We start from the raw sequence: 115,281 nt of genomic DNA on the forward strand, positions 1-115,281 counted from the left end.
TAAGTCAGAGTTTCTCGGTTCGAACCCACTCTACTACAATTTGATACCTATTTCTAATAATAAGCCGCTTAGGCTAATACAAATAGTATAAAAATGAAATATTTGTGTAAATAATAAAACACAAACATGTATTTTTTTTTAATAAATAAAAACTAATAAAGTATTAAAACAATAATTCAGGTTTGTGCAAATCTTTATTCACAAATTCTTAGTTGTACTCCATTTATTATATTAACTATTTAATGAGTTTTTTCCCTTTGGTTTTCATAATGTACTGAGTTTTCCTATAATACACCTGTATCGCTTTATGGAGGCCCACGGCTGTAATCTAAACGTTTGATTGATTCCATCATAGCAGCGACACCTAGGCACAGGAAGATTAGTAATCAATTCCGATTATAAAACCGCAAATAAATTTAAATAACTCTATGTTACCGATATCAAAATCAAAGATCAGAAGCCGCCAGCGACCAGCCTAGAATATGCCATAATTATGGTAGGCAATAATTATGCAGGTAGGTTGAATGGGTACCTAATATACATTATCGCGTTTATATTCTGTAAAGATTATGTTAACTTAATAGTTATTACAATAATTTTATTATAAATTTATGCGGTGCAATTTTCTCTTGAAATTTATTCAAAAGACATCATTGCAGAAAACACTCACCTAAAATTAAAAACTTGACAAATCTGCGTTTGTTTCAAATACTTGTTTTTTTTTAATACTGTGTAGCAGTATTATTAATTGATTTTATCTATTGATATCTTAACGTAAATAAAGAAGTGTATTTGTGGTTAAATGGGAATTTGGGCATTTACAGGGCATACGATCTTTCGTCAGCTGGTTTTAGTAATCACTTTATGTTTTGTGTAAAATTTACCATTCTACCCATAATTGACAACTACATCACTAAAATTATGTTGCATTTATGATTCAAATGAAAAAATCAAATCTTACTTCATCAGCAATATCTATGGTTGAAGTTAGTATTTTTTTTATATTCATTTATTGATTCGGCAGTCACTTTGTGGTAAAATCTAACCATTTTAATTTTATTTTTGCTTAGTAAATATCACTACAGTATATTTTAAGAAATAGTGGTATGTACTTAGTTAAACTTAAATTTAAAAAAAATGTATTTGCAGAAACCTTCATATTTAAAATGTGTTTATATTTAATACCTGTTACTTCAGGTTTAGAAGAAAAATGTCGGTAAAAAAACGAAATAATGTAAGTTAATTACATATTTTTACTTATTTTTAAATATAAACACTTGTTAATACCTCAACTTGCTAATAATGACCTATTTTTAATGTAAAATAATATGAAATTACGCCTGCGTGAAATTATTTATAGATGTAACCACTTTGATCTAAGCTAACAGGCCTCGTAACCAATGAAATAGAGATCAGGATTTCACTTATTCTGCTGTTGGTATTTTTATCTTACAAGGGTGACATTATAATACACAAACCTCCCCGTCGCCAGAGGCTGGCACCCTCCAGACACGTGGCATGATCACCAGATCACGTGGCCTCGACTCCCATCGCGTGGGCGTACAAGTGCACAGCCTAAGTGATTCCGGTAACACCATACCGATATCCTCAACTATTTTATGAATGCACTTGAGAGCAGGAAAAAAATACTAACGTGATCGTTGAACTTATTCAAAATAGATCCATTACCTCGTGAAAAAGTACCTACATAAATAAATGTATTCGAAATTTAGGTTGAATCATTGTGATTTCAGAAGAAGATACTGAAGCTATCAATTTGATATCCAGATTTCAAATAAGGGCTGTACAAAAGTTTGTTCAGGATGCAAACCACGGAGTTATGTTAAAAATATTTTATAAACCACATATATAAATATATATATATATTTAATTTTGACAATGATTGAACTCCTATAATGCTTTGCTTTTTAGAAGCTGTAATGTATATTGCATTTACAAACGTCTCTTTCCTGGGTATTATATATTATACCAGGCTATTCAACTGGCTACGCCAGGTACTTCGCTTTCCTCCTAAGAGCCTTAATCAAGCTTCTCTCTTTTACAAGGCATCAGATTTCTGCTGCTAAGGATGTCCACTGCTGAAAATTCATCGTCAGTTCTTATATGAACTTCGGGACGCGGACTGACTAGGGGGGATGCAAAGAAGCTGGCAGTCGCCAGAAGAGCTTAAGGGTAGTTTGTAAACTCCACGTCCACATAGGGATATGGATTGAAAAATGAAGTTTTATTTACGCAAGTTAGTTTGGTTACTGAAATTAATCACTATACTAGATACCTATGTAATAAATATTAATAATAAAACCTTATCCGCACCCCAATGATGCATAGGGCACTGCGTGATATATAAATACAGTGTTATCTTGATCGTTTACACATGAAGGAAAGGTGATCAGCCCTCCGCTTCAGGTACCAGACCAGGGTAATAATATTGAATAAATATTACAGTAAAAAAAGCACTTATATTTATTTTATCCCCCTTGGGAATCGAACCCGGGACTCCCAGAACGGTAGCCGAGCGTGGTGACCATTACACTACGGAGGCGGACAAAATAAATGACATAATAAATGATCCCTGTAAACAATTTATTCTCTGCAATTTCTCTAATATTGCACGTCTTTCGCCTCACACAAGATGCCAATCTGAAGAGGCTCCTGATAGTTGTTAAAGTGGAGGAAGGGAGCAGGGTAAATAACACAATTTGGGAGAAAGAAAAAGAGTACTTCTTGTACTGTGTGCATAATTCAGAAGAGTTTTAATGATTGCGCATTGCCTAGTTCTTTTAATGTTGATATTTTAATGTTTTCACTGAGTGAAAACCCAAGCCTGTTAAATTTTGAAACAAACGCACATTTTCATATTTGTTTTGAGTGTAATTATAAGTAACAGTATTTAATAATACCTAAGAATTGGAAAGTGTAACTGTTACCCAAGTTCCGCAGGAGTGTAGCAAAGCAAACATTCACATTATTCATGCATTAAGCATTGAGCGCAACCAGAGATAATGCTAAACAATCGAGCCGCCATCTTGAGCACTTGGGCCATTTCCAAAATGTCTTGTTCGCTTTAATGGCGTTATTTGACTTTAAACAAAACGGGGGTTACTGCAATTAGTGCCAGCAACATTAGCATGGCAGCCATAGAGGAACAATGAAGATTTAAAGACGTGTTTAGGCTCACTCCACTCGGAACGGTTTCCTTGTACAACGGGCGTATTACAGTATTAAAATATAACAAAGCTAAGCCATTTAAATAATAATAAGTTTCCTTGATGATGGGTGTTTAACAATTATCAAGATTTCTATTAAATTTCATATTTTTTATCTTAACCAAGCCATCGCTAACATCTTCATTGTTTGCAACAATATTATGCGCCCATGTATTCAATGAAGGATGTTGCTAAGTGTCGAAGTGATGTACCTTTTAATTTTATAAAGGTCTGTAATTATATACCATTTCACAAAAGAAAAATCGTTCAACGAAGCACCTAAATACATTATGTCTCAGTATACATAAATCCATACAATTAATTAGTCACTCTTTAAAACTGCTACGAAAAATCAGTATTATTCAGTTGTAACCATGAAAAATAATTCTCAAAAACTGAATTGCTAAATTATTTTATTTTATATAACTTTCTTTAGATCTTTAGAACTACAAACAAATAATATAATAGTATATGATACTCTATGGAGGCCATTTGTTTATAATATTTTGTATATGCCATTGTCGCATTGATATGTTTTCTTTGCATTAAAAAAAACACATATCATAATAAAAAAATTAAAGCATGTAAAAATATTACAATACTGGTAAACATATGTCTAAATATGAACAGCCATAAATCAAAGGTATTCAGAATTTAAATCTAGAAAAACAAATATTTCAAAGCTTGTACAATTAGTGAATAAAAAAGAGTAAATCGCTTCAATCTGATATAAAAAAATCCTAGAAATTAGATATGAATTTATATTTATATTGGAAACCTTTTAAAATTTGTTTGATTTGTTTATACAAAACACGTTTTTAAAATACAAGTGCGTTAACGTGTTCTATATGTTAATACTATTATATTTATAGTCATCTTGGTCTATATTGACCCTAAGACACTAAGGTGTGCATCGGTAAATTCAATGACAATAATTAATTAAAATCCCATTCTGGTTCAAAAAATAAGAAAATTTTATTTAATTTATAGAGCCATTACTATCTATCGTTAAAATCCTAACTATCCATCAAACTTCATCCCTTAGCTTTTTCCACTACCTCCTTCCCTAAACTCCCTTCTACCTTTGGCATCCTTATTATCATCAATTTGTAATTTTCGTAAATGTTAAAAATAATATAAAGTAGTTGCTTAATTAATACAGCAGTAATTTTCAATCAAGCACTACCTACCCTTTTGATTATTGTGATTGCAAACAACTATATAAGGTATTTATTGTAACTGCAGACAGTTGGAATTCTATATTGAATTGGGTAAATCCTAAATTAAACACGGTTATTGGATTAAATTTTCCTTTTATTTAAATATATATGGTAAAATGTAACGCGTTTCTTCTTATTAAGATATTATCAAACACTCTTTGTTTGTGTTTGATAATGTCTTAACAAAACGAAACGCGTCACATATTATCACATATATATATATATATATATATATATATATATATATATATATATATATATATATATATATATATATATATATATATATATATATATATATATATATATATATATATATATATATTATATATATAAATAATAATATATATGTAAATAAAAATAGAATTCAATCAAATAACCGTGTTTAATTATGAATATATTACCCAACAACTATAAAAAGTATCAAACGTTTTCACCAATATCACTAGTCTGTTTTTGATTGGTTGAAAGATATTGTCGTTGGCAATAATCTCACCAATGAACACTTTTCTTTTCTGTATATGAATTACAACAATAAAATAAAAATATAACATAAAATCATGCCCGTATAAATATTAGGTAAAACATAATTCGTAGCATTCGACTACCTACTCTCGCCGAGTACCAGATGCGTATATTGCAAAGTAAACTAATTATAATCCCGGAACGCAGTATAATGTAAGGTTAATGCGTTAGTCCTGATGATAATTTTCATTACATTCACTAATAGGCAGACATTCTCATCGCCTAATTGATACCTCCTCCGCCCTTCTGCCTCCCTGGTGATTGTTTCGCTCCATTACCAGTCCCAGGAAGCCCTGATGATTGATGGCATCTCCAGACGGGGCTGGAACGATTCGCGAGCTCGTAACCCTTTTAGAATGATTCTTTCAAGGACAGGCAGGCTATCCATCTATGTGAAGTGCGATCGAGAACCAGAAATAAATTAATTAAACGTGTTCATATTTCAATATAATACCTGGGTCGTTATGGGAACAACTGCTAAGTTGACTGGACACGATTGAATTGGAATATTTGTGACGTCCTGTGCTACAATGAAAATCGGTTAAAGTCAACATTTAAAATAAAGTAGATTTTTATTTTATTTATTTATTTATTTGGGTTAACAACACAACATATATAAAACAAAACAATAAAAGAATATACATTAAACAAGCCAATTATGGTTAACCACAGAAACATTAATATTAGTACAAAATATTTTTTGTAGAACTAGCAAATGAACACGCACTATGAGAGAAAACGTGCATGTGTGAAGTGTGTAAGAGGGTGTATGTGTATGTGATGTTGATTATGGTAGAGATATATGGTATATACAATGCATAGAATTTAAAGCTATTAAAATTCCTGAGAGGACAATATGCTCACCATCAAGAGAATCAATTCGTAATTTATAAATCATAATAGGTAATCTTCTTCTTCAAACCCTTATTCCACACCCCACAGGTGCACATGGGAACTGCATCATGTAAACGCAGTATTCTCTTGATCGTTGTCAACTCATGACTATCATAATAATGTTGGGAATAAACGTGGAATGTATAAAAAAATACTGCTATTACATTTACAAAAATTCAAAAATTAAATTACAAGCTTTTTCGTGACTCTTGATTTCATAAAAATAATAAAAGCAGAGTTTTTTTAAAACCTATCATCATTTACATATTAAGTATGCCTAGATTTTCTCATTTTTTACTTAACCCTCATTTTCCATCGGTCACAAATTCATAGCTGCGACAAAAAATCGATCAAAAATGTCGCTAGATAAATAATGATGATATATTATGTGTGTTGTCTGACCAAACGATGATCTGAACCTTAGCCTTTTCACAACAATCGATCGATCATCGATTAAGATTTGTCTGTCAGTTCTTTCAATTCAGCTTCTCATCCCACTTGTTAGCCGCGAGTTCTTGCACGGTAGTTAGGATCCAGTCTTCATCTTAGACTGGATCCCAGATCCCCACTGATCTGACACTTCAATGACTCGGGCAATCAGAGTGTAATCATTCCCCTTATTCTCCACCCGTCCCTGGCGTATTGTGTAATTTATAGATGATTCCTTAGAACCCAGCGGGATCACGTGACACAACACCCAATCGCTCCAACTCACCGACAATACTTAACTTTTAAGGAATACTTAAATGTTTTATCTAGAATATGTAAAAGGTACTGAGTTCCGATCTTATTTATGTGTGTCCTAATACTTGTTCACAATTCTGGATTATCTCCAGTTTTTCATATTATTTTTTGCTATCTCAACAAAGATGAAGAAGAAAACGGAAATTCTAGTGATTCAAGAACAATGTTTCGAAATTGGATCATATACATGTGTATAATTTCCAAGAATTTGAGTAGTGTGTTTGTCAATCATGGGTAGAATTGATGAATGTTACACGTTGTAAAGTGATGATTTAAACCAGCCTATGACGGTCGTATGCCCCGTAAATGCCCAGACTTCCATAATCTTCTTCAGCTTTGTTGAAATATAAAAAAATAATATGATTTTATTTATTATTCATTGACTGCTCTGTCGGGACTCATTATTTTGAATTTATTTAAATTAAAATATGCTAGACTATAATGTCCTCAAAAGACTTTGAGGGATTACAATTTCCGAAAGACTTATACATATATCCTTTTTACGCATGGTTATTAAAATGGGTGGGTATGCACCCCGACTGACCTAACTATCGCTGTTATTCTCCCATTTCTCCCCTTAATTTTTCACAATTACTATTTCTCCTTCATTTCCTTCCTCAAATAGCAGTAATTTCATTACCTTTGACTCCCGTCATTTAAAACATCTTAATTCCATGAAATAAATTACACTCCTTTCTCATATCTAGTGCGTACTAATCACATTGCCTTCATATTACAATTGATGATCACGTTGACGCCACATCGATCTGGTACGATGCCCTATGCATCGTTTGGGTATGGATTGGAATCAAATAAAATGAAACATAGTTGGGATATATTTCACAACCTCATTCTAAACTAAGCATTGTAGAGAATAAAGTAAAGTTCCAATATAAATTATATGTATGTAAATGAAGGTCATCAATTTTTTTTTAAACGTGTCACATGGTGTTTTTTAATTATTGAATCTTTCAACGATTTTAAAAATGAGTTTACATTAACATATTTTTCTTTAAAGGAGATTTTTGAAGTCAAAAACAATAAAAAAATATTTTGCATATTATAAATTGTGTCGGGATATGGTCCCGCGGTTAGTGTCACAAATTCTGGTCAGAGTTTCTTGATTCAAGCCCACTCTACCACAATTTGATACTGATTTTTAATAATGAGCTTAGAAATTTGACATCAAATGTTTCTCTGTATTTATGTTTTTTTAAGGCAATAATAAGCTTGCATTCAAATGTAAACCAATGTTTAAGAATATTTATTAATTTCTTTTTTTTTTTACTTCGTTTAAGATGGGTTATTTCGACCCTTAATGTTGCATAACACTTCGGCGCACTTAACTAATCACTGATCTGTGAAATCGCAGTAAAGACTGTTCAGGACTTAACTCTCTAGAACCCGTGAGTTTGCAACTTGCCATTAGGGTAAAGGATTATGGCGTAAATACGCGTCACGATAGATCTTTGATTGCCGCCGACTCAAAGCGACTATTGGTGTTCATTTTATGTTTCAACTATTAACCAGAACTAGGGTATTTAAAATAGATAAACCTTCTCTCGTCTTTGGCTGATAAGTCCAATATTTTAGCAATAAATTGGCAACCCTGTATATAGATACTTCCCTACTACTACAATTTTAACTACTGACCCTCATCTGCTCCCAATGGTGCATAGGGCACTGCATCGAAAAATCGATGCAACATCAATTTATTATAAATTATGTTAAGGCAAGGTGATCTGACCTGCGCTTTAGGAGCCAGTCTAGGCAATGACGTGCACAGAGTTTTAAACTAGGGTAACAGTAGGGTTGAGTAAGTATAAGACATAGTAGGCACTGGTCGTGTTTCTATATGGAACGCGAGTAATCACTGGCAGAAATATAGGGAGAAAAGCAGTGCCTACTTTTCTGCCTATATATAACAGAATGCACGCCTCTTAGTCCAGGGTAATAAAAAATAAATATTAGAGTAAAAAAACACTCATCTTTAGTTTTACCTCCCTGGGAATCGAACTATAATACTACGGAGTTGGAGGAAATTGCCGGTAGCCCTCTATATTGTCTCTTTATATATACTTGAAAAATCGTGCGAGATTTTCTGTTGCAATAAGTTTTACACGTTTCACCTTTTTCAATCTACGGAAATTCATGATGACTAGATAAGACGATCAAGATCAAGATTTAGGCCTTCTACAAGTGATCTTGTAGAAGGCCTAAATCATAAAAGTGCCGAAAAGATAAGCTTTTTTGCCCGAGGGTCAATCCGGCCCTGTCCATAACGATAATACTGAAAAATGTTGTAAATTAATCCCACATTGAAAAGTATTAGGTGCTTTTCATTTAACACCGGTAGTGTAATGTTATTTTGATCAGACGTACTAGTCTAAAATGAAATATAAATACCTAACTACAATGAAAATAATATGAAAAAACAGTTCTTAAAATAACATGTTCGGTCTGATACTTATATTTTTTATATCGACTACGCTCTCCACATTTTCATTATTCTTCCTAGGCCCTGTAAGTACTCAGCGACCCTGAAACAAGCTTCATTAGCTTTTAGATCTAGATAGATCCACCACTAAGGAGAACTAATGATTTTAAACTATATAATGGCAAGCTACATACGTATTTCTGTCTTCTCTCTATGTATTTCCACAACGGAGTAGTCGATAAGAAGATCAAGTCTTATTAACGCGTCAAAACCGTTCGTAAGCTTTTTTGAGGATCACAGCTTTTGCGCATTCCATAAAGAAAATATATAATTATTTTTAATTTATGTATACATTTTGTATTTATATATATATTTTTTTATTGTATGTTTGACGCATATGTAAATCGACTAATGCACTTTTGGAATCTAACGATACTGAATTGTTATGATTCATTGGCATATATAAATTTCATTTATTGATTTGGCAGTCACTTTTTGGTAATGGCTATAAATTATTGATTTTAAATTAACTTAGTAAACACCACTTTTTCTTAAATATCACAATAAACAAAGACTTCCCCTTTTGTCTATGTTCCCACTGATAAAAAGTAAAATATGTAAAAAAAAATAATTAAAATAGGAAACAGCTCCTACCCCCTCCCATCCTTCAACGTCCCAAGGACACAACTCTAAAATTTAAACTAAGCTTTACATACGGTGTTTGAAAATGATGCGGAACGCATCGAAACACGCGCCATAAAAGATTTTTTTAATGTGCTATTAGCCAATTGAACTTAATTTTTTTAAATTATGTATTAAAAATCCATATTGGCTTATCTTACATTGTGTTAAGTTACTTTTTCTATCGCTTTAAAAAATAAAACCGTTTTATTTTTGCAAATTTAGCGTTACTCCCGCTGCTTTTCTGACAAACTTTCAAATCTGAATTCGCTTAAATTTTACAGCTTATTTATATTTGCGGTTATTACCGTTAATTTTATTTAAAATGTAAACTTTGCCTGCGGGAGCAGTATTTTTTCTACATAAAATTCGAATTTATTATTTATTCATGCAGTAAAATTAAACATATAACTTTATAAAATTATTATTTAAAAATAGACACGCTTTTTTAAATACACAATACCTGCTTAATGGTAAAAGATACAGGTTCGAGACGCAAAAAATCTAAATAAAATGTTTTGTAACTGAACATTTTCATAAATGTAAGTTACGACAGTAAACCAAGAGAGTGACGTTGTAGCATACGAATATATTGTACCGGACCTACATAAATGCACTTAGCACAGGCGCCTAGACACCAGCCTAAGAAGGATCGAAGAATAATATGCTCTTATTAATTTAAAAACTTAAATATTCCCTTCTTTCATTGACTCTACTTTCATCTTTTTTTGCCAACTCCATGCTTCACTTCCAAATATTTGGGTTGGAACCATTACTCCGTTTTCTAACTTTAAATTATTTCTTTATTATAATTTTTACTAATTGTTCCATAAACTAATGATCACATTTTTCGTGTTTTAACTATCAAGTTGAATAATACTGCATCAATTCATTCCAGTGCCCTAGTTATCTTGAAGTGAAGATAAAAATAACATAAATAAATATTAAATTTAAGTTTTTGTTGAAAATTCGACAATTCTGCTACTTTCCTGATGTGCAATAACAATAACTTCTCTTTTATGTTAATGTGATACAATGTTATACATATGGTATTTAGGTTACGTTTGGTTTAAGGGTGGTACCCCATTCTCACCCTGTGTTGTGATGTTCCGTCATGGTGTCAATCCGACATGATGGATCACTGCATTGACAGATGCTGGTTTTGTGGCATTTAGCTGTCAATTCGGCTGAAACAGGACCCCCACCACTGTTAACGGGTATCTCAAACCGAATGATAAAATTTATTGTAAAAAAAAAACAAAAATATATGTGAATATTTATTTATTTTTCGAAACATATTACATAAATAAATCATATTTATAATATTCCCGACGAGTAATTTCTATTTCTCATTTTGGGACATGGGATATAGGTTAACAAGAATAAAACACAAGTAATAAAGTAACAAAAAAGATTATTTTTTTAAATATGAATATCGTGAATATGTGATCAAAAATATAGAAAATATAATACTTGAAACATAGCACCATGGTTTATGAATACTAGACAAACTTTTTACTACCCTTAGTTGAAATTTGAATATACAATTTATTGTTGCAGTATCTTCTTTGGACATCATAATGATCCAACCCAAATCCCAAATATATTTATTCATGGAGGTATTTTCTCGTGAGGTAATGGATCTGGATTGAATGGTTTAATTAAATTATGGATTGAAAAAATGACACACGTTGTTTTGCCAATATTTCGTCATTTTTGTTGATTTCCGTAAAACCACAAAATATTTTGAAAAATTTCATCATCTTTTGACGTTTATCCTTATACTTTTCCCCTTACTGCATCTGTTATATATTTTTTTCTTCTTGTACATGCTTTTGTAGTACATCCTGTTTCCCTTGAGTTTACCTAACATACAAAAGCTCAGATATTTGGATTATACATATATCTACATACAGAGAGGTAACTATATCATAAGTTTTATATTATGCTATAAATACAAAAAATGCATCAGATTTAAACTTACTATATATGGTTTAAATATAATACTGTATTTTAATTTTATTTTCAAATTTTACACAGAGTTGGCAACACACTCATTATAATAATATTAATCTACAAATGTTTAAAATATAAATAAATATAATTGCAGGCATTTTTAAGAGCAATTAAACACACTAGTACTAGGTATCTGTTAATCGTATTATTGTTGCTCAATTTTTCGTTTGTTTTTATCTATGAAGCCATAACTCAAACACTCACGACAAAGCGTTTGAAATGATAAGACTGGGTAATTTTTATGCCATGCCTAACTAATAATTATCAATTCTATGGTCCCTAGTCTTAATTCTGGTGTGGAATATAATTGATATGGCGATCAATCTTCTGGTATATTATGGAGCTCAATTCAATTCACAGTGCTGGGTTTCCTAATGAACGTGCGCATCCCTTTTCATTATACGCGGGTAGGGATATTACATATGGTACGTATCTACCATTCCCGCATGTAAGTGAAAGTTTAGTGATAAAAATATATGTTATCCGTACATACCATGTTTATTCTTTTTTATATAAATACCTAGTGTAAATGATTGATTCTGACATATAATATTACATGGTTTAAATGATTAAAGAAAACACTTCGTTTTTCACCACTTGAGTTTTATTATAGACTACATGTTTCAGAAGTTAAACTTCCATCATTCAGGTCTGTATAATACAGACCTGAATGTTGGAAGTTTAACTTCTGAAACATGTAGTCAATAATAAAACTCAAGTGGTAAAAAAACGAAGTGTTTTCTTTAATCATTGTAACATGTCTTACCACAAAGTTAATGCCGAAACAATAAATAAAATATTATATGGTTTCATCAATAAGTAGCGTTTCGTAATATTCATTTTCCTTAAAAATGATTTTCACGCATGTACTATAGTGTCGGAGTTGGTATAGTAGGTAGTGGTAGGCGTCTTCTAACATTTATCCGTACCCAATAGTGCATAGGGCACTGCATCGTACTGACGTGTAATCTTGATCGTTACTTACATGAAGGCAACGTGATCACTTCTGCGCTCCAAGTGCCAGTCTAAGATTATATTAAATAAATATTAAAGTGTAAAATCACTTGTATTTATTTTCACCCCCCTCTCCTGGGAACTGAGCCCGGGACCCAAGCACGGTAGCTAAACACGCTAACCATTACACCACGGAGGCGGCAGACAAAAAAGTGGTAGGCGTAGTTATTTTATTTGTCACCAGCTTTTATTTGATCCATATATATAGTTATTTGGTAATTTTTTTATCATTATTTGACAATCACCCATTGAAAAGATTTTTATGCCAGTGTCAAGTCTTACTGTTGTCTATAAATAAAATGATAACAATAAATATTTGATAATAAAAAAAATATTTTTAAAAAATCATAAAATTGCGTTTAGCTTTGTCATTTAAGAAATTTTAACAGCAATTCTAGAATTAGGATTAGAAAGAATGGTTGATACCTGGGTGGGGAGTTGACAACAAATTAGTCTTACATTGTTAGCGGCTAACGTATGATGAAACTCTGTTGCAAAACCAAATTCTAATGTGATAGTAATTGGTAATGCCTGATAAATCGGAGATACGTCAAACTTCTCAAGGACATCGTATGTGAATACTCCATTTAAACGTATGATCTCCAACAGATCTATTTTTTTTACCTGTACAAACATTATTGCTTAGTTAATTATAATTATTTTTAACACGAATGAACAAATATTTACAACACTCTCCTTATCATTCACTGTTCACTTATATGTAATACCACTTTAAAACACTACTTCACGACTGCTGGTTATTCCAGGGCCAGTAATCGTGAAATATAGTATTTAAGTGGCATTACACAAAGTAAACGGTGAATGACAAGGAGAGAATACATTACCATAGCACAAAATACTTTTAATATACAAAAAAATATTTACAACTTTGGGTACATATTAATTGAACTGTAAATTATAATTTACATTTGAAGCACAAACTTTGTGATTTTCCATTGAATAATTAATATGTTCCTTTGTTTTAAAATCACTGTAAGTGACAGTTTACAGTGATTTTAAAACAAAGAAACATTTTAATTATTATTATATGTATTATGAACTGTAAATTGATTAGACAAAAGGCAAAGGAAGTTGGATTCGGTTGGGAGTTAAGAGGTGATAGGTGAGAGGCCAGGATACCAAAGATGAATGATATGATGCCCAGTTAGGGTTCTAATGATAGATATAATAATTCAGGCGTTTCTAGAAAGTTATCACGCTAAAAACATCTTTTTTCATACGTAATAAATTATTGTCCATTGTCATTATGTAGATACAATATTTGGAGCATAAAATCACCGCGTGTCTGAGAATACAGAATACAGACGAAATATCCCTGACCCAGTTGTTTCATTTCGAAATGTCTCTATAAGGCTCGAATTGAAAGAATCAATAAATGATTACTGTACAATTTCACGATAATCGGAACTAATCTATAATTGACATAATTTTCAAATCATCCAAGGTCCGTAGATTGAGCATGTTTACCCACAGATAATTTCTTACTTATATTTATTCAAATGTCACTATGTAAATCATGTTTATACAACTAATATTAAATCTGATAACTCTCTTGAATCTTTAACACACATATTTAATTATATACTAACAAAATAACTAACCATCACAACGCTTCTCCCCAGGGGTAGTTAGAAAGAAAAGAACGCCATACCACCCTGTCTTTGCAAATATTCTTCGCCTCCTCCACATTCACGCATCTCCTCATACATACCCGCCGATTATTTCGACTCCTGACTCGGACGCCTTCAAGTATTTGACATACCTAATTGTGCCAAGTTTTCCTCTGCTTCTTTTTCCAACTACATTTGCCTCATAAATTTGTTTACTGTTTTTTTCCTCACTCATGTTACACATCCCTCACTTCTTTCAACAACGTCATAAATAAAATAAAAACATTTTTCAGTAGATCGTTTTTAAAGATGGAATAAATAATACAATGCATAATAATAAAAATCAAGCTTATTAAACTTTTTACTGTGCAACAGATCTTTTAAGGTAAAACCTGAATGTTTTTTCTCCATTTGAAAAATATTAAGTATTTTTAAAAAAATAATTAAACAATACCTTTTCTTCAAAACGCAAAAACAACACTTTTAGCGGGTAAATATTAAGTTTAAAATATGCCTCTTTTACTGGGATATAGTACATTTTCTAGGCACTCCGAAAACAGTGAGTAAGCGACATGTCCAAACCATCTCAACACACCTTTCTTAATTTTATTGATAATGCTTATCTCAGCCTTGCATTCTTTCCTTATTTTATCATAAAATAGTAAATATGAATTTATTTCACTTATAATTATTGTATAAAATACTTTACAAATTATTTGTATGTACCTACAAAATCGTTTAAACCTTCAATACAGTTCAGGTGAGAGACTTAACACAATTATATTGTTCGTGTGATATTTCTTGAGTTATTTTCATGTCAAGCGGGTAAAAAATTGAAACGGAGAGAAAAAGAGCTTTCAAAAAGCGATCAGTCATATTCCGTGACAGGCGAAGGTGCCCACCGGCGGAGAGCACTGCGACGGGTACAGGATGCTGTGCATGGCAAAAAAAAATTTTTTTTTCATTATTTAACAAATATAGTAGTGTTGTTAATATATAACCACTCACCGAGGGAGTGAGTATACAAATATAACTAACATTTTTGTAAAAAAAAATAAAAATGATTGAGCAAGAATGGATGAGCAAGGTAGTTATAATATTGATAAATAGTCGTATGTATATTTTTTTCCTCGTGAATTATTTTTTCTTAATTTTCGTGCATATGTGTGTGTGTGTGTCCATATTTATATTATTATTCATATTTATATAACAACATAAGTTAATACATACAATATGTTACGTCGAAAACAATTATTGGTATTTTTTTCTAAAAAATACTTTTACTCTGCTTTTTTCCTTAACATTTTTTTAGTAATTCATATATTTTTATAAAAATGTGTGATTTAATTAAATATTTTCATATTTTTTATTTGTCACAATTTGTACCCGCGCAGTGCTCGGCTCGCACGCATCGCTGGGGCTCTCATCCGATCGTTTACAACTTTAAACGTTTGTTTGTCAAAATGTTAATAATAAGTGCTATTCTCATTTCCATTCGATTATTCCTTTATGTCGGGGACCCTGCGACGCGAGAATAGGCCTTTACAATATATTACACATTACGCGTAATGCAGGGACCAATTACATATTCAAGGAGCCATTATTTTGCTTGTGAATTTCACTTTAATTATATGTATTTTAAATGTTGATTTACAAAATCAGGATTTTCAATTGAATATGTAGTTACTTTTAAATTTTATATAATGGGAATATGGAAATTATATTAAAGCCGTGACTCATGTTTGCGTTTTTTTAATCGACATTATTTGTAGCATAATTAATGGTTATTTAAATGTAAATACATAACAAAAATGCTCTCTGATGCATTTTAGGGATGATATAAATCTCATTAATTGAGTCACTTTGTGGTAAAACCTATCCATTTTGAATTGATGTTTTACTTAGTAAATACAACTTTTTCTTAAAATCTACTGTGACACGTGTTTCGATGCATTCGAATCATTTTAATACATAATACGGCGTTTGAAAATGATGCGGAATGCATCGAAACACGTGTCACAGTGGATTTTAAGAAATAGTGGTATTTACGAAGTAAAACTTTAATTGAAAATGATATTTATCAACTACATATTAATAACAATATTCATTTGTAAAAGCATTATTTAAATCGTATTTGATTGCATGTCATAAATAATTTTCCTTCATATAGTTTTATAAATGAATATTGTAAAATGTGTCTATTTGAAAAATATTAAGTATAATTACAAAAATAATTAAACAATACCTTTTCTTTAAAATGCAAAAACAACACTTTTTGCCCTGCAGCGGGTAAATATTAAGTTAAAAATATGCCTCTTTTGCTGGGATATAGTACATTTTCTAGGCATTCCGAAAACGTGCACAACTGAAAATTGACGATTTTTAATTTATAACGTTCTTGAAAGGAGTGAGCGATATGCTTTCATAATTCTTTTATGTAGGTTAACCTCATATCACTGACCAATGCATATCAATTTGCATGTTATATTGTACGTCAATAATAAAATAAATAAATACTTAATAAGTCGCTCTTTGTGCCAGTTATTGTAAATTGTATTGTGTGGATGACAGAAATATTCCGTCATTGTATTATCACGGCGTCAGGTGATTTTCTGCCTAATTTAATATCATAGTTAGCCGTGTGTGGTTTGTCATGAGGCGCATATAAATTTGCTACTAATGATCGCCGCGCATGAAGCCAGATAAAATCTAAAATGGTCTGGTAACGACAATACCAGGCTCGCGATTGGCCCGGGGTAATTTGTAACAAATACGAAAAGGAACTAAAAAGTTTTCCGCCATATTAATGCCGAAAGCTTTCGGCGTTTTGACCTAGCTCGATCGAGTAGCAAGTCAGTCAATTCACGCGAAAAGAACCAAGTAGTTTCTACGCAATTCTAGCAGTTGCATTTGAAGAATTTGACCTTTTTACGCATTCATTAATATTATTAAAATAGTTTTTGGGCGTTAAGGATCTTTGCTCGCCTTTTGAGCAGAGTGCGACATATTAAAAACATATCAAAAGCGCCGCGAAAGTGAAATTTTCTTAATTTCCTCAAATTCAATTTACGCAGAATAAATTGATATTTTAGTATGTTGACAAGAATGACATGTTTAAAAAACACAATAAAAAAGGCATATTGCTACATATGAATCATAAAAACTGGGTAAAAATCATTTATTAGGTTTATAAATAGCAAATACATACTATATCAAAGAAAGCTTCGTAGTTTTCAATTTCAGGACTTATTCTTTATCTATATGAACATAATGAATAAATTGCTTTCATGTTCAAAATTTTTAACTATCATGTTCAGCATACCAATTTTAAAGCTTATCTTTTGTCCGCCTCCATAGTGTAATGGTCATCACGCTCGGCTACCGTTCTGGAGGTCCCGGGTTCGATTCCCAAGGGAGGTAAAATAAATATAAGTGATTTTTTCACTGTAATATTTATTCAATATTACCCTGGACTGGTAACCTGAAGCTGAGGGCTGATCACCTTTCCTTCATGTGTTAACGATCAAGATAACACTGCGTTTATATGATGCAGTGCCCTATGCACCATTGGGGTGCGGATAAGGGTTTTTATCTTTTATCTTATCTTTTGAATATTTGTGAGATACCCACAAAAGGGCGTAATTAAATTTATGATTCATAAAATACGTGCCTTTGTGTATTTTTTCAATATTTTATGGTCATGAATAATTTCTTTTTAATTACGGCAGTTAGTCTCTTTATTCTGCTGAGTAAAATTCCAATAATAATTGTTCTTAATTTGATCGATGTTTTTTGTGTGTGAACACACCGCAATCCCGTGTTAAAATTACGGACACTTTCGCCGCGCACGACACTTCGTATTATAGGACATTTGTATGCATATCATGCTGTGAATATCGCGGAAAAACAACCCAAAATACAACGCAACCAAAGGCGATACGTTGCGAAAAAAATCGGGGCTGTTTAACCGAGGATAATGACAAGTTTAGTGAATTAGTTTCAGAGCAGAGACGCGATGGACCGTGGCGGAGTCCTGGTCGTGTCACAACATCCCTTTCATCTGTCAGTCACCCGTCACCAGATAATATCCTCGACACCCGACACAGCTAATCCTATTGTAGAAGGATTTCTCATTGTTGTCTTCTTGTGATTCCCGTCTCGCGTTAAAATGTTTCCACAAAACAGTTTTTGCCAAACTGACACTAAATAGTCACCTATGCCGTCATTCTGTCATCTTAACGTAACGAGGTAGAAGTTAGGTGCTTGGCATCTTCAATCTGAAGATTTTTTATAAGGATCTTATGTGTGTTGACTTTTCTTGCGTATTTTTTGTTATTAATTTAGTATTTACAACATTTCTAGTGTGTCCAAATAATTATTCTCAAATATGGGTTTTCTCAATTAAGAAAGCTTTTATTAGCAGAGACCCTTTTATTTGGATATATGTAAGATCTGGCCCGCGGATTATTTTTACATATTGGGAAACACCTCTCAATCCAACATACATAGCTTTTGTGAACTCACATGTACAGTATCCTGAGAGTGATCATATATCTAGGAGTTACAAAAAATTGTGAAGTGTGGTTGTGAATCATGGGTAGAATGTTGAATCTTGCACGTGTATAATGTGATCACTTAACCAGCCTTTGATAGATCATAAGCCCTGTAAATACCCAGACCTCCATATTCTTCTTCATCTATGTATTTTGAGATGTCAGAAAAATATTGCTCTTCCTGTTTAAGGACTATTCATACATGAAAACAATCTAATTATAAATTCACACTAGTATACTTTATCGAACACGTAATTACTGCCGTGAATAATATGTAATCATATAGGTACATATCTACTTAGTTTTCCTTCTACGTACCTACATACATTTCCTCAAGCTTTATATGGTTTTATACAAAAATGTAGGTAATTTAGTGTAGTAGTACGTAAAAAGTTGGCCAATTGAATACCGAATTGATGTAATCGTTTGAGAAAGAATGTCACGTGTAATGAAGAAATAATTATTGTCGCAGTTTTGTTTAATCGCAGCCTACCTGCCTTTATTGCTGTCATACAAAATACACCATTACGCTAATTGCGCGGCGCACGACCGTTTCTCCTATTCAACAAAGTATGTTTCACCTAACAGTAGATCGTTCACAAAAATATTTGGACGAAGATCGAAACCGCAGATAAAGCGCCATTTTATAGATAATAACAAACTACTAAAGCGTATTCCTACGCAATTATGTTCATCGCGTCCATTATAATTTCATCAACTGTAGAATTACGTATCGGGTTTTTTGTTTGACAAAACGTTACAATTTCGTTCGCCGGCAGGTGTGGAGCCACAAAGTAAATTTTCCTCACCCGAATATGGCCAGGTTTGACGCATTAGCCACGGTATAACTAGTGGAGCGTTCCTCGCCTCCTTCCCTCGGCGACCGCTAGTGCAAGCGTCAAGAGAAGGCACCCTATTAGCGATTGGTCCCGGGCAGTTAGTTGCTCGGCCACTCCGTTTATCCGAGAAACGTCCGTTGTCATTAGCATTTCAGATTCGCACCATCCGAGGCAAGTCAGGCTGTGCCAAATCGATTTCGACGGCTATTCCTATCGCATTTATTAAAAACATACCTCTTGGAACCGAAGATTATGAAATTCACGCACCCTTTAAACTGTGCATTTTTATCCCGTTGTCTTATTTTATCTCGCTGTTTCTAGTCATTACGAACGACGCCCGGGGTTCGTAAAGGCTTCACACTTAGACTTTGTTAATTTATAACCGTCGGTGTTGTTTCTGCGTTAAGATAGCATGGGTGCTATTATTGTATGTATAATTCATTTAAGATTTATACAGCGAATGGAATCAATTCAATTTTCTGAACAATGCATAAGTATCATATACATTATCAAATCGGTGCTTAATACAAAGTAATGATTTGATATATAAACAAGTATTTATAAAATAAGAGTTCAACTAATTGCCAAAAGAGTATCTTTCTTTTTTTAAATTTACCAATCAGGGTTTAATTTTTAAATTAAATTTCCATATTCTTTTATTTATTTATTATTATTATTTATATATTCCTATATTCTTTTTTGTCTGCCTGCGTAGTGTAATGGTCAGCACGCTCGGCTACCGTTCTGGAGGTCCCGGGTTCGATTCCCATGGGGCGTCAAATAAATATAAGTGATTTTTTCACTCTAATATTTATTAAATATTATCCTGGACTGGTACCTGAAGCGGAGGGCTGATCACCTTTCCTTCGTGTTAACGATCAAGATAACACTGTGTTTATATAATGCAGTGCCCTATGCACCATTGGGGTGCGGATAGGGGTTTGAAAAAAATATTATTTTATGTGGAGTTTAAAAATCATGTTTTCCTTTGCTTAATTATTTATTTTACGTTGATTTACTAAAAATTGGAAATTTGGAATAATTTTCACTCTGTTTTAATACTTTAATGTATTGTATTTATTATAACTTTTAAAATGCACATTATACTATTTCTAGCTTTATAAACCCGCATATATGTATATTTGAATATAGCATACATACCGTTGGAATGATCCGTAAAACGTCTCACTCCATCTGGAATTACTGAACACAAGATAGTGTAAAACAAATGAACTATTGGGAGTAATTTATCGATTTTAAAGGAATTTTTTTTTTGTTCTATAAACACAAAAAAATGCAACTGATAAATTCCGTTCAGTAATAATAATTTCGCTCGGGTTCTTTAGGGTCACATATGCATCGAACTCACTTTTAACACATCAAAGAAAAATAATTGTTAAATCATAGTTAAAAAACGCATTTTTTACTAGCAAAACTAAAAAACTTTAACTGAGGCTAGAGCCATGTAGAAAAATATTTTGTAAAATAATAACAAAAGAAAACCTGAGTATCTCATGAAATTTACGGTAGAAATAAATCGTTTTTATTCTCTCCTGTACAGTAAACCCAGATATAGTTAGATAATGCCAACGATTTTATGTTTTATCCATTTGTGCTATACATACGTTTTGTTTCGATTTAAATTATTACGAGTCCATATAGTTTAAAAGTATGTACGTTTATTAAATAATTAATTTGAAAACAAATCGCTCAACAATTTTGAATTAACCTAAAACGATAAATACATACTCGGTTAATAATAACGGTTATTTGATCGGTAAATTTATTTAAGAATAAATATTAATTTGTCTTCGATTTGATCACCAATTCAGGCCGCTTTATTGCTAATGGATACTGCATGTAATGACAGCAAGTGGAGTGACGACATATTGTTGCTAATTCGTTAGAAAACATAATTATTTAGACATTTTGAATAAATTACACGCTCAAAGCTACAAATAATAATGTACATGGGTGCATATAATGAAATTTTGTAACTCTCGTACCGAATTATTTAGCGTGTTTCATAACCATACAATTATTTTTATTTTAATCAGAAAGCACTCAATATAGCTAATATAAAAAGCTTTATTATCATATAAATTACATGAACGAAATAGATATTTATCCTTTACCTACCTAAAAGCATAGGATATGTACTTAATATACATCTATGTGTGTAGGTTTATTGAAAAAAATACGTTTAAATATATACGTATACCCTCCGGACTTTTAATTTTAATATCATTTTAACGAATTTTATTGTCAACCGAATAAGCATTCGATAACAACCGAACTCGAGAGAATACCTTAAAAATCTTAAAAAAATACAAACTAAAAAAAAAACTGAATCAGACACGCGAAGGACCTTTTGATCGATACTCAATAATTTACTTAGTAAATTCCATACGTGCATAACAATTTCCAAATGAATTTCTTCTATCCGTCATCGTTATATTGAGCTTTTGCTTGCAATACGAATTTTTTATTGTTTACTAGATATTATTTTTTTTTCGTGTGAGGTAATACTAATGAAGATAACTACCTTTTCTCCTGCTATGTCTGGGCTCAAAAATCTGAGTAATCGGAGGGCATGTATGACCAGATGTATGTATATGGAGGAAGCTACGAGTGTATGTACAGGACAGAAGAAATATGGTGTTCTATCTTCTCTGCCAACCCCTGCGGAGAAACGGCGTCATGGTAGTAGTAGTAGTAGTAGTAGTAGTAGTAGTAGTAGTATAATAGCATTTCCGTACTTATTCTAGCGGATGTGTTCGAGTCTACTGCGAATGTCGATAATAATTGACGATTTCACATCTACATTTTCAAGTGTTACCCTTACAATGTACGCGAAGGTGTATGGTGGAAGTTGTAATTTTCCAATGCCTCAATATCCACGACCAATATTTTGAAATAATCCTCCTAGCGTTATTACCGGCCCTTTCACCGCGGCCGCCATTGCGCGCTCCTTGATTTCGCCAATGCATCGAATTAATTGCGCCGTGATCTGCGGTGCCGTACGTGCGCGCACTGCCCCCCGCGCACGGCCCCCTGCGCACTGCCCCCCGCGCACTGCCCCCCGCGCACTGCCCCCTGCGCACTGCTCACCGGGCTCATGCCGACACAAGGGAACTATCAAATTACAGGTATGCCTCGTCTCGCAGACGTAATGCGCACTTTTCGAATGTAATATGGCCACGTTCACCACCAATGAAAAGGAAATTCATGGGACCATATATATAAATTAATTATTGTATCAGTTGAAAACTATCTGCTTGCTCGAGGATTCATACGAGGATTCAACTGGTCATATGGACATGTGGAGAGACTTGATAACGAGAGAATGACTAAGAAAGTATATTCGGCGAATGTGAGCAGGAGAGCAGAACAAAGACGACAATAGACGACAAAGTGAGAATATATAACAAAACGCTTTTCTAATAAGGAATGTCACCACAAAACTTAAATATAATCCGAACTTAATGTGTAAATATGTATTATCTTATTTATATTCGTTTGTAATTAATATTACGCAGGAGTTGAAGTGTGTGAACGTGACTCAAATTGGAGATCATCCTACGCAGCATTTGCCGTGCAGATGGCGGCACTGCCGGTAGGCGGCACTAACTATCAAAGGCTGCTGATGACGACACTTAATTAAAATATCGCGCAAGTTGCTATACTTAATCCTAAATCACGACAAATAGGACAGTAAATGTGGCGATGAACTGTGAATTTCGAGTTAAAAGTCAACAGAAAACTTTTATGATTATCACGTGTCGCATCCTTGTTCAAATACATGGGATGGATTAATGAATACAGGCATACATAAATATTTATAAGGATTTTAATATGTATAAGATGTTCAATTTAAATTTTGAAAAAAAAACTCATGGTTGATAACCTGTGGTTAATTCCCCAAACTGTGAGGAATCTCCACTCGATTAGGGAATGTGTGGGGATTGGCACTATGTGGGGAAAATGCGGGGATTTTAGCATTTTACCATTTAATTATATTAGAATGTTCTGAAATAATTTTTTTGTGTTCTTCTTTTAGTATTATTTTTTAGATGTTCTCCGTAATTGTTTACATTTTCATTTTTTAAACTCTGTTTATGCTCCAATATAATAAGTAAAGTGTGTCAATTATTATTTTTGTGTATCATGAAACTAAATATATAAATATATGTATTAGCTGTTTTTTTAGGCTGTACTTTCTTATATATTTTCATTATACGTGTCAAATGTATTTTATTTAAAAGCCCAATTAGGGCGTTAATATTTACAATTTTTAAAAATAAGTTGTTGATTTTCTATGAAAATTTGTTTATTTCCATGGGATAATTATGTGGGGAATTCGTGGGGAATCGGGACTGTTTTTCCACAATTTGGGGAAATTGATCTTAATTTTTTGGGAATTCTGAAAATTGGCATCGGCAACGCTGCATTTGAGACTGTTTTTGTGTTAATTAACTTAAACACGATGTTCTAAGGATACCAAAATACAAACTAACAATGTAAATCATGTTACTGTACCGAATTAATGTCAAATTAATAAATCGCATAAGATATTCATTTTAACATCTCGACATAGAAAATATGGAAGTCTAAGTATTTACAGGGCTTACAACCGTTCATAGTCTGGTTTAACTGATCACTTTATGTACGTATAACTTTCACCATTCTACCCATGATTGATATCCACACTACGAAAATTTGTTGTATATATCCTTTAATCGACACCTTCTTTCACATGTGAGTTTTCGCCAATATCTATTCATGTATGTTACACCCAGGCTTCCACGAATACGTGAACTCTTTATTTTGTCTCTCAGGGACAACCCAGCTGACCATCAAAGCATTTTAATTTAACGGTGAATAATCCGATATTTGATATAAATAACTAGTAATAAATTTTTAATTAGTTACGTGGATATGGAAGGAAGTAAAATCTGATGATGCTATTCAGTTAGCATAATAAATTTGATTCATTGATCAACTGGTAATTACAAGTAAATTATATAATCGTTTGTTAATTATTATTAATTAAAAACTCAATAGATATTTTACAAAACAATGTCTCACGACTCATTTAAAGGCATGGTTCTTCACAGTCCTCAAAGAGAAGATAATGAAATACACTGAACAATTAAAAAACCATTAAGCTTACATATTAGTGATTTTCTTTATGGAAATATCGCTGGTTCAAAGGTTACTGTTATGTGCTCTTTTAGTTGCTCGCAGATAAAAATGTAATCTAATTTTGTTTCATATACTGCTACTACCATCACCCAGTTACTGCAGGGGTAGGCAGAGAGGATAGAGCTCTCCGCCTTGTCTGCCCTAAAATACACTCCTAGCATTCTTTACTTCCATACCTCTAGTCATGACCTAGATTTTAGATTCTGAGTGATCTTCACCTATCAAGCTTTTTAGCCTTCCTCGTTTTGCTCACCCGTTCACATTTACCTATATTTATATCACCAAATCCATTTAAAAAAAACGTTAAGGTACATATTATTTTTTGACATCTCATCAAAGATGAAGAAGAATATGGAAGTCTGGGTATTTACGGGGCTGACGACCGTCATAGGCTGGTTTAAGTGATCACTTTACACACGTGTAACATTCACCAATTCCACCCATTATTGACAACCACACTACTCAAATTCTTGGAAGTTCTATATATATTAATCAATTTTCAAAAAATTTCAATTTTCAATTTTCTTTTCATCTCACCAATAGATGTCTCTAGTGAAGATGAGATGTCAAAAAATTATATGAAAATAACTCCTGTAATTGGAGATAATCCAGATTTTCTGAGCAAGTATTTGGACACACTCAAAAAGTTGTACGTAAAGGTTCGTTTGCTCAAAATCCTAAGTCTCCTTAGGTAATTCACGGATCGCTAAGAAATTTTGACACGGCTTGCACGACCAAATCAATAATCTGAACATAAAATCTGGCTGTCAAAAGTCTTCATAACTAAAGATGTATGGATGTAGAGGAAGCGAGGTGTATATTTCATTACAGACGAGTGTAACGTTCCATTCTCTCTGCCTACCCCTGCATGGAAACAGCGTTATTGTAGTAGTAGTAACAGTAGTAATAGTTTTAATCAAAACGAAGATCATAACACATTCTAAATAAGATAGTTATTACGAATATAAATTGTAAAACAAGAAAAAATCGCGGTTTTATATACAAAAAAAAACATTTAGAGTATGTTATGTTTAAAAAAGATACGTGAAATATGTAATAATAAAAATAGGCACGTGATTATAACCTTGATAGGTTATATTATTCGAAACAGTGTGACCCAAAACTTAAAGGTTCGATTCTTGATAGAAATAATATTACATAAAACCAGAAAGAAATTAATGTAAATCTGGGTATAAAATAGAAGTTAATGGAAAAATTTTGGAACTGGTGGATGATTTCGTAAATTTGGGAAGAATAAAAAGATTGATAAAGATATAGAATGAAGAATAAATGCTGGGAACAGAGAGAAAGGTAATCAATTATAGCAAATAAAAACCAGCGAAAGCTAAACTGGCAATACACAATGGAGTCCTGGTATCAGCTTCAATATGTAGAAGTGAAGCACAGACTTGGAAAAAAGGATGAAAGTAGACTGAATGCAGTTGAAATGCGATCTCTTGGACGAATCTGCGGCAAAGGATGTATTATATGATAGATGTTCGAATGGTGAAATATGGAACGAATGCAAGGCTCAGATAACCATAATGGATAAAATTAAGAAAGGTGTGTTTAGGAAGTCGGGTACGTGGAACGAATGAGTAAAAAAAAACAGTGAAACAAATTTATGAAGCGGATTTAGTTGGAAATAGGAGCAGAGAAAGACCGAGGACAACTTCGTATGATCAAGTATTGCATATTCTTGGGCGTGGTCAAATGAGTAGTCGGAATAATCGGCGGGTATAAATAAGGAGATGCATGAATATGGAAGAGGCGAAGTTTGTTTATAAAGACAGAGTGGTATGGCGTTATTTTCTCTCTGCCTACCCCTGCGGAGAAGCGGCGTGATAGTTAGTTAATTAGTTTGTTATATTTAAAGTGTATCTGAAAAATTCTAGATTTGCTCCACTAAGGATCTATTTCATGAATATAGAAGAGCCAAAGATTGATTACAAAGATGGAGTGGTATTGCGTTCTACTCCCTCTTCGTATCCCTGCGGTAAAAACTAAGTAAGCTCTATGATGCTTACTTAATTTATTTTTTTTAATTACGCGTTGTGTATGTTTTATTTGGCACCGGGATAGTACTCAGATTACATAATTTTCAGTGGCCATAAGTTACCAGGCACCGACTATAGTCCACGCCAGTGAATATCTCACACTGCCGGATACAGCAGCGCGTCAGGAATAGACGGAATTAAAAAACACTCATAAAAACAAGTCCGAAAACAATTTATGAGACATTAATACCAAATTGACACCGGATAGATCGGTGTGGGGAATGATTAAAGAAGCAATAACAAGTCGGCCCCTGTCTGTTTGTGGCTCCGGCCGCCCTGTAATCAACTGCGCCGGCCGCCCATTAGGTGCGTACCCCCATGCCCGACAGCCGAGAACCGGCGCGGGTGACTATCGAGTCGCAGCGGCCGCCAAACGCAGAACGTGAGCATCGAGAATGGACTATTAACATCACATCGGGTCATTCTCTGATGTAATAATCCTAAATAATTCATCGACATCTCGATTATTAAATACCAAACACTTACATATCGTGGGTAGGTATACTGGAAACAAAACTTTAATTAAATCATATCCGCTCCCTAGGTGGAGCATATGGAGTCCACAAACTGTCTCCAGGCTTTTCTGTCGGCTGCCAGCTCCCTTGCATCTTCCCACGTCAGATCCGCGTCCCGAAGTTCCGATGAGAACTGCCGACGAATTGTCAGCAGTGGTCGTCCTGGGCGGCGGGAACCTTGAAAAAAAAATTTTTCGAGTTAACAAAACGTTAGGCAATGGTCACCACGTTCCTTTGTGATATTAAAAATAAAATTTAAGCTTAAAAAACAATATCAACTCCATTTTTTAAGCTTTATTTGGCACGCGCAATGTGCGAAATGATTGCATTAGCTCCGAAATGACATTTCTTGGCATTTTCCCCAAACTTACGACTTCCCCACCCCTCCTTCCCGGTGATACTCCCCCTCGCTCCGCCAAACCCCGATCCTTTGTCGGCTTCACCTCGCAAAGGGTTCATACGAAACAAAAAAAAGCGTAATGGAACTACACCCAAATTAATGTTGCTCGCCACTTTAAGGTGTTGTAGAAAATTGCCGGTTGGGCAACATCTTTATAAATATTGTTATTTGGGGTAATTTGTGAAGATATAACATTTCATCAGAGCCGGGTAGGCAAATCAGAGGACTCTAATGGACGGGAGGCAATTTGTGTTGGATTATCATGGCGGCCAGACGTGTAATCTGCCATTTTGTAAATACTCTCAACACCCTAGCCGGCGCGTTATCGCCGCCCGCCGCTCGAATATCTATCGCCTCATTTCGCTCCCAAAATCGACACCATTCGTCACGTACTTGCAACGGTGACGACACAGGTATGGCGAGCAGCTTTGGGTGATGTTACTGTAAAACGTATAACCTAATCCTTAGTACTTATCTATGGAGAAAAAAAACATACAAACATTTCTTTAAATACCAAATATCTATCTATTCATTTCATTCCCAAAATCGACACCATTCGTCATGTAAGTTCTTGCACCGGTGACGATACAGATAAGCAAGCAGTTTTAGGTAAAACTTTATATACTGTAAAACATAAAACCTAATTCTTAACACGTATCTATGGAAAAATTCACACTTCTATTACCTTTCCGGGAGTACAATAATTGATGTCAGACTTTCTCTAGGGAGTGGGTTCTTTTTACATGAAAAAAAATCATGAAATCTATGTGTTATGACGATAGATATTATGTTAAATAATAAAATAAAAACTAACTATCTCTAGACTTTATTTAAAAACTAATTTTCAAACAAATATCCACAAATGTCATTGCTACAAAAGCTACATCTTACCAACTGACAGACGGACTTCGACGTTCATTAATGTCGATACTCCTTTGAGGAAAATTCGCACCGACAATATCTAAGTATTTCTTAAAATACGAAATATAATTAGTCTCCGTGAAAATTAAGACAAATACATCACTATTCATATACACGAAAACATAATTTATAATCTGTTTATTTTGTGATAATTCTCTTTCGTATTGTGAAGAAGCTAGGAGTGTATATCAGAACAGAAGAGAGTGGCGCTTCATCATCTCTGTCTGCCCCTACAGGTAACGGCGTGATGGTAATAATAGTAGTAGTGCTTTCTTATAAAGCATATTCAGAAAATATGTAGAATATCCCTGTTTAACACGTAAAGGAATTCAAATGTAGACAAATACACAATTTACAAATTTATCAAATTCACAATTTCATAAGCCTTGGAGCACATATAAAAAATTGGATTTTTCAGTATTTAAAAAAATTATAATTATGTCATTTATTACTTGCTACTTAAAATATATATTATACTTTATTTATGTGAATAAGAATGTGTGTAACAATTTACAAATTTATCAAATTCACAATTTTTAAGCCTTGCTTATCTACAACATAGGATATTTTAGCATTATAAAAACCACAAATACGTAATTTATTATCCTTCTTACTACTACTACTACTACTACTATTACCATCACGCCGTTTCACCGCAGGGGTAGGCAGAGAGGATGGAACGCCACACTCCTCGCCTCCTTCACATCCATACATCTAGTCATACATGCCCTCCGATTACGCAGACTTTTGACACCGCCAGATTTTAGGTTCTGATTGATCTGATCGTGCCAAGTCTTTTTCGGTCGTTACGTTCTGTTTTCCCTCTCACATTCGCCACATATATTTTCTTAGTCATTCTCTCGCTATCCATTCGCTCCACATGTCCATACCACGGCAAAGAACTCTTCCTAATCTTTTCAATTATTCCTCGTTCAGCCTTACATTCCTTTCTTATATCGTCGTTTTTAATTCTGTCATACAATGATTTTCCACACATTCGTCTGAGGGAGCGCATTTCAACAGCGTTCACTCTGCTTACATCCTTCCTTTGCCAGTTCCATGTTTCGCTTCCATACATTAGTGTCGGTTATCCTTCTTAAAATACGTAAAATCATTTTTTTGTGTATAAGAATGTGTTACACCTTAAGCGACTTTACCTTTAAGTAATGATAAGGACGCTCCATCAAAAGGGTCTAACATTAAGAATTAATATAAAACTCTCCATATTTTCCTCCGGGGGTTTGAGTAATGGTATATTTCAACTTTAAACATAAGTTTTACAAAAAAACTAAGGTGTAAGTGAATTTTAATGGCTGCATCATAAACAACCATTAACTTGGCAAATTATTGCAATATGAAACTGGCTCTTTAATTCTGACTCTCTTATATACTTACATTATTCAATAATCGTATTCTGTTGTTATTATTATTTTATTTTATAGTCTCAAAAATGTGTATATACTTTTTTTTCATTTTGTTGTTCATACTACATTGGGGTTACCATAATTTCTTGAGATCTTGTTGTAACATTTTTACTAAAATAACATCAAAATAAGAGAGGTTTTATTTTTCAGGTTATTATACCTTTTTCAGGACAAAAAAATCTATCGAGAAAATTTCTACTTGAATTTATTATATCAAGTTTTTACAACTTTCAGGAATCCAAAAATTCTCGTCAGCTGATGGGGAAAAATTTAGGCACTGATTGTTAGATAATTTCAGAAAACTTTTTTTTTCAATAAAAAAAATGGATGTTCAATAATGGCTTCAATGATCGTTAAAACCACTCAAATGCCAGGTCGTAATCCCTGGAATGCTTAGACTTCCATCTCCTTTTATATGAAAGGGAAAAACAATATATGTTTCATATCAAGTTGAGACACCTTTAAATTAAGAAAAGTATATAATATGTAATAAATTTGTTGCAATGATATTTCCCTTGGAAAAATATTTTGCATTAATCATAGCTGTATTTTGAGAAAAAAAATACACGTTGAAAAATAATTAACTTTAAACAAATGAAATATACCTCAAGAGTATAAAAATACGAAATCAAGGCAAATCAAAGTTGAAAAATGTAAAGTATTAATCATAATTTTATTTTAAGAAAAAAATTGCATTTGAAAATAATCAACTTAATATGTATACATTTATAAATAATAATATACATAATTAAAAATATATCCCCGTGTTAAGACCACAAGAGTATCAAAATATGAAATCAAAGCTCGAACCGATACTCACTGTAAAGACAATTCTCCCGCTTACTTGCAATGAATAATACAGTGAATATTGCAAAAAAGACAAAACCTGTTAATATCCCTTCGATAACATAATGCATATTTTTTTACCAAGTGTCTCAATTTACTTGCTGTTTTTCTTTACCTTTGACGGTCCTCAGTCAGATCATAAAGCAGAAGTACAGAGTAATAAACAAATAAAATGTTCAGTAGAGGTAATGGCCGCCGCACCGTATGAAGCTCGATACAGTGCCTACATAATGCGGGTGGCCTGGCTTTACGACTGCCACAATGTTAGCCCTGTCATTATAACATCACTCCTAATATTTACCTGCGGAATATTCATCCCGCACCGAACCGTAGCATTAGTATTAAAAGCTCGGAGAGTTGTAATTATTTTAAATTATTGATTTGGATTTGTGCAAATTACTTTTAGTAGGAAATATACATGTGTATTTGTATAACAAACAAACGATAAATAATGAATACAACTAAACTGTACTATTCCTGTCAAAAATATCGATAAATTGCCTAAAAAAAAGGCAAACATTGACATATTATGGTTAGATATTTTAAAATATCAGTATCTTAAAAAGTAGAATTAGCTTTAAAGATATTTGATTTTAAGATATTTTATTAATTATTATAAACGGTACTTATAAATTAATATGTAAACTTGATTTACATTTTAAATTCTTCACCAAAATCCTTTTTTGGTAAAATGAAAACAAATTTTACGTATTATGTGTAGGTATGCATAATTCATATTATTGTATGAATTAGTGTATTTTTTTTTTACAATCCATCAAACAAATGGATAATTCTAGTGCTTTTTTAAATTCCAATTAGAAGAAAAATAACTTCAATTGTTGTTTTGGCAATCAGTTTGTGGTAACACATGATTAAATTGTAAATGAAAACACTTATTTTTGAGTATTATATTTATTTTTAACGACTAGTTTCGAAAACTAAAGTTGCTTTCATTGACAGGTCAATAGTAATACTTCATATATTTAAAAGATGTACTATAATTATTCATTTCAATAATAATTTATGTTCTTACTAATCTTTACTTTTTGTGTATCACAAAAATATTAAAATTCGTCTACTTCATTGCCGGCCTAAAAATCGTAAGTTTTAGTAATCGTACCATTACGTAAGTATCTACTTACTTTGGTTCGTAAAATAGATTTTGTAGGGAAAAATCGGGGCTGACAGTTTTCTTTGTTAGAATATTTCCTCCAAAAGTGATTCTTCAAATCTCGCGTCCCTATCCCTTCATTAGGCCGAGAGCGTAAGGCGGAGATAATCTGCAGGATCTAGCCGGCTGGCCGCCGCTGCCAGAGATCACGATACTAAGCTTTCCGCGAATGGCGTCCAGATGCACGCGCAAAGAGTAAAAGGGGAGATTCGGTATTTGGCGAGATAAGTGGAGGAGTGTGGAGAATCCGCCTCTTTTATTGCCGGGGTTGAGATTTCTGGAGCAGCCGGGATAGGGCATTAAGGGTTAACCCGTATCTGCTCGTCATTCCGCGCCACCACGTCCACAAGTCAAAACTGGGTAAACTCCGCGAGAAAGTAAATTCCGAGATGATAAGAATCTCCACGCCAGCCAATAGCAGTGAAATATACTGTTGGCGTGCTACATTATCGTAGATCCCTCTACATCTGTGCCAGGCCATTCCGCCCCCGGAATTATCGCGCCCGACAGTCGTTTGCTCCGCAATTTGTCGGGTATACTCGTTTGCTCCACAATTTGTCGCTATATTATTTCGTTATCTCAGAGTGGCCGGGGGCAAAGTGCCATCACTGCAAACTGCCGTCGACGAAACTCCCTTATCTACAACTCCGCGCACGGCGTTAAAATAAGAAAAGGATTGCGGGAAATGTGCTCGGCAGTTTATTCCCGCCTCCTTATCTGGGATGTATTCTACTTGTGTCGTTTTGTTTTTATTTTCATAAACAACTAACTTTTACGTAATCCCACGTCATTATTAAACTAACGACTCAATTTCGTAAAAATAAAATTCACTGAAACAACGAACTAAAAATATTTTTTTTACTTTTTTTAGTAACATAAGAAAAATTATTTATTGAACATCCGATAAATTTCAGTAGTTAATTGAGTTGTTTAAATATACTTTTCTTTTTTCAACCATAAACATATAGTCAGGATATGACTGCTTAGGCATAGGATATTGTTAACACTGTTATGTTTGTTTCTAATACCATCAAAAAGCATATTTTAAGTATGACTTTCTGTAGAATACAAAATTTTATTTTTAGTTTTCCTTGCCAAATACCACTATTTCTTAAAATCTATTGTGACACGTATCTCGATACGTTCCGCAACATTTTCAAACACCATACGGTGTTCGAAAATGATGCGGAATACATTGATGCACATGTCACGATAGATCTTTCAAAAATAGAAGTATTTGACACGTAAAACTAAAATTAAAAATGTAACATTTTTACCACAAAGTGACTGCCGAATCAACTAATAAAATACAGAAATTTTTAAATTGAAATTGAAAATACATGATTGTGATTTTTTTTATTCAACTACAAAGTTGATAGCAGATCCACGTCTGTACTACGTAGTACAGAGTTAGTCGCGAAGAAGATAATGGCACTCCTCCCCCGTGCAGCCTCCAGCCTCCCCCGCCGCCCCCAGCCAGCACTCGGGACGATCAGATAGCGCTCAGCAATAATATGACGACACTTCACAGTGCTCGCTTTTTAGCGTTGTGAGCATTTCGGGTCCCAGGGCGCCCCCCCACCCCCTCCCACCCCGCCCCGCCCCAACGCTGGCCAACTTATAAAGGCACTTTACGTGAGGGCAGATAGGGATGCTAATAGAAGTTTTCATGAGATCGCTGCGAGGAAACGTTTGTTGAGAGAACGTTTTACGATGGGCGGCGGCTGTGGGCGGCCGTGGGCGAACAGAACTTTCGGAACTCTAAACAGCGAGCGTGCTCGTCGGGAATCTTTGTCTGATGTATTTTCTAATCTGCGTAATAGTTTAGTCTGTTTGTATTTTCCTTCATTAAACAATCTGTCCGTCCTGCTAATTTAGGGCTGCCATTCTTACGGATATGTCGGGATATGTCACAGTTATTGAAACTGTCCTCAAGTGCTAATGAGTTGAAAGATTTGATATTCGGAAGTGCACGCATTTGAATACTCCTAAAATCTTGAAAAATTCTTGAAAACAAATTCATGAGAAAATCATTCCTACCTCTTTAAATAACAATGATAAATTTGGATAATTTATATTGCTCCATTTACTAAATACATTTAATAAAATACTACCTCAAGCGCTCTTGAGGTAGTATTTTATGATTCCTCTCTCTTGCCGACAAAATTGAATCAGGTTCTGAAAACCATGAAAAGAAAAATATAGCGAATATTTGTAAAAATTAATATATTTAGTTGTTTATAAGTTGACAACTTTAAGGTGAATATAACGTTATCATAATCATACTTTTAAAAAACTAACCAACTAACCATCACACCGCTTCCCCGCAGGGGTAGGCAGAGAGAATAGAACGCCACACCACTCTGTCCTTGCAAACATTCTTCGCCTCTTCCACGTTCATGCATCTCCTCATACATACCCGCCGATTGTTTCGACTCCTAACCTGACCACTTTCAAGTATTTGGCAGACTGGATCATACTTGATCATACTTTTAAAATAAACCTTTTCACATAAAAATATAAACGAATTTCTAAAATCATTCGAAATATGCTACTTCACTATTGGCAAAATAAACAATGTTATACAGAGTTATGAATCTTATTCTGAGTGACTACGTCTTGACCCTTAATCCCTTAACACCTAATGTGTGCATTTCTGCGGTAGCTTGTCTTACACAAGTTAGTACGAGTACGGGTATAAATACCCTAGGCCATTTCCGCCTTCTTGACTACTTACTACTTGAGTATTTGCTGCCTCTTTTGCCTACATTTCCTTTCCCATACAGCAGTAACGTTTTTCACTATGACCTTCTGTATTTACATACGTCATCTGGATACTATAAAATATTATATATTCCAGTCCTTTGAATCTGGAGCAAAAGCCTGATTACCATACCTTCATATGATTGGCGATCAAGTTAACACCGAGTCAATCCAATACGGTGTCCTATGTACCATTACAATGACAATGGTCTTCCTCAAATCAGTGTGAATTAAATATAAAATATCTAAGCACGTAGATTCTAATACACTTTTGTCTATGATATTAATGATCTTTTCTTTTTAATTTAGCAGTTTGTTTATCAGTAATATGTAGGTACCCCTTATTATCTAAATATACATGTGGCGATGATCTTCCTCAAAATCGGATTGAATTAAGTAAAAATATCTAAGCACGTAGATTCTAATACACTTTTGTCTATAGTATTAATGTTCTTTTCTTTTAAATTTAGCAGTTTGTTGAAAGTCAGTAATTTGTTTCCTCGCAGCTCGCAGACGCAGAAGGTGGCGCTGGCCATTCGAGCGTTCAGAATCAAGATTAGTTCATCAAACAACCGCCTCTCATCTGCGCGGAGATTAAACGACTCGGGTTATCCCCCCGAGTCTCCAGCATCCCATCCGAATACGTTTCCCCTCCCGGAAAGAGGAATTGTCACGAAAGAAGTGTGAAAATGAACGGTATAGTCTTAAATTACACACTCACAAAGTTATCCTCCCGGCCCCGAGCCAATAACCGGCTGTTCCCCGAACAAGATCGAGAGAGTGCGGCGAGGACAGGCATATGCTAAGACCGGGGGATGAAGGGAGACGGAAGGCGATTGGGATTTGCGAGAGTTGCTATCCAATTACACGCTCGAGCTGCGCCATTGTGATGCTCTTGGCGCGAAAAAAGGCGTCGGGCGGGAAAACTTCCGGAAGCGGCTTGACAACTCGAGTACCGCTGGAGTGGCGCTCGGTATCTACATACTGGCAGCACCAGCGGCTTCTGCAACGTGTCACGCGGTATAGCGTGTTCAAAATTCAAATTAAATACACATTCTCCACCGCGCAACTTTCCACGACACAGGTACCTACTCATTTTTAGGTAGGTTCATGTGCTATTATTATTTTTATTTATTTTTTACTTTTTTTTATTTTTCAGTCACCCAGTGAGAGGATGTTTCTGCAAAAGTCAAGTCTTATTTTTATTAACAAGCAAAATAATCACAAAAAAAGAATTTAAAAAAATAATCATTATTTCAATGCGTTTAGCTTTATCATTTAAGAAATTATAAAATTATGAAATAATAAAATTATGTTCCTTTATTATATATTTCTTATAAATTAGTCAGAATGATAAGAAACAATTTATTTGCAAGGTTCTAATGCCATCTGTTGAATTTATTATGAATTACCGTAGAACGGGACTACTTGAACTTTGATGTGTTACTTGAGCCCAGCACAAAAAAAATAACAATCTGTATTTGGTGTACAATAATGAACGTATCTTGGCAATAAGTGTCATCTATCAGGGAAACGTTGAATCATGTCGATACGTTCATTATTGTAGACCAAATACAGATCTAAATATTTTTTTGTACTGGGCTCAAGTACAGTACAAGTACAGTAATAGAGCAGTAACTATCCTCCAAGGGTTAAATCCAGTAAAAGCTCAATCAGTTATAAATATTACTATTAATATACGTACATATGATAAAGGCCCATGATATTATTCTTTATTCATTTTAAGATACTCAGTCATCGATCAAAGTCTCAAATGCACAAAATAAATAATAAATATCACCTCTAAGTGCAAGCAATCAAAACGTTGCATTTCCGAGAAGTTTGATTAATAACTCCGCCTTTCTTCCGGCGAGTCACCTAAGAGGAGATTAATGAAGTAAGTCCTCAATAGCAGCGGTTTAGCAGATTGAATGTATTGTGATCAGTCGTGAGCCCTTAATCTTTCATATTTACCTCGGAAGGGTGGCGTTAGGGGCTGGGGTACGGCCCGACCCTCCGTAGCGAAATACCATAAATAACCCTGTACAGCATATAGCGCAATCCTCGCAGTATAATGTGATATGATGTGGCAAATTGAATCACAATCGCCAGGGGAATAAACGCATCGCCGTGAGCAATAAAACATTCCGTACAAAGCTCTCTTTCTAACGATATAATACATTACATTTGAATAAGGTTCCTGTGGCTTCCCGCCTTTCCTGCTCATAGCATCCTCTCTTTCTTCTCCGTCTCGTTCTCGAACGTTTCTCATCATCTAATCTAAACATTATTTTAGGGAATCCTGTCAAATATGTAAAATCGTTTTCAAATACATATTTATTTTTTTATTCTTATTCGGCAGTCACCTAGTATTTCTGCCAGTGTCAAGTTATTTTTTATTTACAAACAAAATATTAATCACATTTAATAAAAATACTCTAAATACGTTAAGCTTTTTTAATTTTAGAAATTATGACCGCAATTCTAGAATTAGGTTCAGAAAGAAGGGTAGATACTTTGGTGGGGAGTTGGATTCCTGCCTGTGTTAAGCGATTTAAATAAATTGATATAAAACTCTTGAATTCAAATATAAGCTTATAATATGCTTCTTGTGCCTATTTATTATACCTGTTTATTATATTTATATTTTGCCATGTATTAGTATTAGTTTTGGTCATTTAAAAAAATGTTTTTTTTTTACTTTATTATTTGTGTTTCAGTCTTGTTAACCTTTAATCCCATGTCCCAAAATGAGAAATAGAAATTGCTCATCGGGAATATTATATGTATATATGATCTATGTATGTAATATGTTTTGAAATAAATAAATAATATTTTACCATAATACAATGCTTCCTGTTATTTTGGAGTTTAAACAATAATTTCAATATATCTACTACATATAGGGGTACATCTGTATACCATTGAGTTTCTTCTATTTTTCTGGTAGCTTAAAGTCCCCTTTCTCAATAAATTTCCCCGGGATAATGCAAAAGCAATATTTTCTGCCAGTAGCGGGTAAAAATTAAGTTAAAAATATGCCTCTTTTGCTGGGATATGGTACATATTCTGGGCATTCCGAAAACATGTACAACTGAAAATTGACGATTTTTGATTCATGACGTTCTTGAAAGGAGTGAGCGATTTAAGAATATCAAACAATAAGTATTTGTAGTGTCCAATTACAAAAATCGACTAATGTAAAAATACGTGAAAGAGGGACGGGATGGAGAAAAAGGGAAAAAATCAAAGCTCAAGTCAAAGGAAAATTGTACGAAACGAGGGACACACCACGATATCAATCTCGACTGACGAAGTTAAATGATATTATGATGTACTTTTGGTTTGCGTTACTTGTAAAAATATTTTTCTTTCACCTTTTGTTTTATTTTGAATATCGTTTAGACTATAATAAGAACGGACATCATGACAAAGACCACTTTTCTATTTGACTTGTTTCGAACTGTATCTGAATACTCCTCGGAATAGCTATTCGCATAAAATATAAAGTCCGCTGTCCAACTCTCGCATATCATAATGAGACATGCCTCCACTAACTCAGCGCGACACCGTCCGACCAAACAATCCTAACCGCGAGTGAAATATCGCCGGACGTGATGGGAAAGGTCGCAAGTCTGGGGGACGGAAAGCCAGAAAGGCCCAACTCCACGCATACCCCCGGACACGGCTCGGCAGTCCAAACTTAAAACAATGTAAAAGACATTTTTTTTCAAAGCGTTTTTTTTTGCATTTTTGGACTAAGTAGACGTACCCACCTGCTGAAGAAAAAAAATTATATTATATGTAATATATATATAAATATAAATACATATATATATATATATATATATATATATATATATATATATATATATATATATATATATACATGTGTATATATATATATATATATATATGTATATATACTATTTAAATAATACATATTATTTAAATATAGCCAAATCCTACGATGGCAATTGTAAAAAACGCGATAAGTACACTTTGGTAACCAAAAGTCTACTCAAATACAATTTAAAAACCAAGTAAGTCACATCACCAAATTAAGAACGTAGTGAGTTTCTGTCCCTTACTGTGTTTTAAAATTGTCAATGTAAAAAAATTATAAAATTACCCTATTTCAACCTAACAATACAAAAAAAAAACTGCAGTAATCGCTGTCTAACAATTATAAAGATTAATGAATATGTTTATATTGAATATTAAATCTGATGATATAAGGCATCTTTTGAGCTAATTTTCATTTAGTTTTCTTAGGACACGCTCTTAAAGTGATGAACACGTTTTTTGGCTCTCCTATAAATTTGTCTCGTGTTTCTTACTGTGTTTTGATTTTGGACAGTCGAACTGTTTCGGGACTTCCTTACTTCGGACTTGCGACTTTTTCGGGTTTGGCAGGGATTTCAAAAAGGTAATGTAATGAATGTTATTCCGTGTAACGTGGTAGCCGAGGTCGAAAAATTCCTATGGTTCGGTTGGGTACATGGAAATGTTCGGATGATGTACGACGGTCTGTGCCAACTTCAGATTCCCAGATTTAGTTAGCGGATTCCTTCAGTGCAATAGGAGACTCTGAATCTAAATTCCGGTGAATTTATGAGGGCAATATTTTTTCGGATTTGACTCAATTATATTTTTTAGTTTAGGAGGAAAAGATCACCATTAATTTGTTAATTTAAATAAAGACACGTTTGTAAAAATATCACATCACAATTATACGGCTGTCCAAATTTAAAACACAGTAAGGGACATTTTTTTGCAGTGCGTTTTTTTTGCATTTTTGGACGTAGATTCTACTTGGTCCAAAAATACAAAAAAAAACGTAGGTACTACAATAAAATGTCCCTTACTGTATTTTAAATTTGGACAGCCGTATAGTGCTAATAAATCAAACCTTTTTAATGACAAAAATTTGTTTTTCGTTTTCTAATGGTGCTCGTAATATTTATTTGAATAACATTTTTCTCCATTTTAAATAAACAGTTTTTATTTTTCATTTTAATTTAACGTTTCTGAAAGGTTCTTGTCAAAAAGGTATCCAAAATTGACCTCACACAAATATAAGCTTCTTAATGTAATGTCTATAATCTTTGCTAAGAATAATGTTTCTAACAGCCGCTCTTACTTAGCAATTAAAAAAATTTTAATTGCATTGGTCTTTCTTAGTTTTTTATTATTATTATTTTCGTTGCTTCACAGTTATGAAGAAATCAAATATATTAGAAATATGTCTTTTTATTTTCTTTATTTTCCATAGAACTAGATAGATTTTCTTTTGAACTGGTAACGAGTGGCCGACACAGCTATAGTAAATCGTAAATATGAATGTTATTTAATACCTACTAAACAAAAATATTTTTCTCGTGTTTAGAAAAAGATTTTATGTCTTACATATATTTGTCGTGAAAAAAATGAATATTTTTACCCCGTAAAAATATTTTCACCTTGTTTAAAATTCTCCGAGATGGATGATTACACTCATTAGATTCCTGTGACGGACATGGCCGGTCACATCTCACGCATACGGAATGCGGATTTACCCCGTGGGTCTACCTGCCGCCCTGCCACCGCCAGGCAAATAGTTAAGCTCTCATTAACTTAGCGGAAGGGCGGCCCACATCTGGCCGAGCCTGATACATGGGCCGCTTAGTCCGCCCTAATCAGCTCTCGCGCCGCCCTAATCAACCTCACGCCGCCCATAAAGCACCAGCGATGTCCGTCACTTCACAACCTCACGTCCCGGGGGCCTTCCCCCCGCCCCAGCGCGGATTAAGCGACATATAAAAGCTTATCCGAGGCAAAGCGCGGGATTTCCGACGTACGGTCGCCCAACACTTCAGATATCCGGCTCAACTCACAGGGAGAGAGGCGTCACGAAATTTTAAAGGGCATAAACGTACGAACGTTTGCTACCTGCTTACGCACTTAACGTATCAAACTCACCTAATTACAACTAACTCTAAAAATATAAGACAAATTTACACGGCAGGCGCCGTGGAGTAAGTAGTTGGGTAGACGCTCGACTAGAAAAGTAGCGACGCCGGTTCGATTCCATGCGATGGCGCGTGACAGTGTGACTTGAAAACGTCTTGTGTTAGCCATATTGTCCACCTAGGGAGCGAATATGGAAAAAGAAAGAAGAAATATGATTAGTTTGTCTTTATCGATAAACTAAGGATTCATAATCGGCGTAATGAATAACAATACATCTTTCTTTTTTTTAAATGAATAAATTGTTTTTAATGTAATATTTGTTAAAATCGAAGAGCGCTTTTTTTGTCTACTTATTTGTATTTTATTGTTAAAAAACACAAAAATAAATTTTGTGACTATTGTTTCGCTTAGTTATCGCATTTTCAAACGAAAACGACATTCATTTTAAAATGCCATAACTAGGCGAAACAATTGTCGCAATATTTATTTAGTTGTGTTTTTTAACAATAAAATATAAATTAGTAGACTCAAAAAATCAATGTGCGATTTTAAAATTTAATATACGAGTATATAAATCAAAATGGAGTTCTACAAATTAAACGCCAAATCTTTAAATACATTATTTTTCCCGATCCATTGATCCTTGCTAAAGCTTATTTTAACACGTTTTACATCTCTTACGGTTCGAGTAAAATGGACGCGTGTAATTGTTCTAACTACCCCTAGGTTTATCCCTTCCCGGGACTGAGCTACCCCATTCTAGAAGCAACCCGAGATTAGCGCGGGGTGTAATCTACCCGACACTAACACTGGATGAAAGAGAGTGATGGGAGTCGAAGCAAGGTCCTGTCCGCTGATTAGATTAGATACAGACACTACCACCTACCGATGGTACTCTAGGAAAACTTCAAGGTGATCAGTAAAAATAGAAACCTAATGAAAATGCTTCTGGTAAATAAGAAGAAAAAATACTTAAATTTCCCTACTAATACGAGTATATTTGCATTTTGTTTCTAACTTCTATATGTTATATAAAAAAAATATATGATTTTTTTGCAAAATCTTTAATCTTCTGAAGTAATTCACTAATAGCTGTGAAATTTAGACACAACTTTGTATTTGAATATGCGCGTGTTTTTATTTATCTCTCAGACGAATGTGCTTAAAAATGGTGTATGATAAATGTTCTAATGGTGAAGTAAGGAATTAATGCAAGGCTGAAATTAGCAATATTCATAAAATTAAAAAAGGTGATTTGAGATGATTTTGGCATATGGAATGAATGAGTGAGGTAACTTGTCAAACAAACGTTAGCAAAAGACCGAGAAATGACCTGACCACTTTCAAGTATACTAGTATAATACTTGATATTAGTTAGATCAGGAGTCGGAATAGTCGTCAAGTATGTATGAGAAGTTGCATGAATTTGAAGAATGTTTGCAAATACGTTCTATTCTCTATACTTACTTCTGCGGAAAACCAGCGTGATTTTTATTTGGTTAAGAAAATATGGAAAAGAATGAAACATTTTATAACTTATTAACAGTAATTTGAATCCAATATTAGAATAAATATTTACCATAATATAATTAAAATGTAACTTTGTTTCAAAATCACTATAAATATTTTACTATAAATTAGTTATAATGTCTTCCGGTTTCAAAGCTAACCGCTTCTTTATCAAGACTGATTAATAATATGTTTTCTTTATATTTACCAGAAGTATTAATTAGTCTTGATAAAGAAGCTGTTAGCTTCGAAACCGGTAGACATTATAAATAGGTTATAATAAAATATTTAAAGTGATTTTGAAAAAAAGTTACATTTTAATTATAAAATTGAAAATCACAAAATTAGTGCTTCAAATATAAATTATACTTGCCATAATGTTTATTTTCATTTTTCTCAATAGCAACATTAGAATTCTGTATCAACACAGTCTTATATTATATTACGTTAAAAGTAGGTGTATGGAATTTTAAGTAATACGGTAGGATATTAGAGTCCGTATCTACATGTATGTAATGTACGTAGATAGGTAGATAGATATTCGACACCTCTCCCAGGATCCCAGAATACTGTGAGGGGTTAGTGTTTTACATTTTACCTTTGTTACGGGCTAAGCAGCCACCACACGAGAGGGTTTTACATATTTAATTTGTTTCGCTACATGAAAGCATTAGGCCCGTATTACAGCGCAGCACCCCTAATACAAGAGATAACGTAGCGATGACATAAACCAAGAGATTTAACCAAAGTATTCTTGACATAATAATAATCCAAACCAATTCACATTTTGTTTTTTGGAATAAAATTGAAACATAATTGACGTAATTCAATTATGATAACGTATTTTTTTACGATCGTAAATGCTTACTTTGTAATTTGGAGTTACGAAAACTATCGACAACCTTCGTTATCCTTAATATTTTAAATGCACTAATAGCTCCGATACTAAAAAGAGGTAAGAATATATCCATCAGAAGGTAGTTCATTGGAGCATAGATATCACATCAATCAAACCTTGATGTTTTTTATACAAATGCACTACGTTTTAAATGTCTTAGGAACGTATCTCATGTGAGGAATTGAAATGATAATTGTGTGACAAGATTCACAAAATGTACTTAATATTACATAGCATTTTTCACTGTTTAAATATATCATATTTTATCTACATTGAATGTAATTTCAACTAAATGAAGAAAAAGTAATACTTTTTACATATAACATATGTACATTGGCGGGCTTTTTGTTTAGAAAAAATATTTGCCAACCAAGCAAAAACAAATTAGTGATTCTGGACAATTTTTTAACATTTTACGATTGTTTCAAATTGATGAGCAGAAATTAAAAAGATACATACAAGGAAGGTAAAAGAAATGAGGCAAGGAGTTGAGAGGGTAAATGTAGAGAAACCAAGGAAAAATGATATGATGGACAGGTTTCAAGGATACTCGTATATAGTAATGTTAAAGACGTTTCTTGAATGTTACCAGATTATTCTTTCCTTCGCATACTGGTATTCATCGGTACAAAATTAATGAATCCAATGCTTTATATATCATTTAAGCACAACACATATCCATACAAACCAAATACAATAACATATAAACAGACGAGTTGAATTTAGATCTACATACTCATGTGTGTAGTATGTATAAAAGATTAATATTTTCATGTATCAATACAACCCCCCTCCCCTAACAAAACAAAGTGTTCACAAACAAACATGTATCCTTATCCTTCAATCACTTGTGTACGTATAAAAGGTAGAAATCCCCCTTCATGCATTATTCGCACTGCAACAGATAGATACTTGTACCTAGTAGTGTATTCGTAACACGAGTAAGCGTTTAACTATAAACCAGCAATAATGCAAAATATCTTGCTCTACTTAACCATCAGCTCATTTTAATCGAATATTGAATAATGCGGTGAAAGAGATTTTGCACGCGGTTGGTTTATCAATTTTCATTTCCATAAATAATTACGAATTCTGATGTTATTTCATTAATTGATTCGGCATTTACTTTGTGGTAAAATCTATCCAGTTTTTATTTAAGTTTTACTGAGTAAATACCAATATTTAAAATAGTGGCATTTAGTAAGTTAAATGTAAATTAAAAATTATAATATTTCCCTATACATACAAGTAAGACCATTTAGATTTCGGTCACCCCATAAATGTAGAACGTAATGTGATAATTTTATACTTAAAAAAAATACGTTTTTAATGAAGTAGATTAAAGAGATGTTGTATTTTTTTAATAACTTGTTTTTCTCAAATAATTCACAAACCCCCTCAGAAAGAACCTTATTATATAGATTAGAGTAGTATTTCATTTCTGTACTTATTTTCTTTCTCTCTTTCTTGTGCGTTTTCTTCGGTCAGCCTGTATTTACCTGCATCTACCGCTAAATACATGCTTTCCTTTAAAGTTTTCTACATCGACTTCACAATCCCAAGCCAATATTTTTTTAAACTTCCATTTTAAAATAATAATTTTTTAAAATGTTAATTTGTTATTTTTTGTCCTCTCCCGACGTTTTAGTAATCATTACAGAGACTCTCTTTATGATACTAAATTTGAAAGCTTAGAATGAGCGAAAAATTATTATATTATTTCGAATTAACGAGCGAAAGGGATTCTTTCAATAAAACTTATTTTATTAGTACCTAAGAATATATTTTTAATAACGAACTGCGATGTTTCGCATACCGGCAGTTTATTAAGTTAGGTTAGGTAGTTCCCCCTTCCCCCACCCTCTCGAGGGGATGAAAAAAATCTGTAGATGTCACTTGTTAACCGAACACAGAACACAGGGTTGGGTTGGTTACTAAATAGACACCAGCCGAGGCCAGGGCCGGACTGTCAAGTGTATCGGGAGCTGACGCGGACAAATGTTCGGTAAAAAGAAAACAAACCAAATCGGATTAAAGCGGAAATCCAGCGTAAAAGACAAACGCGTCAGATTTGTAGCCGGGGGACTACAAGTCTACAGAGCACGGGGATAGTTAATCTGCAAAAAAGCTTATGCTAGCACTTTTCACCCACAGTAGAACTACCGTAAAGGCCATTTTGTAGGTATTTATTAAAATCTATTATTTATTTCTTCTCGACTCAAAAAATTTAAAACATTTCTAAAATAAAATAAATTGTACTTAGAATAATGTAAATGTAGCAACATTTTGAGTATGTCCAAATATTTGTTCACAAAATCTGGATTATCTCCAATTAGACACCTTATAAACGTCTGAGACATTACTATCTGTCATTAGAATCCTAACTGTCGATCAAACCTCCTCCCTCTACCTCCTTCCCTAAACTCCCTTCTTCCTTTGCCCTCCTTATTATCGTCTTTTGTTAATTTATGTTTCTTTTTAAATGTCAATTTGTAATTTATGTTTTTTTTTTAAATGTTCAAGTACTATCTGCCCACTGATTGCAAACGGCTATATATGGTATCAAACGTTTTGATCAATATCACTAGTCCGTCTTTGGTCGGTTGGAAGATATTGCTTTTTAGCAATAAGCCCGCCAATGTACTTTTTATTTTCTGTACATGAAGTTTAAAATAAATAAATAAATATAACCTTTTAAAATCTGAAATATATTGTAATGTTTTTTCATTCATTCCAATAAGTAAATAATAGACTTGACTTTGGACTGCGCATTCCTTTCGTCCCCAAAACGACAATCCATGTTATGAAGAGTGTTTTCATAACATTAGCAACATTTTGAGTATGTCCAAATACTTGTTCACAAAATCTGGATTATCTCCAATTACAGGAATTATTTTCATATTATTTTTTGACATGAAGATGAAGAAGAAAATGAAAGTCTGGGCATTTACAGAGCTGACGACCGTCATAGGCTGGTTTAAGTATGACGGTCCTCACCCCGTAAATCCCCAGACTTCCATATTCTTCTTCATCTCTGAGGAGAGTCAAAAAATAATATATAAATGTGGCAGTTAACATAATAAATATAAAAACTGTAAAATTAATTAAGGAAATAGTACAACATTTTGAGTGTGTCCAAATACTTGTTCACAAAATCTGGATTATCTCCAATTACAGGAGTTATTTTCATATTATTTTTTGACATCTCATCAAAGATGAAGAAGAATATGGAAGTCTGGGCATTTACGGGGCTGACGACCGTCATCGAGTTTCTGCTTAATAAAAAGCTTCTTTACATCTCACCAATAGATGTCTCTAGTGAAGTTCTAGTGATTCAAGAACAAGGTTTCTAAATTGGTTCATATATAAAGAACTTCCAAGAATTTGAGTAGTGTGGTTGTCAATAATGGGTAGAATTTGTGAATGTTACACGTGTGTAAAGTGATCACTTATACCAGCCGATGACGGTCGTCAGCCCCGTAAATGCCCAGACTTCCATATTCTTCTTCATCTTTGATGAGATGTCAAAAAATAATAAGGAAATAGTAATATGCGTTGTACCTAACAATAAAAAAAAATAATTAAAAATAACGATGAAACATGATAAAGATGATCAATAAGGATTGTGCAATAATTAATGATATCAAAATACATGACAGTTTTATTTTAAAAGTATGATATAAGTATGTATTATACGAAGAGTTAAATAGCTAGATACGAATTGAATCAAAAAAGAAAATTCACCCATTTTAACTGACTGAATTGAGTATAATTCTTGCAAAAGATTTTTTTTTGCTGAATTTTGTTTTCATTTATAATTTTCAAAACAAAATTTTGTATGTTGGAATATTATTAAAAAATTACACAAATATCTCTCCTACCTGCCCTCATCAGAGCTTGCTAAAATATTTTACAACCAATTTTTAGCCTATACCTAACGAAAATGTAGATATTTATTTAAAAAATGTATTTTTTAATAAGATACACTTAGCATTTAAATATATGAATAAAAAATATAAAATATACAAATTATATTTATACATATTTTACTAGATGTACCTACATTCGCTTCATTAAAAAATATTTTTCTTCTAACCCTTATCCACACCCAATGGTGCATAGGGCACTGCATCATAAAGAAGCAGTGTTATCATGATCGTTAAATACACGAAGGAAAGGTGATCAGCCTTCCGCTTCGGGTCCAGGGTCATATTATATAAATTTTAGACTGAAAAATCGCTAATATTTATTTTAGCGGGAATCGAACCCATGGTAGCCTAGCGTGCTGACCATTACACTACGGAGGCGGACAAAAAAAGTTATAGACTCCTTATTTAGCTTTACACATCAATCACTCTACATTATCATTGTTAGAGTGATTTTCGGCTTGTCATTGTTTTAAGGCCCACGCGATCCGATCAGGTATATCTCCTAATAATAAACACGAATAGTACGGGTCTACAATCTACTGTGGGACGCCACTACACCGCATTGTGACAGTCATCTTGTGTCACACCGGTGCTTATTTAGCATAAACAATGTGAACGTGTACAAGAAGCCATCAGAATTGATTTAGATTCAATATGGCTCCTTAAGAAGCCTTATTAAGGAAGGTTTAAAGTATAATGTGGAACCGTAACAATGTTTATTTTAAAAACAAAGGTATTAGAAGGATTTTTTTCGTTCCGTTATCCGTGACACAAACAGGCGTATTTAAGTAAGGCATACAAACATCTATTTTCAGTACATACATAAGTATATCATTCATACACACATAATTATCGTGTCCAGTTTAAATTAAAAATAATGACTGTACTGAAATGACTTATACTAAGAACATTTTACAATACATACTTGTACAGTAATTTTATTATATATTTTTTTAAATCCATCATGGGTAGAATTGGTAAATGTTACATGTGTGTAAAGTGATCATTTTAACCAATCTATGACGATTGCAAGCCCCGTTAATGCCCAAACCTCCGTATCTTCATCATCTATGTTGAGATGATAAAAAAATATGAAAAATAACTCCTATAATTGCAGATAATCCAGATCTATGAACAAGTATTTGAAAACACTCAAAAAGTTATTATCTGCCATTAATGCAATCATGGATACGTGGCCGAATGATACGATATGTTTCGTAAATAACAACTTTATAGTTTTTTTCACACAAATTTTACGTTTCGGTATGTTGCTTTTCTAATTACCTCTATGATCCTTTTTTTGATACGAGAAAAAAAACGAGATTATAAAACCTTATCATGTCATGCTTGATTTCGCTTGACTTGTTTAAACGTTTTTGATCTTGTGGTTCTATGAATATTTCCTTATAGTGTGTTATTAGTGACGTGTGTACCGTTTAACCAGGAGTTGTTTTCCTGTAATGTAATATATTTTTCAAATAAAAAATACTAATGAAGGTGATACTAAAAATACCAAATATCTTAGAACTAGACACCTTATTAAATGTATACAATACAACCTTTTCAAATCTGGAATATATTGTAATGTTATTTCATTCATTCGAATAAGTAAATAATATAGACTTTGGACTGCGCATTCCGTTCTTCCCCATAACGACAATCCATGTTATGAAGAGTGCTTTCAAAACATAAGCTTAGAACCTGATGAAGAATAAACCATGGTAATATATAAAGATTAGATGTAAATCAATTTTATCAAAGTTTACCGAATGGAATGGTCAAACCTACAATGAAAGCTGTTTAAGCAAGTTGTAACAAAGTAGACTGTGGCCAAGTACCTTAAGTACTCCTGAATAAGAAAAAAATTAGGTAAGTATGTGCATATTTTAAATAAATCTAAAAATTTCTTCGTCTCTCTTGCATTGTGTCTACTATAATTACTTTCATAATTTGATTCGGCAGTCACTTTGTAGTAATATCTATCCATTTTTAATTTACGTTTTACTTGGTTAATACTTACTTCTTAAAATCTATTTTGACTCGTTTTTCGATGTATTACGCATAAATCAATAAAAATGTATCAGGTGACAGGTGTTTTTATTTTGTGAGCAATGGCAGCGCCATCTACATATGCAATACTAAACATTACTGTGGACGGATAGTGTACTTCTTGTTAGCTAGTTTCACTCAGCATTTTTATTGTTTTTTATTGCATTTTTGTTGCACATATTTTTAATATTATTGTTCTATCAAAAGCATTGTAAATATTATAAATGTGTGGTTTCTATTTTCTTTCTTTTTCTTTTAATTAGATTAAGCCACAACGCGTGGCTGGGTATATCTTGATAATACAAAAATAATTTATCTAACAAATAACAAAATTCGAAAGTAATTTTTCTTTTGAAACACAATATATGTATTAGGTATGTAGGAGAGGTTTTCAACTATGTTGAATGTTGAATGTTACACAATATTTAAAGTGATTACTTAAACTAGCCTAAGATAGATCATTGGCTAGTTTAAGTAATCACTTTAAGAACCTGTGTATACCCAGATTTCGATCTCAGTAAAAAAAAAAACTTCTTCAACTTTATGTTAACATATCAACAAAAATTTGACGCTCTTAATAATTTTAGAGGTTAAAGTATAATATTTCTCTACAAGTTGGAACCTTTATCTTGTTTTTGTTTTCCAAATGCCATAAATAATAAATACCGATATTAGTAAAATAATCTACGCGTTAATGGTTAATAAATTCCGTGCTACTGGATATTTTTAATTATATTTAATTTTAAAATAAATGTACGGATATCGGTAAAATCTCCCACAGTAGTAAGCCGATTATATCTCCACGATATTTCATTACGCTACTGCGATGTTCAACTCTAGTGATTTTGACGTTAGTATCGTGCATAAATTGGTAAACGAATGTAAAAAGGTAGTAAAAAATAGCGCCATTTTTAATTTATCACCTGCCAATCTGCGCTTTTGGAATATAATGTAAAAACGGTTTGATGTAATTCGTCGAGTTTCGTTTAATTTGAATATGTTTAAAGCATTAATAAAATGTAGTAAAATTCTTTATTTACGGCATGCCTACGTAGCATTGGATGATGTTTTTATTTATGACAAATCGTAAAAAAAATCAGCAGGCAAACAGCACCTACAAACTAATTTAAATATATCTACAATAAAACAACGCTTATATAAGTATATATATTTTTTTTTATTTTTATTTTATTTGACCAGTGACCGGGTTTCGTCATTATCGACTTCATCAAACTGTTGGGAGGCTAGACAAAATATTATGTACACAATAAGGCAGGGGTTGAAAACCATGATTTTTAAAAAAAAATCTGACAAAATTAAATTGAAAGAATTTATGTAGGGTATAATAATAATAATAACAAGTAAGCTATGGTAAGGGTTTTATGAAGGATTTTACTTATTTTTCTTAATTCTTTTTCAACTTTATGATTTTCATTTAAAATGTATGTTTTGTATTTTCACCTGTTGAAGAGAACATCCGTAGTTCTCGAAACTAGTCATGTTTGAATTAATTAACATTGTATGTAAAGTGATCACTTAACCAGCCTATGACAGGTCACAAGCCTTGTAAATACTTAGACTTCTAAATTTTTCTTCATTTCTGTTGATATGTCAAAATGTATAAATAACTCCCAAGTGATGAGAAACCCAAATTTATGAAAAGAATTTGGACACACCGAAAACGTTGGTTTATGTTTATATTCATGAATTTAAGTAATCATAATATACCACAAAGTCAATTCTAAATCTAAAAATAAAAATCAGTAATGCTTATTTTACGAATCGAATCCAAGATCTCCAGCAGGGTTGATAAATTCGCAAACCATTACACTACAGGAGTTGACACCCCACCCTCCTTTTTAATACCTAATAAACCATTTCAGTTTTAATCTTGCACAAACTAGATAATACAGAAAACTGTTATTTATAATTTTATTAATTAAATAATCAATTGACAATTGTATTTAAAATTATATTATCATTTATTTTCCTACTGCAGCATTAGCCTAATAAAAATATTTCAAACATTCCAAAGCCCAGTCATGACATACTGCCGAGTCCAAAACGTTGACTTAGGCTCAATTCAAGTGCACCACTCACTATATTATTAAAAATCAACAGAACCTCATGAATGAAATTCCTAAAAACAGATTTTATTTTACGGCAGCCATAAATTAGCCCTGCGGTTTAGTGCCCGAGCCGGGATAAAGCCCATTTGATATTCATTATTTTTTTAACAAGTGGACAGACGACACCACGACACTATTTCATGGCACTAACTTGTACCATGGTGTTAATATCAAGGAATTCTTCGCCCGAGGTATCACATTTAAAGGTGTCATTTAAAAAAATAGTTTTGAAGAATAGAACCTTACCCAAAAGGCGAACGGATGCTGCTCAGAAGTTCAGTGTACACCACCCACACTTGGGTTTCTCTATATGTACCATATGTGCAGTGGCTTGCGCAGAGAATTAATTAGGGTAGGCAGTATTGTGTAATTACACATAATAATTATTTTATTGAAATATATTAAATATTTTTCAAATGGAGAAAAAAACCTTCAGGTTTTACCTAAAAAGATCTGTTGCGCAGTAAAAAGTTCAATAAGTGGCTTGATATTTATTTTTAATACATTGTATTATATTTTTAAACATTAAAAACGTTCTCTTGAAAAAACCAAGTTTTTTATTTATGACGTTTTTGAAAGGAGTGAGCGATATGTCACGCGGGCATGTTAGGATAGGCCCTGTTTTTCTGCCTATTTGAATGCACACCATTGCATTTATGTTTATGTCAAATTGGTCCACTAATAATTTGGAAACAAGAATACAGACCTCAAAAACACATAACATCCTAATTTTGTGACCCAGAAAAACCCAGATTTGTGAAGTATTTGGACTCACTCAAAATGTTGTATTTATTGATTACTGGTCAAATCATGTTTGCAGGTAATTCCTAGTAGGCAAAAATAATCCGGGTTTCGGATCTTGCATACATCTAAAAAGGGTATCTGCTAAATAAAAGTTTTCTCAAACCAACATAAATGACTCTTGTGAACTCATATGTATAGCGTCATGAAATTAGTGATATATGTAGGAAAATAGTAGTGTGGTTCCAAAAAAATATTAGTGTGGTTATCAATCTTGTACCTGTCCAAAATACAAGCTCTTGTACTTGAAGAAGGACATATACTGTTTTATTTCAAATTATAATTTATATAATTCAAACAATTTTCATACATGGGCAAACATAACCTACGAATACATACAGGTATTTTTAGTATACTGAAATTGTTTGACTGTTTTTAAATGTAACAAATATTATTAATAAATTTAATGTTTCGTATCGCGTTTGTTACGACATTACAACAATTTCATCGTTACGTAATTTTAAATCATTTTGTTACCAAAAAATGTAATGATTTTATTTAAATGAATAAATTTAATTTATTATTAGATTAAAACCAATATTTTTAGCTTTTCCACTTTTTTATTTGACCAACGACCGGGTTTCGTCGTTACCGACATCATCAGACTGGTGAGAGGCTATACAAATTGTTATGTTATATATAAAAGAAGGCAGGAGTTGATAACCATGATTTGATATAATTTTCTCATAAAATTATATCAAATCATGGTTATCAACTCCTGCCTTCTTTTATATATAACATAACAATTTGTATAGCCTCTCACCAGTCTGAAGATGTCGGTAACGACGAAACCCGGTCGCTGGTCAAATAAAAAAGTGGAAAAGCTAAAAATATTGGTTTTAATCTAATAATAAATTAAAAATGCAATTCCATCACGAAGTGTCAGTGGATAATATAAATCTATTGAATAAATTTAATATTCTTTCCACGCAACTTTTGATGAAGAATCCAATTCCAGTGGTAAAGTTTCCATTTTGTACGCCCTGGAACCGACCACCTCGGTTAGCTATACACAATAAATAATATAATATTTACCCCTGTGATTCAGGCGACGATCGTTCCCACTCCGGAGATAGTGGACGACGCCATTTGCATAATACAATAAATTATCCCCGATTAGCTTTATTTTAGAATCCTATAAAATCTTATTGTAACGTGTCATCGATGAAATCATTCCCATTTTTAAAAATACCAACGGCATTTCGTATTTTCGCCATTTGTCCGTCTATTATTTATCGTCGCCATAACTGCCTGATCTTTAATTTCATTGAGTAATATTCTAAATTATGCGCATCGTTTAAACTTGTATTCGTATGGCCAAATATCCAGTTTACAGGCATTTTGCTTTAATTTATACCACAAATGAGCAGTTATTCAAGAGAAAAATCAGGAATTAAATTATCATTTTACCTAGAACATTTCATTGACATCTCAACATACATAGATGAAGAAGAATATTGAAGTCTGGGCATATACAGGGCTTACGACCGTCTTAGGATCGTTAAGTGATCACTTTACATACGTATACATTCACCAATTCTACCCATGATTGTGATCCACACTTCTCAATTTTTTTTAAAACTTGTAGATATATATATATAACATGTTGAGTATGTCCTAACACTTGTTCACAAATCTGGATCATTATCAATGAGGTATTTATTTAATGATTTAATGATGAAGAAAACACTTGTTTTTTACCACTTGAGTAAAAGACAAGTGTAAAAAAAAAAAGAAAGTGAGTACAAAACACTTGTACTCTGTTTTTTACTCAAGTGGTAAAAAACAAGTGTTTTCTTTAATCATTGTAACATGTCTTACCATAAAGTTAATGCCGAAACAATAAATAAAATAGGAATTTATTTTTTTACATTATTTTTATATCTCAACATAAATGAAGACGAATATACCGTTTATAGTTTACGACTGTCTTAGGCTTTGTTAAGTGATCAGTTTTTACATAAAACTGTTGAAAATAGGTTTTAATATTTACATATTTTTAATAGCGTTTACTGTCTTTAACAACATTTTTAATAACAACATTTTTTTTAAATATTTCGTATGTGTAACATAAAATTTTAAAATCAATTGGCAACACTGGAATACTTTTAACATTGGCAACATTATTAGTAAGCCAGGAGGGTATAAAAAGTGTTAAACAAAACTCCAGAATAATCAGTATTTCAAGGTATTAGGTCGATCCGTGTTATTCTGCTAAATAGTACGCTAAACGATTCAGAAAGTGCCCTCCCTCGGGAGTGTTGGTAATGAATAGCCGGTCAAGTCGGGACTGCGGTAGAGGGAAATCTGTCGTAAAGGGAAAAACACGCGTCACTGGAAAAGAGATATCTTCCGCTATCCTGGTTGTCCCAAGTCCCTGAGACATTCAGAGTCGAGAGAGATGTGTAGGGGAGAGTGCCCACGAGTGGGACAGAGGATGAATGGGACAATCGTCCTCCAGCCCAAACTATTATTACAAAAAAAATTAAAAATTACCCAACATTAACGCTACGATATAAGACAGATTAATCCTCAAACCTTAGTTCTCGACTGACAGTAAAGCGAGTAAGACGTGTTACAATTTTTTTGCGTCAAAAAGTAAATTATATATTGCAATTTGATTTTGTTTGTACATATAGGTTATGATAAGTGCTGCAATTGATAAATACAGTTATTGAAGTTGGTTCTCTCAGGATATTATAAAGCATGTTTCATCAAATTTACTTTAGAATAAATGTATCGATTTATCTATTTTTCTAAAAATCACGCATTTCCTTGAATGGGACGCGCGCAGTGATCATGAATGGGACGGTCCCACTCAAGGGAAAATTGCCCCATTCATGGCGAATACTTTTAATTTATATTAAAAATCGTTTGTACTCGTTTGTATTACACGCATTGTAAACATTATATTGTTTTTAGGTTATAATGCCAAAAACACGGCATCGTTCACCAACCATCAATCACCAACGTTCTAATTGAAGCTGCTGTAGAAGAAGTTTTAAATAAAAGCAAAATATTAGGTCGGTTGCAAAGACATATGCAATAGGAAAATCTTCTCTTTATAGACATGTCAAACAAGTAAAGGCTGATAGGAAATAAAAGAGCCTATCAGCGGAAGCTAAACTGGCAGTGCATAACGGAGTCCTGGTTCTAACTCTAATGTATGGAAGTGAAACATGGAGTTGGCAAAATAAGGATAAAAGTAGACTAAATGCAGTCGAAATGCGATCTCTCAGAAGAATGTGCGACAAAACGATGTATGATAGATGTTCGAATAGTGAAATAAGGAAGGAATGCAAAGCTGAGATAAGCATAATCGATAAAATTAAGAAAAATGTGTTGAGATGGTTTGGACATGTAGAACGAATGAGTGAGGATAAAACGGTTAAACAAATTTACTAGGCGAATGTTATTGGAAAAAGGAGCAGAGAAAGACTGAGAAAAACATGGCACGATCAGGTAAGCCAAATAGTTGCAAGTGGTCAGGTTGGAGTCGTAACAATCGGCGGGTATGAGTGAGGAGATGCATGAACGTGGAAGAGGCGAAAAGAATGTTTGCAAAGACAGAGTGGTGTGGCGTTATATTCTTTCTACCTATCCCTGAGGGGAAGCGGCGTGATAGTAAGTTAGTTTTTTTAGTTAGTTAGTTCAGTCTGAAGCGAGAAGAAATACTTTCCACGTATTTAAATTCAGCTGGAAGAATATGTTCTACAGTACAGAAATAAATCAGTAAGGGGAAATCAAGTATAATATCTGACACTTCAGAAAAGGACAAGTTTTTGAAAATACAATTATTGAAGAATGGAAAATGAAAACCCATAGATAGACCATAAAATAAGCCTAACGCTAAAAGAGTTTAAAAAAAACTCAGTTTTCAACAAAATATTTCAATGAGTGTTGACAGAGATCAGTTCAGATAAATCAGTTGAAATAGAAGGTGTATCACTGACAAAAACAAAAGGAAAGGAGGATAATAAGTGTCACATATGTGAAGGAGAATATCAATATAGTTTTATGCAATGGCTTAAATGTAAATTTTGTGGCCCATGAAAAAAAAAAAAATGCCAAAAATGTTGCAAAAATGTTAAATAAAATTTCTTTTACATGTGTCTACGTATTATACTAAAGTGTCTACAGATGATTTTTGTTTTAAAATAGAATTATTCCATCAATCTAGCATTTTAATTAATGTCCTATTCATGGTATACTGGTGTCCCTCTCATGGGAGGGTGTTTATGAATGGGACATTTTAGGACATGATTTGAAATCGATTTTTCAGGCAGTTAGGTTAATTTTTTTAGAAAACAAAGTATGGCATATTTGTAGCTAAAAGATTGAATAAAGAGAAACCACGTTTACTTTTTGTGATTTATTTTACAGAGAAGAACTAGAGAGGCAAAATCAAAAACGTCCCATCCATGGGCACTCTCCCCTACTCTGTTCTGTGTAGAAGATTTTATCGCTCCATTTCAACACTTTGTCATCTATCAAGCGGGAACATGCTAGTCTCGTTCTTAATGTAATAATCATAGAACAACATTTCAAGTGTGTCCAAATACTTGTTCACAAAATCTGGATAATCTCCAATTATAGGAGTTATTTTCATGTTATTTTTTAACATCTCATCAAAGATAAAGTAGAATATGGAAGTCTGGGCGGGGCTACGACTGTCATAGGCTGGTTTAAGTGATCACTTTACACACTGTAACATTCACCAATTCTACCTATTATTGACAAACACACTACTCAAATTCTTGGAAGTTCTATATATATATATATATATATATATATATATATATATATATATATATATATATATATATATATATATATATGAACCAATTTCGAAACGTTGTTTTTGAATCATTAGAACTTCACCAGAGACATCTATTGGTGAGAGGAAAAGAAGCGTTTTTATTGAGCAGAAACTCTTTTATTAGTATGTGAGATCCTCCCGTAAACGCCCTGACCTCCATATTCTTCTTCATCTTTGATGAGATGTCAAAAAATAATAATCACCGAACAGTTTCTCGTAATTAACAAGTTGTTCGGAAACAGTTTTATGAATATTTATGCGGCCGACGCGTCTTAATCGCCCGTCGGAGAGGTCGATTACAATTTCTGATTACAGCCTACACGAATCGATTGTTTGCAGTATTTATTAATAACGCGTAACAAATAATTTACGACAGGCGGCCGCCCACGAAGCGCCGAAAAATAGATCTGCCTCGCAATTAAAGTAAACATTCGGCAAAGCGCGTCTCTCGGCCGCGTGTATAATTGAGTTGTTCGTTTGTAATTTAATTGGCCGATTACAAATTAAAACGAATCGCTCGGACGCGAGATAGAAATTCGGTTGCTTTACACTTTATCTAAATACAAATCCCTTTCACTGCCTACACCGGGGTGCCTCTAGAAATTTTGGTGGTGGATTTACAAACTTGTATTTATTTTGATTGGCAGTGACAGGGATATTCTAAGTTATGCGCATCGTTTAAACTTGTATTCGTATGTCCGCATATCCTGTTTACAGGCATTTTGAGCAATAATTACTCAATAGAAAAAGAAGCAGAGGACGACCGAGGAAAACTTGGCACAATCAGGTATGTCAAATACTTGAAAGCGGCCGGGTCAGGAGTCGTAATAATCGTCGGGTATGTATGAGGAGATGCATAAATGTAGAAGAGGCAAAGAATGTTTGCAAAGACCGAGTGGTTTGGCGTTCGATTCTCTCTGCCTACCCCTGCGGGGAAGCGGCGTGATGGTTAGTTAGTTAGTTAGTTAGTTAGAGAAAAATTCGTTAGGAATTAGATCATTTTACCTAAAGCACATTTTTTTTGACATCTTAATATAGATAAAGAAGTATATGGAAGTCTGGGCATGTACAGAGCTTACGACCTTCTTAAGCTTGGTTACACTTGTAACATTCACCAATTCTACCCATGATTGACAACCACACTACTCAAAATTTAGAAATTTTAGATAGAAACTGAACTTCTTGAAAAATTTGTTGGTGGATTCACGAACTTGTATTTATTTTGATTAACAGTGACAGGGATATTGAAAGCTTTTAAATGTTATTTCATAGTAAGATCAGGATACAATTTTATTTCACATTTTCAATTAATTCCGTAAATTAAAAAAAAATTGCTTTGCAAAAGAAGGTCTATCAGGAAGCCTAGATGCTTCATCAGATCTGGAAATGCGGTAGAACAGCTTTCAATATTTTACACTTTGGGAGAGATAGGGCGCTTGTGCACTATACGGAATTTTGCTGTCCGGCAGTCCGGTAAGCATGAAAAAACGGATGATTGGCTTATACTTTTGTCCGTCTTTCTTCGGATTGGTGCTCTTAATCGGTGCGTGATCACGCTGCGCGTAAATTCGATCATGCTAAACTGTCGTAGTAGCTTTTATTTTAAAAATATATTTAAAAAAACCGGACTGTCGAACGGTAAAATTCCGTGTAGTGCACAAGCGCTCATAGGGCGCTTGTGCACGACACGGAATTTGACTGTCCGGCAGTCCGGTTTTTTAAATAAAAGCGACTACGACAGTTTAGCGTGATCGAGTTCATGCGCACTGAAAGACGGACAAGTGCACAAGCCGGAGAATCCGTTTTTTCATGCTAACCGGACTGCCGGACAGTAACATGCCGTGTAGTGCACAAGCACCCATAGTACAAGGTAGCGCGCAGCTTGGGGTCCATCCGGGTGACGGTATTAAAGGCGTGAAATATGATAGGTCGAGGAGTGAACCCCTTCAGCTGTGTCCGGCCAGTGTAGCGCCCACGTAATGGGTTCCTCACTCAGGCACCGGTAGTCCGGGAGTCCGGGAGTCGCTGCGTCCGCCATCCTTCACCCGGCAGCTCGCATTGTGCGCCTCCGGACTACCGGACAGCCGCAGCCGCTTCTGGTAATCGAGAAGAGGCCCTTAATCACCAAGAATCTACCTAAATGTAATGTCACAGATAACGTCACGACTATCCGTTACAACGGAAACACGTTATTTTCACTTGTGTACATTTTAAATACATATTACACATTTAGATTCATAACATATTGTGAATAAAATAACTGTTATAATTATATTTCTTCTTCTTCTTCTAACCCTTCTCCGCACCCAATAGTGCATAGGGCACTGCATCGTGTTGAGGTAGTGTTATCCTAATCGTTACTTACATTGAGGAAAAGTGTTCACTCATGCGCTTCAGGGACCAGTCCAGGTCAAATTATGGGTTGCATCAAATTAATAAATCATGTTTTTAGGTGTTTTCCAGTAAAATAATTTGGTTAGGATCTTGCGTACATCCAAATAAAAGGGTCCCAGCTAAATTAAAGGTATCCCAATTCAACCTTAGATTGCTCCAGTGAACTTACATGAACAGTGTTATGAGATTAATGATATATATCTAGGAGTTCCAAAAATTTAGTAGAATGGTTGTCAATCATGGATAGAATGATGAATGTTACACTTGTGTAAAGTAATTTACACAAGTGTACTTAACTAGCCTATAACAAGTCATAAGTCCTGTAAATACACAGACTTTCATATTCTTCATCATCTTTGTTGAGACATCATATATATTACTTCGATTCGCAATCATACTTTTCTACTAAATTACTTTTTATATTCAACGCAACCCGATTGAGATAATTTAAAATACAATTTAAAACCTCAATACACTGTTTGATGACATTCATATCTCGTAAAATGCTGAGTGTGATTGGTATGTAAATTATGCGCGATTGCAGAAATCCCAAATTTTCTGATAAAAATTATCACATTACGACAATTTACAAAACGAAGAGCAAATAATCGAGGGTGTCGCAGGAACACCTTCCCAGCAGGGTGCACTGCAAATATTTTCTTCAGACAATGTCGTATTAAGTAAACATAATAAATTTATTCCACATAATACAGACGATACCTACTGGTTATGAGTCATTTTCACAAAGTTCTTACCTGAATCAAATTAACGTAAAACCAATCGTTTCGAGAAATGAAGAACCATGAACGCATCGGAATACACGTTTAACAAAATGGCGATATAAAAAAAAACTACGTATTATTTTTTGACATCTCAACAAGTGAAGAAGAATATTGAAGTCTGGGCATTTACGGGGCTTATGACCGTCATAGGCTGGTTTAAGTGATCACTTTACACACTTGTAACATTCACCAATTCTACCCATGATTGACAACCACACTACCTACTCAAATTCTTCGTTCTTTATGTGTATATAATCCAATTTCGAAACATTGTATATGAATCACTAAAATTTTCACTACAGAGATCTATTGGTGAGATGAAGAACCTTTTTTTTGACCAGAAACTCTTATATTTGTATGTGAGGTCCGAATCCTGGATTATAATCACATACATGAGAAACGCCAAAAATATACTTTTTAATTTATTAATTGAGCTTATAATTTGACGAGATAATTTAATAGCAATATTTTGAGTGTGTCCAAATACTAATTCGTAAATCTGGATTATCTCCAATTGTAGGTGTTACTTTTCATATTATTTTTTGACAAAAATTTTCAAAAATAATATGAAAAATAACTCCTATAATTGGAGAAAATCCAGATTTGTGAACAAGCATTTGGACACACTCAAAATATTGTTAAATAACTACCACATGACATTGATAGATAACAATCTCAGTGAATGATATAAATCATTCACCGAGATGCGCCCTGGCGTAGTTGGGTAGAAGCTCGACTGCGAAACTGGCGTAGCGGGTTTGATTCCCGCCAAGTGTAAAATAAATTCATTAAAGATTTATTTTCAATTGGCCTGGGTGCTTGTGGTATATTTTTCACATTAACTTCTCTAACCCTACTGTCCCACCTGCAGACGAACCTCTAAAAGTAGGAGCTTTGCTAATATTACAAAAAGGTATGGCATATATAGTGCTTTAAGAAGGCAACAGATTTTAACAAGTTTTTCTGATTTTCGATTTAAAGTTCAAGTACGTAATTTTGCATGTTTATATACATAATTGTGTATATATTTTTTTTTTTAAACCCTTATCCGCACCCAATGGTGCATAGGGCACTGCGTCATATAAACGCAGTGTTATCTTGATCGTTTACACATGAAGGAAAGGTGATCAGCCTTCCGCTTCAGGTACCAGTCCAGGGTAATATTGAATAAATATCACAGTGAAAAAATCAGTTATATTTATTTTACCCCCCTTGAGAATCGAACCCGGGACCTCCAGAACGGTAGCCGAGCGTGCTGACCATTACACAACACACAACGGTATAAATAACAACAAAAAAACCTTTTTCAACCAAAATTTCAAATAAATTATTCTCACAACTAATAACATTCGGGCACTGAAATACTAAACAAAAACCCACTTACGTAACATTACGTTTATTTGAATATTAAAATAATAAAGTACGCATTAAAATTGTTTTTATTTAACAACGCATTAAAAATCAATGTAACTGTAATAATATATTGAATAAAACATGTGGAAAAAGGAAGCAACTCTTAAAATTCCTGACCTTTGAGCCGAAATCTCTTCAGGTAGTCTATATGATATTTTCGATTCAAGCTGTGACACTAAACGCTAAACCATGTTAGTATTTTAATCCCACACACTTCCTTTATTTTATTAATAAAAATATATATCACTTCGTTATTGTTTGTTAGATGATTGTTCCTATGAACATAACATGAGCATATGAATAAACAATACAAGAGCTTGCTAGAACATCTCGTAAATTATAGTTTATTCTTTCTGGTTTCAATGACATTCCTGTCTCCATTAAAACAAGAACTAAAAAATCTAGAACATTTTAAACTAACCAAAATTGTAAATGTCACTTTGTTTTAATATTCAACTGATTTTAAATTTGACATCTACGTGGTAAATACCATTTATTATTGAAATCTAATGTGACAAGTTTTTCGATGTTATTTCAGGCTGTTTCCTAAAAAAATATACGTGAAATAATTCGGAATGAATCATTACTTATTCGTTTTGAAAGCATGTTCAAAACGAATAAGCTTTATAAATACTTCACAAATCCCTCAACCGATAGCGCAACAATCAGTAATATTTCACAAATGTGTCGAAAAATTTACCGGCGTGCGGAAGGATATAAGACCATTGCATAAATACAAGATTCAAGAATTAGTGCAATTTGAATGTTCAGTAATAAGCAGAATGGTGAGCGTTACACAAGTGTATAAACTGATCCCTTTAGCCAGCCAAATGCCAAGTCGTAAGCCTGGGGATGCTCAGGTTTCCATATTCTTTCATAAAAAAGGGAAGAACGATACATATTTCATATCAAGTTGGACACCTTTAAAATATATTTTTTGAATAGCATTCCAATAAGGAAATCCGTAAAAGCTCAAAATATTTTTTTTAAAGATTTTTTTCTGTCTGGCTTTGCAAATCTTATAACAGAAATAATTAAAATGTTATTTAAAAAATCTCTTTTTTTTTAGTTTTGTTCTGACATTTTTTGGTGAAACTGCATTTTATAGAATCAAGTAACAACTATGCATTTTTCCATATTATTTGGTGACATCTCATCAAAGATGAAGAAGAAGATGGAAGTCTGGGTATTTACGGGGCTGACGACCGTCATTGGCTGGTTTAAGTGATCACTTTACACACATGTAACATTTACCAATTCTACCCATTATTGACAACCGCACTATTCAAATTCTTGGAAGTTCTATATAAATGCCCGGACTTCCATATTCTTATTCATCTTTTATGAGATGTAAAAAAATAATATGAAAATTAACTCCTATAATTGGAGATAATCCAGATTTGTCAACAAGTATTTGGACACCCTCAAAATGTTGTAATTTTTTCCACGTGAATTTTATTCGACCAGCTACCGGGTTTCTTCGTAACTGACATCATCAGACTGGTCAAGTCAGTTACAACGAAACCCGGTTGCTGGTCAAATAAAATTAATGTCGAAAAAATTTCGTAGTTGTTATTTTATTCTATAATCTGAATAATTATGGTGCGTCTTTTTCTCTGTAAAATATGGTACATTAGGATAATATGCCTGATAGAATTGGTATGTATGAAAATCATAATCGCACATACATATACAACATAAATTAATTATTAATAAACGAGTTTTCGAATATAATTTAATAACGTTTTCCTCGGTTATTATGCTTTGAATCGTATTTCAATGCACCGTCAGCATCCGTCACCTGTGCTAGCTATTGGGTGGTCTGAAAAGTCAGCAAGAAGTACAAATAACACATGTATTACAGAATCAATTTTAATTTAATAATGAACGCTTCTGCATTTATAAATAGCAAGAAAAATCTAAATTATTTTAATTCATCAGATCAGTTACAAACAATTAGTTGGTTTGATTTTTTTAATCAGATAGAAAGATAGCTGTTTAATATTTGAAAATAACTGGAAATGATTTTTCGCACAAATTTTGTAAAGTAATACTGTTTATAAGACTCCGGTTCTTATAGAACTCTAGGTCCGGTATAGAAACTCCTGGTTCGGGGACCAATAAATTTTTTTTAAACTCTTTTTAATCTTATTGCGATATTTATTCAATCACGCAAAATTTTTCGCGAACAAAGATAAAAAAATAATATCACTTATGCTTTTAAAGTCACTGTCAGCGGGGCATGTAAGTTAATACTAACAAGTGTATATAATCCACCACCATGGTCTAATGCCCGTTGTTGTCGACTGTTATTGATACTTTTCAATTAAAAAGACGGGCTACGTCAGAAATTACCAATGATTTAAATATAATTTTTCTAACACTCATCCGCACCCAACGGTGCATAGGGCACTGCATTGTATAGGCGTAGTGTTATATTGATCGTTAAATATACGAAGGAAAGTTATTAGCCTTGCGCTTCAGTTACCAGTCTATGGTAATATTAAATAAAAATTATAATAAAAAATCACTGATATTTATTTTGACTCTCTTGGGAATCGAACACGGGGCTTCCAGGATGGAAGTATAGCGCGTAAACCACTACGCTATGAAGGCACAGTAAATATTATAGCCTACTTAAAAAAACATTACTATTTATTTAAAAAATAAATTAAAATTAGTTGCGTTCTAAAAAAATACTCTTATATTGAGTCATGCACAAATTTGTCTTATTAAATTCCTCATGATTTCTTTTGGAATTGCTCATTTTCTCTTTGCAAATTTATGACATCATTGTATATATAATATATATTGTACAATACAGATATACTGTTTCTCATGAAGAAATTTCGAATATGCACTGGAAAGAATTCTGAAGTACCATCTTAACGGACTCATCTCACGCCAGTGTTTTCCAAGTGCAACAACACTACCGCCATCGCAATCAGGTAGGTACTCGGTAGTCGGCATTATTTATGGTCCTAGGTACGCACCGTCGCATTATTCACGCGACCATAAGCGCTACTCGCGATTTATTCCCCGCGCCTTGCCCGCGATACCCGCGCAGCGCACCCGACGCGACGGGTATGTTTACAAGAGATGGAGAATATTAATCTCACCGCGAAGCGTTATTGTTCGCCCACTTTATGGGGCTGTTGAATGGACGGCTGATACTTGATATCGGACTCAGATTCACGACACCGCGACAGCGAGACAATTTGCAAGGTGACGGATTTAACCACCAACTTGGATCAGACAGAGAACTCTTGTGGAATATTAGGGTTCTTTTTTGTTATGCGCAGTGGTTATAGAGTCCTGGGAGACTCTCTGTTAGCTGCGCAAAGAGAATTTTTTTTAAATACATTCCTAAGGAAACAAACTAATGTAGATTAATGGGAGGATGTATGGACAGAGGCCAACACCCCTCAGGATCCCCTTAATACCTTTTTTTATTTAAAAATTCAGTATTTACAAAACATAAAATTTAAATACAACACAAAAATAATGACTTTTAACTAATGTAACACATAAATAAATAAACTATGTTTTAAAAATGGAATAAATGCTTTAAAAATAAACAAATGAGATCTCAACTAAGAAACAAAAGAGATACAAATAGATACAAATGATAAAAAAAAAACATAAGTACGCAAAACAAAAAAAACACATTGAGGGATAAGTAATACGTATAAAATACAACAAAAAACTTATTAATGTTATTATTATTACGTAGTTAAAGTGAAAACTACCTTATATAAATGATGCACTGATCAATACCTAGTTACTATGCAATATTTTGTTTATTGTATCGGCATTCACTTTGTGGTAAGACATGATTATAATTGATTATATTACAGTAAACATGATTATTTATGCTTTAATTTGTATTCAAACTAGTCGTTGTTAAAAATAAATATAAGGCAAGTGGTAAAAAAACAAGTGTTCTCATTTACAGTACAATATTTTGTATTTAATATTTCCGAGTATTACTTCTATTTTTAATATTATACTAATTATCAGCAACTAAACATGTCAAATTAATCCTTCTTTGTTAACGTATATTTTTCAAATATGTAGTTTTACTTGATAAAACATTTTCGTTGATTATTGAATTTGTATCATATCTACTCACTAACGATATGGCGAAAAATAAACGCACAAAAAAACATTCCCGCTGATTTTGAATACCTCGCTCATAATATGCTAATTCGAAAACGATAAATAAAAAGCTATCTACGTCGGTGTATATACAATTTATATTTTTGCGTAAACGGAGGCCTACATTACACGCGGCCGAGTTTGTCGCGGATTTTTCAATCCCAACACGGCGACACGGCCATTTTACACAGAGCTGTAAATTGCGTCCGGCTCTGTATCGACGGCGATTTGTTACGAATTCAATTCGGCGGCGGAAAATAGCGGAATGCGATAAAATTCAAACGTATTTATGGTCGGCCATTATCAGCGGATGCGGTGTTACCTGTTCCGCGTGCACAACGGCCCGGTACCTACCCGAAAAAACGTAATATCTGCCAAAAGTACCTAACTGCCTAGCTACCCCCTGGTAAGCGCGCTGGCCGGGGTGAACCTTCGGATATGTTGAACGGTAAAACGTAAATTGCTTAAACCAATAAATAATTACAGTACACATTTTGGTGCCTAAATAAATAGCACATTGGTTTCTCTGTATTTATTTATTGGTTCAGGTATCCTGTAAATAACCGCACTCAGATTAAAATATGGCAAAAAAATCACTGTGGGCTTTTTTTTAATTGGATAATTTTATTTATGTTTTTTTCCCCTGTTATGAATCATAAATATAAAAAAGGATTCGAAAACAAAAAAATCATTAAAACAGGATTTATTTATTGATACAAGATGATAAGTCTTTACATTTACAGGGTTCACAACCTATCATAGCCTGGTTTGAGTGATCACTTCATACTTGGGTAACATTCACCATTTTACACATGATTGACACCCACACCTCTCAAATTACGGAATTTATGTTTATGTTTAGTTAAAAACATCTTCCGCATATCACTTTTTCTTCAACATCTATGATTCTTTACTAGCAAAAAACCTTCATAAACTACGAATATATTTTGAATTCTTCTTGATTTATTTTACATACCAAACGTAAGGTTAATGAAGAACGTGTGTTATACAAGTACATTGTAGTAAATTTTATATGTTCAATATTATTTCTGTATTGTCAGCTTCAATTTTTATGAGCTTTATCATTTGTTTTCTGTAACATAACAATTACATAGTTTTTTAAATATTTTTTCTCTATCATTATCATTTTCATATTCACGTCTGTTTAGGCACCCTTGAAGTAGTATTTTATGAAAATGGCGCTATATAAATTAGACAAAATTAGTATTATTATTTATAATAGATTTATATTATCCACTGACACTTCGTGATGGAATTGCATTTTATATTATTAGATTAAAACCTATATTTTTAGCTATTCCACTTTATTTTTATTTGACCAGCGACCGGGTTTCGTCGTTACCGACATCATCAGACTGGTGGGAGGCTATACAAATTGTTATGTTATATATAAAACAAGGCAACAATATTTTTATATATATATAACAACAATTTGTATAGCCTCCCACCAGTCTGATGATGTCGGTAACGACGAAACCCGGTCGCTGGTCAAATAAAAATAAAGTGGAAAAGCTAAAAATATTGGTTTTAATCTAATAATATATTAATATTTATAAAACATTATTCATATTAAATACGAGTATTTAACAATATATAAAAAGAAATACTCCTAATTTACATTTTCAACGCAAAATGTATACAGCTTTATTAGCTCACTGAGCCGTAACGCCTATATTTAGGCAATACGTCTCGCATGTTTTGGAGAAAAAAAATCAATCAAACAATTAAACCTACGTTTTAATAAATTCAAACAAGTTTGTGGAAAATGAATCCTTTTATACTTAAAAACTATTTACATTCATATCTCAACACAGATGCAGAAGAATGTGAAAGTCCGTGTATTTACAGAGCTTACGACCTGGCTGTGGGCTAAGGCTGGATTCACTTTACACACGTGTAACATTCACCATTCTACTAATGATTGACAACCACACTACTCAGATTACGGAAGTGTTATTCATCCTTCAACTTTTTATTTATTTAGTAGAATCTTATATACAGGGACATTTCATGAAGGCATCTGAAAATCCTAAATTTGCCCAAAAGGAAGTAAAAAGATTTGGACACAATCGAAATATCATTTTGATATCATTCTAAATGACGTACATATCGTAGTCGTACAGGAGAAAGTGACCAACTACCAAAACGTAAAAACTTCAGGAGGGCCATTTAAGTCACTTTTGCTTGGCAAGAAAATAAACACCAATGTCATTTTTAACAAGTCAATATATTACACTTATTACACTTTGGGATTTTTTCAGGGTAATATTAAGCTAGTAAGAAATCAAATAGTCAATGATCACGGTTTTGTAAAACAATGCACTTGGTCACTTTCTCCTGTATGACTACGATATATAAAAACATAAATACATCGGTAAAATATGGTTCATTTCGGAGTATTTTTGACATAAATATTTTTTAAGCAAAACCCACGTATTTTTTTTTGATTCTTCGACTGTTTATTTTAAAAATAAGCTCAAAAATAGTAGGCGTTATATAGAAAATTAGTATCAAAAATATTGTTTAACTCTATTGTAAAAATCATTTTTCAATAACAACCTTTTCGTACACAATAATTCAATAACTTATTTGATATCATATACAATAAACATCCCATACTTGAATCAGTAGGATTTACTTTTTTACTTTTTATTTTATTATATAACATACTCAAATAAAAGAAGGTTATTTTTTGCATTGTTTAAACTCATTGCCCGCCGCTAAGACATTTTTACTGTCCCGAAAATAGTCTAGCCTTAAAGAGCGTTTAGCCGAGGCGAACATCTCCATAATGGCCGGCCGGCTTTTATACGACTCCAAATAATGAAGCTAACTTAATAACCTAATGCTCATAATGATGCATTAACTTAATAGCCTGACATTTTGGCGGAGATCACTTGCGAGAACCTTTTCTGGTCCTTGCGGACCGACTGCTCGAGCGAATCTTAGAAAATCTACGGAAAGCTTTGTCCCTAATACCCATTACATGACAATGGACTAGAGAGAGAGATGAAAGAAAATTGATGAGATACGTCTTAAATATAGGTACGTTCTAAAATAAAGGTACGTTCTCAAATATAGGTGGGTTCTGAAATATAGGTACGTTCTCAAATATAGGTACGTTATAAAATAAAGGTACGTTCTCAAATATAGGTGGGTTCTGAAATATAGGTACGTTCTCAAATATAGGTACGTTATAAAATAAAGGTACGTTCTCAAATATAGGTACGTTCTCAAATATAGGTACGTTCTCAAATATAGGTACGTTTTCAAATATAGGTAGGTACGTTCTCAATTATAGGTACCTACGTCTTCTCTCTACTTCCGTTTCATCCCCCTAAATTGATATTTTGTCTTCATGTAATTAACGATTAAGATACGTATAATACTGATTTATGCTATGCAGTGCCCTATGCACCATTGGGTGCGTATGAATGTTAAAAGAAGAAATCAATAATCTATATTCTTCTTATTAGTATTCTTCTTCTTTGTGTGTCATATGTCTTTGTGGTCCCCCGACTTCGACTATCACTTGAGAGTAATTGCTCGTGTCTTGGGAAGTTCTAAACAACGCCTCAACGGTCCTGATTCCAAAATTAATAAAAATGAATTTGGATACTTATGTAGCACCATTTTCGTAAGATACTACCACAAGGGAAGTTAAAAACTAACTCACTGTCACCCGCTTCCCCACAGAGGTCGACAGAGAATTTAACACAACATTAAACTGTCTCTGCAAACAATTTTCGCCTCATCTACATTCATGCATCTCCTCATGCATACCCGCCGATTATTGGGACTCCTGACCTGACCACGCCGTAGTATTTGAATTACTAGATCATACAAAGTTTTCCTCGGTCTTCCTCTGCTCCTATTTCCAACGACATGCGCCTCATAAACTTATTTTATGTATGGTTTATTTTTAGTTTGGATATTCGCTTTATGGACTGCAAAAATACCACACACTTTAGTCTCGCATGAGGTGCAATACCTGTGTAACTCTATTGTGTTTGATACCACTCATAAAGTGGTCAAGAACATAATATTTTGACTCTACACTCGATAAAGATCTTCTACATACGTTACAGTCACGGTATTCAATTATGTGATATACGTATACGTACAACTACCTTTTTTGAATATGTGTATTTGATATTTTAAACCGCGTTTTGTTGTCATTTCATTCGCTGTAGTCATCCATCACCCGGAGGGTCAAGCCGTTTAAGCATCACTGTGACTCGGGTGGCATCTTACAAATTACTTCGGTAATTATATCAAGCGTATTTTTGCTCATCAGTTGGTTGGGAGGTGAATAATTTACGAGAAAATTCCCACCGCGGCATCACTTTCAAAAATGAAACGGGCGATTCTTTATTGAATAATGTACGCCGCATTTTTTATGCTATTACTGAAATTACGACCGGGCCGATATATAGCTGTAAAGTCTACCGAAAGAAGGTTTTGGCTCTTTAGATCGGCTTGTATAAAACGTATCAAGTGCGCAATATTTCTCCGACCCTCATTTAGTAAACTATCCAATAAACACTTGTAGTTGATGGGGGCCTCTCTCGAGCCCTGATTTACAGGTAGGCCTTCTCATATGTGATTCATTCCCTCTGTCAGAATGCTGCGGACACGAGTCGAGAGTTTTTTGCTTCATTCAAGATTATACTTCATTCATAGTTACTGGAAGAGCTTTGAGGTTTACCGCAAGCCATGAAATATTGAGAGTAAGTCATTTTCCCTGACCGGTATACCAAGTACTTACGGCCACCGATTCTGAAACATTATATTAAAAACACATTCGACGTGTTCGACTATGCTGCTAAAAAATAATTTCCGAAGCAAGAAAATATCTATTATAGCCGTCTTAATATTGAGTTTTATAATTATATATACTCGTATATATATTACTTATAAGCCTTATCAGCACCTAATGGTGCATAGGGCATTGCATCGAATTGACGCAGTGTTATCTTGATCATTAATTACATGAAGGCAAGGTGATCACTATTGCGCTTCAGGAACCAGTCCAGTCAATAAATATTCGTAGATATAAGAAAAGAATGTAAGGCTGAACGAGGAATAATTGAAAAGATTAGAAAGAGCTCTTTGCGGTGGTATGGACATGTGGAGCGAATGGATAGCGAGAGAATGACTAAGAAAATATATGTGGCGAATGTGAGAGGGAAAACAGAACGTGGACGACCGAAAAAGACTTGGCACGATCAGATCAATCAGAACCTAAAATCTGGCGGTGTCAAAAGTCTGCGTAATCGGAGGGCATGTTTGACTAGATGTATGGATGTGAAGGAGGCGAAAAGTGTATGTCAGGACAGAAGAGTGTGGCGTTCCATCCTCTCTGCCTACCCCTGCGGGGAAACAGCGTGATGGTAGTAGTAGTAGTAGTAGTATATATATATATATATATATTTATCCGTCATCGTAGTGTAGTGGTTAACGCATCTGGCTACCATGCTGGAGGTCCCGGTAGAATTCCCAGGAAGGTCAAAATAAATTTAGGAGTGGTTTTCACTTTCATGTTTATTTAATATCGCCGGCTGATCACCTTCGTACGATTTGTGTTCAGAATAACACTGCGTCGATATGATGCAGTGCCGTATGTACCATTGGGTGCGTATAAGGGTTAGAAAATTATAATGGTTAGTTAATAGAAGAAAATCTCTATTTTTTCTAATCAACCCTGTGTTCATTTTGAAAATTTGATGAACGTACATATATGTATTTACCAAATAGAAACACTTTTCCCTTTCTATTAACGAAATAAAGAACATTACCGCGGTTCAAACAGCTTGCCGCGAAAACTAAAACCGGGAAAAAAATCCCTCTAAAACGTCTGTATTACAACATCCGTAAACCGAGACATATTTCCTCCATCGCATTAGTAGGGTGTAATGGGGGTAGGGGGTGATGGAGAGAAGACGGCGGGAAAGAGAAGGGAGGAGAGCTCTTCATATTATCGCGCCGCTTGTTACCCGCGTAAAATAATAATGGCGTAAGTTTTCCCCGGGAACCGGCGCCTCGGGGGGTAGCGGGCAGGACCGCGGGGATAGTATGGCGGTTAATTTATTAAGACAGCCCCTCTGAACCGCCACTCCGCTTTATAGCGGTTTTTTAATACCCTTTCCTCCATTCTACACTTTTCTTTTACGCCTGTCATATACCGCCACTTACGGTCTGCCGCGCGGAAGGGCGGCTTTTTATCCTCCCCCTACTTTCTTCTTCCATTTCTTACATTCGCATGTATTTACATTTGTATCACTATATATATATATATATATATATATATATATATATATATATATATATATATATATCTATATATATATATATATATATATATATATATATATATATATATATATATATATATATATATATATATATATATATATATATATATATATATATATAATAATAATAATAATAAAACCCTTATCCGCACCCCAATGGTGCATAGGGCACTGTGTCATATAAACGCAGTGTTATCTTGATCGTTTACACATAAATATATATATATATATATTTATATATATATATATATATATATATATATATATATATATATATATATATATACATTGTCAGCACGCTCGACTACCGATCTGGAGGTCCCGGGTTTGTTTCCCAGGAGGGGTCAAATAAATATAAGTGATTTTTTTACTCTAATATTTATTCAATATATAATACCCTGGACTGGTACCTGAAGCGAAGAGGTTATCATCCTTCGTGTTAACGATCAAGATAATACTGTTTTTACAAATGCAGTGCCCTATATACCATTGGGGTGGGGATGAGGGTTTGAATGGAAATTGAATTGAAGTGAATATATATATATATATTTATATATATATATATATATATATATATATATATATATATATATATATATATATATATATATATATATATATATTTATATATATATATTTATATATATATATATATATATATATATATATATATAAATATAAATATATATATATATATGTATATATATATATATATGTATATATATATATATATATATATATATATATATATATATATATACATATGTGTGTGTGTGTGTTTATATTGTATAGATGTATATATGAAAGAGTGTATTACGCCATCGTTCACTCGCTACTATAGTATGGTATTGTTGAATGACATACATACAACAACGCATTGAACTCTGTCAAAATAGTTCGGAGAACAATCATAAACTTTTTTATAATCTTCACAATGTCAAGTGTCTGATGTATTATAGAAAATATCTAACAAATATAATACTTCCAGAGATTCCAAAATGATTTTACAATAACAAAATGCAACACCAACCAATTCCAACCAAACCACAAACAATTTATAGAACCAAATAATTTAATAACCTCCCTACAGGTATATAAAAAGTTGAAGATATTAAAATGCTTTGCAAAAATGCCTTTTATTTTAATTGAAAAAAAAATACATACGTCTATATGTGTGTGTGTGTGTGTATATTTTTACTCGTGTAAAATGGTACCATTTCCATATTTACGACAATTTTACAACTTTATTCTACGTACCCGTACATACTTCTACGAGACTCAAATTCGCTACAGAAAAGTTTTTATGTTCCTACCTGGATAAACCTTTCCCCTATGGAGTATGTACGCGACTTTCGTATCTACTGTCATTAGAATAACGTCTCATTTATGAATATGAGCACTCAGAATTACGTCTATGGAATTAGCACCTTCGACATAATACTAATAATCTAGTTTTAAATCTGAAATCTTTTAACCCATCGGCTTACCAGCCGCCATATTTTGGAAGATGAGAATATTTTACGAATAAGAATAGTTTAAGCCACACTTCCGAAAATTTTTGGTAATGCATTATTTCTTATTATTTTTATACAAAATTATTATCAGCAATTGTCCAAAGATGTCCCTGTAAGATAGAATTATACTTATAATATCGATAAAAATATCTACTAAAATCAGTTAAAATTCAAAATTTCACATCTTAGGCTTAATGTTTTCTTATGAGTATTTTTTTCAAGTTTTCTTGTCAATTTATCACATTTCTGATCTAGACACCTGATAAAATACGTGCGTAATAGTTATGTGTACCATATTTATATACCACCATACCTTAACATCGTAAAAGGTGCAATACCTGTGTAACTCTATTATGTTTGATACCACTCATAACTTGGTCAGGAAAATAGTTTTTTGACTTTACACTCCATGAAGACGTTACATTCATAACGTAAGTACGTTACGTCAAGGTATTTACTTAAATAACGTACGTGATTTGTACGCATACATACAAATACCTTTTTTTAATCTTTTTTGTATTTGATAATTCAAACTGTGTTTTGATAAAATACGTGCGCTATATGTACTTACCATATTTTTTGGTAAAATAGTAATAGAATATTAGCGCGACATTGTTTGACAAACCATGTCACCTCCCCTCTGGGTAGGGCAACTTTTTTACTTTTGGGGACGCATTCAATTATGGTGGTCCTCACCAAAACGTTACATTTCCAATATTGCACAAAAAATACTTTAAATGCAAATCTGTTCTGTTTACTGTATTTTATCGAAAGCCGAATTAAAGTTGCGACACAACGTGACAAATCTTGTGTTAAACCAATATGAAATCATTAAATACCACCAAATCGTACCAACTTTAAAAGCAAGAATTCTTGATTACTTAAAATCATTGAAACTGGAAATGTAACGTTTTAGTGAGGGCCTCCATAATTAGTATATTTGTGTATATATATATATATATATATATATATATATATATATATATATATATATATATATATATATGTATATATATATATATATATATATATATATGTATATATATATATATATATATATGTATATATGTATATATATATATGTTTATATATATATATAAACATATATATATACATATATCATTGAAACTGGAAATGTAACGTTTTAGTGAGGGCCTCCATAATTAGTATATTTGTGTATATATATATATATATATATATATATATATATATATATGTATATATATATATATATATATATATATATATATATATATGTATATATGTATATATATATGTTTATATATATATATATAAAAAAAAAAAAAAAAAATATATATATATATATATATATATATATATATATATATATATATATATATATATATATATATATATATATATATATATATATATATATGTATGTATCTTTTTTTTAAATGATACGCGGATGGGTTAAGCGGTATCACTTTCGAAGCGAGGATACGTCGATTCGATATTATCGAGAGTATATTTGTAACGAGTAAAACCGTGCATGGATTTCCGATTTGGGTAGTAATCTCGGAGTCCGTAACACTCGGTAGAATAATTACTGGCGCCTCAGGGGATCGGGGGAGACGAGTGTCAGGAATTAGTCTCCTTAACGCAGCAGCGAGATAACGGTTATCCCGAGGGGTTGGGAACAGCACCCTCCCTCCACCCCTTCCAGAGCAGACAAACCGTTAAATTACCTCCCGTCCTGACGCTCCCTTCCCGGACCTGGTGATGGCGACTGGTGGCGGCTGGTGGCGGCCGGTGGCGGCAAGTGAGATCGTTTAGCGCGACAGAAATTCATTCCTTCTGATTGCAGAACTTGGCTTCCGTACTCAATTTCGAGTTCATTCTGACAGGGAGATGATCAGGGAGAACCTGCGCTAACTTGTAATGAAACTTTCCAATATCCCCTCCAATGTACAAACATGACATTTTCCTTTTTTTGTTGTGTGATAACAAATCATTTGTCTGTATTACTTAAAAAATATATTTTCAGCGTGTAAAATAATTTGGTTAGGATTTTGCATATTTTTTTTTTTAAAAGAGTGTGCTAAATAAAAGCTTACTCAAATCAACTTTTGATTTATGATTTATATGATGTTTATATATAATATATTAAAAAAAAAGTGTAAAAGAACTATTCATAAATGGATAATTAAGGTGGGTAGATCTGAAATAGATTGCATCATTCGGCCATGTCGTATTTGATTGCATGTCAAAAACAATTTTCTTACATATAGTTTTATAAAATGTGCCCTCGGCATGGGAAAACTCGGTGAGGGCACATTATTGTATTTGTAGTTATGTAGGTAGTGAAATATAAACAAATGAAATTAATAGAATACGAAAAAATTAAGGACCTTGTATAATAATAAGCGCTATGAAGCAATTAGTATGATTTTTTCAAAACATCTTTCTTAATATGCGATAGTTCGTAACAATTTGGATGATCCTTGTCGTAGTTTAGTTCCTCCTGTACAAGATAGGCACACGACACATCAAATCGGTTCTAACAAACCGGAAATACGAAGGCTCTATCCATCCTTTATCTGAAGACAGTCAACCCCAATCACGGAACCAGGAGAGACGAGGGACCAGGATAGGGAAGTGTTTCCCTGTTTGGGATAGAAACACATAATATTACACAGGGCGTACATATTTTTTATTTTCATTTTTTTAAATGTAGTTACATTTTTATTACAATTTCTAAACATTACATATGGCAATCTTATATTTTAGTTTCGCTGTGCCTCTCCAAAAAAAATATACTAAGCTCTTTTGCTTGGAGAGGGACTTACACCCAAGGTTAAAGTTTTGTTTGATCAATGGTATAAGAGTGTTTTTCTTATCTTTTATACATTTTTTAAAGATTAACATGTAATGGGCATTAATTTTTTAGGCAAACATGTTTTATTTTCAAAATTAATCACTTGTATAATACCACTTTTTGCGTTTTATTTCATTAAACACGACTTGTTTGGAAAACTACAGTTATTTCCGTCAATAGGTGATGTTTTTATAATGATGAAAACAACTGAATTTTTTTAACATAGTCGTGTGTAATGAAATAAATCTTAAAAAGTGGAATTATAAAAGTGTTTAATTTTTAAAATTATCAACATGTCATTCCACAAAGTTAATACCGAATGAATAAATAACATACGTTTTCCATGTGATGTAAAAAATGGAAACAATTGTTATATGTAATTTTTTGAAACAGGGTGATGGTGGTAGTAGTACTAGTAGTAGTATATACATATTTCTTATTCTTTAAATCCTCATTTGCACCCGATGGTGCATAGGGTACTGCATTATATCAACTCAGTGTTATCTTGATCGTTAACACGTGAAGGAAGGGTGATCAGCCCTCCGGTTCAGGTACCATTCCAGGGTAATATTGAATAGATATAAGAGAGAAAATATCACTTTTATTTATTTGCCTAACCCCCGGGAATCGAACCCGGGAGAGATCCCGGGTTCGATTCTGGAGACAGTACGGTAGCCGATACACTACGGAGGCGGACATCAACATTTTCGTATAAATTACAAAATATTTATCCACTAAAATGTATCACTTGTCGCCTTTGGTCCAATTGTCCAGTGGCGGGTTGACTTATTGCGTTATGGCACAGGAGCAGGGGCGGCGGTGTTATTTATCGATTCTGTCACCCCGGACCGTGGGCCAGTGGCGTGCCGCGGCCGCGTGACAACCGCGCCCCCACAATTTCCACGCACGAGGACACCTTTTTTATAAATCTATGGTTTCGATAGTAAAAAAATACGCGATTGTTTTCTTCTTTGTCGAGTAAAGTTTGTTTAATAAGAATATTTAGTCATTACCGCCAATTTTTTTCAACACTTTTAAATGTTACTATATTTTTTTTTCATATGATGTTGACATAAATATTAAATTAATATGAAATTTAAAATTTTTAAATAATGTCGATTTTACTTCGAATATTTACATGTAGATATTAAGGCCACACGTATATTTACGTAATTATTTTTTTTATATAATCATCCAACATGTACCTGTATATATGTACAAGTTAATGTTAATTTATATCTCAATTTTGAAGAAATAGAAAACGTATATTTGTAGCGTTGTAGCGGATACGCCAAGTTGAAGAGACGAGCGAAGGATAGAGACTGGTCGAGACTGAACATGAAAATAGCAAAATAGCAATCACAAAAATTCTAACCCATAAAAAGGACCATATTTTGTACTACAGAACGAATTTAAAATTGAAACTTTTATTGTTACGCGTTTCACATAACGAATTTGCTCCTGGAACGAATTGAATCCGTTATGCGATTCATGACTGTATTTAAATAAATAAATAACTCATATTAATTTTTGCCATCCTAACATAGATGAAGGAGAATATGGAAGTCTGGGCATTTACGGGGCTTCATTTATGTTGAGATATCAAAAATAGTATGATAAATAACTTCTATAACTCAAAATGTTGTAAATAAAAAACTGTTTGATTAACTCAACGCCTGACATTTGATTTTCGCATCTCCTTTTCGGGTGAACGCTTAGTAAAACTTTTTTTTTTCTTTCTTCAAATGGACGTGAGGTAATACGTAATAATTATATAAATAATCTTGCCATTTACCACGAGCAATGACTTACCCACATTACCCACATTACTCTTCAGTGTGTGAAATCAAAGCAGCGATACTAATAACTGCTTACGGCCAATAAAATGTTCGTCAGTCTATAATGAAAGGTAATTGTAAAATCGTTGTAACAATTTTCAATTTGAATAAAAACACCGAAATTACACGTTCAAAATAAACTTAGGTGGGCGCCCGATAGCATTATTACGTCACGACCTAATATAGTCATATCGGGTAGCCCCTAGGCTAGAAATCAAATTGCTATATTGATTATTATAATACATACAGCATTCAATTTCGTTACGATTTTTTTTTAGTAAATACAAAATGCTGTTCGCTAATACGAACGAATATCGAAGAACGCAATCTAATTTTATTAAGAAAATAAAATTTGTTTCAGTGGCTGTATTTACGCCGCTGGTGTTTTTTTTAACGAATGATAATGAATTTTTTTTGCTGACAAAAAAAACGACACAGTTTTGAAAAGAAATATCTGTCAGAATACTGGCCACAGTATTTCGGATCCGAACAATTTGTAGCGTCGTTTAAAAAAATTAATTGTAATGTCTTTAATCGATTTAAGTTTTGTCATCGCCATCATGGAACATAGCGTACAAGGTATAACAAGATATAAATATAGAAATTTCGTTGTGTCGATAATGGACGCTGCGTCAATTAATATCAAATTATCGTTCATTATTTCTTAGCTGGAAGCTAATTTTTGTGTAAACGACACCATTTCCATACGTTTAGAAAGAAGTTATAATAATTTGGGTGTCTCCTCCATTAGTGTCGATAGACAGTAAAGTTGAAATTCGCGTGTGCACGCATTAAGGCCACCTATGTAAAGAGAAACACACAATGTTAGCAGGTTTACCGGGAAGCAGAAATGCTATAGACAACGGCTGTAAATTTGGACCTGAAAGTAGCCGAAGTCCACACAATCAGATAATTAAATCAGGGGTTTTTTTAAATATTATTTTTTTTATAAGAGTTTTTGAAAAACCCATATTAGCTATGAAAATGGATAATATTTTACTACCGATACTACTGCTGTATTACCGCCTCCATAGTGTAGGGGCTAGCATATTTGGTTATTATACTAAAGATCCCGGGTTCAATTCTAAGGAGGTGAAAATAAATATAAGTGTGTTTTTGCTTTAATATTTATTTAAAATCCTATGCCTCAGGGGCCAGTCCAGAGTAATATTAAATAAATATTAGAATAAAATATTACTAATATTTATTTTCACCCCCTCCCCTGGAAATCGAACCTAAGACCTCCAGCACGGTAGCTAAACACGCTTACCATTACACCACGGAGGCGGACTAAACCAATTAAGCACTTTGAGTATCGTACAATTTGATATCTGACTTATTATTGAATGGTTTCTAATATATGCAATTACTTTTTTTGGAACCTATCCGATTCGTTGTTGCAATCGAACAGGCATTCACTCTGTTACAGCAGGTGAGATTCGCGCCAGCCGGACTCATGAAAACGTGTCGCACAACAATAGTCGATCTTTATCTTTTCCATGATACAATCCTAATTCCTCGATGTGTCGAAATTATCATTCTGGCACCAGCCCAGGCCCGAGGGGCACATTAGGGCGCATAATGGGGCCCGGGAGTCACAAAACAATTTGTCTAATCAGATCCGGGGGCATTATTTGTATCCTGCGATACTATGATATACATATGATACAAGTATGTACCTTTACAGGGTCATCGAAAAATATTGCCAACATTTAAAGTTTCAAAAATAACTTTTAAAGGTAATTCAAGGGTTTTGATCTTAGAATGTGAGCAAAAGATTTTTTTGCAATGTATGCATCGTCATTTGCTCTGCAGATAATAATAATCATAATCTTGGATGATTTATATAGCGCCATTTTTGTAAAAAAAAAAACTACCTCAAGGGCGCTTATACAGGTATGGATTATGATATGAAAATGATAATGAGAGAAAATTTAAAAAATGTATTAATGAAAAACGTCGTCAATCGGCTGAGTCTGAAGGCAGGAAAGTGGAGCCGCCGTATTGTTGCGCTTTCTTCTCGGTCTTCTTGGGCTGCAGCATTACCAAGATATTGGACAGGACGCCTCACTGTACAATGGTAATGCCGGAGAACAGCTTGTTAAGGTTCCGTCATAGTGGATATTCAACTGCAGATGGCGGAGGTAATGCTGGTCTTCTTTTTGTCACTGGAGGCATTGATGGACATTTCCAACACCTTGGGGCAAGGTACGCGGGCACACAAGCCCCAACTTTCTCAACGTAGTAGATGCGAGCTAGCGTGTTTTGGGGTTTTAAAATTGCTCCGGTACTCCATAAATTTTAATAATGTTATGTGTTTTGATCTGTAGTCGATTTCTTACCACGTACGTCCAGTCATTTCAAGAGTAGAAATTCGCTCCCGTAGGTGATCCAAATCCCGAATCTTTTCTACATACACAAGGTTTTTAATATCAAACGCTCATTCGCACCCGATGGTTAATAGGGCACTTAATCATATAAACATAGTGTTATCTTGATTGTTAACACGTTAGGGAGAGGTGATAAGCCCCCCGCTTTAGATACCAGTCCAGGGTAATATTGAATAAATATTCGAGTTAAAAATCACTTATAATTATTTGACCCCCCCCCCTGAGAATTGAACCCAGTACCTCCAGTACTGCAGCCGACTATTACACTACGAAGGCGAACCAAATGTTTTTAATATAACCCTAAATCCAAAGGGGTAACGTCAGGACTTCTTGGAGGCCAGGCAATGGGGTCTCCTCTGCCAATCCAGCCGTTGGGAAAGCGTGCGTTCATGCACCACGAACTTTGCCTGCATATCAAGGTTACGCTATATTTAAAACAAAACTCACATTAATCAGCTAGCGTTTAATGTTATAATTACTCATATTTCATAAAGGGTTTTGGTGCTATATATTTTTTAAATGTCGGCATTATTTTTTGATTACCCTGTACATCCGTAAACCTAATGACACTGAAATGAATTACAAAAATCGAAGCGATTATCATTCTGATACAAGTAGACCACATTTAAAAATATATATTTTGTGCTTATAAAATCATTATTATTATTTGTACATAGTAATAAAGAACCCGCATTTTCATAATGCGATGATTTTCCAAATGACTTTAGTAATATTTAATATATTTCGATTTTTGTCCGACGAATATATTAACAGAAGTAAGCTATAAAAAATTCATACCTAACGTATTGTTCCATTTTGTAAACATGGATATTGTGTTCCATTAATTTTTCAAATAAACATAATATGTTCATTATTTTTTCAAAATGATACAATAAAAGTATAATTTGTTTTTATGACTTTGATTATTATGCTCTAGTCGCGTAATAATTATTATCAGTTTGATGATTTAGAAGCGAGTAGCAATGGTCTATGTATTTTAATAATTCCTTTACATATATATTTTTTTAAATTTAATAACCATGTATTTTTAAATGGCATTTTTACTGTAATAAATATTTTATTAAAATAATATACATTGTTTACAACAATTTTTTTTTCGTAAATTTATTCGTTTTAATACACATACATGTATTATGTATATAAACATTTGTAATACATATGTTTATTTATTTCATTTCACCGTTTTTTTCTTAGTGACATATTTATTAAATATATTTATTTATTTTTATTATAGAGATTTATCTTGGAGACTATTTATTATTAAGTAGGAGTTATTTTCATATTATTTTTTGACATCTCATCAAAGATGAAGAAGAATATGGAAGTCTGGGCATTTACGGGGCTGACGACCGTCATAGGTTTAAGTGGTCACTTTACACACGTGTAACATTCACCTGTAATTGGAGATAATCCAGATTATGTGAACAAGTATTTGGACACACTCAAAATGTTGTAAATAAATTGTCTGGTCAAATTATAAGTTTAAATAATAAAAATAAAAATGGTATTTTCTGGCGTTTCTCATGTGTGTGATTATAATCCAGGATTTGGACCTCACATACTAATATAAGAGTTTCTGCTTAGTAAAAAGCTTCTTTACATCTCACCAATAGATGTCTCTAGTGAAGTTCTAGTGATTTAAGAACAAGGTTTCTAAATTGGTTCATATATACAGAACTTCCAAGAATTTGAGTAGTGTGGTTGTCAATAATGGGTAGAATTGGTGAATGTTACACGTGTGTAAAGTGATCACTTAAACCAGCCTATGACGGTCGTCAGCTCCGTAAATACCCAGACTTCCATATTCTTCTTCATCTTTGATGATGTCAAAAAATAATATGAAAATAACTCCTGTAATTGGAGATAATCCAGATTTTGTGAACAAGTATTTGGACACACTCAAAATGTTGTAGTTATTTAATTAAAACTGGTAGAAGGATTTACAGGTCTTACAACCAACATAGGCTTAGACTTAGACCATCATAACCAAGCCTATTACTGTCTAAATGCCCAGAATTCCATATTCTTATTCATCTTTGTTGAGGTATCAAAAATATAATTTATTCATTATTTTGCCATACCTTTAAATTCGAATAAGTAATTTAAATCAAATTATATTCATATGAATTGTGTAAATTACAGTTTTTGTTTAAAATATTACAAATAAAATTGTACTATTTCTATAATTGTAGATATATTAGCGTAAGGGTGTCTTGACTTATGATTATATAGTAGGCAATTCAGTAAGCTTTCCATTTAAGTGCCTTCCGCATCCCAAGCAAGTTTCAGGTAGCTTTTCTACGTGTCCTATTACAGCATTTGACATAATGATAGGCTTACTGTGTATAACGGAAATAACGTAACTGTTTTTTTTACTTTAATTTAACTTTGTGTGGTCTGTACCGCGATTACCTACATTTTAACACGTGTTTTTTATAACATGCTCGTATATGTAGTTGTATTATAAAAAATACATCAGATGACAAAAAATAGCGTTTTAGGATATTTTATATAGTAAAATATTATACAAAATATTTTTGATCTATATCATATATTAAACCATATCCGCTCCCTAGGTAGAGCATATGGAGTCCACAAACTGTCTCCAGGCTTTTCTGTCGGCTGCCAGCTCCCTTGCATCCTCCCAAGTCAGATCCGCGCCCCGAAGTTCTGACGAGAACTGCCAAAACTGATCTATATCAGCAGCTCAAAATATACATGGAAAAGCACCGCGTTGAAATTTCTAGCATCAGATAGTTGATCTTCTTATATCTCCCCTCCAATATTATTTGTACTATTTTTATTTTCTTTTTCTTTTTTTTACTTTTTTTCTCGTGAACAAAATATGCCTGACTAAGTACCATACACTTTATTATTTGTGTAAGGTAAGATTTTAAGGCAAATAATTAAACACAAACTTATGGATGTTGACATGGAGCGCAAAGATAAGTATTAATTACATCAAAATGAATGGTATTTTTTTCATTTGTCAAATCTATCTGTAATTTTTTATAATAATTTTGGATAATTTATAAACCCCCATTTCCATAAAATACTACCCCAAAGGTGCTTCACTGAGTTAAATTCGAGGAATTTGCGGAAATGATTAAGTTTACATTTAAAAGAATTTGTACCCAGACTTATATATATATATATATATATATATATATATATATATATATATATATATATATATATATATATATATATATATATATATATATATATATATATATATATATATATATATATATATATATATATATATATATATATATATATATATATATATATATATATATATATATATATATATATATATATATATATATATATATATATATATGTATATATATTTATATATATATATATATATATATATATATATATATATATATATATATATATATATATAAATATATATATATATAAATATATATATATATATATATATATTTATATATATATATATATATATATATATATATATATATATATATATATATATATATATATATATATATATATATATATATATATATATATATATATATATATATATATATATATATATATATATATATATATATATATATATTTACATATATATACAACATTTTGAGTGTGTCCAAATACTTGTTCACAAAATCTGGATTATCTCCAATTACATGGGCATTTACGGGGCTGACGACCGTCATAGGCTGGTTTAAGTGGTCAGCCCCGTAAATGCCCAGACTTCCATATTCTTCTTTATCTTTGATGAGATATAAAAAAAAAAATAAAAAAAAAAAAAAAAAAAATACATATATATATATATATATATATATATATATATATATATATATATATATATATATATATATATATATATATATAAATATATTATTTTTTATAATAATTTTGGATAATTTATAAACCCCCATTTCCATAAAATACTACCCCAAAGGTGCTTCACTGAGTTAAATTCGAGGAATTTGCGGAAATAATTAAGTTTACATTTAAAAGAATTTGTACCCAGACTTATATATATATATATATATATATATATATATATATATATATATATATATATATATATATATATATATATATATATATATATATGTATATATATATATATATATAATATATATATATATATATATATATATATATATATATATATATATATATATATATATATATATATATATATATATATATATATATATATATATATATATATATATATATATATATATATATATATATATATATATATATATATATATATTTATATATATATTTAAATAAATAAATATATATATATATATATATATATATATATATATATATATATATATATATATATATATATATATATATATATATATATGTATATATATTTATATATATATATATATATATATATATATATATATATATATATATATATATATATATATATATATATATATATATATATATATATATATATATATATATATATATATATATATATATATATATATATATATATATATTTACATATATATACAACATTTTGAGTGTGTCCAAATACTTGTTCACAAAATCTGGATTATCTCCAATTACATGGGCATTTACGGGGCTGACCACCGTCATAGGCTGGTTTAAGTGGTCAGCCCCGTAAATGCCCAGACTTCCATATTCTTCTTTATCTTTGATGAGATATAAAAAAAAATATATATATATATATATTTATATATATATATATATATATATATATATATATATATATATATATATATATATATATATATATATATATATATATGTATTTATATTTATATATATATATATATATATATATATATATATATATATATATATATATATATATATATATATATATATATATATATATATATATATATATATGTAGATATATTTATATTTTGTACGTAAATGTATTCACGTTGATAATACATATATATGTAATTTAGTAAACATCGTTGACCAAAATTGAGCTGAACGAAGTTTTCGTTAATATCTCATTACGTCGAATAGTGCATGAAACGCATTAAAGTAAAAATATCGTAACCTCTGAACAGCGGAATATTATCATCAATCGATTAAGAACTTACAAATGAGTCCAATTACTCTCCGGCAAGGCGTGTTGGATACTTTCAGAGCATGTGAAATGAAACTTTTTACAATTCCAACATGGTTTATTACGTTATTAATATCTTCTGGCCGCGTCATTTGCGCATCAGCTGCCTCCGAACAAAAACTTCACGCGTATCATGGCCCTCGCACGCATTTCAAGCCGATATCTGTTAAAACTCGCTTTTAAATAATATCCTCTTTTGATGGGAACCGTCCGACGAGTGAGAAGTAATCCATCAGGCGGTCCTTGCCTAATGACACCCGTTATTGTTTTAAAGCACTACTTCTGATAGATGGCGCTCATCATAATATTACATTTTATATTATTAAACCTACCTGAATTTACACCGGAAGATGGAAAAAATTAATTTCGGATGGTCGTCTGAGGCGCCGACTCACTTTGTGGGATGTGTTCACAGGGTGTAAATAAAATTATAAACATCATTTTTTTATCTTTTTTTAAACAGATAATGGGAAAAAGCGTAACAAATTAAGGTTAAAAAAATTTAATGCCAGAATAATAAAAAAATACATGATTACTATAAAAAAAAAATCATATTTGTCATTTGTATTCACAACATTTTTGGGGAGACCAATTTTTAGTTCGCAAATTCTGGACTTTACATCGGGAAGGAATCTTACATTAATTTTATGAAGGTTTGTGTTAATAAAAATTACCGTTTTTTTAACAAGGTTTAACAAACATAGATGTCGCCAACAAACTTACATGCAGTTGACCTTTGCGAATTCAATTTTCGAAATTTGAGTAACATGGTTGATAGCCATGAGTAAAATAGTGAATTTTACATAATATATAAAGTGATCGCTTCTACTAGCCAACGACAGATCGTAAGCTTCGTAAACGCCCAAGGTTCCAAATTCCCATATGAAATAGACTCTTTATCTAGGTGAAATATCAATAAATAAAAAAAAAATCATTTTTTCCACCTCCGTAGTGTGGTTCTCAACACGTTCGGCTACCGCGCTGGAAATCCGAGGTTCAATTCCTAGGGGAGTCAAAATGAATATTTGTGATCAATCACCCTGGAATGGTACATGAACCACGGTGCTGATCACCTTTCCTTCGTGTATTGAACGATCAAGATAACACTACTTCTTACTTTGAGAACCCTATACACCATTGGGTGCAGATATGAATTCGAAGAAAAAGAAGTTCTACCTTGATATGAAACAAATAATGTTTAATTAAATGATTTTCTTACATCTCAACACAGATGAAAAAGAATCACTTTACACGTGTAACATTCACCAATTCTACCCATGATTGACAACCACACTTCTCAAATTCTTGGAAGTTCTATATATACGATCCAATTTCGAAACATTGTACTTGAACCACTTGAATTTCCACCAGAGACATTTATTGGTGAGATGGCGTAGCTTTTTAACTGAGCAGAAACTTATTTATTTGCATAGAATTAGTGAATGTTACATGTGTGTAAAGTTATCACTTAAACCAGTCTATAACTGTCGTAATGCCCAGACTTGTATATTCTTCTTTATCTATGTTGAGATGTCAAAAAACAACTCCTATAATTGGAGGTTATTCAGATTAGTGAACAAGTATTTGGACACACTCAAAATGTTTAAATTAAATCGTTTATATTTCATTGTAAAGCATTTTGTAGCTTAGATAACTTGTTGGGTAATATATCCAAAATAAAACACGGTTTTTGTTGGTTTGAATTCTAAACTTATTTATGTATATTTTAATACGTGACGCGTTTCGTCTTCTTAGGACATTACAAACACTCAAGGAGTGTTTGATAATGTCCTAAGAAGACGAAACGCGTCACGTATTAAAATATATATAAATAAATGTACAATTCAATCCAACAAAAACCGTGTTTTATTTTTGATGTATTACCCAACAATTCAATATGGAATTCTACCAACTGTCTGCAGTTACAATAAATAAGCTTAGATAACGTTTAAATTGGTCACATTACTTATTTGGTTGGGGTTGCCATTTGAATTAAAAATACAGAAAATATTTACTGCTCGTCAGGACGCCGAAGTACGGACGTATAAACCCATGAAAAAATGGCAGGCGTAAATTATGCACTGATATTGTCGTTTGTAAACCAGGGCTCGCGGAGCTGTAAGCCGCGGGAAATGATTCTCCCAACCCAGAAGGGAAATCAAATTAATATCTCCCGGGGGTGCTTGCCAATAGACTGTCCGCCCCCGCCCTTCCCCGCCCACCGCCTGTCAAGGGAGGGACCACCCCTTTTCCGCTAGAAAAACTGGGCAATCTTCATCCCCTCAAGTCTTATAAAGTACCATTTCTCGACCGGTAAAGTCAGAGGTGCTTCACATTTTACCTTCTGAGAGAGATTTCTCGTTACCTTACAAATGAGTCTGATGAACTTTATAAAGATCTTGGATATTCAAGTATTCCTCCTTAGGAAACTAGTACACTTCACTACAATAAACTGCTGTAGGTGCCTCAATTTAAGATGAAACAACTATCGTTTTTACACGAAAGAAGTTGAAAGTCCGACCTGTCATTTGACTGACCGAGTTATCATTTTATACACTTGTATAACGTTCACCATTCTGCCCATCATTGAACATCCATATAGCATTATCTTTTTAAAGCTGTGACATACGAGTATATAAATAATGTTGTTGAATTTCTTTCATTTATTAGTAGGTACTTATTTGATAGATTTCGAACGTATGGCTGACTGTGATGTCTTCAATGATACGTGGAAAATATTTTTAATCTATATAATTGTTTCATTTTATATTTATAGTACCTGGGCATCTCATTTCCTTCGTTACAAAGAAAATGAGTCATTTTTAAGGATTACTATTTTTTATACAATTTAACAAAGTTCTACAAAGAGAAACCTTTGCCTTCTACATTTCAAATATATTATTATAGGCTATTTTTAATATCAAAAATGCTGTTACAAAAATTATAAGCTTACATTTAATTACAGATCAGAAAGTGCCAAATTTAATTTAGTGTAATTGTTTTAATATCCTTAGAAAAGGAGTTTAACTTGTATGGTCATATAAAACAACTTTTCCTTTCAGTTTGTTGACAGCTTTTAACCACAACCGCACGCCACATCCGGGGATCACCTCTGAGAATACTCCTTGACTATGTCCATATAGATATATCTCACTATAATCAGGTAGATTTTCTATCCATGTGCAGAAAACAATTTTCCTGAGTAATATTATGTAGTCTTTTGTCCATTTTTTGAGGGCTCGTGTATTGATTGGATGTTTTCATTATCACGATGCAGTATAGTTATTATTCCAACAGGTCTAATTTCCGATGTAACCTACTCCTAAAAGAAAGAAGAACCCTTTCTTCATACCTGGAATATCATTCAAATATGGTTGCCCAACAAATTCAATAAGAATAAAAAGATTGCCGAATAAATAAGTGAGAGTACGAGAGCGTCTCAAATCGCAAATCGCAAGTATCGAAAAGGTTGCTGGAAGCTGTCGCAAGGGAGCAGGTAAGAAAGCCGACCAGAAATTCTATATAAAAACGTGGGCAATATTTATTGTAAATGAAAATGGGATTTAAAGTAACGTCTTGTAACTAATACCCTCTTACGGTTAAAACGGGCACTAATTTGGTTTTTATAGCGCGTTCTTAATTTGATTTGGCGGCGTCGCGTCGCGAGTAGCCTCGGCCTCCTCCCATCTGTTTGTAAGGGAAGGCAATTAATATCCGGGGATTATATTTTTTTCGCGAGGGTTGTTCTTACCCCATAGTGTTGCCATTCCTTTATTTTTCCCCAAGTTAAGCTTTGTTTAATTTGAGGGGGGTGTTCTGGACGATTAAAGTTTTACGCATACCTATTGCGAAATTACTTTGATTTTTCCGGGCCCGTCTTTAATGCAAAAAAATTAAGCTTGTTAGCGTCGGAGATACAAATAAGTAATTAAAAGTTTGCTATGGACGATTTATTCTCAAAGTGGTATTAAAATCGTGCTCGGGATTTTGGTTTGTTATTAATCAGAGAGGTCTTACGATTTAATGTTTTTTCATTAAGTTTAAATACAAAGAAAATACTAATGAGATTCTTTTTCAGCGGTTAATTGGTTTCCAAAAGATCCTCCTAGGGTTTGTGCGTAAAATAATACAACCGTTTAAGGACTTCTTGATTACGTTTCTATGTTAAGGATAAGTAATTGTATTACTGTACAATATCCCCTGTGCATTAAAAGTAATTTCGAGTCGTTATACTCAGAAACGATACTTACACCAATAATTATACCAACTCCCTTTATTTTATTCAAATGACTCTAACTGAGTGTTTCTTTCAAATAATTATAAATTATAATATAGAAAAATAAAAATATAGAACTTCCAAGAATATGAGTAGTGTGGTTGTCAATCATGGGTAGAATCGGTGAATGTTACACATGCCCATTACAATTTTTAAAAATGCAATATTATAAGCGAGTAGACATTTTAAAAAATATAACTAAGCGAATTTCAATCGTATTTTTTTTTAACTCTCGTTAAGAATTCAATTTGTTCATACAATTGAGAATACGAAAACTGTAAAAAAAACATATCATAAACATACATCATAAAAATAGTTAAGACCAACATAAAATGGTATTTAAAAATGGAAATGTTAAATATTATGTGATTCCGTGAGTTCAAAATATAATCATTATTAAGAAATATATTCAAAAAAATATATATGCAGTCCACAAATAGAGTATTTAAAAAAAACGTTAATAAAACTATAACATTTTTCCCTATGTAGCATACATGACAGCAAACGAAAAATTTTCAGAAAACGTTTAGTGGAAAATCTTAAAAAGTGTTTTGAAATTACCATAAATAATAATTTATGGGTAACTGTATTTTTTACCGGATGAATCATTTTAAATTTATTACTGTACACCAGATTATTTCATTAAATTTCACACATGTTCACTGGCGATTACAAAAACAAGTTTATCTAATAGATGTCCATAAAGATTGCAAATTTTAATATTTTCCCGCTCTCATATTGAATTAATATAGCATTACTGTAATTAGTCAAGATAATAAGTACCAACGTACTTATAACTTTATAATTCGCGATATGTTATGGTGATTTCAAAAATTGTTTATTCCTTCCTAGCCTTCCTTTATTACCCTGCCTTACAAGTCTTTGATTGAAGGCTGGGGACAAACTGTATACAAAAGCCACACTGAATCTTCAAATTGTTGAAATGTAGTTTCAATGATAACCAAACGCAAATGTATACATCCTGTATCTCTTGAATCTTCCCTTTAATTGTGTAGTAACAAATTAATTTTTAGTATTTTTTTTTAAGTAATCAAATATCAAAAACATGAATTCGATATAATATATGTACATACATATATTGTAGAAGTATTAACAGAAAAAAAGTATATTTTCATACGAAGTGAATAGAAGTTTATGCATTTTCGTGCAACCTATCACTGGCTGACTTAAGAAAATATTGAATAAAGTGTTTAATTTTAAAAATCCTGCCAATTTTTTTAATGAATTACCCGCAAAGCTTTTACTTTTAGAGGCTTGTTTGCAGGTGAGATAGCAAGGATAAAGAAGATACATATGAAAAATACATTACACCGACATCCAGACCATTTAAAATTAAATATTTCTTGAACTCATTTTAATATTGGCGGGAATCTTTGCAGTCGAGCATCTACCCAACCACGCTACGACTAATAAATTTGATCGAAATTGGATCAAATTTATTATACATAGAACTTCCGAGAATTTGTGTTGTGGTTGTCAATCATGGGTAGAATTGGTGATTGTTACACGTGTGTAAAGTGATCAATTAAACCAGTCTATGACGGTCGTCAGCCCCGTAAATACCCAGACTTTATTATTTTTCTTCACCTTTATGAGATGTCAAAAAAAATTATATATATGAAAATTAACGAGAATTCGAGGTTTAACGCTAATTTCATGGTTATTAAAATCACGTTATTATAAGTTCTGATCGAGGTATTTCAAATGCAGTAATAATGTTTATATTTACACACCTTTAGGTTGTAAAAAATAATTTGAATAGTCACACTTTAATAACTAGTCCGGAAGTTTAGATTTATATTTCCCTACTTATAGGCAAATCGAATTTAATGGTATAATAAAATAAAATGTGTCGAATATAATGAATACGTGTGTTATTACTGCCTGGGATGGCTGCATTTTTACAGTACAGTAAAACCTCGATATGACGGACAAACCAGAGGGAGGGGGTGTCCGTTAATGCAGAAAGTCCGTATATAAAAAAGGTTTGAAATAAATCAAAAATAGTTTTTTTAAAATACAAACATTATATTGTATATAAATAAACAATAAAAAATATATAAACAAAATTATATTCATTGTCTTAGGAGACTCGTCGTGAAGTAACGCGTTTAATATCTGTGCTGTGCTGTTTAATATTGACGCCCTTTATTTTCGGTAATCCTGCTTTAAAAAGGGAATCAAGTTTTGATCGCACTTTTGAAGTTTACTCCTTTTTTCATTATAATCAACTCCTTTACGAACCATATCCCAACGAAAATGTGTATAATATAATTAAACTTCGTTATCTGACTAATAATCAATAAATATTATTAGATGGTCGAGATGTGATCTGACTACTAATAACTTCATTTTTGGAACAGTTGTTGTTGCTACTGTAGGTGCTAGCAGGACGGCATTATGTCTCAAAATATAATGCTTGACGTATGACATGATTATCATGGCCTCTAAAAATTGTTAAAAGTTTTATGCTAACTATATTCATACTAACGATTGTTCTTATTAACAAGTCATTTGGATTCAAACCTGTGCGAAAAATATACGAATTAAAAAACATTATTTATTTTTTAAAAAATACCTTTATACACGAATAACTCAAAAAAACTAAATAATTTTTTAAAGAGCATGATTTGACATTTATTCATAAGTTAGAGAAGTTAAAGAAAAAAGAACATTAAAATTAACGTTTCATGGCATTTGGAAGTAAACTATAACTATAACTCAACGATTAAAAAAAATATTGTTTTTTTGTTCGTATTTCTATATAGGCTTCAAAAAATGAAAATAAATAATAAAATGGTAAATAGTATTATGAAAAATAACTACAAATATAAAGTATATACTTGAAGGTATCGGATTCATGTCGAAAAAAAATATAAACCGGCTTTGTTATGAGAAAATATTGGTTAAAGTATCGGTAGCAAAAGTCACCGGTTTACACGTACTTCTTGACCGAAAGCAATCCGCTTCTTCACTGACCTTTAAACACGCGAAAAATCAAGTTACCAACTTAGTGATGGGGGAAACAATGCACTGGTGTCTATGTTCAAGAAAAAATAATACCATATAGCCGTCTCACATTTTTCATTTCTGTATTTGTTTCCGATTTTCTAGTATCTTGGCCCTAATTTAAGCATGTATCGCTTAACAGGACGTTTTTAACTTTTTACATTTGACCGGATTTTTGTCCGTTATATCAAGTTTTTACTGTACATATGTATATTCGCTTCTTCAGTATTCGTATTTAATATTGGGTAGTTTTAGATGGCTCTTTGGAGCAGCTTCGGTTGCGACCTATCGGAAACAATCGAATCATAAATCGGCGGCTCGGCTAATCTTTTTACGCCCACTCATCCAAAATCACAACCAGGTAAGGTAAATTAAAATCTGGTTTTGTGAATTTACGAGAGTTGAAAAATTAAGAGAGCGCATATTCTCTTATTAAGGATAGCGAATCTCACATCGACGTGCCCTTAGTAAACTGCTGTTACTACATTTATTAACCAAAATACAAATTCTGTGGCTCATAATGCACTGATTTTAATTAATTTCAATTTTTATTTATTTATTTATTTTTATTAATGCTACGTTATTGAATAAATTTTAATAAAACTAAAAGCAGTTATTATAAATACTTCGTTAAAACTCAATTGATTATTTTTTTACGGCAAAACTTATGGCCTATACTTATGGCCTATATTAAAATATATGAATAAAATTATTCGACAGTTACCTACTGTTTTTTTTCCGAACACAGAAACACATCAAACATAATCTAACACATACTTCTTTTGGTAAAAAAAAATTGACTACTGTGCAATAAAGTTGTACTCTCTGCTCCCATTATCCATAAAGTCATTAAAAATAGCAACTTAATAAAAAGTAATATTCATTAAAGGATAATGGAAGTAAGGAGATCTGAAGTACACATGTATATTGCATCATTCGGCCACGTCGTATTTGATTGCAAAATCATTTAATTTTTCATTATATATATTTTTTAATTTGCCTTGACATGATAAACTCAGTGTTATTATGATGATAATTATTCTTATGATGAAATAAATATATCAAATACATTTTTTGGAAAAATATTAAATCAAGCCCTTTTACATGAAATTTTAAAATTACATTATAAATATTACGTTTGAATATTATTTTGTGGTTTGATGCGAAGTAACGCGGCATCATCCCTGGCCGGCATAATACGAATCCTATCTCCGTCCATCAGCCAGCTCCGTGCGAGAGATCCGCCCATCTGTGCACTGTCCGGCGGACGGGTGATATTTCTCCACACGCGTGCGACAGTTATGTGAAAACATCACTGAAATCCCGCGACTTAATGCATTACCGGACAACTCTTACTAACTGACAATGCGAGAGAAAATTCTGTATTTTTTAAAGATTATTCAGAATATAAATGTGGAGGTCCTCACCAAAACGTTACATTTCCATTACAAATGATTTTAAGTAATCAGGAATTCAAACCTGTGAAATCGTTACGTTTTGGTGCGATTTAATGATTTCATATTGGTTTAACACTTAAGGATTGGTCACGTTTTGTCGCAACTTTACTTAAGATTATTACTTACTTATTATTTACTAAAGATTTCGATAGAATACAGTAAACAGATTTGCATTTAAAGGATTTTTTATGCAATATTGGAAATGCAACTTTTGGTGAGGACGTCCACAAATGCCCAATTTTTTAGAACATGCTACGTACAATTTTTTTTAAAAATGATATGTGATGGTTTGGTGTCCAAACCTGACATGGTTTGGATACGTGGATGGTAGGTGTTAGAATGGCGATATAAGAAAAGAATGCAAGGCTGAGATAAGCATTATCGACAAAATTAAGAAAAGTGTGTTGAGATGGTTTGGGCATGTTGAATGCATGGGTGAGAAAAGAACGGTAATAACAAATGTATAAGGCGAATTTATTGAAAATAAAAATACAGAAAACAGGGGTTAACTTGTCATAATCAAGTATTTGAAATACTTGGGAGCGTTCAGATCAGGAGTCGGAATAATCGGCGGATATATACAAAGAGATGCATGAATGTGGAAGAGACAAAGAAGTTTTGCAAAGACAGAGTGATGTAGGATTCTTTTCTCATTGTTTATCCCTACGGGAAGCGGTGTGGGAAGCAATTTAATTTAGATGATCCATAACTAACAATCTCCAATATTTCCCGCAAAAGGTATATGTGCCTGTTCGACAAAGTTGCTATACCTTCACTTTTTTTCAAAAATGCGTCGCTGGTTTTTAGTATTATTATGAATAATTATTACGAATACAAAACAACCAACAGCTCGTCGCAATTATTATTGTGTATGGGGCGCACTACAAATGTATGAAATTATTGCATTTCACGGTCATGTCCCAATCGAAATAAACTTCACGTCAGAAGCCTGATGAAGTCTATCCAGACACAACAAAAAATAAGGAAACATGTACTAAATTGAAGACTTGATTAAAAAATAACAACTCTTTGTGATGAATATTTTCAAATTCATTTGGATGCAAAAACCTTTTGGTGAAGTGTTAATATCTTTCTCGATTATTGAATTCTATAAAGGCCAGGTCTGATAGACCCACCCGGTAGATATTCATCTGCACCCAATGATTGGTGTATCGGTAGGTACATAAGAACAATTGCGACTGGATTCCTTTCAAATCAATTTACCCGACCATAACTACAAATGCCATTATATCATATGCCTTATCTTATACCCATGGAAAGACAATCTAGAGATCCCCATGAAAAAATATTAAATTCATTTTGGAATGGAATATTTTTTGTCACTTAAGTTAAGTGCTGATCAAATAATCCCAAATATAAATTAACGTATACTTAATATATATTTTTTGAACCATTATTGTTTGGACTAAATCTATCCATCTACAATACATGGTAAGTTTTTTTATGTAACTAACTACCAACATTTCGTCAAATATTTTATGACTAACCTTAGTTTTTGCTCTAAAAAAATAAATCTAGAATCTAGATTATTTTAATTATAGTTTCTCATCCCATGTAAAAATGAATAGTAGGAGTATGAAAGAAGATCGTCAGTATTCTGAAAAGTATTTGCTTTGAGGTTTCTTAAACCAAGATCGCACTAATTTTCTTTCGAGCTGTAATGTAACATTTATGTAACACAATGAAAATCAAATGGAAAAAGTCGGTACATATTGCATATATGCACCTTCATTTGAAGCAATTCACTTATTTCAGAGTTTGTTTGGTAAATAAAATATTGATAGGGAGGGGGGGAGCGTTGAGAATTTTTATTATTTAATTTGGGACATGGTACAAATAAGGTTGGAAAACACGGCTCTAGATTCTATTTACTTAATATGTAACTAACGTACTTTACCTTTTATTATATATGGAAATCAAAAAACTTAATTTGTGATGTTTTGTCATATTTTTTACACAAAGATAAAAATAATGATGGGATTTTTTTGTGTGTTAGGTTATTTGTTTTTTCGTTATTCTTTTTTAGAACTTCCATCAATAATTTGAAATGCCTTAAAATCTTACCTTCTCACTAACATTTCAATACAGTGGTCTACGGATATGAAAGTGTGATTATAAAGAAAATAATGTAATCACTTACAGTATTCTCAGAAGACCAGGTAGAGCAAGGTGGAGAAAATAACATCCTGTACTGTTCGGAGACATAAGAAAATATACCCATTATATTATATTAAGCACAAGAAGCTTTCAGCATCACAAAGTTCACCATCTTGCATTATTCGTGAGATTTGCTGACGTGACAATATTGTCTAGATTGACATATGTCTAGATTGCATAGAAGCTCGAGACTGGTAGCAAATACCTACAGAAAATGACTGTGTTGATATTGAATAAATTACGCGTTGTAAATTGATAAATAACATTTCCTCGATGCAATGTTATTTCTGTTATCCATTATAATGATGAATTTTATAGACTAACTTAAGATATAATGGATAATTGACTTTACTAGAGATTGGTGGATGTAAGTACCTACTGTATACCTTAAAAAAATAATAATTGTCTTTATTTTATTTTTATTTTATTTTATTTTATTTGAAGGAAGAACAACAGTTACAATATATGATACATACAGAATACAAAAAATAAAATCATGAGTACCAATTATAGTTCTTCACAACTATACATAAGAGAGGTCAATATAAAGGAAGAGACATGAGACAAGGATGGGATAAAGAGAAAAGGAGATGGCAGTGATAGGAAAAGAAGAAAAGGAAAGGACAGGGAATAGAATTACTTTTTTAGGTTTATAAGATTTCGAACAATTTAGCTTTAAATTTTGAAAGATTGGAGTAGAACATATCAAGGTGGGTACAACATTCATTAAATTTCCCACAACTTCGATAAATAAAGGAATTTTTTTAATAGTTCTTTGTTGGTGCTGGATTATAAAAGGTATGACTATGTCTATTGATTCTAATTGGACAGTGAAAAGGTATCTGCTCAAGAAGATAGGGGCTCTCAGTCATATTATTTATAACTTTATACAAAAAATATAAATCTGATATATTCCTACGTTTACTAAGTGAAGATAATTTATGGAAGGCTAAAGATTCTTCGTAAGAGTTGAAACTTAAATGAAGCTCACCATCCAACATTTTTAGAAATTTATTTTGAATACGATCAAGTTGAGCTATATATATATATATATATAGCGTACTGAGGGTTCCAAACGACTGAGGCGAATTCGAGGTGACTGCGAACATAAGCGTTATATAAAGTTACAAGAGATGATGTATTTTTAAATGGTTTAGTGGTTCGAAAAATAAAACCTAAGTTTCTGTAGGCCTTATTAACGCAGGCTTCAATATGTGAAGAAAACAAAAGTTTCTCGTCCATTATGACACCAAGGTCTCTTAATTCAGTTTTCTTGGTCAGCCGACTATTGTTAATTTCATAATCAAACATAATTTTTTTTTCTTGTGAACGTAATGCTAAAACATTTATTGACATTTAGAAAAAGCTGATTAAGATTACAATAAGACACTAGATTATTGAGATCGTTTTGCAACATGGAACAATCGTCTATAGACTTGAGTCGTATAAATAACTTGGTATCGTCAGCAAACATGAGAAAATTTTGATTGATATATTTGTTAATATCGTTATATGTATATTAAAAATAATAATGGCCCCAGGTGGGATCCTTGGGGAACCCCAGAAGGAATCATAATGTAATTAGAAGTAAATCCTAGAACCGCTACCGCTTGGCTTCTATTTTCAACATAAGAAATGAGCCATCTAAGAAGATCACCATGAATACCCATTTTGTAAATCTTACGAATCAAGACATTGTGATTTATTTTGTCGAAGGCCTTGGCAAAATCAGTATATATGGCGTCCACCTGGTAGCCCTCTTCCATGGCCGATAGTATGAAATGATTGAACTCAAGCAAATTTGACTCAATCGACCTGCCTCTTAAGAATCCGTGATGGGATGATTTATAATGAGAACTTAACTTTTAAGAATATTTCAATATGTATTCATGTAATCCTTGCAATACTTTCGAACAAAAAAAATCGTCTCACCATTATGTATTGTTTACATAAAGATATTATTATTAGACTTTTTTCGATCCCTTGTGGTCTTCCATTAAGAAATCAATTGTTGTGTCCTTATTTCTCCATCTTAGTTACGTATACGTAGATATTCTTGAGAATAATTCGAGGGTTTTCCCATATGGACTATTAATTCTAATCCGAATTTGATGTGGTCGGAAAGACAAAAAATCACCCTCTTTATGACATAAATGATAGTAAATAGTTCGGGAGCATCTCCCCAAAACGGCGAGGGACGGTATTGGCTTAATACTCCGAGGATAATGGGAGATGGCATTATCCTCTTGTTTATGCCCTAATACGATTCGAATATCTCGTCTGATCTCGATCGCTCCGGGGAGGGGGTCGCGTCTCGGGCCCCCCTCATCCCTTCTGTTTGTCGTTTAGTGTTCCCAACATCTGCAAGGACATAAACCTCGGAAGGGGTCATATTGTGCAGCGTATGGTGAAACGCGAAATGAGCATTCGGAGAGGACTTATTCGGCCAGTCGACATTTCAAAACACTTTTATTGCCCGAACCACATCGGAATATTGCACGCGTCAAAATGTTTTCTCGGATATATTTTACACGATCGGCTTGTTGTTTGCTTTTCCGTGCGCGATTCCGACCGAATTACTTATTCTAAACGTTTGTGGGTTCATGCGCTCCGACCCCTACCAATATCGGCCGACCGTCCTCTTATGTTTGTCTTCTTATAATACAGCAAATGTGGCTATAAACTAGGTACGAGTGTTCCGCAGAATTTGATTTCGTGCAACATCCCTCCGAGATATTCTTTATTTGCGAATTTATTTACACATATATCGCGTACACCACCTTTGAGATTACATATTAGTCAAACCTAGGATTATTTTGCTTTATTTGCCTACTTTTTTACTTAGATTTTAATTTTACTCGTTCAAAATCACAATTGTTTCATTTAAATGATATAAATCACTGTCATATGACAATCCCATACCAAGCAGTTTATTTTAAAATGAGAAAATAATAGAATCAATGTTAATGTATGTAACTACCATGTCATTGTTTTTGTTTTTACAGTGTCTATTTTTTTAGTGTAGAACTACATGTCTGTAATTAGAAACTAACCCTTTTTCTGATTTCATTTTATCGATGTAAATAAATACCCAAACCATTATGACATAATACAAGCATGTTTGTATCATGCTCTTAGACGCCACAGTATCAGAACTTATCGAAGTTGTGATAATAAAAACAAGGTATACCTTTACTTGTTTTTCAATGCTAGTATCTGTTTGGTAAACATATGGTTGTTTTTAAGTCATGTTTCAAATTACATCAATAATGGTGACATAATATTTTTCGGTTTAACTCTTTCATAAAAACACAATCTTCAAGTATGTAAGAGTTTTAAACATTCTTCCATATGTACATACACACATAGATAAGATTTTTATTAAGCATGTTTGTTTTAACGTAGCGATTGCTATAATTTTTACCATATTTTTTTTAACTGTTTCAAGTATTTAATACAAGATAATTGAGTTATGTTTTATGGTAACTCTCAAACATCATAAAGCGATACAAAATACTTAAAAATACGTAAATATTGCTGAATTCTGTTTATTTTTTATCGTAATCCAAAGCTTTTTTGTTAGTACTAAGGAGTGATGCGTGGATATTTATTCTCTAAAAACGTAACATTTTTTGTTTGAGAGTAATATTTTAAAGCGAAAATAATAAAAAAAATTACTATCAGACATTCAAATTAATAAATTCGTAATATTTGTCTATCAAAAATCAAAAAATCTATTCACTTTTTTGTATTTAAAAAAACTTTTTAGGTTATGAATTTTGAGTTTCACAGATACCTACGGTTAAGCATTAAATTTTTAGATGAACCATGTTTATGATCCTCTAACTGACGTTTTGTCTACTACAATTTAACTATAATAGCTTCTTGAAGATGACCCTTTTTTTTTTTTTTTAGATGGGAATTGCATTTATTATTTACCTTGCTTATTATGTACAAGGTTTATAGATCATTTAGTGGATTTTTGTTTCTTCTAGCTAATTAAATATGTTTTTATTTGAATCTGTGTTGGGAACAGGAGGGATCATCTAGTGTGGGTCAAATAGGAACTTCTCTGCATTTGCTCATTGCTGGGAGGAAACCACGTAAAACTCCTCAGGAGAAGGCGGACTGTTGACTGTCATCAGCAGACCTTCCGTTCCACTAGAAGAGGGTTCGGCATTTTGTGTCCTACTTTGGTTTATGTTACCAATGTCCTTCACTATTTTTATCATGTATGATACTACCTCTCGTGACAATTCCTTATGAACTATCACGGATTCGATGTTGGATAGATCCTCACCCAGGCTCCTGCAACGCGCCTCCAGCTGTTGTCTTTCAAAGCTGAAAAGGGGGCAAAGCATCAACAGGTGAGGGACATCTTGAGGTGTCTCATCATCACACGTACAGCTGTCGATCTCGGAGATCTTGAAACGATGTAGGTAGCTCATGAACCCACCGTGACCCGTAAGGATTTGAGTGAGCTCAAAGCCAGGTTTCTGCAGTCTCCTGAAATCAAAGGCATGGAAAATGGTTGGTAAGAACATTTTGGTTACCTTTCCGGTGGTTTCGTTCAAATAACGATCGTTCCAGAGTTGGAGGGTCCTGCTTCTAATTTTCCTTTTGGCAAAACTTAGCGGGAAGTTGGCATAGTCAGGGGCAGTCTTCTTGAGTGTTGCCTCCCGGGCCTTTTCATCCGCCTTTTCGTTCCCTAGGATACCGCAGTGACCCCTTATCCAGCCGATATACACATTCTGGTGTCTGCATCTTAACTTTTGAATATCTGTTCTGATGTCCATGACAATAGGGTTGATCGAATTTCGGTCCGCTATTGCGTGGACGCCAGATTTACAGTCTGTCAGGATCGTTATCTGCTTCCATCTGTTGGGGGTTTTTTTCAAAACATAAAACAAGGCATCTTTGATCGCATAAAGTTCCGCCTGGAACACAGAACAGAAGTCGTCGAGTTTCAACTTCCTCGAAGGCAGCTCTCTCACGCCATCGAAGGGTACAAAAGCTGCACCTACTTTGCCGTTCAAGAGACTACCATCGGTGAAGATCCTCAACTCTTCCTGCAATGTCCCAGGTATGCAATGCCAACGACCATACCATGTTGAATGCACCGGTTCTCGTCCGATCACTGAAGATGACCCTTGCAATTGTAGCCAAAATCTCGCATTTATGAAATACCAAAAAGCAATAATTATTCCAGAGTTTATATTTTTAAATTATGAGGTTTCATGATTTTAAATACGCAATTTATGTTTATAATCTTTAAAAAATCCCTGCTCATGTATTTTTTTCAATGTCTAATTTAAATTGTGCTCAAATCGTGTTTGAATTAACTGGTTTGGTTCTAATATTTTTATACGTATATTTTCAGAGTTATGTAAACTTAAAACAATTTCCAAAGGCAAACGACCTGTAAAACACACGTTGCGACAATGTTTACGTAATTCTGTAAAAGCTTTTTAAGCAGGTGATTTCGACAAAAGCGCCGGCTCAAGTGGTTTCAGTAAAAAGCTTCCGAAACGCCGCTGTGCTGGCGCCTCAGCGTACTTATCCATCTATTAAAATGCGTTACTGATAAACTAACAATTAAAATATAAATTTGTAACAACTTGCCACACAAAAAGTGATACATTGAGCCACGTGTCTTTCGGCATCTTTTGTACCCAAGTAAATAGTTTTTATTAAAAATAAATATTACTTGGAAAAAACTACTATTCCTTAAAATCTATTGTTATTGCATCATTTCAAACAGATTCCCGTCATCATGCAGAATGCATTTACCATTGCACAGAAAAAACATCACAAGATTTTATCATAAAGTATCTGCCGAAACAATAATTGAAAGTAAATACAAAATACTTTTAAAAATAAAAATAAATATACATATATGGATATGTAAATACATATTTATTTATAAAAAAAGAAAAAATAATACATTTATATATATATATATATATATATATATATATATATATATATATATATATATATATATATATATATATTTATATATATATATATATATAATATATATATATATATATATATATATATATATATATATATTTGTAAATTCAAATGAAAATGGAAAGAGCTCTTTAGTTATTTATCAGTTATTATATAAAGCGCAATATCATCGAGAAATGTTAGTAAATTTCTAATTCTAAATACACATAAGTATTTTTTTTCTTTCAAACATTAGTTTTCTCCATCTCTAATCTTTACTTACCTTAGAAATATTATGTGGTACCAATTATGCATGTAAAATACCTTTCATATTTTATTTCAAGAGTTTCGAGGACTACACGATTTAAACTGATACATTATTCATTAAATAAGTACCCACTTATAAGCTAACAAATAGAGAAGGAGACCGCCCCATGGTCTGTATTATTCTTTTCTGTCACAGAATAACACGATAAAAATCTGTCCGTTTTAAAATGGGTCGACATTTAATATTTTTTTAAACGCACACTGCGAGACAATTTAGAAATAATATAACACCTCAGATCAATCATTGTAATAGGATTTCGGGGGTTATGGTAATTTAAAAAGATAACATTCGGTAACAACAGACTGACATTTACCTAAACAGGGTGTAGTGTGTTAGGGGATGACGATTTTAATCGTTGCAGGAAAATTCATGGAAGTAGTGATTACATGTGATAAATTTTTATTCATTTTTCAAGTAAGATTAAGTTCAATATGAAGAACGAGGTCCTAATGTTCTGAGTTCGCGTCCCGGAGTAGACAATTACCTGTTTTTGAGTTGTATTTTTTTTTATTTATTTGGGATTTTTACAGCCACTACAAAACAATATACAACAACAATTAACATATCTACAGCCAATTACAAAAATCCACCGATAATGTTATTCTTATGAAAGAAATGTTGGTTGGGGTGAGTGTGTGTGTGTGTGTGTGTGTGTGTATAGTACCTATTTCATATAAGTGTTGACATACATCATAGTATATTTTCATATTATATTATATTACATAAGGAAGAGCGAGTTCAGATAGAGTGGTGAGGATAGCAGCGGACAGCAGCATAAGCGGGATCAGACCCCCAGGAAGACCACCTAAACGATGGAGGGATAGCTGGTCTTCCACCTCCCAGGAGCAGACCGGAGAGCGACAGGAAAAGTCCTAAAAAACGAAGAAAAAGAAGCCGTAATTATATTAAACTCGAGTTTTACTAAAAATTTTACTTGTAAGCGCTCTTGAAGTAGTATTTTACGAAAATGGCGCTATATAAATTATCCAAAGTTATCATTATTATTTGTGATATTTAATATAGTTGTATCATTTTTGTAAATTAAAAGCATTGTAACCTTTGTGGTATGGTAATATAAAACTCTCCTTATCGTTCATCGTTCACTTTGTGTAATACCACTTTAAAAAACACTACTTCGTGACAACCAGTTTTGGAATAATCATTCCATCGTCAGTCTACATCTGACCTGATGATGGAATGATTATTCCGAAATTGGTAGTCACGAAGTAGTGTTTTTTAAACTGGCATTACAGAAAGTGAACGAAGAATGATAAAGAGAGTGTTAGTTAAAACCATTTTTTCTCTATTAAAAAATCTGTTTCATTAATTGATTCGGCAGTCACTTTGTGGTAAAATCTATCCATTTATAATTAATGTTTAACTTAGTAAATACCATTATTTCTTAAAATCTACTGTGACACGTGTTTCGATGCATTCCGTGTTTGAAAATGATGCGGAATGCATCGAAACACGTGTCACAGTAGATTTTAAGAAATAGTGGTATTTATTAAGTTAAACATTAATTTTAAAAAATCTGTTGTCAGATCAAATTATATAATATAAGTGAAGAAATTGTTACTTGATAGTTGTTTTATATAATTTATATAATAAAACGACTTACAAATAAATTACTTGAAATTAATGTTGTAATTGAAAAAAATCAAATCATATTATAAATCGGTTGAAATTCAAAAAGTGTAGGGGATAAATTCTCGTTACGAACACCGAATAAATTCAACCACATAAACTCCACCATATTCATTTGTGAACGTACGTATGTAGTACACAGGAAACGGCAATTATTAGAAAACACCATAGCCATATTTTATGCATGGTTTCCTACGCATACATTATATGTCTACCTTTACACTTTTTTTCTATTACCGACCGTACTACGCACATCATATTAGTGGGGCCCAAACACAGTCACTACCGCCCTCCATTGTTCCTAGTCCCGCCCTACAACTACTGATTATCACGCACATTACATACAATACCCCCGCCTCCCACCCCCGACTAAAGACGTTAATGTAGCTATAGTATACATAACATACGTTAAACATACATTACATTGTACCTACCTTAATAATTTATGAGAGGGCTGACAAACAAACGTAATTTATCCATAATATATTACGTACCAAGTACCAAAAAAGACCTTTAAAATATTAGACTTGTTCATTTATAAAATGGTTTATACACACACACACACAAATATATATATATATATATATATATATATATATATATATATATATATATATATATATATATATATATATATGTATATATACAAATGTATATATACATATGTATAATAATAATAAAACCCTTACCGCACCCCAATGGTGCATAGGGCACTGCTTCATATAAACGCAGTGTTATCTCGATCGTTTACACATGAAGGAAAGGTGATCAGCCCTCCACTTCAGGTACCAGTCCAGTGTAATATTGAATAAATATTAGAGTGAAAAAATCACTATATATTTATATATATATATATATATATATATATATATATATATATATATATATATATATATATATATATATATATATATATATATATATATATATATATACATATATATATATATATATATATATATATATACTTATATATTAAATATATATTTATATATATATATACATATATTATTAGATAAATAAAGGTAGTCTCAACATAGTAAATGTAACATCTATTTTATAATATTAAGAATGAAAGACATCACTGCGGATGAGAACAAACTTTTGCATTAATAACTTACCTTAATTATGTTGCGCCATTTTTACGAAATATTGTCTCAATTTCAAATGTTTCTCATTTATTATATCTAATGCTATGTATTACAAACGAACTTAATTATAATTTTACCAGTGAACCTATTTCATCTTTACCATATCATCCAATTTATGTCGGTAACGACGAAACCCGGTCACTGGTCAAATAAAATAAAAATGGAAAAACTATAAAAGCCGTTGTTGTATTATATTAATTGCATTTCCACCAAGAAATGACAGTAAAAAAATAGATTTATATTATCCACTGACACTTCGTGATGGAATTGCATTTTTAATATATTATTAGATTAAAACCAATATTTTTAGCTTTCCCACTTTATTTTTATTTGACCAGCGACCGGATTTCCTCGTTACCGACATCATCAGACTGGACCAGTCTGATGATGTTGGTAACGACGAAACCCGGTCGCTGGTTAAATAAAAATAAAGTGGAAAAGCTAAAAATATTGGTTTTAATCTAATAATATATTTACAGTAAAAAAACTTAAATATCATAAATCAAAATTGATATGTTTGTAACTTAAAATGAAAATATTTAATTTGTAACAATCAATTTTACATAACAAAACTATTTGGTTCAAACATGTTTCACACAGTTTTTTTAATAGATTACAAACAAATTAACATTTGAAAAGTTCATGAAAAATAGATGTTGGTATTCCACATATCGTAATCGTACAGGAGAAAGTGACCAACCAACAAAACGTATAATGTTCAGGAGCGCCATTTAAGTCACATTTGCTTGGCAAGAAAATAAACATCAATGCAGTAAGTCATTTTTAACAAGTCAATATATTATATAATACTTCCGAGTTAAACTAGTAAGTTAAGCTAAGCTAGTAAGATATCAAATGGTCAATAATCACGTTTTTGTAAAAAATACACTTGGTTACTTTCTCCTGTATGACTACGATATATGAATGATATTCGATTGCTTAATTTTTTTGAAAAAAACAAAAGGGTTTAACGACAATAACAATTCATTTCTTTCATTTTTTTTAATCACGGTTAATAATTAAATTAACCGACTAAATTAACTTCGTTCCATGTATCGTGTTTTGTTTCGTAGTTACCTTGGGAATTTCGTCAACGCCGTCATGAGCCACGTTCACGAAAATTGAAATGCAGAGCGCTGGCTGTCATTTAATTAATCAGTTAATCGAGCTGTATCTCCAGCGTGTATCGCTTAGGTGTTGCCAGCTCGGATGTGCTGTAATCCCCGAAAATCGCGACACATCGCGCTCAAAGCTGGGATTACCGAAATCCAGGTACCCGTTTGATGGGATAAGGGTGCCGTGGTGCTGGCATGGTTGCAGGACATACTCCTGGTCACCTGGTTGGTAGCCTAGCGTAAAGCTACCATATTTATATTGGAACTTGTTCAAACGCTCGAATTTGGTGCAGTTTTTTTTTTACTTATTTTGCAAGCAAATATTATTATGTTGGAAATGCACGCCAAAAATTATAATATACGTAGGGAATTAATTTTTCTAGTAGAAAATCGTTTATATACAATATATTTTTCGTCACATTAATCATGTAATCCTTTATCTCAAAGAAGTGAAAATTTTAAGAATAAATTATTAATATTTAATTTTTTGAATGCTTACACAAATTATTCAATTTGTAATACTATAATACTTTCAGAGACACAAATAGATACGAAACAGTATATGAAAGTAGGAAACAAATTATGATACAATATTTAAGTTATTATAATATATTTGCTATGAGAAATCACATGTCGAAAAACATATTTTATGTGCTTGTTTTTTCAGACTTTTTTCAACATATACGAGTAAATATAAATGTTCATTTTATAGTATGTTGAAGAAATCGGCGATTGTATTAAAAACCAAAGTACATACATAAATTGGGTAACCGAAAAGTGATAGTTACCCATTGAGTCACATCTCTAATATACCTAATGGGTCACATGCGACTACCAAGTCTCCACTGTGTTTATACCCTAACATCCTAACAACGAAATAGGTAAGTTGCACTATCTACGCATGTTAGTAGCTATTTGTTGCACTTTTTGTTATACCTTGGTATAACTTGATGTAACTTTGTATGACCAAGTAAATAACAACCCGTTCGCACCATTTAACATGAATTCAAGAATTGGAATACTTTTCTTCAAAAGCCCTTGATTCACAAAGACTCTGATGTAATTATTACTAAGTTTCTCAAACTTTTACAAAACAGAGAAAATACGAAAATTGACTAAAGTAGCTAACATTGAACATATATATATATATATTTATATATATATATATATATATATATATATATATATATATATATATATATATATATATATATATATATATATATATATATATATATATATATATATTTTAAGATATATCAGAAACATCGACGCTAAAAGACTAAAAGGTTTGCAGCGCTATTATAAGCATGTCACTTCACGTTTCTATTAAAAAATACCAAACCTTGCAAGTTTGTGGCCCAACTAGCACCAAAACAATTGAATAAAGCACTATAATTTACCAGAATAACACTTTAATAATATTACTTAATGAGGTTTATTTCATTATACATGATCAGTTTCGAAAAGGTGAAAAGTAAAAAGTAATAAGTGAAATGTGAAAAGTTAAAGTTAAAGTGAAAAGTGTTTTACTTTTCACATATAGATGAAAACACCTGTAGTTTTCGAAACTTGTGTGTAATGAAATAAAACTCATTAATTGGTATGAATTATACAAATGCTTATTTTTTTTTAATTACCCGAATTATACCAAACAAGATGCTTTCGACGCAGTCAAATAATTTATCAAAACCTTATACATAACTTTCGTTTTATATTCCAGCGCCAATAAGAACACTCCTTAATTCAATTAAGGAAAATACAGATACAGACTTCAAGTCTTCAGACGAAATTTCTTAAACTGAACAGAATAGAATGTATACATTATATGCATAGAAATTTCCCGCGGTTCTGGAATCGCAACCCCAAAGCTATTATGACGTGACGTCATCCATCACGGCGGATCTCGCTGGCGACTTGGCGAAACACACAGCCATAAATAAGGATTATCCGAGGCGGGGAAACCGCTCCCGCGCAATAATACACCAAAGCCGACTTTGACGTTTGAATGTTGCCAGTTTATTTGTCTTGCTTTCTGCGCGGGGTAAGTAGTTCTACGCTGGCGTAGCGCCCGTTTTGATTTAACCGCCAAATGATGTCATCTAAACAAATGTATTATATATGAAACTATTGATGGTAGGATCAGCAACCTTTCATTATTGTAGTGTGTTAGTAATATATTACGTAATTGTATTAAAGGATTCGATACAAAAGCAGCTCAATAACATCGTTTCATATTATTTGCTTGTAAACATACATACATACAGAATCGAACAGATTAATTTAAACAAAACTAACAACATTTTGAGTGTGTCCAAATATTTAATCACAAAATCTGGATTATCTCCAATTACAAGAGTTATTTTCATATTCTTTTTCGACATCTCATCAAAGATGAAGAAGAAAATGTAAAGTGATCATTCAAACCAGCCTATGACGGTCGTCAGTCCCGTTAATGCCCAGACTTTCATATTCTTATTCATCTTTAATAAGATGTCAAAAAATAATTTTAGTAAAAAAAATATATAAAATCTTTTGTTCATTAGTTATATCTCAAATTAATATTTAATATGATCTAATTTGGGCTCAATCAAAGATTCTACTCTTCTTGGCATTTATAACATAAGGTTTTGGCACGTTGATGCCATTTTTTCGTCTCGAAACCATACCTGAATATGGACAAAATGAGCTTTTCCACCGTAGTGCAATCAATTTTGGAGAGCCGATTCTTAGAGATTGCCAATGGATTTTCAATTGGGTAAACCTAATTTTAAAAAAATTAATTGAACATTGAATTTTGCCTGACATAAATATCGGGAAAAATTTTTGAACAGTCCGACACAGTTCATTGTTTTTATGTGTCTCATCACGAGTTCCTGCTAGTGAGGAGAAGTTCATCAAAAAATTAAAATATATTATAATAAAAAAATATTTATATAAATAAATAAAATAAATAAATTTCGTATTGTTCTAAAGATTTAATATTAATATATGTATTTGTGGGTATTTATGTATAAACTTTTCGTTTTAAAGCCTGTTTTTCGTATTAAGTAACACCAAAAAAAATAACCTTTTGATTTAAACGAACGCCGTTATTTGAAAGCGTATCTAAAGAGAAGTTCATAATAAACCTGGTCAATTTGTTAACGTTTATCTCACTACAGATTGAAGTTGTCGGGGATCGAATCCCAGAGACAAACAAATAACTCATTAGCCATGTTTGTTCTCCGAATCGGTAACATCTCGAGATGGTATCTCCGTCTGCGGCGTCATTCCTCTGTTCCCGTCGATGTCGGATGTCTCGGTGACAGAAAAAATGTCTCGAAACATCTCAGATGATATGCCAGCATCCCTCGCGGATATTTATTTCCCTTAGCAACATTTTGAGTGTGTCCTTTCAATACTTGTTCTCAAATCTGGATTATCTCCAATTACAGGAGTTATTTATCATATTATTTTTTGACATCTCAACATAGACGAAGAAGAATATGGAAGTCTGGGCATTTACGGGGCTTACGACCGACATAGGCTGGTTTAAGTGAACACTTTGTACACGTGTAACATTCGCCAATTCTACCCATGATTGACAACCACACCACTCAAATTATTTACATAAATAAAACTTCTCGTTATGCTCGTTATAACCGTGAAAAAATGTATGGAGAAAATCATAAACCAAAATGTAAACGAACATTTCCTTGTTATATCTGAGATCTCGTTATATCCGTGCTCGTAATAACCGAGTTTGACTGTATATCCAATTTCGAAACATTGTTCATCTCACCAATAGATATCTTTAGTGATAATTCTAGTGATTCAAACACAATTTTTCAATATTTTAAAATATATATATATTGTATATATATATATATATATATATATATATATATATATATATATATATATATATATATATATATATATTTATATATTTATATATATATATATATATATATATATATATATATATATATATATATATATATATATATATATATATATATATATATATATATATATATATATATATATATATATATATATATATATATATATATATATATATATATATATATATATATATATATATATATATATATATATATATATATATATATATATATATATATATATATATATATATATATATATAGAACTTCTAAGAATTTGAGTAGTGTGGTTGTCAATCATGGGCAGAATAGATCACATAAACTTGCCTATGACGGTCGTAAGCCCCATAAATGCTCAGACTTTCAAATTCTTCTTCATCTGTGTTGAAATGTGAAAAAATAATATGATATTTCCCTTCATAACATTTACAAATGGCGCGCTATCAAAATTCTCATCATTCGTCGAAATTCTTTTGAATCGACCGATGGCGCTCACCGCGGCGACCCACACGATTCATCCATCCATTATGTGAAATTATAATAACATGCCATGTCAAGTCGCTTGTCACTCAGATGAATAAAAAAACATCCGAAGATATCATGGCTCGCGATGCTGTAAGATAAAGCCCACAACAGGTTCCACTAATGGCAACGAATTTATCAAAGGCTCCCTGTGTCATTACTGGCTATGGGAACGTTCTGACTTGGAGCTTTTTTGCCCTCGCGTTCGCATTCGTACCGACTCACAGTTATATGTTATTTGTAATAATATGATGCATCTTGTCATGTTGTGATTTATTTACACATAAAGAGACTATCGCATTTAAAAACAGTATTAATAGTGACATAAAAATATACAAACCGTTATAATAAATAATAATTTTGGATGATTTATATAGCGCCATTTTCGTAAAATACTACCTCAAGGGCGCTTGTTTATACATAAAGGATTATGATATGGAAATGATAATGATAAAAAAATATATATTAAAGAAAAACGTCATCAATTTGCTGAGTCTGAAGGGGGAAAGTGGAGCCGCCGTATTATTGCGCCTTCTTCTCGGTCTTCTTGGGCTGCAGCATGGCCATGTTATTATTTACATTACTACTACTACCATAACACCGTTTCCCCGCAGGGGTAGGGTGATAGGATGTAATGCCACACTCTTCTGTCCTGATATACACTCCTAGCCTTACTTCACATCCATACACCTAGTCATACATGCCCTCCGATTATGCAGGCTTTTGACACCACCAGATTTTCTGGTTTAAACCAGCCTATGACGGTAGCAAGCCCTGCAAATGCCCAGACTTTTATATTCTTATTCTTCTATGATGAAAGAGTTAAAATTCATATCATTAATTGATTCGGCAGTCAGTTGGTGATCAGATGTATCCATTTTTTATTTATGTTTTACTGTGTAAATACCGCTCATTCTGAGTCCCATCATTTTTAAACACCGTATGTATACGATGTTTAAAAATGATGCGGAATGCATCGAAACACGTTTCACAATAGATTATAATAAATAGTGGCATTTCCTAAGTAAACCTTAAATAAAAATATTCTTGCCAGTGTCCTTTACTATGACCTAAATTATATTGTTTACCCCCACACAGGCCATGTTTTTGTGAGATCTTTTTTTGTATTTATATTTATTCATATTTTTGTTGTATTTGAATTTGTCATGTTTGTATAATGCGAAAGAATTTAAAATAAAGAAAATTAAAAGATAAAAATCAATATGACCAAATAAATTCATCAAATCACTCCTAAAATAAAGTTGTTTTCCAGGATTCGAACCCGAGTCTTCTGATATACAGTTTGGTGCATTGTACACTTAGCTACACGGGTGCTCATCAAGTTCGATAAATAAATTAAAACGTAATCCTGGCATGTAACAGTTATACCTGATGAGACTGCAAATGAACAGTTTATGAAAGTATATGAATTTGCAAAAATAATCATTCTAAAATAACTATTTATATTAATAGATTTCGGTTTTATGGCTAAAACAATTTACGCTTTACGCCGGAAATTTGATACAGTTAAAAAACTATTTTCTATGGATAATGATACATTTACAAAATCGGTACATAGTAACTATTAACCAATGAGTAGCTATTGCAAAATATTTATAGGCAATAATTATTAGTTTGCGAATAGTGAACAGCTGATTATACTGACGGAAATATTATCTGGGAAAAATACCAAAATATATATCAACCAGTGTGGCGTAATAACCAAAAACGTAAAATTCAGTGAAGCGAATTTTATATTTAAAAAGAATTCTATATTTGTTTATGTAAAATAAATTCTAGAGGCAAATGTAGTTAGAAATAGAAGCAGAGGAAGACCGAGGAAAGCTTAGCATGATAAAGTATTTCAAATAGGAATTTTGAAATATTGTATTTTTTATTTAGACTTTTATTTCATTACACACGACTAGTTTCGAAAACTACAGCTGTTCTCATCGACAGGTGATTGTTTAAAACAAATTTAAATTTTTAGAAAAATATTCAACATATCATTCCACAAAGTTAATGCCGAATTATTAAATAATATATTTACATGCAAATTTGTTGATGTTTGGATGGTTCTAGAGATGGTTTGGAAATGTGGAACGTATGAGTGAAGAAAGAACGGTTAAACAAATTTATGAGGCGAATGTAGTTGGAAAAAGAAGCTGATGACGACCGAGGAAAACTTGGCACAATCAGGTATGTCAAATACTTGAAAGCGGCCGGGTCCGGAGTCGTAATAATCGTCGGGTATGTATGAGGAGATGCATGAATCTAGAAGAGGCAAAGAATGTTTGCAAAGACAGAGTAATGTGGCGTTCGATTCTCTCTACCTACCCCTGCGGGGAAGCGGAGTGATGGTTAGTTAGTTACATTTGTTATGAATTTTTTTAAAAATGGTAACGATTTCGTGCTACCATCTCAACGATGCAGCACACTTTAGTGGTCAGCATCTAAAAATGCAATTAATCATAGTGACACAAGACCAAAGTTGGCACCCAGCAGCGGTTGCGGGCGGCCGTGTGTTGCGGGCGGCAGGCGACTGTCTGCTGACTGGACCCGCTGTCGGCCATGAAGAGAGACCACCCTTGAATACGTGCTCCCAGCTTTCCTCACAATGACGGTACAACTCTAATTGGATGCGTACAACACCACAATATTAAAAAATATATATATAAAAATAAATTTTAATGAAAAAATGTTTATTTATTGATTTGGCATTTAATTTAACTCCATTTTAATTTATGTATTAATTTTTAAATCAAACATAGATTTTTTGAGTCTACTAAGTTGTATTTTATTAACAAAAACATATAAAAATTTTATATTGTGAAAATTGTTTCCCCTAGTTATGGCACTTTCAAACGAATGAAATAATAAAAATAAAATTTAAATAATAAAATAAAAAAATACTTTGTGGAAAGATATTTGTGGAGGTCCTCACCAAAACGTTACATTTCTATTTTAAATGATTTTTAGTAATCAGGAATTCTAGCTTGTGAAATTGTTACGTTTTGGTGCGATTTAATGATTTCATATTGGTTTAACACAGGATTGTTCAGTTTTTTCTTCCATTCCGAACAGCATTACTGATTTTGGCATAAGATCCGATGACAATATAAGCGAAAATTTGCGGTAAAATTTACGTCTGGTTGAGATTATATTTCTTTGTTTAACAGCGTTAAGTTGACGCCTTTAATCCCTTTTTCATAATGAAATTTAACATTTTAAATTTGTGCCTTTTAAAAAGTTAAATAAATTAAACTCTACTCCCATATCGAAGAATCAGGAGTGCAATTGAAGACCGATTTTACGCTATACTGATCTAGTGATGCCCTGTATATCATTTGTATGCAGATACGAGTCAATATATAATTATCAAAAGTATTCAAAGCGCGAAATAAAATCATAATTGTAAAATAAACCCAAAAACGTGAAATATACTGCAAATCGCGAAATAAACTTAAAAACGTCAATTTAACGCAGAATCGTGACATTTAATCAGAGACAGTATAGACCAGAGGTTACCAACCCCGTGCCCAATTCGTATGTGACCGCCACTATTTACATAGAGACAGAATTTTTTCCTAAACATTAATTAAAAATGTAAATTATATTATTTTTTGTTAGTTTTTGTTTTTTTTGAGTGCCTAGGTTTATTAAATACGTTCCTATGTTTGCGATATTGTATGTATGAGTGGTTTCTTTGCTGACAATACTTAAAAATGAGTCGATTAAAAATAGGTGA

At 32.5% G+C, this 115,281-nt stretch overlaps 1 protein-coding gene across 1 annotated transcript; it reads right to left on the reverse strand.

Moving 5' to 3' along the window:
* Window positions 1-59,157: 59,157 nt before the first annotated feature.
* LOC148305503 (uncharacterized) lies at window positions 59,158-114,106 on the reverse strand. Its single transcript, XM_088266572.1, has 3 exons — window positions 114,032-114,106; window positions 101,479-101,994; window positions 59,158-59,265 (listed from the first exon to the last, which is right to left on the reverse strand). The coding sequence occupies exons 1-3, from the start codon at window positions 114,104-114,106 to the stop codon at window positions 59,158-59,160; spliced, it is 699 nt and encodes a 232-aa protein (XP_088122698.1).
* Window positions 114,107-115,281: the final 1,175 nt, after the last annotated feature.

Source organism: Brachycentrus maculatus, unplaced genomic scaffold (genome assembly GCF_059751285.1).
Source record: "Brachycentrus maculatus isolate JH-2025_06_01 unplaced genomic scaffold, ASM5975128v1 h1tg000271l, whole genome shotgun sequence".
Classification (NCBI taxonomy): Eukaryota; Metazoa; Arthropoda; class Insecta; order Trichoptera; family Brachycentridae; genus Brachycentrus; species Brachycentrus maculatus.

Coding starts and splice junctions, on each gene's coding strand:
- LOC148305503 (XM_088266572.1), bottom strand. CDS start 114,106: ATGGCCGACAGCGGGTCCAGTCAGCAGACAGTCGCCTGCCGCCCGCAA. Junction 101,995..114,031: donor CCGCCCGCAACCGCTGCTGG/GTGCCAACTTTG, acceptor GGGACATTGCAG/GAAGAGTTGAGGATCTTCAC. Junction 59,266..101,478: donor TGAACGAAACCACCGGAAAG/GTAACCAAAATG, acceptor CTCGATTACCAG/AAGCGGCTGCGGCTGTCCGG.